The sequence below is a fragment of the Acanthopagrus latus genome, chromosome 3, assembly GCF_904848185.1.
Source record: "Acanthopagrus latus isolate v.2019 chromosome 3, fAcaLat1.1, whole genome shotgun sequence".
Lineage (NCBI taxonomy): Eukaryota > Metazoa > Chordata > Actinopteri > Spariformes > Sparidae > Acanthopagrus > Acanthopagrus latus.
The window spans coordinates 19,123,735-19,235,123 of NC_051041.1; the positions used below are offsets into that span (position 1 = coordinate 19,123,735).

At 42.6% G+C, this 111,389-nt stretch overlaps 2 protein-coding genes and 1 long non-coding RNA gene across 6 annotated transcripts; 1 reads left to right on the plus strand and 2 right to left on the minus strand.

The window, feature by feature from the left end:
* The first annotated feature begins 16,775 nt into the window (after positions 1 to 16,775).
* Positions 16,776 to 89,338, plus strand: col16a1 (collagen, type XVI, alpha 1). Of its 4 annotated transcripts, XM_037091291.1 has the most exons (71): positions 16,776 to 16,995; positions 22,939 to 23,074; positions 34,011 to 34,076; positions 34,165 to 34,282; positions 41,165 to 41,288; positions 41,914 to 42,195; positions 42,904 to 42,984; positions 47,187 to 47,255; positions 50,985 to 51,017; positions 55,206 to 55,241; positions 55,341 to 55,391; positions 55,662 to 55,694; positions 55,857 to 55,901; positions 56,365 to 56,403; positions 56,553 to 56,615; positions 58,409 to 58,453; positions 58,567 to 58,662; positions 58,877 to 58,915; positions 59,657 to 59,701; positions 59,817 to 59,852; positions 59,945 to 60,067; positions 60,745 to 60,780; positions 61,541 to 61,576; positions 61,857 to 61,985; positions 62,250 to 62,294; positions 62,676 to 62,711; positions 62,802 to 62,855; positions 63,742 to 63,792; positions 63,882 to 64,025; positions 65,168 to 65,203; positions 66,348 to 66,455; positions 66,668 to 66,790; positions 66,881 to 66,934; positions 67,040 to 67,081; positions 67,517 to 67,552; positions 67,635 to 67,688; positions 67,779 to 67,847; positions 67,940 to 67,993; positions 68,388 to 68,414; positions 69,325 to 69,381; positions 69,665 to 69,709; positions 69,869 to 69,940; positions 70,679 to 70,732; positions 74,163 to 74,219; positions 74,343 to 74,462; positions 74,674 to 74,715; positions 74,810 to 74,881; positions 75,143 to 75,187; positions 75,824 to 75,868; positions 77,820 to 77,873; positions 77,966 to 78,019; positions 78,157 to 78,210; positions 78,306 to 78,350; positions 78,464 to 78,517; positions 78,600 to 78,635; positions 79,591 to 79,653; positions 79,738 to 79,809; positions 79,903 to 79,956; positions 80,102 to 80,146; positions 82,253 to 82,297; positions 82,532 to 82,585; positions 82,741 to 82,794; positions 82,891 to 82,941; positions 83,404 to 83,493; positions 83,635 to 83,670; positions 83,786 to 83,830; positions 85,146 to 85,340; positions 85,555 to 85,618; positions 85,759 to 85,935; positions 86,052 to 86,129; positions 87,757 to 89,338. In XM_037091291.1, exons 2-71 carry the CDS (start codon positions 22,999 to 23,001, stop codon positions 87,945 to 87,947), a joined length of 4,854 nt encoding a protein of 1,617 aa, XP_036947186.1. In that variant the 5' UTR covers positions 16,776 to 16,995; positions 22,939 to 22,998; the 3' UTR covers positions 87,948 to 89,338. The 4 variants fall into 4 exon arrangements, with proteins under 4 accessions (XP_036947186.1, XP_036947195.1, XP_036947210.1 ...); XM_037091300.1 differs by lacking the exon at positions 55,206 to 55,241; XM_037091307.1 differs by lacking the exon at positions 70,679 to 70,732 and having other exon boundaries at positions 16,777 to 16,995.
* Positions 69,960 to 71,325, minus strand: LOC119016424. Its single transcript, XR_005074145.1, has 3 exons — positions 71,248 to 71,325; positions 70,586 to 70,721; positions 69,960 to 70,508 (listed from the first exon to the last, which is right to left on the minus strand). It is a non-coding gene; the product is annotated as an uncharacterized LOC119016424 (long non-coding RNA).
* On the minus strand, positions 88,219 to 110,433 carry col9a2 (procollagen, type IX, alpha 2). The gene is made up of 33 exons (XM_037091635.1): positions 110,274 to 110,433; positions 109,732 to 110,098; positions 108,276 to 108,350; positions 107,117 to 107,152; positions 106,948 to 107,010; positions 104,713 to 104,766; positions 104,437 to 104,472; positions 102,931 to 102,954; positions 102,742 to 102,795; positions 102,579 to 102,632; positions 100,560 to 100,610; positions 100,418 to 100,474; positions 100,243 to 100,296; positions 98,398 to 98,451; positions 98,177 to 98,230; positions 97,656 to 97,709; positions 97,444 to 97,497; positions 97,224 to 97,277; positions 97,073 to 97,126; positions 96,927 to 96,980; positions 95,900 to 95,944; positions 94,977 to 95,030; positions 94,824 to 94,877; positions 94,689 to 94,742; positions 94,526 to 94,597; positions 94,141 to 94,176; positions 93,952 to 93,996; positions 93,499 to 93,531; positions 93,203 to 93,349; positions 93,044 to 93,098; positions 92,707 to 92,895; positions 91,997 to 92,074; positions 88,219 to 91,575 (listed from the first exon to the last, which is right to left on the minus strand). The coding sequence occupies exons 2-33, from the start codon at positions 109,801 to 109,803 to the stop codon at positions 91,370 to 91,372; spliced, it is 2,076 nt and encodes a 691-aa protein (XP_036947530.1). The 5' UTR covers positions 109,804 to 110,098; positions 110,274 to 110,433; the 3' UTR covers positions 88,219 to 91,369.
* Between the last annotated feature and the right edge of the window lie 956 nt (positions 110,434 to 111,389).

Sequence of the window (111,389 nt, forward strand, 5' to 3'; positions counted from 1 at the left end):
TTTTCGGAAGGCCACATTTTTGAGCCAGTGGACAGGTTCCCCGCTCTCTCCTCTCCTGTCTTTTCACTGTGAAATATCCATTAAAATCAATGAATAATGAATTAAGGCGTGCAGCCTCTTACTCCCTTTAATAAAATGTAGCAAGCGGAACAGCTTATTCAGTAATGTCACGCATAATTAGCCGTGCTGCCTAGACCACCTTCATGCAGTAATCTTTCGAGGCCTGACCTGCATTCTGTTTCCCCTCTTTTTTTCCCTGCGCTCATTCTTCGCTCATCTCCATCTCCTCTGTCACAGATCTCCCTATGTGTTTCTCCATCTCCCTTTCTCTCTCCCTCTCTCTCTCTCTCTCCCTCTCTCTCTCAGTCTTTCTCTCTGTTTAGCTCGTTTGGATTTTGTGCTGAGATCATAAACCAAGAAAATCCCTTCAAGTGTGCGGCTCAGACGACATTCACGCGAGCACACTGCTCAGATGAAAACAACAAACAAGTGTGAGTGGGTGAGCACTTGCGATGATAATAGGCCCCCCGTGTTGAGCAGACTCCCATGTGGTGTGGCAAACTGTTTACTCAGAAAATTTGTGAAAGAGTACATATGACGGCATACGTTCCATATCACGGCTTGTAAAATCTCTTTTCAGACTAAACATTTGAACATTTCACAAAGCCAGAATGAAACAGTCGGTATTAAAACACCATCTCTATTGTGTATCAGTAGACCATTGCAGCAGTGCTGTGTGGGCTTCGGTGTAAGCCACAGCGCGGCAGCTACTTACACTACGATCAATACTACTAGGCCCTGTTAGGAGGGGATCGATCAGCTTAGGACTTGATGTGGAACAGTCTCTTTCTCTCTGTATCTCTCTGTTTCTCTCTCTGTCTTTCTCCATTTTCCCTGACTCTGTTCTCTGCCTCACACCATCATTGATCTTGGGCCGATGATAGGGAGCATATCTTCTCTGTAGGGGTGAAGAGGTCAATACTAAGCCTGGCTGAGACTCCTAATGATCAGGACAACGTGAGGAAAGAAGGATGGAAGCGAGGAAACCGCTATCCTGTGCGAATCTGCATGAGCAAGAAAGCACGCCATCCCTTTGTCAAGACGAGCTCCTGTTCACCGCTGACACTGCAGAGACTTCAAGTTGAGAATATCACCTGCTGCAAAGGGCTGGGCTGAGGCTGGCTTCCCTCTCAGCGGGGTCTGGTTAGTCTAAACTAATTGCAAGGACCACTGATGCATATGAAAGAGAGAGAGAGGGTACACACAGACAGATGCCAAATGAAAGGCACCATCTCCTGCTGCTGCTGCTGCTGCCGGCCAGCACCTGGATAAGAGAATTTAGATCATATTCCCTCACATTCATTGGTTTGGAGGAACGATGTGGAGGGTTTACAACCGAACAAAAGCCGAAAGTACAACATGGCATCAGGTGTGTATTTAACTGAAAACCCTTCTCAAAACTGACAAACTTTACATGTGTTTGAAAGGGTCTGACAGGCAAAACTCAAGCCTCAGGAGTGGTGCAGCGTGAATAGCATTCACTCAAGAAAGCAATAACATTTTGCTCAATGTTATTTTGATGTTTAAAGCCAGACAGCCAACATCACCACCACTACTGAAATAAAGTGGTCAATTTTCTTTTCTTTCTTTCCTCTCGGCTTCTACTTTCTGACATACATTCAAAAATCACAGGAAAAAAAAAATCAAAGAGAACTACAGGTGGAGCTGGTCTTTGTCTGTCTGTCTCTATGAAAGACTGTAGCTCCAGTATCAACATCCAGCCTGACCCTGGTTCACAGGTTAGGCCCGGCACTGCACACACGGCTCTATGGGCAAATAAACATATACATTAATGGGACAAACAGATTCAAGTATAATGTTTGCAGAGTTAACGAGAAGGCCTGACAGCTGATCATTTATTGCAGATGGTGTTGAACAATTTGAACAATTTCTCAAGGAAGTCTGGGGACTTTCTCTACTGGTTTTAAGTAGTTGCCTATATTTTGGTCACTGTGTACTGTATTTGCTAACTTTGACATGTTTACTTCATGTTTACCATCAGTAAAATGTTGTCCCTCTTCATAAATTTTGTCTAAATGATGCATTTAGTTTAGACAGTTTGCTCGGCAGCTAAATGTTGGCAGGCAAGACGCACTTTAGACACAGACAGGCTTTTCTAGCCGCGCTGCAACAAGCTGATACTTTGGAGAAGGAAGGAAACAACTTAATGTCTTGCATTTAATGCTGAATTTACAAGAAGGCATGGATAGATTTGAAATTGTCATAGTCGTTTCGCAAAGTTAATCAGTTTTCTCCTCATTAAACAACTCTCAAAATAACATAATTTGTAAAGGGGTCTGGGGATATTAAGTTCAATGCTTAGTTGAAGCAGTGTGGAATTGATTCTGCCTGTTGTTGCGGTTTCTTCCACTTGTTCCACAGCGGCCTTCAGGTGAGGAAGTGGTCATTCAGCTTTGAATAACCATAAACCATCTCTGAATGTGGTCTGAGTGATTGCATCCTCAATGAAATCGGGTGTATTGTTAAGCATATTACAAGGTCAGGCAAGAGTCGAGTAAAAACAGAAACTCCACCATGACCTTCTGGATTTGTGTCTTCTCACTACATAGAATCATTGAATACTCTATATATAGTGGACACATACAGCGAGATTTCCTTCACTGCTTTCATAGTGGCTCACATCTCACTGCTTTACTAGCATATCTACAACCCAAGGTGTCATTATGGCTTCTGGTCTGTTTTGTCCTGACTTGTACGTGGGTGTAACTTTATATTTCTACCAGGCTGTGAGCTCAGTCAGACTCCTGCTGAGCACACAGAGGTACTATGAATTAACTCATCGAGTGTAGACACTGCTGGAGGGCCAGCTGCTCCCGTTGTTCTGCTTAAGTGTGTGCAGATGTACTGTGTCACAGTTTCTATTTCATTTTCTTCACCTTCGTGGTTCTTGAGACACACCAATAAATACCATGCTGACAAAGTTATGAATTTTTTTGAGTTCATTGCATCCCATGGATGGAGGAAAGCTAAGGTAATGCAGGAGGGACGGATTGAGGAGGGAGGGTGGTGCGATAAAAGGATGAAGGTCATTTGTTGAGGGATGGGAGAAGAGAAAGTTGAGTCGTGGGAGGATGAATGATGGACAGGTGTCAGCTAGAGATTGGAGGATGGAAGGGAAACAGTCAGGTAGAGTCTCAGAAAGCAGGAAACTATCGCTTCTCTCACACCTGATTTTGCTTTGGTGGTGCCCCCATGGTTTCTGTAGTCGGACCAGAGAGAGTGAGCGGAGAAACAAAAAAGGAAAATCGGTTTCCGAAAACACATTCTAAGGTCATGAAATAACAATACTTTGGGTTAGAATTCTGGGCTGAATCACAACACAAGTAAAACCACCTCAACGGGGGATCGGATGAAGTATCGGCCTGTCACGTCTGTCACTGTCTAACTGCAAACCTTCAGCTCAACGAACCATAAGACATAGCCGAAGCTACAACTCCATCCACAAAAACCTACAGTGCTGTTCTCTGCTCTTCTTTCAGAAAGAGCAAATACACTCTGGCTCTGATATAACTGATGCTATAGTAGCATCTGTGTTCACCTCTTTTGGAGCTGCCATTGTTGTTTTCAAATGAGCAGTCGCTTCTATTGCCGTCGCTCACCTAAACCCCAGCCTGTAGCTTCCAGTAGTTCCTCATACGATGCTGGTTGGTCAGACTGTGTTACAGACACAAATGCACAACTTGAAGCCCTGCAAGAGTGTTTCTTAAAGGGATCTCTTGACCTTGCAGGATCTTGTGCATTCAGTTGCCTTGAAATGTTGCCATTGTTTAGGATGGTTTAGATTGTTTATTTAGAAGGACCAGTATGGTCACTAAGAAACACTACACCACTAAGTAGACAGTGGCTATAGGATGATGGGCTCAAAAATGGTGAGGTCACCAGATCCAAGGGGAGGTACCTCAGTGTGGCACTCTCTCCAAAACTGTAGCTGCAGTGAGTGTATCCACAGTCTGTTGAAGGACTAATTTACATTGAAAAGAATGCTTATGTAACTAATCCTGACAGTTGAATCATTACTGCCATGTCTTCTTAGCAGCAAGTGCAACTGTCCAATATTCAGAGGCGAAGAAATATGAATTAGAAGATCAGAGAGAGACGGTGGCTTACCAGATGTATAAATGAACTCTCTCCACACAGGCATGATATTTTGGGGGTTATGTAAAGGGGCTAATCATGGGTATGTCTGTGTTTTCGCTGACCACTTTGAAACAAATCTAAAATCCTCAGGCTGAGGCAGAATGATACCTCAGCTTCCTTGGTCTGCAGGCTCCCCTGGACTGCTGGTGCAGATTTAGTTAACAATTTGTCGGTTAGAAAAATAGGAGCTGCAGTTCTTTCTCTTGTTTTTGTTTTGGCTATTATTTACTTGTAAAATGAAAGGAAAGGAGAGGAAATATAGTGTGCTCCTCTGTCTAACCCATTTTCAAATCCTGTCTGTTATGCTCTGACACTCACAGCAGTCTAACAGAAATGAAAAGACACGGCAACATGAGTTTTGCTTTTCTGACAACAGCGAGCAGCTAAATAAATGTCTGACAAGTAGCTTACTTTGATACAATTTCAGTCTACTTCTGAACACATTTATTTGCTAAGACATATGTTTCCTGAACATGAAATAGTGTTTAAATTATATTATCTTATCTTATCTAATTTTGAGTTGACTTACAGAATGGTAGGATTTTTTTATTTTTTTTTTCCTTTTCACATTTGCAGGTATTAATACAGATGCAGAAAGGTGCCTGTGAGAGCCGAGGCAACATGGTGACAAGAGAGATGCTGCTGTAGTGTGACCTCAGCACAGTGCATTGTGTTTAGCTCTCTTGATACTGCAGTCGAATAATTTTGTGGACATAATGTACAGTTTCTCTGAAAGGAGGACAGCCTCCTGTTTGTGTTCCCATCACTTTCCAACTCAAACTCTCGCCCTTGTGCGAGCTTCATCATTAGGGTGGAGAAATTAGGTGAACCTGCGGCCATGTGATGCTTTGTATCAGCAGACCTGCTGATAACATGCTAGCAAGCTCCAAAAACAACCCCGCTCTAATGATCTCTCAAAATGTTAGAAGTGTTATTGCGCACTGAAGCCAATTAACCATGGATGTGGCGGATTGCTGTTGAGATAACGAGCCTGGAAGGGACAGCACCGGGCCACCGTCTGAGCCCTATGTTAATGAGCCAACGCTTTCATTAAACCTGCCACCATCAGCTGTCAGAAGTATCCTGAACTCCTGGTGTGCTTCGTTTACCTGGCAGACAGTTCGATTAGCCTAAAAGCCTCCGACTCAGGGCTGATTTACATTTCCACTGTCTGGTTTTTAGAAATGCAGCCCAAGATTAAACCTCTCAGAGATGTACAGTTGCTGAGTGTGGTCGTAAATCTACCCACCTTGACTAACACTGACAGTGTTAGTGCAGCAGCCCGTTCTATGCATACACGCTTCTCTACCAAACTTTTTTTGTAGCCATTCAAGAGGAGTTTTGGGTCCCTATGCGGTTAAAAGAGTCAATATAACAGCCAAACGTAAGGCAGACAGAGCACTGCGTTTACAGCTGAGATACACAGTGCTGATATTGCTCGTATTGATTTGATTATAAACACCCTGTGAGTGTGTGGGTGCAAGCATGTGTGTGTGAGCATGCTCATATTGATTAAGTCAAACACTTGCTGTGGTGTGTGTGTCGTATGTGCTTTATGACCCGCTGTAATTAGCTACAGAGCCACTGGAGGACATGCAGACGCCTCTATTTCCTCTTTATATTGGCCTGTAAAACTCCTCTTCATGGTAATGTAGTTTTGGCTCTGCTGGTGCATTCCGAGGTGTTTACCTGCCTCTGTTATTACAGTGTGTGTGTGTGTGTGTGTGTATGTGTGCGCATTTGTGTGTATGTGTGTTTGGGACATGTGTGCACACACATTTCCCAGGATGAGCTATCTGAGCTGATAAACGGAGGGAAAAGTCACAGGCGATGCTAACTGGTAATATGTATTCCAGGTGTGTCTCCGTAATCTCTTAAAGTGCAGTTTTGCATTTGAAAGCAGATTGCATGCCTGTGCAGCCCCTGGGCAATTACGAGGCAAGTGTCAACAGTCGACCTTGGCCAAGTCTTAATGCTGCTTTGGCCGACTCCAGCCCTTGAACTAACGACATCCCTTCCTGAGTCTTAAGAGACAGCCAAGTGAAGAGCTTTTTGTCCATTTTTTTTTTCCTTGAGCTGCTCCCAGTAATAAATCGATTAACTAACTTAAGCAATACTCCTCACAGAAAAGTTTGTTTGCTCCTGTGACAATGAGCCAACAGAAGTATTAATGATAATGAACCTGGAACAAACTGGTGTTTCTGTTGAAGCAGCACAGGCCCTCACATGCTGTCCAACTGAAGCTGGATGCAGAAACAGACACATAACAAAGGAGCAGTTCCAACAGGCATATTAACAAATTCTGACAAAAAAGCAATTTCATATGAGCTCCTTTTTATAAGAGTTAAGTTGTAGCAGCTGAAAGCTATAATTATTCACATTCTCTGATTCCCCTCTCCCAGAATGATTTAAAATTCTCTTACAGGACGACAAAGAAGTAGAAAGAAAAATAGAGAAAAGACACTATTAATTCTAAGTGCTACATGGGAATGCCAATGTCAGTCTGCTGGATTGAAGGTGTTCTACTTTAGCTCCCGGACAATAGATCCTACTGACTCTGTAGATGCCCTGCCTTTTCATCAAGCCAATACATTTTGCATAAGGAAAGCAAAATTTTACGTGTGGCAAAGACGATTTCTGACCCACTTGTCTGACGTGGCAAATGAAAGGAATCATGCATCTTTAAACCTGATTTTCATTTTCACTGTGAGTATTTTGCCATGATGGCATTAGCATTTAGCTCACAGCACTGTTGTGACCACGTTCACCCTCAGTGAGCTGCTAGCATATAAGATTTGTCTTGTTCTAGGTTGACTGCCATGAAGAAGAGAAAACAGTGTGATTCCTAGTGAATGTAGCTGTAGCTAAATAGAAAATGATTGCTACCAGCATGGAAATATTGAATATATTCAACACTAAATAATTTTAAAATGCTGTTGTGTCAGGGAGAGTAATGCTGTGTATTCTTTCAACTGTGGTGGTTACCTCCGGAATATGAATGAGCCGATAAGCCGCCTCACTCTTCCATAATTGTGTGTTCTGGACAGCACAATGTTGACACAGTCTTGTAGAGGCTCAGGTAGAGGCTTGTTGGCTTCACGGCTGCACAGGTGTGATCAAATACAAATTTGGACAGGATGCCATAATCAAGAATGTAACATTACACAGACAGACGCCCACTCACATCCTGTACATGTAAAGACGGGTCGTCAGAAATTACACAGCTAATTATAAAGCAGAGGAATCTCTGTCTGTCTGTATGAAGAACTGTTCAATCCACATCACACTTGGCAGGTCTGTTGCTGAGCACTCAAGGAAGCACAGTGTCAAATTGGATGCAATTGAATAAATCTTGAATAATCAACTAGCACCGTTCTGTGCAGTGGTGGGGGGCGTGGCTTCAGCGCTGTGGCTTCCTGGTTCTTCATACTGAAGCTGGTCTCACACATGGTCCCCCTCCCACAATCTCACGGGGAAGCAGACATAAACAAAATTGAGGTTGTTGGTGCAACTTGCTGTAGTAACGCGTTGCAGTGAGATGATAAAAAAAACTTTTGTCCAAAGAGACTTCATATTGTAAATATCATATGATTGATATTATCAGGGCATCATTTATGAGTCTGTGGTGCAGTTGGATGTATAAGACTAGATATGTAAACCACTCCCATTACAGTACTGGTATTTCAATCGAGCAGCATACAGAAACAGCACTGGTGCTCTATAAGTTTGCCTATAATTATATAAGTTAGCCAAACTATTTTATAACCGATGACGTTACTGAAAAAAACACCTCCGATGATTAAATCCACGATATAGTCGACTTAACAGCTTGTAAAGGGATATATAAATAAATTTAATCCATAATCCACCATTCGTTTCAGACTCGATCGGAATCAGACATTACATCCCAATCAGGGATCATATATATATATATATATATATATATATATATATATATATATATATATATATATATATATATATGTATATATATATGTATATATATATATATATATATATATATATATATATATATATATATATATATATATATGTACATTTATTCTCATTATTTTTTTTTTATAAGATCTATAACATTTCAAAACAACTGGGAAAAATAACAGCTTGGTATTTACTACCATTATGTGGTGGTTAGTCAGACCGTCTCAACTCCACACAGAAATAACACATACGGCATGACATCACTTTGCTGCAGTGACACTGTTGGTTGAATTGTGAACCTGGACCCAAGCCCAAATTTATTTTCCAAGCACAACTTTTGGCTGAATGCAGACACGTGTGTAACGTTACTCTGGCAAACGTGGATAAAATGTCTGCAGTGTGGAAATAACTTAAATTAGAAAGCGAAAGCAGTCCAACAATGACATGTAACATCAGCAATACAACCGTTTCACAGACAAAAGAGTTGCATTTACTACTACACTTGAATCCACTTCAGAGTTACAGCGTGCCGGTATGCACACTAGTTTGGTGGGTCTCATACAGCAGAACATGTAAAACAGACAGTCGAGGAGATGCTGAGCGCGTCATTTTACGTGACAATGTAAGGAATATGAAAAAAGCAGTGGATGATATGGAGGTACCAAGCATGGGCTGCGTCTCACACACACTTCTGCTGGCTGTACACGAGGGTCTGCTGTCACAGTGCTGCATTACAGACTCACCCGCTAACACAAGGAAGGTGGTCGGTCAATGTTGGAATAGCCTATGCAGAATAATAAAGAGCCATATGAAAGTATATACTTTGTTTCAGCAAAATAAAAATAAAAAATTAATGAATGCAGGTACTTTTTTTCTTAATGCAGCTGTACTATCCAGGAAAATATTAGTTAAGGCTGCGTATCGGATCAATACTTGGTATCGGGAGATACTAAATATTTAAGGACTCGGATCGAGATCGGACTATAAAAAGACCTGATCAGGACATCCCTTGTTAGAAAAGCTCAATTCCGTTCTTTTCCCTGTCAGCGCTCGATAATAACTGTTATAAACTGATCGTAGGTCCATGGAATAATAATCACACATTTTCATCCTTGAGCTGCGGAACTCTACTGCACTCGGTAATCGACTCATCAGGCTTCCCCAAAGCGAGCTGCTCTGCTGCGGGTGAGTTGTGTTCTCTTTTCAGTCGAAATCCAGCAAAGCTAGCAGATGTTTGATGCCTCGTACTATGTGCTGGGACCCTATTTGTACTGTTGCTGTAGTTTGGTTCTGTTCTGAGCATTATTTGTGGCTACAAGTGGCTTGTTGATGGTGGTTTCTTGTTGGAGTCATAGACTGCAGTGTATTGTTATTGTGCAGTCTTTTCTGAGATTGCTAAAACTACATAAGCCGGAATATCCCTTTAATCAATGAAAGTGACTAATAATCTAAATTACTGAATTACTAACATCGCCAACTGTATGCAATTACAGGTGTTCTAAAGGTTAACGGTCATGTTGATAATATTTGTATGCCTGAGTTCTACAGAATGAAGTGTCCAGCCAGTGTTAGCGACATTAACGTTTGCAATGTTAGGTAGTGAAACACACTGGCAGCCACTTCAGGGGGCAGGTGATTGGAACAACAGCTGTGTCCGAACAGCTGTGGATGCAATGGAAGGGGAGAGATGGAGTGCACACAAGACCTTTTAAAATACAACATTCACCCCCGCTAGCTCAAAGGATAAAGCATCTGAACACACACTGCTCAACAGGCTCAGATACTGTCAAATTAAAGATTTTGATTAAATATGAATCAAGACTTTGTTACTACAAAGCCTCATTATGCTGCACTCGTTGCTTCATATGTTATTCAATCATATTTCATATATCAAATGTTTATATGACGAGTCGATCGCTTTTGGTTCTTTGTACATCTTGGGTGAGGTGTTCAGGGACGGATTATTGAAGTCAAATGTGTGTTCAAGGTGGACTTTTAGTCTTTATGTAATGCTGAACAGCTTTAATGAAAAATAATGCATCGTGTTTTATTTTATTTCTGACGGGCCCTGCACTAATGTAAAATAGATAGAGGAAATGTTCGAGGGCAAGCGGACCACCGCTTTGTCTGATTCAGGAAATAAGCTGAACAAGACAGTCATCTGTGTTACATTTGATGTGGAAAACACACTTGGCGTGCTGCGAGACTCGTGTTAACTTTATGCAGCATGTTTGGAAAAAAAGGACTTTCTTCTCTTCCCTCCAATTTTTCCAAAGTCCTGGAAGCAGCGAGCTCCCATAAACTTCTGCATAACGTGGCCTGCTGATCATGTGACTGCGCAGGCTCCAAGTGAGAGGAGTACGCCGACTCTTTCCAGACTCCAATGGAAAACTACTGCCGCATGCAGCTACTGTATTACCTCCACAACTTTTCTTGGACTCTCCCCTGCTTTTTGTCTCTTTGTATGTCTCCCCCCTCTTTCCCTCTTTGTAATTAGCCTGTGTCAGCATATTCCACAGAAACCATCCCCCATGTCTGCCTTTTGAACCTTTCTTCTGGATGGAAAGACTGAAAAGAGAGAGAGAGAAAAAAAGGGCTGTTGTTGGAATATGTGTCAGTTGGCCAACCAAATAGGCTCCACATGCTTGTAGTCATGGTGGAGGATGTGGCAGATGTAATCTGCTCCCTCATTTTTTCATCTCATCCCCCCCCCCCCCCTTCTCAAACTTCCTCTCCCGTTTCCCTCAGTAACTATCCTTCGCTCTTTTCTTTATGGATCCCATTTCTCCTCTTTATTGTGCTCTATTTCGTCCCCCCCCCATGACACAGCAGGCAAATTAGACTTTCATGACGTATTGCGGCATCTCGCTCGGGCTTTAAATCCAACGTAGGCTTGCCGTGTGGTGATGTTGTAACTTAAGTTGCCGGTTTGCTGCAGCGGAGGGAGCGTTTCAGCTCAATGCCTGGCAGTTTGACTTTATTCCATGGCTTATTGAAGCAATAACGCAGACCAGCAAACTGAGAAGCACACACACACAAATGCACAAACTGTGTTATTCATGCTGAGGCTGAAGCCTTGGTTGCATTATCAGTCAACAAGAGTCAGTGTTGGATATTATGCCAATTTACTTGTACACACCAGTGTACCAAGTCCTTTAATGACTATCAAAACAGGAGGCTCTCACACTAATTTGCTGCTGTGTGCTGGAATCTGCTGTTTTGTGCGACTGCCCCTCTATAAGCATTCGTGGCTACCTCTTTCCTCATTGATTGACTGATTTATATCGGCACTCATGCCTGAAATAGAATCCACTCCTCTGTCTGCAGCAGGGACACGGGGACTCACTGAGTGCACTGACTGTATCCTCTCCACTGCCATGTGTGTGTGTGCCACATTTTCACCATGTGTGTGCAAAGGTTCACCGATCGCAACTCTAAGGTGAATGCAAAAAAAAAACAACAAAAAAAAAACTAACAAAAAACCCAAAGATGAAATACGCTTCTTGTTTCCCATCCTCTCCCCTTCTTCCCTCGTCTGCTCCCCTCTTTCAGCGATCCCTCGCTCCCCCATCCTTCATCCTCTTAGGGGAGCACGGGAGCATGCAGTGGAAAAAACTGAGCCAATAAAGACACTGCCAGAATCCATCCACTCCCCGCGCCTCACATAGTTACTGAGGGAGAGAAAGAGTGGCGGTGGGGCTGTTGGAGAGTAAGGCGAGGAGAGAGAAGTCCACCTCTAACGTGACTACAGTTAGGGATTGGTGGTGGAGGACAGGACGAGGAGGCGTTGGCTTGGGAGAAGATGGATGAGGGAGGGTGGAGCAGAAGGGCAGCATAGAATGAAGATGGAGAGACCTGGAGTGTGGAGAGGATGGTTCTGGGAAGGAACATGTGGACACACATATGGACGCCCCTTTCCCTCGATGCCTCTCTCTTACAGAGGGGTACCTGTGATGGAGAGTCTGGCCGGTCCTGGAGTACCCCCTAGAGGGCTTTGCAACAGGTGCAATCCTTTCAGCAAACACGTGAGACTTTTATGTTTTGCGAGCAACAGAAAGCTCAAGAGTCCTCTGATGCAATCAGACTGAATTACCTTCCTGCTCGTTTTTCATTAGAGGAACTTGAGAGAGCTTAAATTGCAGAGACCTACTTAATTTTAAAAGTGGCGTCCTGTGAGCAAATATGGAACAGGTGCATTAAAAAAAAAGAAAAAAAAGAAGAAGTGAGGAGCTTAGTTATAGTTGAACAGAAGGTGAGAGAAACTTCCACTGCCGACAGAATAAAGCTGGTTAGAGCGAGCCCTCGCATCTCGTAAATCATGGAACGTTTTTGGACCACCATACGATGCCGGTTGACTAGCTCATTGATCCTCCTTTTCAGAGACGCTCCCCTGCTGAGAGCTGGAAATGAGCCAAACCCACCCACCACGCACAGTATGTGTGATTGTAATGGTTCACACCATCATGTACAGCAAGCCTGGAATACTTGGACCAGTCTAACCAGGCCACATTCAGAAGCCTTGTGTTCCCTGTCAATTTGTTTAACAACAGCACAGACTGATTCGCAAACAGGCCAATTTCGCTGCAACCCGTACCTCCCCCAAGGCTCTGAATTTGATGAAAATGATATTTCAGCCGTCGATCCTTTCACGGCAATCTTTTATTTTGTTTTACTGTTTTTTGTTTCCCTTCTTTTTTATGATGAAGCATTTATGATCCTGTCTCTTAGGGTTGTCATCACAATTTAGTCCCACCAGGCGAGCGTATGAATGGCTCATATGCATGTGAACTGGAGCATTTACATCAATTCTCATTGAAACTGTAGTCGCATGCTACTGCGTGGCCTGATTTCCTTGTATGCGTAGAGGAGCTGTGAAGAATCGGAAGAGAAGACAAATCTGTTACCCGTATGTAGCTCTCACGAGGCCTCTGAAGCAGCAGCCTTTCATGTATAATACAGAGACCTTCAAAATAATTGCATCTTTCTTGTCAATCCTGTCTCTCTTTCTCCCACTCACGCACACAATCACTCACGGAAGCTTTGAAAGAAAGGTCGAGTAATTATCATGTGCTATTTTCCTCTGCATTGCACTGCTTTGAACTGAGCACTATGTGGAGGAGAACCTTGGCGGAGAAGTTTATTTCTGCTTCTTAATCAATGACATTTATCGATGATGACAGAGTGGATCAGGCAAATAGCTTCAAGTCAATTATGATGAAAGAGTGTTTTCCACAGCGGCAAAGAGGAAGTTTACCTGAGAAAAAGTGTTTGTGTGTGAGATGGGTGACACATTATTGTACAATAGGTGCTTGTAATAACTGTACCCATGGCAGCTATGAAGTGTCTCTTACAGTAGCATGTCGTCTTGGAGATGCATTCGAGGAGATGGAAAGATGAAGCGCCTGATTCTTTCATTCTATTTGATCAGTGTTGTGCAAGTTCACATTTCAGAGGAGCTCAAAGTTCAGTTCACACAGATTAAAATTAAGTACTTTTCACAGTAACAAGTGGATATAAAGCGTTACAAATAATATTTGTTCTTTTTTTCAGGTTTATTACATTAACATGTCAACAAATGCGTTATCGGCCAACCTCATTCATCCATGATGACGTGTAGCCTTCTATGCCAAAATCTGTTGTATTCAATATGTTATGTGGAAAGCTACATTTTACTGACTTACCCCTAAATCTCACCAGATCCATGTTTGGTCCATCTCCGATCCTCCACGGCAGCAGAGCTCTGTGAGTGTACTTCTACTGGCTCCACTGCGTTGAGTATCCACTCCAATGCAGCAATCCAGACCTTTCCGTAGCAGGTGCGCCAGGGTTCTATTTCTGCCGGATGCCGAAGCACTCCATGTTGGCACCGGTAACTGCTGTCGTGCATGATTCCAAAATCAAGTGCAACAAGTGGAATTTCCGGATTGCTTTTCCTGGTTGAGTCTGTCCACCGATCAGAGGCAGAGTAGGGTGGGTGTCTTCAAGAAAAGCAGTGGGATCCATAATAACACCTCTATGGATGACACATTACCCTCTACCATTAACATCCTGGTTTCCTTAAACAGTGGTTGAGCATCATTAACTCTTGTGAGTAGTTAGTAACACTCATGATCACGTTCATTAGTTGCAAATGTTCAGTTCACCGTTCACTAAAAATATTTACAAATTGGTCGATGTCCCATCATCTTCCCAATTAGCAAATGCTCCCTATACTACATTCATTTCAACGTAACTTCTATTTGTCCGGAGCACTTCTAAAATAAAAATGGATGCCTCATTTAGGTATGATTAATTTCTGCACATAATTCCAAGCCATCCAATACCCAGACATTGAATTATTTCACTGGATAAAGTAAAAGTTTTATACTTGAGGATCATTAGGTCACATCCTCTGAGGACCATGAATCTAGGAAATCTAGGAGATCCAAGAGTTCAGCTCAATTTAAAGTGGAGAGATGACTTTTTTACTGTATTATTTAACTATATCATACTTAAATTGTTTTATTTTCATTGTATTTTGTATGTTTTGTTGCATAGTGAGGCACCTTTTATTGCAATTTCACATGTGAGGTGCAAAAAACAAATAAAGCTGAATGTTGGTACAGTAAAATTGCCAGAAGTTCATTTGGAGCAGTATCATACTTTGAGTATTGCTTTGCACAAACGAGTAATGAAAGCGAGGTTGGTGGTGCAGGGTGGGATGAAGGGTATGTGACACATCAGGTGGAAAAAGGGAAGTTTATACGTTAATTTGGCTCATAGAAACATGAAAGCAACTAAGGTTAGCATAGCATAAATCAAGCATTTGTTTTATATTCAAAGAGATTTCGTGCCCAGTGGCAGATGGGATTGCACAGGGAAAGTAAGGTTTTTAGCAAGTCTTAACACAGATGGTTTCATAATTACACAGTCAGTGCACTGTGCAATCAACATTTAATTAATAATAATTAGTTAAACCAAAAAAAAAAGTAGAAGAAGAAGCCTTTTGTCAGTTTAAACGAAATAAATAATGAATCAAGGTTGTCAGACTGGTTTGCTGAAATTCAGAATTAAGAATTAGAAATTCATTTTTTCTCACCCCGGCTGCCAAGGATAAGCAACGACCTCTGAATTCTCAATCAAGAATTGGTGAACGTAAAAGTCCAATTTTTGAATTTGCATTTGACGTGACCTGCTGCACTGGAACTTTCAGAGAGGAGATTACAAAATTCATGAATGTTTTTACGTTTTTAAAGCAAAGAATTCTGCTGCTATTAATTCAGAGGGGATTCAATTTCAACTCTAAGTATTTAGTAGTGGGAATGTTTCAAGGCGACCAGGTGCTCAAAAAATCTAATGATCTTTCTTTGCCTCCGTATTTGTGCAACAGGCGCAGCACACTCTTTTCCAGATGTCCCGCAGACGCTGATCAAATCTCTGGGTTTCCACCAATGTTGTTAGGTCAAAAAGTTCACATCCAGGTCGACGTGTGGTTCAGAGGTTGCAGCTGTAAAAGCCATTGATGGGGCATGTCAAGAGACGCTTGGCTGAGATTCACCAAGTTGTTGTCATGGCTTCTCTCTTATTATAGTGTTAGCACTAAGCTAGAGGTTAAAGCTAATGAGAAAGGGAAAGATAATGACGTGGCAGAGGCGCTGACCTCTGAGCAGAGGACAGAAATAAATATCTTGGTGATGGGAGCACTCCCCAGTACCTATCCGGCCGCAGCACTGGGGGAGGAACACATAAATCAAAGGCCAAACAGATATTTATTCGCCTCCTGAACTATTTGCTTACTGACAATAAAGGTGGAATTTATGTGGCTATTACGACGAGTGTTTCTGAATGGTCAGGGGCTGCAACCAAGGGCCACTTTATGGATTGGATGCAATAAAACCCTAGTGATAAAACAATATGGAAGCTGTGCGCCAGGGCCGTCAATCAAAGGTAAGTATGATGAGTAAGTTCATTAATTTTAATGGAGTAAATTCCTCTCAATAACGCACCAGCCTTCGCTGCCATTATACCCGTTTCTTGTCTTAATACAGCACTTTAACTCAGACGGAGTGGAGGAGAAACTCACCTCACCCTCCAGTTGGTCATGAATCAAACAGTGAGGGGGAAGGGAAGATGGAGGGAGGACGAGGAGGTGATGGTGATGGTGATGGTGGGGGGTAGAGGGCAAACGGAGAGTGTGGAGGCCCTGGAAGACAGATTGGAGATGCCCTCGGCCCCGGGGCTGCCTCTCCAGCACTGCGTGGACATGGTGATGTCACTACAGGTTTCACTGGGGAGGGGGGGATCTCCCAAAGAGAGAGAGAGAGAGAGAGAGAGGAGCTGAAAAAAGGAGACAGGAAGAGAGGTAGACACTGTGGGAGAGAGCTGGAGAGAAAGGGGGGAGGGAGAGAAAGAGGTGAAAAGGGGGGAGAGAGAGAAGGAGGGGAAAAGGGGAGAGAGAGATAAAGGTAAACGGGGAAAGAGAAAAGAGGGGGAAGGGAGAGACAGAAAGATAGAGAGAGAGAGAGAAAGAGAGAGAGAGAGAGAGAAGGGGGAGAGAAAGACTGGGGATTTAAATTGTGCAGCTGCGGGAGAGAGAGAGAGAGAGAGAGAGAGAGAGAGAGAGAGAGAGAGGAGGGGAGGGGAAAAGTTGGACTCGAACAATCCTGCAGTAACTTTTTTCCTTCTTCTTCTTTCCTTTCTCTCCGTGGAAGAAGAAGTCAAGGGGGGACCAAAGCAGACAGACAGACTCACACTGGATTACATTTGCATCGCAGCTCCAGACTCCCCTGGATACAAACGCGCATTTACTGACGGACTAATGTGGACGCATATCTGTGGATTCACCAGTAGTTGAAGGTATGTCTTCTCGGGGCTTTGTCAGCGGTGGCTGAAGCGTCGCAGTGAATGCACGTCGCGCGGAGGGAGTGAAACTTTTGTTGGGTGAAACTTTTTGCAGTGGGTTTGTCCTGCAACAGGCTCAGACTGCGTGGAGGTTATCACAGGCGTTTTGCACAGAAGATGGTGAAGTAAATACCGCAAAGTCCCTGCACACTGAGCATCATACAGCAGATCAGTGCAGCTCCCCGAGGGATGATCATAGTGATGCTAAAGAAAAGTGTAATGATTTTAAGTGAGCATGACCAACTTACTTTATCCCCCTGGAGAGCGTTAAAGCTGAATCTGCTGCGTTGCTCTAATATTTAGCAGTGCTGCATGACTTTATTGGGTTTTGTGAGTAACTTTAAAAACCACAAATACCCTATTTGGTATAGCTGCTGGCTGAAGTGATGCTCATTTTCCCCTCACATCCAAGCCAGGCCTCCATGCAACACACTCTGAGTTGTCACTGTAAACCTCCAACATCCAGCCCCTGTGGCATGGAAACCCCCCCAGCAGCCATGTGTTTGGATCTCCCACATGTCACTCTGGTGGAGTAATGTCTTGAGCGTGGGACTGCACAGATTCCATCAGTGTGTCCGAAAAAAAAAAAAAAAAAAGAAGTATCAACTTTGATCCTGTATCTGGGAATAAGAGGGAAAATCCTGGGGAAGGAAGCTCGAGTGCCACGGTCACATCTGTTTTCCTCATGAGTCAGCCATCCCATGTTTGAGAAAGCTACAAGGGGTTCTTGAAAGTTTTCTGTGAGCCACCCCCACCCGCCCTCTTTTGGAAATGTGAAACAGCTAGGTGATGCATGTGTTTAAAGGGGCCACTATGTAGTTTTTCACAGATGAAGCTCAAAGTCAGAACTTTAATATTAAAAAGGTATTTTTACAAACTCGAGATATTTGTCTTTTCCATAACTGAATAAACCAGCTGTTCTCAGAGGAGAATAAAATCTCCACACTTCACCACACACTTTTTGAAGCTAGAGAAGTGGCAGGGCCCGCCACATATAAACAAAGTAAGACAATATATTATTGTGCTGGCTAGTTTGTTTATTCTGTTTATTCAGCAGTTTGTTTTATTCAGTTTGTTAATGCGTGATAAAAATCAGTAAGTGAAGATCTTTCTCTTGTGGTGTCATTCTCTCTTCAGTACACAACGTATTTTCTAATGGGGTTGTATTAAGACAAACGCAACGTAAGGACCCTGGTCATTAATAAGTGTGGAGACCCTTCTATGGTGCAGAATCTCCAGGGATGCTTCGCTCCCCTGCAGTAACAGTTTCCACTCCCTCTTCCGACCTTGGGGAATAACCCTGTAAATGTTACAGATCGGTCTGCTTGAATTTTAACTGCACATTAAAGCAACACTCAACCTGTTGCAGATAACACATGCAGTGTTTAGCCGTGGGCTTAGTAGTATCTGTTTCACCGGCTGATTCCAAGCCTGCGCTGTGGGCCTGCAGCAAAGTGCATCACCCACTTGTCTCTTTGCCATATTCGGGTCAGCAGTGACGTGAACGTGCAACTCATCAGAAATCTGAAGTTAAGAGAGGAAGCAGGTCATCTCCCCTGCTGAAGGATGAGTCAGCCATGCACAGCAGGGGGTTGAGGCTCAGAGTCGGCGTCACTTCACATCGTAAATGACCAAAAGCTCCCATCTCAGTGAAGCTGACCCTGAGCAGAGAGAAGTTTGGATCTCCTCAACACTCTCTTCTGTTGCTCACAGTCTGCAACTGTTTTGACCTGCTTCTCATTCACAAATGTTTGAGTCAAACACTCCACAGAATGTAAGACTAGTAAAAACTTGCCTCAGTCTGGCATTGAGTGTTGTGCAGTTTCCAGGTTTCCATTACTCTCGGTCAGTGGATATCTGGAGTGTCTATCAAAGCCTGAAGGCATCTTTAGATACTTTTATCCTCTCCTAGTTCCCCGCTGCAACAGGCCTACAGTGCACTCATAAGGTTTGGCCTGAAGCGCACCCCAAGTTCCAGGAGCCAACAGTGTATATGAATACATTTTTGTGTTCAAGATGACATAACAGAAGAACAGTGAAGGGAAGTGCCTGACTGTCAGAAACATGCAACAGAGAGGTTTGATTCTTCCCAATCTATCTGGCAGAAAGAAGTCCATCTTTTTATTCCATATTGGCAGCACTGTTGTATGTCTGTCTGTGCACTGTGTGACTGTCAGAGCTCTCACAGAACAAATCCTAATAACTTGAGTGATTGCGTAACTTTTTCCAGTGCCGCTAGCAGGCCAAAATGCTTGTTATCTGTAATATCTACTGAACTTTTAGATGGATTGGCAGAGGATTTGGCACCACCATTCGTGGTTCCCAGAGGATGAATCACGCTGACTTAATCCTCTGACTTTGCCTCTAGCACCACCATGACGGTTCCTGTTTGTGGAATTCAACAACTATTGGATGGCTTGCTAATAAATCTGAAACCAAAACTCACGTTCGCCCCTGGATTCATTTGCAGTTATACATTTTATGATCTCCTGACATTTCTTCCAATGCCACCATCATGTCACCAAAATTGTTAACTTGTTATAGTTAACTACTATCAATCAAACATGACATCATACTCTATATCAGATGTACCACGGTACTGGGATAAGGGCTTACATACTGTAAATGCTGACATGCTAAACTATATTATACCTGCTAAACATCATTATATTCAGATCATTTTGACCACATTAGCATGTTAGTGTGAGCAATTCGCTCCCATTGGGGATCCGTCCAGATGCTCATTTAGTTGGGCAGATGACAGCATGTACGCCATAGACACATCGTGACCAATGCCGATGCTAAAGATGTTACCCCTTTCACAGTGGACATACAACCCACTAACACCCACTTAGGTCTGGCTTTGTCTTTAACGCGAATGGGTGTAATCGGCTTTCACTCCGGCGTCAGATGATCTGCTCAAGCTCCAATCGGCTGTGATGAAACCACAGCACCAGGGTGGACATGCCATTTCTCGCCCATGGCAAGGCGCGATGCTGTGACATGAGTTAGATCTATGGGCTCTGCCTTGTTAATACTTTTCCATCTGACTCTGTTCAGGCAGCACTTAGTCATAGCTCGCAGAGTTCGAGTTCCCTACAGAAGAAAAACTCTAAAATGTAGACCTTTAATCATCTTGTAAACTACAAGAATTGACTCTGTGATTCTAATTCAATAGTGCATGTTGTAAAGAAGGCTTGTGTCACTGTGTATGTATGTATGTTTGTCTGGCAGCCTTAATGTTGAGTCTTTTTTATCTCTGCCCCTTTCCTTCTGTGGCACACAGTAAATTAACAGTGAATGTCAGTCAGTGAATGCATGCCTGCATGTCCATTTACTTATGATGCAGGACTTTTGTCTTACTGCTGCATCTCAGTCAACTTCTCTGCTAGAAAGTACTTTCTCTGGAGGCTTCAGTCGGGGTCACAACTTCGCTGACAGATCAGGAGATTGTTTTTACTGCCCAGCACCAGAACTTGACTGTGTGTGTTTGTATGTGTGAGATAGAATGGGGTAGATTGGAAGCGGGATAGCCTGCGAGTGAGCTGTCCATCAATCTTCTTGCTGCAGTGTGTTGAGAGCGACAGCTGGAAGGGCATGACTGACACATTTACGCCGGGTACTCCCATTTAAACAGATGCAAAGTAGACTAAACAGTGGGCTTCTGGTTCACTGTTATTTAATCATCCGTGTCCGGGTGGCTAATAAGCAATTCTGTTGTCAGGCCATAGAGAGGACATGTTTCATTTAACTCTGTCAGAGTGTGTTCCTCTAAACATGCCTGTGTTGGGGCTGCTGTTCCATCTGTAAGAGGCAGCAATGATGATGAAATGCGTGACAACAGAAATTGCTAAGCACTGAACACAAATTACTTTCATTGTTGTGTGCCACAGTGTCAGTGCCGCTTTTGTTTGTCTATTCAAGTCAGAGAAAGGACTGGAACTGATAGCTGTACTACACATAGAAAGAAGGCACTGGGTCTGGACCCAGAACCGAAGCATCTTCAAGGGAGACAAATAAACATAGATGTCGGTCAACACTTTTGTCCTGCTCTGGTCCTCAGACTTGTTGTGCTGGAAGACATTCAAATATGTCATTGTCTTCCTTCCTGTATTGACTTCATACTCAGTGACCCGGTGAATCGCAGGCCTGTTTACCGGGCTCATGGCCAGCCCAACAACCAAACCCAATGGCCTAACCCCGTATTTCCTTTATCTGCTATAGCCAGCCGGCTGGCCGCGAAGCTGCAGATGGAGTGCAAAAAGAGAAGGAGGAAGAGAGACATCCATGGCAACACATATTAGGAAGCCTATTAAATTGTTTTGGATTATGGCCAGACAATAATAGCAATGAGCTGTAACTTTTCCCTCAGCCTGTGTTTTCTGGACTGTGATGCATTATGTATTATGTACTGTGTGAACTTTCTTATTATTGTGATCGTGTGGCATGAAGCCTATAATAATGGCTGCAGCTTCAGAGTGCTCAGACACAGCCGTCGAAGGCTTTGATTAACCTTCCACCCATCCAACTGCAGGGGGAAACTTTTCTTCTTGATGTTTAGCTCGCAGCTGCTTTTAAATGAGAAGTGTCCATGTTGTCAAGATTTCTGAACACAGATAAATTGGACCCCTGCATGACTATACACCATCTTACAAAGCCCTTTTTCCTAGAATGACCCAGTCTTTTCAAAATGTAAGAAAACAAGGGACGCGACCAAGCCCCTAAAATTGAATGCATAATTCACTACGTGGGGCATGTCAAGCTGTCGTGGTTATTTCAGAACATAATGTGAAACATTGTCCTCCACCACATTGCCTGTTAGCAACCCAGTCAGGTCAAGCTAGATGGTATTCACGCCATGTCCTCGGCCGGGCAGGAGCACCACATTGTGTACCCCTCTGGGGAGCATGGGGGTCATTTCTCCTGGCAGACGGGACAGGTGTGTGCATGGAGACACAGTCTGCTCGCTGCCTGCCTTCAGGGCCCTGCTGTACCTGTAAACACTGCAGAGTTATCGGGTCCTCACACATGCTGAGGGCAGGTCCAGGTCAGCTGGGATGTGTTTATGCAAGTCAGAGTGGGAGGGTGTGTTTATGTGCGCGCATTCTTGCGTGTGTGCATGAATAGGAGCTGTAGTAAGAGAGAGGAACCGAACGTAATGATTATTTAGACGTGGCACACATTTTGATCTCTGCATGATTCTGAGTGTGTGTGTGTGTGTCTGTGCTTGTTGTTGGGCCACGTAGAAGCATCTGGTGCAGCACAACTATGGCTCCAGCAGAATAGTCTCCAGATGTGTTTGTGTGTTTTGGCCCCTCAGTCTGTTTGACTCTGGACCAACCAGCCTGCATGTAAATCATCTGCAATGTGCATTTTGCCTTTTTCTGTGTTGCATGTGTGCATTCGATATTTGTTTGTTCGCAGCCGTATGTGTACTTTCTTTTTGACTCCAAGAATGGTTTCCTGAATACGGACGTCATGAGTGTGTGTGTGTGTGTGTGCGCGTGTGTGTGTGTGCACACTTAAGTGTACTTTCTCAGACATATTTACATGCATGCGTGTGTGTGTGTGTGTATGTGTGTGTGTGTGTGTGTGTGAAGCAGCTGCCCAGTCAAAGGCCAACCAGATGGACAGGATAATGACTATGATCAGACTTTATAGAGTTACACTCCTTAATGAGGGACATTCTGGTTAATTCATATGCCACTAACAAAGCCTGCATCATACCACATAATTAACACATCAACTGTGACTGACTCATAAATATACATCAACGTCTATTTAGGAGTCAAGCATAATGTGCAGCTGTCGTCCGAGTGAGCAGACTGGGTGGCACGCTGACAGAATGCGGGGAGGATTTGACTTTTTTGACTTTCTCTTTTTCTGTTCATCCATCAGTTGGTGGCTGTGGTGAGGTGAGGTGAGGTGAGGTGAGGTGTTTTTCGGAGGAGTGACACCATGTGGCTTCTCTGCTCCACTCTGACTCTGTTGGCCCTCAGCTTTGGATCATGTGATGAGCTGACATCGGAGCAAGGTGAGTTTCCAGATCAATGTGTTATTTAGACGTACTCAGCCTCGTTTCCAGGTTTGCCAGAAATGCACCATCGTAAAAGAAACATCTGTAAAGGACACCATGTGCTGCAAACAAAGTCAATTATGACTTTTTCTATGATGAACCTTTGAGCCAGGTGGATTTTATAGTTGATGAACGAACTATGATGTCATCACAATGTTAAGTCCATGGGTTATTGGAGTCATGTGCCAGTGGGAGAAACATTACTGCGTGTATTTGGTGAGCCACATTTCCAGATAAGACAAATAAATGTTCAGAACAAACAAGATGTTTTTTGCAAAGAGGAAGATGAGATGATGCCCTCTCATAGCTCTCCTTTCAGTGTAAACCTACAGACAGCTGCTGGTTAGCTTAGACTAGCATGAAACTTGTCATAGAGGGAATCTGCCACCAGGGCCTATCTTGCAAAGTTAGCAACTCAGTTGGCTTCAGAAATTAGATGAGTGATTGTTCAAAGAAGTAAAGCGTGCTCTTTCTGTCCAAATTTAAGGGTTATTTGTAGATTTATAGAACACCAGCAATGTTATCCATTAACAACATTTTTACCCTGAGGTTTTACAGCTCTATCAGTAACGTTAACCTGCAACTCAACTCAAACAAATGTGCTAAATATGTCTGATAAGACAACGACTGCTGATCTGATGTCAGAAAACAGAATTGCTTCTTTGATTTGTATCCAAGCGGATTCTGTTATTCTGTTAATTCACCCGTCTGTCCACAATTGCCTTATTTAGCTAGGAATGCAATTTCACCTGTTCAGGAGGCACTGACTGCTTCTTGGCGTTCTGCTGCTCCACTTCTCAAACAGAGTCCCTGCAGTGACTGGTGTTCGGAATGACTGAATGGAAAAGCACTCTGAGTTTATGAAAGGTCCAGTTTGAACAAGAGTCCCTCTTTACGTATCTAGCTATCAAAGGACACTAGAATCACATCAATCCTCTCACTTAACTCTCTCCAAGGATAAACATAATTGCAATGATGTCAAATTGAATGTCAAAGCTTTATCATCAAAGATGTGTAAAATAAATCAAGTTGAACATTTATTCCAAAGTGGATTCAAGAAAATAAAATCACTTTCTGACAACCAAAGCGGCTCTAGAGCTCTGTTAAACTCCTTTATTTGTCCAATATCACTTCTGCCCACCACTAAGGCTGTGGATACAAAATGTTAATGGTAAAGGCCACAAATGACTAATTGCTTCTCAAAACAGAACACCTTCATTTAAATGCGAACACAGTCACAGAGCCATTAAAACTGGTGAGAGACTTCGGTTCAGTCGGTTCAGGAGTTGTGTGCTTGACCAACTCGTTGAGCTTTGGAGCCAGTCTGACTTTGATGAAACTGTGTCCATTTGCATCTCTTTGTGTGTGTGTGTGTGTGTGTGTGTGTGTGTGTGTGTGTGTGTGTGTGTGTGCCCTGTATGTGCGATGCGGCCAAAGCCTGGAATGAAAATGAACTGTAATTACAGCCTCTGTCTGTTTGATGCTGGTGGCTGTTGGTGGAATTGTGGTTAAGCTGTGGCAAGGAGGCGTGTGTGTTAACCGTGTGTGTGGTTGTGTTGCTCTTCTCGAGCCATCAATCATTCATTTCTGTCTTTTTTTTTTGAGTTTCTTTGTGTTCATATACAGGCACCTTGAGTTTTATGTCAACGTCTGTATGCACTTATGTGAGATTGTGATCTTGTTCAAATGCCACTCTACTTATCTGCTGGTAGAGAATGTGCATATGTTGATATTTTCACCCAGGTGTGTGTGTGTGTGTGTGTGTGTGTGTGTGTGTGTGTGTGTGTGTGTGTGTGTGTGTGAGTGCAACAGAGACAGAAACAGACAACCAAGAAATCAAGAGGCAGAGAGGTGAAGAGAAATCTCTCTTTTGTTGTCTTGTCTTATTTATTTATTTCACTCTGAACTGTCATACTCCCTCATCGCGCTGTCAGTATGTTCTCGGGGGCCAGCTCTGTGATATTACTCGGGGGGCCGAGCAAACCTCCATAGCTCTTGGAGCTCTAAAGGGAGCTTTGTGGAAGGAGGGGGGTCCCTCTTTGGAGACCCTAGTCAGAGCTTTTCAGATGAGCCTGAGTCAGCTCGCAGCTCCCCTGAGTCCTTTCCCCCAGTGTTTGGAAGAGAGTGCTTTTTCAAGTGCAGCTACAACACTTTGTCACAGCGAGCACCACACACACACACTCACACAGGCTCACACAGGCTCACACAGGCTCACACACACACACACACACACACACACACACACACACACACACACACACACACACACACACACACATGATCACCATTCTTCTGACTCATCCAAATCTCCACTCACTGGTAATTTGCTGACATTACAGCAGGGAAGCAAGTTTAAGTAAAACTGGTGTTGAGGAGTCGAGCTGGATGATTGCACTGCAGTTCTGCACTGTATCAGCCAGAGACACTTAGTCCCCATAGTTAAAATAAATTGCTAACATCCCCTCTTACTCGTAAAATGCTGCTGATATGTTTTTTTTTGAGCACCACAGACCCTATGCTATGTCAAGTAATGGATTTATGTATTGATTTTGTTTTACTCTGTTTCCTTCTGTCTGGGTTTGAGCTGAGTTGTATGTTTTGTGGTGGTAATGAAGTGAAGTAGTAATAAACATATTTGCACAGAAACAGAAGTTCTAGAAAACAAGCAGCTGGGAGCAAAGACAAAAGTACATTACGCTGCAGGAATAGGAAGATATAAGCTTGTGTTCAGATTATGATACTGATTACACTCTCTAGCTGCTCACTTACTCTCATAACAAATACATAGATTTGACTTTCTATGGAAGTGGAATGAAAAGTCATCCTAAAACAACACTAACGGGCTGCTTTGCCTTCTTAATGCAGTGCCTGCAAACAGGATGTCAGGATATCAGTCAACAGAGTTTGTTTTATAGAAAGAATTGTAGAATTCCAGTTTGCCAGGAAAGTTCAGTCAGCATTGGGTTATTTTTCTGACCAGACTTGGTTGCCAGGACTAGCTGTCAGAACAACGGCCACCATGTTAACAAACATCTGCCTACATACCAACCTCGGAACCCACGGGCTATTGTCTGATGATTCAGGCGCTTCCAGTGTAGACAGAGGAAAACTGGATAGCAGAGATCCGGGCCAAGACTTCCTCTTCCCAAAAGACCACCAGGCAAATTTAGATGAGTGAAAGAACATTTTGGTGCAACCTTGGCAGAAAGGCCTAGTGTTAGAACAGGTTGAACAGTCTGGAAAGTGTAGAAAATTATCATTTTGCAGTAATGCAGCTTTTAAAACCAAGAAAAGATAACACTTATGCCATATCACAGTCCAAAGTCTTAGATGATGTTTAGTCCCATATCACATATTGCCTGGCCCTAATTTCAGTTCATCTCTTTACATAAGCATATAAATGCAGGTACACATACCATTTACCTGCATGCAACAAAAGCCAGATGCCAGTCATATGCACATTTATAGAGATTATTTATTTACTAATCCAACATACATGGTCCAACAACATTGGTATTCATTTAAAATCATGTGTCCTGCCGCCCGACAAAGGCAAGTCCAATATTTACGCTCCTTTTAGTCCTGTTTTGGTCTCCACCGACTCATCCTGTGAAAAATCTTGTCTTCTTCTACTGCCAAATGCTGCACTTTCTTTCCCTGTCTGCAGTTTGATGCCGGGCTGTAGTGTGCAGTGGGTTCATCAGAGCTTTATCACTTAAAGCAGCATTCCGCTGCTGGAAATGAGGTCGACGAGAGGAGTGAAACTGAAACAAAACATTGAAGGTGCAGGTCAGAAAACAAAACAGTGAGCTAAAAGCCCACATATTAGAGCCGACAGGCACTGCAGAGTCAGTTGCTAGTTATGTTATCACCATTAATAACCTCCTTAAAGAAGGAGCACTGGCTATTTCAGTTTGGAATTAGCTTCTTGAGCCAGGGAGTCTGCTGCCAAACAAAACTTTCTCTTGCTTGTAAACTAGCTTCATTTCTTACAGCAAAAACGGCATCCCGAGTGCAAAGGATACACAGTCGTGCATCCTGGTATATGTCATGACAACGCAGCTTTTTCAGCCAATGTTGCACACAAGGAAGAAGTAATTGCTCAGTTGGCAACATTTTCCATCAACACTGATTGGACATGGACATAAAAACGTCCCTGTAAGTGTTCATTTCATGGTGTCTTTAAAGCGATGTCATTAACCATTAGTTCTGTCAAGACCGTGAGTTTGCCGTTTTTATTTCAGGGAATTTGAGAGAGACCCTTCGCCATAAAAGTTAAGAAGCCTTAATTACCCTATTTCCACTGCTGATGGGCAATGTTTAGGGCTGATAAGTAACCTTCAGGGTGTGACTCGGCTGGTTTGTAGGCTACAGCAGGCTGTGTCCTGAACATTACTGGCAAATAAGCTCGAGCAAAACACTTTAACTTGTAGCAGCTTTAGTGTTGCTGCCTCATGAATGAACCTGTCCCGTGTTGACTCTGCTCACCACAGGGAAAAATGTGCATCTGGAACTTCATCAGAACTGCTTACAAAATGCATAATGAGCAACCTTGGCAGACGGTTATCAAGTTCAGTGCTGCTCAGTGCTAAAGAGTGTCAGACAAGTGATCACTGTGGTCAGGATAATATTTCAAACATGTTTTTAAACTGACCAACCGGCTTCTTTTCTCTTATGGTCCAATCCAGCCTCAACCCCCACTATGTATACATTCAGGATGCCAGAAATGTCACATAGCACAATCTCATTTGAGACGTGTACGGACCTCTGCATGTCATGTCTAAGTTTACTGCTGTGAAAAGCTTGTAAATGTGTGTGTCATCAGTCCAGTCTGTGTGTGTGAGCTTGGGAGAGCGTTGAATGTGGGCCAGAGGCCTACGAGGGGAAAATGAGTGAGCTCATCCCCCTGAAGTGCAGCGCTTTAAGTCTTTCCACTCCTCTGTGCTGCAATTTTATCTCTGGAAAACCACCAGGAATGTTCTCTCTTGTCTGCCTCATTTGGCCGAGAGGGCAAGCGAGGCAGACACTCTGCCTCGGTCCTGGTCGCCTCCTTTTGTCTTTATCTCTCTCTCAGTTCATCATCCCCCCCTCATATTCGCCACACATCGGCCGTATTGAGTCTCCACTTGCTCAGTGCATGTACATCCTCTTTACAGACTGCAGGTTCTTTTGCTTCAAGTGCCAACTCTACATTTACCCCTCTGTTCATTTTTGTGGCTAAGGTTTTTTCACGTTTTTGATCATTTTGTTGGTGTTTCCAGCTTGCGAGGTTAGCCTGTCAGCTAGCCTAGCTGGCTTCCCAGAAAGCTCTGCATAGACACATGATAGTAGAACCGTCGGTGCTTCACTGCTCGCGTTCACTTTCTTTTTTGGCAGCTCTCCCAAGCATCTAAAAGTGAGCCATGGCAACCTAACGGTAGCATGTGGCTAGCTACAGTCGCTAACAGTTGCCTATAAACAGTATGGTTATCACTGTGCTTTTTACATTTACATTTAGGGCATTTAGCAGATGCTTTTGTCCAAAGCGACTTTCAATAATTCACAAATACATTCATACGCTGACGGTGGTGACTGCCATGCAAGGTGCCGACCAGCACATCAGGAGCAGTTTGGGGTTCAGTATCTTGCCCAAGGAATTGAACCAGCGTTGTTCTGATAACAAGACGCTGGCTCTACCCCTGAGCAACAGCTGCCTTTTTTATCCGTAACTTAGTGAAAATCCTTTTTGTTTTTTCACAGTTTTCACAGCTTTGTATATGTTCGTTTTTGTACAGTGTTTTAAGAACAAGCCATGGCGACCCGACATTAGCATGTGGCTAGCCAACATCGCTAAAATATGTCAAAAATGTTACAGTTTACTACTACAGTTATCTCGGTGCTCCATGAATCATCAATGACGTTACCCAGCATGCCCCTCTCCTCCCTATATGTTGCATGGGTTTAATAGCTCTGGGAGATGGAGGACTCCTCCTCTGAGTCTGACTTTTCTGCTGATCAGCAGCCCGGTCCAATTATCTTGGAATGCCACATTGTAAAGCACATTCAATAAGCACCATACCCTCTTATTGCTATCCGAACACCACACACTCTGACACTGTGAGCACACTTCTGACCTCTCCTCCCTAATGAAAGCGCGCTGCCAAGTGTTTGCTCTGTTTTCGAAAACAGAATTAAAACTCAGTTGGTTTCAGCAGACCCTGGCCACGACGAGGCGCTGGTAGATAAGGCCAGTGATTCCATAACATCTCGAGGGCTGTTGAATAACAGGCAGGATGGAAGAAAGGTCACATATTACTTATTTTAGCTGGGATATTGCAGAGGGTCAGCTGGAGTCAGCTAGTTTCTTATAATATAACTGCCTGTGTGGTAGATCTTTGTCGAGTCATTATTACATTCCAGTTCCCTAACTTTCTGTTCAGCTCGCTGCATTTCATAATCAGATCACCCAGGTTTGTCCTTGTCGAACACTTTTTACTTGTGCACCCTGCAATTTAAGTGTAATAACTGTCTGTATACATCAAAAAGTACTGCCTCACTTCTCTAAAGACCTAAAAATGTACTGAATTTTTATCTCTGGCAAGGTGGAAACTTGGGGGAATACTCACAGCGGTGTGCTGCATGAGTGCCAGTATGGTATCATTACCTGCTTTGGCAAGACTCAAACGCAACCCATCAAAGAGGAAGTGGACTCAGCCAAGACCATCCAATCTCTTTAAGGCTACATGCAGCTACTAGCGGGATCCTGGAGTGGCACTCGTACTATGTGCTAATTAGCTTGTCAACAAGCAAATGCTTTCCTTTGATCACAGCTTGAGACGAAACGGGGTTCAAGTTCCGCAGTGTGTCCTCCGCCTTACTGCCAGAGTGCCTGAGTATGCAACAGTCCACTCAAATATCATCCACCCTCTCTGATCTGTGTGCAAAGGGCCAGTTTCTCCCACGAGTGTGAGTAAAAGTCTGATGACAGCATTTAGCGCGTTTCACAGACTTCAGGGTTATAATAAATGTTTGAAAATTGTTTACCGAAGTGATTTACTCATGAGTAAATGCAAATCATACAGTATAAAACCTGTTCTTCACTGTCAGTCAGCTTGTTGGAGACAGAGCCTGAACTTGCCGGCAATCTTTATGCAGGACATCTTGGCCTTTTCAAGCTGACCTTTACATTATCAGGCTTCATACTTAACATTTGTCACTAGTCGCCCCTTGTCAGCAGCTGAAGTGAATCAAGATTAAAGTTGATTGTATTTATTGTGTTCTCTTCGGTTTTGTTTCATGTTCCTTCACAAAGTGGAGTGGTGGAGAGGTTATACAATAGTTTGTCAGTCTTGCACATCATCATTTGCATGAAATCAAAGTCATCTCATCTCCCCCATGTTGTGCTGCTTAATGTTCCCCTCTCAGCGACTGACGTCAGCGTGTAATTTAACCCACCATGGCCTACATCCCTCTGCAGGGCTCAGGACTGCATGTGTTTGTGTTTGTTAGATTTTGATATACTAAATTCCAGTTACGGTACTGAAGGATGCTGAGCGTTCCAAGCCGGCTAAAATACAGCTCAGACTGATCAAAGTCAAGCCAAGCTGTGCACCGTAGATCATCAGCTTGACAGGATGTCCTACAATGACTCATTCTCTAGGTTTAAAAACACCAAATATAACAGAAGTATGAAGTCAGCCAGTATTAGCATCACCACAGTAAAGAGGAGAGAAAAAAACAGCCTTTAGAGTGCTTTTCCAGGTGTTAAAGGGCACGTTGCTTTTCGTCAAGCACCACCTCTCTCACCTCCCATCTCCATCTCGTCGCTTCCCCCCCAGTTTCCAGTTTCCTTCTGACTCGTCTCCCCTGTTCTTCTCCTAACTATTAATTCTGTTTCCCTCCAGCCACGATAACTCCTGACAAAGCCTTTATCTCCATTGTATCTGATGGAAATGGGGCAGTGGTGAACAACAAGGATAAAAAAAGAAAGGCAGAGTAAATGGTGTCGACAAAAAAGGTAGATCTCACCATCTCCTGACTTCAAGAACCCTGCGATTGGGAGATGTGAAGATAAGCTCTCGGCGTCTGTGAATATGTATGTGTCTTTAAAAGGCAGCGGTGTGTCTTTGTGGGGCTGCAGAGAGTGTACTTTGTGCTGAGTTAGCAGATAAAGGTTGCAGGATGGACCAGTCAAGTTATAAGTACAGTGTGTGTGTGTGTGTGTGTGTGTGTGTGTGTGTGTGTGCGTGTGTATGTGTGTGTGTGTGTGTGTGTGTGAGAGAGAGGAATAGTTTTAGATGTCTCAGAAGACTCTAACTCGTGTATGATACATGTTACTTTGTTCAGTAGCCGCATTCAATCCACACAATTTTCTGACGTCTCATCTCCAGTTTTTCTCTCAGCTTCCCACAACACCACTGTTTGACAGCTCTTTCCCCGCACCTTGATTTGTACATGTCGACAACAATCAAGAGAACAACACACTGTGCAGGCAGACGGACTGAAACGTGCAGCTGTGTTTTTCAAACGGGCTCCGTGTTTTAACACCGATGCGTTCAGAAGCTGCGGGGTGTCGAGTGATGAACTTGATTATAGGTGATGAAGCGCTAAATGTGATTTAATTCTTTCTTGAGCCGCATTGCGTGAAATTAAATTTCTTACTCTTAATTAAAGTCAGTTGGATGTTATTATTTGAGTAATTACATTATGCTCTTTCCCCTCGTTTTGATGTGACTTCCAGCCTGGATGAAGCTAAACTGTGGCTGGGAAGACTGTGCTGCTGTTGCACGCTCCGAGGCACCACGCACCACGCTCACTGTTTCATCCAAAAGACAACTTTATCACTCTGAATCCACAAAACTAGGAGACACAGAAACATTTCTCTTCTTTTGTTGAAAGTGCATTCAGTGTCTAAGAAAGAACTTTCTTCCTTCAAGCCTTTTGTCTCCTCTTCAAGAACAACAGTCAATAGTGGCCTTCAAATCAGTCCCACACCTGAATTACGCCTCAGTTTTCTCACTGCACACACAATTGACCGTCAGCTGAGCCGCATCCTTCTCAGTCGTGGTTGCCGTCACTGTCAGTCTTTCTGTCCTTAAGCACTTCATATGCAATTTTGGGTTATGACATTACAATTCATAAGTCTGGCAGATTTACCCCCTCAAAAATTGGCATGAATGGAACAGGAAGTACGCTTCTCATTTCTAGCCGATGAGCAAAGATAATGTTGGCTGAAATGAACTGAAATGAACAGATTTGACCACCTGTAGCTAACTAGCACAAGAAAATTCTAACTCTAACTAAACCATATTTTCAGCTGACTTTTTAATGTTTCTTGATAATTCGTTTTAACACAAGATGAATCCTTGATTCCTGTTAGCATCACCATCGGCTGATGATCCATTTGGTTAGACGACATGGAAAAAGAAAGGAGCATTGTCCCTGAATTACATAGAATAAAAGGCTGATAAGGAGCAAGGAATCAGAGCTGCTGTTGTTGCTCTACACATTGATGTTTTAGTGCACTGGATCCCAATTTGGTTTTTCCGGTCCTAAAAATGTATGATAATAATGACATTAGCTAATCATGACTCTTGCCTCTGGAAATAACGCTACATGCTGCATGTTGCTGGTTTGCCAGGAATGCTAATGTCTGCAGCTTGTGCTGGAGCAGATAAACATGAAGTTTACACCAAGTGTTGTGGGCCATATCCAGATGAAACCTCGGTGGAGCTGGGGAAGATATCCTGATTGGATCTGACTGAGAACCCGATGACACGACGTGGTGGCAGAGGAACCTAAAGTAACAAAGTGAACATCAGGCTGTATTAAGGAAGACTCAGAACTATAAACTCATAATGAAACTGTTAATTATGGTAATAGAAACAACATGAGCTTACATGCAATCCAACTTCTTTTTGAAACCAGTGGAGAGGAATGCAGGTTTAAGGCACTGGCTTCTCCTGGACCTCCATCTGTTTTTTGTACAGTCAGTGAGTTCAGCCTCCTTTTCTTTGAGGTGTTTGATTTTGGTTTTGGAGAGAGATTAAATTAGACATCAACCGTCAAAGTCTTTGGATACAGAGATTCGTTCTTATCCGGTCCTCGTGGACAGCTCGTCAGCATGAGGTATGAAAGAGGGGCACTGAATGTGGTTAAATTAAAATATCTGACCTTCTGCTCACACATTAATGATTTAGAATATTACTGACAGCAATGCTGCTCGGAGGAAAATTATTAGGTTTTATTTTTGGTTAACGTGGAGCCCCTCCTGCCTCCAGATTCTCTGCAGTTATTGTAAAAAAAAAAAAGTATTTTTTGAGAAACCATGCCCCGTAGAACGTCTGGCCCGGGGCCTCGGTCCTTGGCCCCAAAGAGATCAATTAACTGTGGATCACAGTGATTCACAGGGTCCATGTCTACCTGTACTAGCCCGTTTCTCTTCTACACTTCTCACATCTCCCCCCTCGCTCTGACAGGCAACACTTTTCTCTGTAACCTCCCCTGACAGGGTGAGAACATATCCATCAAACAGAGGCTACCCCGACAGACAAGCTTGGTGCTAGACAACCTGTCAGACCGGGCTGTGTGCCTCTCTGCACAGCTTTGCCCTCATGTTATCTTGCTCTCTGTGTTTTACACTCTTTTTGACTCTCTTTCACCTCCGCCAACTTTCTCTGTCTGTCTTCCAGATCGATATATCTGTTACTCTCAAATGCATGTATGTTTTAAAGTTGCTTGTTCTCTCTCACGCTGACTCTGTCCACTCCGCCCAGCAGCAAGTGTGGATTTCTCCAGAGACTGTTGTGTGCTACTTCTACCTCATGAATGCTCGAATCATACTACATTTAACTTTTTTTGCTCACTTCCTGATCTTTTTTGTATCTGCCTCTTTTTTTTTTTTTTGTTTCCACAGATGTGCAGTGCCCATCCTTGCAAGTGGACGAGTGGAAGTTTCCTCAGACCGCCAGGCACAACATTGGTGAAAAGGAAAACCTTGACTAAACACACACATATGCCTCTCTGAGTTTTATTCATGTGGGTGCTGATGGATGCCATTTGTTTGTCAGGTTTTAATCTGGTGAGGCGATTCTCTCTGCTCAAGAGTGCAGATGTCAAGAAGATCCGCAACCCTCGAGGACCCGTCATCCTCCGACTGGGCAAGACCGCACTCCTGCGCCCCACCGAGTGAGTTTACAGCACACTGTCCCTCACTTGCTCTTATTTTCCAGCACCTACAGACAAAACACGTCCTGCACAAAGACATTTATGTACAGCTTTAGGTGGCTGAGAATGCATTACAGGAAGTGAAATAAAAGTGTGTTTTCTGCTGGATTTTCCGCTGGATTCTGCAGGTCTGTGTTGGCAGACTCTTGCTTTTCATGCCGTGTCTGAGCAAAGAGAAAGGCAGAGAGACTGAGCGCCCTACGGCTACTCAGCCTCTGAACCCTCACTCAGCATGTCAGTGCCGTCCAATAGCTGTTGTGTAAAAAAAAGCAGACGCTTGGCAAACGATGCACCACGGGTCATTCTCTGATTGCATTTCCAGATACACCACTTCATTTCTCTCACCACGGACACTGGCTTGTAAAGCTTAGCTGTGACAGCCTTTTTGGTTTTCCGGTTGCGACCGCATGTACTTATTGTAAGTGTTTTTTTCAAATGAGCTGCCTCTCTCATTTGCTTGAGCGCAAGCTATGTGAGTGATGCCTTAATTAGTTGACATGATGCTGCCGCCAGTAAAAAAAGATTTTTTTTTTTTTTTTTTTAAAGTTACAAGCATATGAATTTAATAGCAGTGTTTGGGAGCCTGAGCTTGTTCTCAACTTGTTTCTGGGCGAAGAGACCTGCAGCCATAAAATCCAACCGAGCAAAGCTTCCTTGCACAACATGGTTTTGCGGCCTGACATGTTTTAATTATGCTTTACTGGGTATTCATGCCGTTATTACACAGTCGGCGGGTGTAGATTGTGTTTGGAATTGCGTGACAAGTGCTTATTAGGCTTGAGCGCTGGCTGTTTTTCACTCCTCTGTTGTTGTTTTTTTCAGTTCATGTGAATTATAGACGTTTTTTCAGGCAGCTGAGCTTCTTTCTACCCAGCGATAAAGCAGTTTTTTCAGAACTTGCCAATTGGGTCAGCCTAGAGTATTTTATCACCCTGTCCAGCACTGTGAGCTCCACTTGCTTGAAGGCCCGATAAATCTGTCTACAAAACAGTCTTTTTCGGCAGAGACATTTTGTTCTAAAAGTGTCACATATATTGTTTGTCACAGGCTTAGAGAGTAGTCGTCCTTATGAAAAGGGAGGGGGGGGGCAAAAAAAAAAACTGTCACTTCTCAGGAAATCAGAATCTTTGGAGCCAAAGTGGAAAATCCAAGATGTTTTTGTTTTGCCTCTAACCATAACCCTCTGTTCTCTGCTGCTGGTTTGGGAGTTTGTTATGGCGCAGCGTTTATTGAAATTTTGATGCCATCGAGAGCTCTGCTGTCGGTTTTGTCAGAGAAGAATGCTACCTGGGTGACTTCTTTTCAACTCAGACAGAGAATAATCAATGTTTGCACATCAGCCTTGCCCGGCGGCTGCCTTTCATTCTGCTTCCCTCTATACATAGAACACACTGTCTTCTTGTGCGTGTTTCCAAAAATGACTAAACAGAATCAGAGGAGAAGTTTGCTTGTTTTCCCTCTCTCGCTCTCTCTCACTGTCGCCTTCCTGCCTCGCCGAAAAAAGCACATGGAATCAGAGACTGCTGCCTATCTTTTAGTCATAACGTTCCCTTTCGTTAATTGTTTGCTTTTATATTTGTGGGTTTTTCTTTTTCCTTCCTAAATTTAGGTTGTAGTGGAGGGTTTCAGGCATTTGGAAAGGCAGAGTGGAGGTGGAGAACAGATGGACGATTAAGGGATGTAGCGACGAGGGAACAAGAGAGTTAAAGGTTCAAATCCAGGCAATAAGTGAATGCTTCAGAACAAACCCTCAGGCTTGTTCTATGGCTCCTTCTCTCAGTGTGCTCAGCATTTACACACGTGTGTGTTTACAGGTCTGTATTTGCAATTGCAGCATCTTTTTCAGTCACAGAGCACAAACTGTTGTTTTCTGAGACTATATAATACAAGGCGTCCACCCAGCTCAGGCTTCCTGTCACTCAAGCAGCTTTTTATTTCATCGCCAGCGAGGTTGACTGAAGTGTGAGACGTGTGTACAGTGATTGGAAAGCAGTGTTTCGCTTTGTATCAGAGGCTAATCCATTCCGTTAATCCGAGCTAACGCAGATGAGTGGCAGCCAGATGAAGCTACTTGTCTCTCGCCTCTCTCGGTTGTTTGCCGACAGTGAAATGGGCACCAGTCACAGCTGGTCACATGCATTTTAATTTCCAGCAGAATGTGATTTGATTGCTTTGGGCCTGTTTTCTCTAACGCAGCTCCACCGTGCAGGAGAGACAGGAAGCAATTCTGTGATACCATGACACAAGGCCAAGATCACAACAACTGCTTGTGACAGAAGTGAGAAGCGTTTAATATATTAGGCACTCGTTATCACGCAGCAAAAGAGGCTTGTAGATTTAATTTCTATTAAGAGATCAGAAAAGACGGGGAGTGCAGAGGTGAAGACACTGATGCAAGCGTGTAGGAGGTGAAAAAGACGAAAGCTTGAGAGAAGAAAAGCGATTTCATTTTTAGAGGGTAAATACAGAAGGCAGATGAGGGATATGAGTCAACAGGGAGGTTGATTTTTAGAGTAAGATGTTTCATCTTACATCTGTGGGAGGGTCTGTGTGACTAATGCTGACATGACTGGAGGGATGGCGATCACAGTTGGTTGATTGGGCTGTTACTCCAGCCACTGTGGTCCAAACCAAACCATCTTAACCACCGTTTGACAGATCGCCATGACGTTTTGTACCCACATAGATGGTCTGCAGAGGATACATCCTGAATACTTAAGTGATCTCCTGAATTTTCTTCTAGTGCTACCAGCAGATAGACCTCAACTACCACATGGACTGAATTGAAACTTGTTTGCAGAGATTCATGGTTCCCAGAGGATAAATCCTCATGGCATTAGCAATCCCCTTTTCACTTTTCCCCAACATAGCATGTGGTTTTAGAGGGAAAATATTTCTATAACTTCCCAATCAACTGGCATTAAATTTGGGGCAAACATTCATATTCCCCTCAGGATGGCTTGGTATTGCTTTATGAAAATGTTAACAGACGTACACTTAAGCTAAGATGACAAGCGTGGTTTTGTGTTTTTGCCGGCCAAACATCTGCATGCTCGTGTTTCCATCATGAACATGTTAGCATGCTGATGTTAGCATTTAGGGTCACACTGTGTGATGTACAAGGCTTGCATAGTCAGCCGAGAGAGACGACGAAGGACTCGTATTTCGTGTGACGTTAAAATCCGCTCATATATGGCTAACAAAAAAGTGATAATACATGAAAGTCGCTACAAATTGTTAATTAGAGCTCCTTTAACAAACACCAGAATGCTTAATAAACCATGCATCAAACAAATGGTTATTGTGAAGCTGCAACTGGTGTTCATGATATACTGTGTAGTTCATCCAAGAAACTATTCACTAGTTGCATTAAGTAAAAATGCTACCCTTTATCTATGATGGTTATTATAAAGCCTCTCCGCACTTTTGACAAGTGAATAAAATTCTGCTCAGAGCCCACAAAGGCTTGGGCCACTGCTGACAATGGTGATCTGAGCCAAAGCAGGATGGCATCAAAGGCACATTAATCCCCGTATCCAAAGTGTGATTTAAAAAACAGAGTTCCAGGTTTGTGTTGTTGTCCGAACTCTTCAGTTTCTTCCTAAAGCTGTATACATACTGTTTAGAACAGATAATAACCACTGGATAAACAGTTGCAATGTGCAAAAACATTTGACCACTTCAGCATTTCTTTCTTTCAAGTCTCAGCTTCGAGCTGTTTAACATTCCTATCAGTCAGGTGTGTATAAGACATTCAGGGATAGAAACCCTCTCCGCTGAAAGCAGTTGATTTCCAGCGTAGCCAGAGCCTGGCGTAAGGGTGCCTATATACGTCTCCAGGTGATATTCCCATCTTAAACCAGAGATCTGTTTTTTCAGCATTAGATTTCCTCTTCCTCTTCATCCCCCTGTGTCTCTCTGGCTTGCACTGACTTTCTTAAAAAAAAAAAAAAAAAAAAAGAAAAAGGAGAGAGAAACAGAAGTAACTTTCAGAGTTTGGAGAGGCTAGATCTGAATCTGTCTGGCCCATACTGAGTGATTTATCTCCCCACTGCCTGTGTGTGTGTGTGAGGTTTATGTGTTTTTTTTTTTTTTGTCCCCGGACTCCAAATGTTATCGGCCAAGGTGAGGTACCTCCCACTTAAAACTCAATAGTTTGTGAGTGGTTTTGTGCCCGGCAGCTCGTGTCACTAATCGACAGCAAAACATCTCTATTTTCAACATTGCTTCCTCTCCGTCTGTTTCTGTCCTCATATTGTCTACCTACTTATATATATATATATATATATATATATATACACATATATATATATATATATATATATATATATATATATATACATATATATATATATATATATATATATATACACATATATATACTTTATTTGTGGATTACTTTCAAACTTTAATTGATTTTCATAGTATGTCCAGAGTGTTTTGATCCTTCACCATAGTTTTCTCTCTCTCTTAGTCACCACGTTCAACCTTTTCCCTTCCTCACCTTTTCTCCTACTCATCCTCCCTTTGTTTTGACGTCCTGTAGTTGGCTGTTTTCCCTTGGATCTTCCCTCAGTCATAAATCACTGTCACCCCACTTCTAGGAGTGGGAAACCAGCTGCCAGCATCAACATTTCTGTGTGTGTGTGTGTGTGTGTGTGTGTCCAAAGTGAGGGAGAACGAAAAAAGAGAGCGAGGGAGAATATTTCAAAGTGTTCGCCATCTCAGTGAGCATGCATTTCGCCGGGCTTGTTTGTGAACCCTTCATCTCTCAATACATCTACACACAGCCAAGCGCTGAATATTTGTGAGTGTGTCTGTGTGTATGTATTTGCGCGCTTAGATGCCCTTGACCAAAACTGAAGGATGAGGCTTACCGGACTGTATCTGCTATGAAAATTAATGCCAGGGGGTTACACACAGTGGGGCTTTGCATTGTACTGCTCGCACAATGTGGGGAGACAGGCAAGGAGGGAAGAATAGGGTGAAGAAAAAAAAAACATGTGCAGAATATAAACAAGCTCACACAGGCAACACGCATAAGATTATTTTGTCACTGCGCCCATGCGGACATCAAAGGAAGATTGTGAAAAAAAAAGAGTTGTTTTCATTTGTCAAAGGCTTAATTGGGTTGATGTAAGCTGTCTGGCTGGCAACCAAATTTATGTTAAGATAGTTAGCCTTTATTGTCCCACTGTGGAATTAATCTTCACAGCTCGCACATGATGAAAAAACACTTAAAAGTAGAAATGCACGCAATAATACCTGTGCATGCTTACAGCGCGGACGTATATTGTACAAATAGTGTAAGATAGTGTTGCAATACTTAAGGAAGAGGCTAACCACTCTTCCACACCTCCAGCTGTGAAGCACAACACATCCCAGACCAGTCTGTCCCTGCAAGAGCAAAGCAAGACAGTTGAACATGTCTAAGAGATCAAGCGTTACTGGGATTAGTAACCAAATTGGAAATTAAATCCCTCACAGCTTGTGTTACTAAATAAAGCAAATCAGGCTGAGACAAGAAATGTGCCTCCTGGGCTAGGTCACCTCCTTTAAGCTTAAATTTGTCCGGCAAGCCTATAAATGGTATTTGTTCAGAATTGGAAGGTGTGTGAACGCCGCAACTTGACAGTAAGTCACTTTGAAGTACGTCAGGGAGCAGTTTCACACTGTCTGTAGTCTGTAAACAAGGAGATGGTGGATGAAGAGGCGCGGGCAACAGGCTGCACACCTCCAGCTTCTCAGCGAGGTGATAACATTATCAGGTTCCCTATTAGCGTTGTTTTTTAATCACAAATGTTGCCAAATGGTTGCTTTTGTTGTACGCTTAGACAACAGATCCTCTGCTATCATCTTGCCAGTAAGCTGCTCTTAGTCTCATCAGGCTAGATGCAAAATAAAACCCATGTTACTGTTTTTTTTATGAAAAGCAAATCAACAGTTAAGGCAGTGGGCAAGTAATGAAATAGGTGAATGCCCAACCATATATATACAAAACATCTGTAGCACCAACTACCGCAGCAAGCCTGCTTTCCATTCCTGCTCCAAAGTCCCAAGAATCACCTGCAGGCGGTGAGCAGCTCCAGCAGTCACTTGAACAGCGTTCAACCACACGGTCTGTCAGCGCAAGTGATTTTAAGACTGATAAACAAAGTGGACGAGGTCAGTTTCTAGCTCTCCATTAGTCTCATTCCTGTTCAAAAAAAGATCCCCAAAAAACAACTTTACACTCGAATGCTGATTTGGACATCGATTGGTGTAGTTGAAGCTTTGAAGCTTGGAAGCATTCAGCTCAGCTCTAGTAAAAACTTCCAGACTGCAGGCACACGGCATTTCAAACCAAAATCTCCACACTTTAAACATGGAGTTGTTTAAAGGCACCTTTGGTAGAACTTTGCTGCTAATTGATAGCTTTTTTCAGTTGACTTGCCCGACATCATTCACCCCTACTAACAATGATCAATAAGGTGTTATAGTAAGGGCGGCTGCATCAAAAGCAATCTCCCTTTCACACGTCCTGTATCTGTAAGCAGAAGAAAGAGATTTTGTGGAGTGAAGAGTTGTTATTTGCAGCATCCACTTAAAATAAAACTCTATGCTCAAGTTTCTAACAAAGGGCTTGTTGTTATAATTTGCAATCCACAAAGCCAAGAGAACATTATTTTCTCAAACATCCTCCATTGCAGAATAGGATATCAAACTGTTTTCACAGTGACTGGGTGACATTTCTTTTCACAAAGTTCCACTGTAAACTTCCCTGTACATAGTTTCTCCGTCTCTCATCTGCCACATATCAAGGAGTGCCTTCTCCCTGACCCCTTCCAAACTTCTGATTTCCAGTCAGGTGTTTCCTCACGGCTTACCTGAAGAGTTCACCCTGATCTTCACCCTGGCACTGAAGAAAGCCGCCCTGAGAGACACCATCTACCTTTTCCAGATTTCTGACCAGCAGGGATACCCACAGGTGCCGCTCACACTCCTTCCCTGTCACCATCCCTCCTTCTTTCTCAATCTCTATCCCTTTTGTTCATCACGCCTTTTGTCTACTCATTCATCCTGTCTCCCATCACTCTTTTGCATAGTCATCCACTTTCCCCTTCGATTTATTTCCCTCCCGTGACACCTTTTCAATTCTCTCTCCCGCTTTCATTCCACGCGCCTTTTGTCCGCTCTCTTTCTCCGACGCTCTTCCCTCGATCATCTCCCGCTCTGCTCTTTCATTCACCTTCATTGTTATTCATGTGTGTTCCATGATGAAGCGCTAGAGTCCCTCAGAGTCCCCATAATCACTAAGAGTCTGAGGCCAGATTTAAATACTCAATGTGTATGATGGATGGAGGCCAAGGCGCCTCATTAGGAGTGATTGATTGGCTGTACTGCTGGCGTGTGTAATTAATATGTCTTCTCCTTTACCTCATCTCTGCTTCTGTGTTCTACAGCTTTGTTAGGTGGAGATATTGCTCAGACAGCCACATTTTTCTGAGGCGTTTGGCATGTCGAACACATTGTTTGGTGTTTAATTGGCACTTGTGCACCTTCATATATCACTTTTCTCTCATCCTCGTACCCTCTGCTCCAAAAAAACCCAGCTCTCTGTAGACTTCAGCGGCCCTGATGGCACCTTATCCCTGCGTGCCAGGGCGGAAGACCCCGCAGCTGACCTGGTGAGCTGCGTTTTCACCGGCGAAGGCGTGGAGGCTCTGATGGACTTGCGCTGGCACAAGGTGGCCCTCAGCGTGCAACACGGCGCCGCCTCCCTCCACGTGGACTGCAGCTCCATTGAGACCAAACCCCTGGAGCCCAGAGGAGCGCTGCCCAGTGATGGACACACTCTGCTGGGCATCCGGGCTGCAGATGCCGGGCCTGTGCAGGTATGGATACAAAGAAATAAGAGAATTGCAGTGTGTTGTTGCCCTTCGTAATGGCTATAGAAGAGCTTTTGATCGAGGCTAAGCTTTGCAATGTAAATGTCATCTAAGCTCAGTTTTTGAAAGTGTGGTGACCTTCAATGTCTCTGTGTGAAGACAGAATGAAACATTTCGAGTGGACAAACCTTTGATAAAAGCATTTGTACTGAAGTCCTTTATTCTCTCCAATGTGTGCAGGTGCATATTCATACTTGTGTGAATGCATGTGCATTGTAGACCATAGGCTGTGCCCCCGAGTGCTGTTTTTCTTTGAGGCAATCACATTCAGTCCTGATTAAAAAAGCGAGAGCACTACCTGGGAGAATGGGCCTGTAGTGAGCCGGGACTATTAACGCTGAATAGATCCAGTAATCCGGGCACTTAGTTTGACGATCAATTAACTGGCCTACTTAGAAAGCAGGCAGGGTCTTTTGTTAGCGCAGGGAGGAAATGTCCATACATGCGCACCCACACAAACACACACTGCACACACGCGCAAACCTCCTGACAAAGCGCTTTCCTAATAATTTGTATAAACGAGAAATGAATTGGCTCTCAACCTTGTTTACTGCCTCATTCAAACTCTATTTACATTATTAAACAAACAACCCAGAGGACTTACGTAGACCTGCATGTTAAATCACGATCTCTCTCTGTCCCTCGCTTTCTTAGATGGACATTCAGCAGGTGATGCTGTACTGCGACCCCTCTCTCGCCATTCAGGAGGCCTGCTGTGAGATACCCGGGGCACGGGTAAGGCTAACTGCTAACAATGACCGACAGTAGAGATAATAACAAATGTGTCTGGTGCACGAATGATTCACAGCCGCACTGCAGGAAATTCTGTCCTGCAACATCATATACAATGCTCAGAACAGTAAAGCTGGAATTTAAAGGGGCTATACGTAACAATTTGTAGCATTTTGCATGCATTAATGATTTGATATTTGGCAATAACTAATGTGAGCGGATGTGAAAAATTAGGCTCTCACCAGCTTTTTGGTTTCCTTTACCAGCCAGTGGATGATTTTTTTTTCTTTTAAGTTGTTTGCCGCTGGACTGTGGATTAATGTGTGAAGGACTCAGGCTGGATTTTTCCACCCGATGCACATTCTTGAGTACAACAGAAGCTTTAAAGGATATGTTCACTGTGTAGGGAAGATACTCTAATTTGCTTTCTGGCAGGGATGTGAATGACAAGATGCATACGCTGCTTCTTTTTGAACGGTATATATGAAGCTACAGCTGGCAGCTGGTTAGTGTAGCACAGCATGAAGACTGCAATCAGGGGAGGCAACTAACCTGACTATGTATGAAGGTAACAAATCCACTGAAACAGTTCTGTTTAACACTTTACATCTTGTTTCTTTAATGTAAGTCAAACAACTGTTTCCTGTTTATGTGTTGGATTATATTTTATATATATATATATATATATATATATATAAAATATTATATATAAAATATATATATATATATATATATATATATATATATATATATATATATATATATTATATTTTGGTATACGTTATACATTTGTAATCATGTGTTATTTGTTGAACTTTAGATGTGACAGTCTAATTTCTTTACCTCTGAGCACGGTTTTGTTGCTACCCCAAGCTGAATGTCTGCTGGCTGTAGCTGTATTCTTTAACAGATATGAGAGTGGTATCAATCTTATCCAACACTCCCCTACAGAGCGAATATCTCCCAAAAGGTCAAACTATTGCTTCAACAAGATCAGCGTGGATTTTCAACTGCAACTGTCCCGGAGCTGGTGCGGATTCGGCAACTTTCTCAAGGATTCTTCAGTGGCGCTGATGTTTGCGCTGATTTTTCTCAGCAAGGTGCATGAACTTCTTATGCCAGCTGAAAAGGCACCCACCAGTCGGCCCCCTTGCAATCTAAAGTTATTGGTCCAACCACACTCCTGACATGGGGCTAAGGCGGGGGTATGAGTGTGGAGCATCATCACAGGAGAAGGCTTTCCTCTGGATATCTATGTCACAAATCAAATCAAAATCAAGACAAAGATTTGATTTGAGGCTCACACAAATTCCTTATGTTTTCATCAATCGAGGCCTGCCACACTTCAGCTGATGCACGCAAAACATTTCCAGAGTAATTTGAAGCAGCTTCTTACCTCAGTTCAACCTTATCTAAACAGTCCCCTGGGAATATAACTCAACACTTGTTGCAGCTGCTTCACAATAAAACATGCAGTTATTTGCTGGAAGGTTACTGTGCAACAGCTGCAAGAAGAGCTGAGTTTGCTTTGTCAGAATTAAACAGCCTAAACAGTCTCCGCATTCGCTGTGGAGGCTGAATTCTTTCTTATAACTTATTTTTGGTGGTCAGACTAAACTTACCTGCCCACCTTAGATGTTGATACACAAGGAAACTCCTCACCACAAAGCACTTTGTCTATTACTTGACTTGTGCTTCCACAAATAGGAAAAAGCTTGTCTTATGTAGGTTAACAAAATATTCTTCAAAGACTCCTCACCGGAGCCTCGGGTAATTCCATTGTGTGCAATTATGTCACATCAGCTGTGGTTTGCTCATATTGTTTGTCCTCCAAAAGTGTGACTAAAAGCCTAATTAAAGGTATCACTTGTTCTCTCCTGCAACTTCAGAAATAGAATTTTCAACACCATCTCTTCTGCTTCATCTTCCTCTGTCTTTCTCTTGTCTGTCTACCTTCTTCTCCTCAGCAGGGTTTTTGTGCATGCCTCTGACAGATGCCTGATCAAAATAGAAAACAGATTCATTGGAACTAAATGCAACAATGTGTTTCTGTCAGACAGGGAAAAACAGAGCAGGTGATTGTTCAGCAAACAGCCAGTTCTCGGGCTTATTTTTTGTGCTGAAGGTATTTTTGTGCTCAGCCAACTTTTATCAGAATTCTCCAAGCGTGTCCATGCATACATCTGCGTGTGCACGCATATCTTTCTGTCTCATTACCAAATTAATCTATTAGAGAGATACAAATAATTTGACAGGTTCTCTCGTACTTTTGAATCTGTTAAGGCCTCTGGAAGAATAACCGGATGTTCTTATAGTGATCAGAAAGGTCAAAGAAGGACAGCTCTTCTTCCTTTGCTCAGGAATTGTGTTGCATTGCTCCCTCCAAGCTGCGTATTCAGTTTGAATTAAGAAGTGGGGAAGCATGCATGATCGTATTTAAACACTCCCCTGCTGCACCTTTTTGAAACACAAAAGGAAAAATAGACCCGATCACTGTTAGTAGCTCTGACATGTGACTGTTGTGTTACATATCACATTAAACAGTACAGGAACGTGTGTTGCCTCGTTTGAGATGTGACATTTTAGCTAAATTCCACAGTGCTTCATATTTCCTGCTTCTCTTTAACATGCCATTAATGTAGATGTAATTATAATGAATTTTACATGTGCCTAAATTAGAAAAGATAATTTCAAATAAGCTCAGGTCTGAACGTGCACCATCATTAGCTGTGCTGGCAGCACAGCTCCAGGGGAGGCAGTTTTAATCGGTTGGTCCACAAGTTTTGTTCCGTCAGCCTCAGATGTACTTTGTCTTTAATGCTAATTGACGAATGTTAGCTTGCTGACATGCTAAAGCAAAATCATGCTGTGCTTTGTACAGCCACGATCCTCCACTGTTGACCAGGATGTGTTGCAAAGTTACAAATACCTACATCTACATACATATTCTACATAATATAGTATTTATCATTTTATTAATCCCGCTTGAGGAGCGTCAATATTTAAACTGTCTTCAAATGTGCAAATAAACACGAGCAGGGGTCCCCAACACCTGGTCACCCACAGTGAGCATATGCATCAACACAGAGGACACCGTAAACCTGGACTGTTCTCCTGCTACATGTAACCTATTAAATGTAAAACAGCATTTGCCACACATACACTTAACTTGGGCATGCCGAGAATATTTGGCAACCCATGTAAGCATTTTATACTTTTGTTTTTGTTTTTTTTAATTCTGTCTGAGAGAAGAAAGCCATCCAAGACTGATTTATATGTGGATCATCTTCCCTTTGAAACAAGTTGCCACCCACATCATTCTTTCTCTCCTTGAAGTAGCTCTAAAATGTTAGTGGCGCCTGGTCTATAGCCATGCATTAGTGGAGAGCATGCATGTATTAATGATAATGTGGATACAGCATCAGAATCACTGGCTCATATAAAAAACTCATAAAATTGCCTAGATCGTCTGCATAGCTTTTTTTTCTCCACCAAAGACCCCGGCCTGCCGACCCAGCTGACTGCCAGTGAATCCCTCCGCTAGCTTGAATAAGGTTAATCCTGCAGCTCTTCCAAAAGTTGTAGTACCAAATGGGTCGAATTCTGAAGTCATTTCACAGGAGGCGTGACACTAAAAAAATGTATCTGCCTCTTGCAGCCTCATCCTTCATAATGTAAGATTATGGGGTTAAGTCTTTTTGGCCCAGTGTGCATCATCTGATGTTGTAATTACATCATAGCCATGATGTCAGGTCGGCTTCAAAGCTCAGCACACACATCCTGGGGGATTAGTGGAGAGATGTCTGACATAGAAACAGGGCTGCCACATTTGGTGTTAGCAGTTCAGAGTATTGCTCAAGGGCACCTAGGCAGTGCCCAGCCCACACTCTGTGGCACGGTCCGAACCAGCCATCCACTTGGGTCCGAGGCCAAGACAGAGCTCCTTCAGCACAAAAAAATGCACACTACCTACAGTAGATATGCACAAGACAAAATGAGGAAATATTTAAGTTCTGTATTTAAGACAGATCTCTGCTGTCTGTCCGATGACGAGTCCAGTCAGGCTCAACCAGCAGTAAGAGGTGCAACATTCAGGGGATTTTCTTTTGGCTCCCGTCTAGGTTAGAATTATAGGATTCCGGCTGGGAATCATCAAAGTGTTCTCTCACGTTGTCTTAAATGATGTCTTTTCTGTATGTTTGCAGTGCCCACCAGACGCTCCCAAGAGCCGGCGCGCTGCTGAAAACGACCTGTTGGAAAACACTTTTAATGAGGTAAATCAAAGCCAGCATTCACCCACCAGCACGCAAACGCACACAAAGGGAGACGTTTCAGCAAAAAGCCATGCCGCCACATGTCATCACACAACACCACATACACCAGACACTGAAACTACGCTTACAATAGTCGTTTTAAAATCAATGACAAGCACATAACCACCATTAATGAATTGAAGGGCAGTGTTACTGTGTGTTCCTCAAACACTGACACTTTCATCTTGAATTATCGCTGCACATGGTTGCTGTTAGACACAGACTCAACATGTACCGACACAGACAAGCACTTGGCCTACACAGCTTTTGTTCTTCAGACAGTTTGAGTTGCTTTAGATGCTCCTGCTGGCAAGCAAACGCAGGCCTGTAGGACTTAGACCAAATGCCGTGGTTGTTTTCCCTTGAAACTCTGCCGTGGAAAACACGTCTTCTACCCTGCTGCAGCCTGAGTTTTATACGACTTCAGTTCAGTTAAGTCTGCCGGTAGCAATCGTTCAAAGTGTTGGCGGGCAGCGCTGAACGCATGACAAATAGAGCCTTATGCAACACATGGGAGCAATTTTTCCACAAATTTCCATGGTGTGTTTTTTATGGTTGCTTCAACGCTGCCTGATACATGAAGTTTGCCCGGTATAACGTAAAGGCAATTTATTTTTGTTTCCACACCCGCGTGTTTCATCATTCATATTAATGGGATCTATATCCAATTATCTATTCATTAGGGCCTGGTGTTTGTCTTGAGGAGTGCTGGTGTTAACTTAGAGCTCTGGCAGACTTCAGGGCACAGTAATCAATCCCAGAGATGGCTTCAGCCAGACACAGTAACAATAACTCAGCCATCTCGCTCTGCGTCTCCTTCTCTCTCTCACCTGTCATCCTGTCTCCCCTTCTCCTTTGCTATCAGGTGCTGCAGACCGCCTGTTAGCTGACTGTTATATATGTATTATGATGTTTAGCCTTCCATTTTCCTCTGCCGTGAATGCAGCCCAGACACATTTCTGTCCTCATTTGCCTTTTTTTATATCTCTTCTGGCTCCTTTTTCGTTCGCTCTTTCACAGCCATGTAGAGACATGCACCCACATGCAAAGACCAATTTAAAAGGCTTTTTATCTGTATTTTTAGCTTTATGCACTGTAAATGAACAATGTAATCCAAGATTCCAGTGTGCAGGCCAGATGTTAGTGAGCCATTGCGAAGCTTCCATTAAACTAAGCCTCACTGAGTGACAGCGTGTTCAACTCTGCATACGTGGAATGTCATGTGTTCTGTATGTGGAGCTGTGCAGTATGGCTCTGAGGTTAGGACAGAATAAACTGGGGTCAACTACTGTTGAATCACCATCACTGTGGATCTTTGCTCATTTACAGTTTCATCTTTTTTTTTTTCTCCTGAATTTAAATTCTGGGTTTACACAAGAAAGTGTGTTTACATGTCAGGACAACAACTGAATGTGTGCAAAAAAACATTCTATTAAGCCTTTTGTGGCTGCAGAGGGCACTGCACAAGGTCTGATACATAGCCTCAAGTGATGTCACTTGGGTCAGAGCATGGTGGGGCTAAATATTTAAAGGTGCAGTATGTAAGAATCAGGTCCCTGTTAAGTTCACACCCATTACAAACAGGGGGCAGGAAGCTGCCTTTAGCTACTTAGCTCAGTTACTCGTGCAGCTAGCAGTCCAGGATAGGAATTTGAAGTGCTAGGGCAGTGATGGTGTTCACACCGCTCGCACAGGAGCTTAGGATCGGTACGAGCCACGGCTGGCTTGTGAGCACACTAACTTCAGTGTATATCTCTGCACCAAATACAAAAACATCACAATGTCGAAACTGTTATTTCTTTACTTCTTTTGACTTTTTGAAATATTTTTTTTATCTTTTCAACAAAATTCCTTAGATATTACACCTCTTCATAGAGACCTCTCAAGTCTGCCCTTCATCTCAGCTACTAGCTTATCACATCTAAATCCCTGACCAACAATCAGTGGTTGAGTGGCATTGTGGGTAATGTAGGAACCAGGTTTTGACAAATGAGTCTGGCTAGGCAAGACAACTCTGAATGTCACACAACCCACCAGCACCTTTAAATCTAATTTTCTCTGAACACCTTATATTTATTGATCCTCTAATGTAACACATGGCAAGAAGGCAAATAAGCATCTTGCAAAGGGATGAACTTCTATTTAAAGGCTGGAAAAGCCGTCTCGTTCTATCAGATATTACTGGGCTACATATAAATTCTGTCACAACTTGTTCCAACTCTTCATCAAAGCTAAGTGATGCTTATAAAATATTCAACTCAAGACTCAACCAATACATATGTTTGATGTTTATTCCATCAAGCTGAAATATTCTGGCTAACGTGTTCATCATTTTGAACACGTCCTCAAGATAAAGGCTGACATATATATGTTGTTCTTTTAAAATAATTCCTCTAGAATTTATATCTAAGTTCTGTTTTTTGTTTAGCTGTTCAGCACTAGTTTGTAATGACTGCCCCCTCACGCTGATGGTAAGGTTGAACTTAAACAGTCTTTAGAATAACTAACCCACTCCAGTTTGGTACAGAGGTGTGTGTGTGGATCATTGCGTGGATCTGTCTGTGGATCACGGCGGTCACTGCCCTCCTGAGGTATTACGAGTCTCAACCACTGTTTTGTAACTTACCAACATTGTAAACACATTTTTTTCTTGCTTTCAACCCAACTCCCCACTGAAAGGTCATCTAGTTCTCAGAGGGCCCAAAGGCTTACTTGTGTCTTGTTTTCCTGGTCTCAGAGTGTTTCTACGTTTAGTATGCTGTCCAAGTCCAAAACCAGCTGTTAAATGTCTTCTCCCTTTCTCCTTTTGCCGAAACTCATCCTTGTTTCTCTCCTTGCCACCTTAAACAAAATGCTTCCGTTTAGTTTTCCAGTCCTTCCCCTGTGTTTCATGTTGTTGACTTTCTTTGTCTGATTGTGACTTGGCACAGCGGGGTCCATCTCTGCTTCTCCCTCTGGGCTCAGGAGGTTCAGTACTTCTCTTCCCCCCCTCTCATCTTCCTCTTTCATCTCTTTTTTTTAACTCAGAATACAGAATGGCTGTTAATGACCCTTGTGTGAAACCAAGATGCCCCTTATTCTTCCATTCTTTGTTATGTATCTGATGCAACGAATTGTAATGGCAGCAAGGTTTAGAGGGATGCACTGCACATGCAACATGAAAACAGCAACTTTCCTATGCCAGAGATGTCACACGATGTTGATATTATAAAGACTTTCAAATGTAATTGTTGCCATTCCAGGGAATATCTTCAAGAGACTCAGTCACTGTGAAGTGCAGCAGAGCTGCCGGTGACTGGGGAATATAAACGATGTGCTCAAAGGTTTGAGAAGAATGTTGAAAATGTGTTGATACGATATGAGCAAGAAGTAGGGCTGAGACAAGAAGTAGGTTACAGTGCTGCCACAATGGAGAAAAAACAGCCTAAGTAGTATTTCTGCATGGGGCCTTCAAAGCTATTGGATTCAGCATGCTTGAATGTTATTGAAGCCAGTTTTGGCCGTGAAATTGTCGGCAGTAATGTCCAACATAGACAGAAACCAATTCAGAGGCCAGAAATGCTGGTAATATTGAGTTCCTCTTCAAATGTGATGTGAAATATATGTCCTGACATTTTGTTTTTCTTTCTTTCTTTCGTTCTTTCTTTCTTTCTTTCTTTCTTTCTTTCTTTCTTTCTTTAATTCCTTCAGGACATTTTCGCGTCCAAGGATCTGGCACAGAAAGTAAGACTCTTAAACCCCCCCCCCCCGGCACACACACACACACACACACACACACACACACACACTCACAGTACAGTATTGAAATTCAAGGACACTTGTGGGGCATCACAGTGGCTCGGACCAAGATGGTCGTCGTCAAAGCGAGCCTCAAGCTCCCGCTCTCCAAAGACATGCAGGTTGGCCTGGCTGGCCACTGGTCCGGTGCGTCCCCCCCCTCTCAGTTATCCCAGTACATTCGATATTGTTCAGCATTAGCAGGCACGTGGGTGGATGAAGATATTTCCAACCTGTGCTGCTGAAATTAAAATAGGAAAACAATATGCAGGCCACATGTGCGTGTGTGGATGTTAGAGAAAGAAACCGTATATGTCTCCTTCCTCCTCCCTCCCTCCCTCCCTCCCTCCCTCCCTCCCTCCTCTGAGCTTGCTGACTGACCGAGGACTGATTTACACCTCATTATGCACCGAGTCTCAGTCGGGAGTTGCTGCTGCCTATTAATTTTGTCATTCACCTACAATAGGAATGTTCTGTTCACAAATAGAAAACGGAGCTCCAGACGCTTCATTATGTTGCTCCTGTGTGTGCTTACTAATGCAGCTGGTTGCCTCCCTTGACTTCCTCAATGTAGGTTATTACCTGGGTTGGAAGCACACAGCTCGCCCGGCCGCTGGGAGCACACGCTTGTGAAGAAAACAAAAGTGACTTTTCGTCTGTTGTGTGGATTTAATTTTGCTTAGATTACACAGGCAACAGTTCATTCAAGGTTAAGAATTGGCATAGAGGGAATCAATTGATGGTATTACCTGACATTATGCACCGCAACACGAATACCAGCAAGCCAGGCTTATGTATTAATGTGATTATGGTTATAAATTGTCTGAATAAGGGGTATATCCGGCTTCTGCTGCACAATCTTACAGCTCAGTCGGGATCCAATTTTCATCGCAGTGTTCGTGTCATGCTGCTTCAGCTATTTCTCTAGAGCTTGTTCCCGCAGCATCAGTGGCATCGTGGTTATGTGAGTCTAAAGGCTCAGCTCCACCAATCAGCAGGAATATATTAACATAAAGGGCTATTTCTGAGCTGAAATCCCAGCATTAGCTCTTATAAGTTATCATGAACTTGAGACACTTCAACTTAAGCCCCACATATAATTGGCTTTGCATACTTGGAAACATTGTGTGTACACTGATATTAGATTTTCATTAGTGTGTGCTGGGTCCTGCCCTTGTTCTGTCAGTGCCTAGCAGCTAGACAGACAATGCCAAGAACTGATCCCATTGGGATGTTTAATACCAAAGAACAAGGTTTGCTGACAGGATGTTGGTGCCAAAAATCCAGCCTTTTCAGATGTTTAAGCTAATAAATGAGCATAGGTGTTGGCATGCATAATGCTGAATGAGGGATGCTGGGTGTCAAAAAGGGAACCTATTTGTGTGGATGTACTTTGAAATGACAGTGCTAATTAAGAAACGTCTGCCAAAACTTTACAAAGTTCCAGTGGGAGGCCAAAAGAAAGGGACCCACTAATCAATATTTATATATCACCAACCTATAAAATGACTGATGTTACACAGTCATTTTATAGGTTGGTGATATGTATTGTACTGACAAACACAGACACAGAAAGGCATCAGTGGCAAGTTGCCCTCAGTGCTAGATGTGTAATGGGTAGACAGTTAGCGACCAGCTGGTGACGGCTAAAGAACTAGGAGTCAGTGGAGACCAAAACAAAGCTTAAACGATGGTGCTGGACTTAAATTTGAGTCCAAATGCATTCCAGTGCAGCTTTGTGTCTGCTGACAAGTGCTTCTAACATGCTGTAGGTGTCAGATGTTTAAGGGGGTGATATAATTGCTGGGGGCGGCAGAGCAAACTGCAAAGTGGCCCCAAAAATTCACACAAATCACACATCTGATTTAAAAATGAAATCGAAATTAATACAGGACTGTATGTTCTCAAGCTCGTGAGGATATTTATGATTATCCCGATAATGGAAGTTCACCAAAATGAACTTGTGCTGAGAGTTTATCAGACTGCCCACACCTTACAATCAGTCTTTGAATTGGGACGTTTCTTTCATAGCGTCCACACTATCATTTGCAGATCAGATCAGATTTTTGGGTCCAGACATCCCCAATGTCTCCGTGTGTTGCTATGGTAACGACAAATGCATCAGTAACTTTCAAACGTGGAAGCGTCAGTCATCTCCAAATGATCACGTGACTCCACAGGCAGTCGTTCTCTGTGATGTCTTCGTGCCGTGTATTCTGCTCAGCCTCTTGGATTTTTTTCTGTCTCTCTGGATTTGACGTCGCCGCTGTGTGTGTCATTTCAAACCACCTCCAAATGTGGTTTGGATCTGATTTGCAGGAATTGAATTTCATGTGTTTTGTTTTGTCTTCTTAAAATGAATCTGTATATGCTGAAGACCAGATGTGGGCTGGTAGTCTGAACATAGCCTTACGTGTTTCCATTCCCCAACACACCTAATTCAGATGAATGTTGGCCATCATCAGGCTTCAGCAGAGCTTGATGACGATCTGATCATTTGACTTTTATGTTGGAGCAGGGAAACATCTGAAACGTGAATGACAGGGGGCCCTAAAGACCAGAATTTAAGAACACTGCTCTAGGGTCTATGACTTGGACTCCCAAATCACACTCTGATGTTTCTTTTATTTATTCATAATTTTGTTTTTTTACAACCCCAATCACAAAAAAACAACCTCGCTATAAGGGCTTTATAACACGTACAGCATACACTCTGTATTTGGAGCCATTTAGATAAGGAAAAACTACCCCTAAAAATACATTTCAGGGGAACAAAATGGAAGGAACAATAGCAGAATGAATATGCATCAAGCTACTTCCAGGTGCCGCCAAACAAATAGGACCTGAGCCACACAACCTGCCATCCACCACGCAGACCTGGAAAGACGACAGGCTACACAATCACACGAGCACAGGCACAACGTTCACAGTGATAGGAGAAAGGAAACAAACACACTCGCAGGGAGAGAGGGAGGGGGAGAGGGAGAGACAAAGAAGAGGCCGAAGCTACTCGAGGATGAAGATCTATATCCAAAACATCTGGAACGAGGCACTGACAGCCAGGAGACAGGGGGAGAAAGGTCCCAGGATGGTCAATGGTCAAGCAACAGAGACGACAAAGAGAGAGAGTGGGATCGACACTCATCACAGCTGAATCTCACACAGTACAGACATAGACACAGACATAACTAGGTGTTATAATGTACAGTGAACACAGTGTTTTGACTTTCAGAGATCTTCAGTTCTGCCCCCAGGTAATGAATCTTACTTCATTTAGAAAAGTAATGACCGCAGAGTGGGCTCAATTACAAGGTGAGATTGACTCCAGCAATCTGCCTCGTTCCATTTCAAAGTTAAATCTAGAGAATAAACAGAAACGTCAAAGCCACCGAGGTATTAAGTGTAGCTGCACAAAGACTCGACTAAGCCCACGGTCAGACGGGAGCTCGGAAAGAGTGACTCGTCACTGCAGCTGGATGAGCCAGCCATTGATAGATTTGTAGCTCGTATGAGGGAAGGGGGAGCGTGTGTGGGGAGAGAGGAGGGGAGGATCACACATTGTCTCTGTGCTCTCTGTTACTCGACCGCTTTCCTTAGTTCTCAGCAAACTCATAGGCGCTGCTGCAATATATGCAAACTTCCTGGTGTGACTCCCAGAAACACCGGGTGAGCGATTTGGCTTTAATTACTCACTTCCGCTAAAAATACTTCACTTATTTATAATGGTTATCCCTATTTGGTATGTGTGTGAGTGCGTGTGCCCTCCTGTGAGGAGCAGCTGGTCTGCTCACTCCTGTGCTGTGGGAATCAGACATTCCTATTGATCTCTGTCTCCCACGGGAGGTGTGTGTGTGTGAGTGTGTGTGTGTGTGTGTGTGTATGCATGTATGTGTAAGTATGTGTGTGTGTATGTGTGTGTGTGCGCGCCCACTTGCCCACCTCCCATCCGTTTTAACTGCATTATGTAGCAGCTCAGGGGCTCAGCCCTCAGTTTAGTTCTATGTGCCACAGTGCCACCACATGGCGACGACAGGGACTACATGTCATTTACACAAGCGCCTCCACGATCTCCTCCAGTGAATATTAAATACAGTCTGATAATGATTCTCTCTCTCTGTGTCTGTCTGTCTGTAGTGTGCTGGTTGTTTACTGCTGAATAGGGAAGAAAATGTAAGGATCGCTGATCTTTACTTTCACCTCTTTCCATCAGAACATGTTAATAGTAGAACAACACTGCAGAGTGTGTGACTCTGTGTTTGTGTGTTGCAGGTCGTAAATCCCGGTGGAGTTTCTGGGATGAAGGGAGAAAAAGGTGACCGGGTGAGTGTGAGAAGACAAAAACATATACAGACACACACATCTGTGTGTGTATATGTGTGTGTAGTCAAGACTAATAACAGTGGAATGTGTGATGCCATCACATTGTCCAGGCATGCCTAGCACTGAACAATCATTAGACCCTCACACACACACATACACACACTTTGATGTCGCTATGGTCTGATATGGAGCTGGCTGTGGACCAATCAACACACTCAAGTCCTCCCAACACAAGCAATCAGTCATCTTTTCTTCTTCTCTCCATCTTAGGGTGACGGCTGCTCTGGCTCCCATTCAGGTCCAGTAAGTAACTTTTCCATTGCGGCTCTTTGCCTCTCTCCCAGCGTGCCTCGTTTTGCCAAAAAGCATTGTGTCGTTATTTGGCACGATGCGCAGTATGAACCTGAAATTTGGCCAAAAACTGGTCTGTGATAACACATGCCAACCAAGTGTCTCTGACCTCAGTGCACAGAGGGACCCAAAGGCCAGAAGGGAGACAAAGGCGACTCGGTGAGTGCCAATCTCCTACTCCAGGTTACAGTATTGCATCCCACTGCCTCTCAACCCTCTAAACCCTTCAGCTATTTAGTTTGATCCAAATCCAAATCCTCATTTGCAAGCATGCAGTCCCAGTATTAATTATGCAGAGGGAATGAGTGTGTGCTTACTGGTGAGTCATAGTGTGTGTGCATGGATTTTTGTGCGCAGGTGGCTAAGTCTGATGTATCTGATTCATATATACACATCTGTAGATACCTCAGATTATTGCATCCCTAATATTGATTGTTCCGAGGTTGTGTGTGTGTGTGTGTGTGTGTGTGAGACGGAGTGGAGCATATGGGTCCAGCTGGTAGTCCACACGGGTTGCTGACTGGTCACTGTGTTGTTTGCTATGCTCCAGTGGTGTGTGTGTGATGTCTCTTTAGAGCCAGGTCATTGATCTGGGACTTGTCTCCATCCCCTCTCTCCACAGGCGCTGCCCGCCAACTGGGACAAAGCAGCTGGGTACAAGGTGAAAGGTTTACGAAACTTTCTTTGATGAATAATGAAGATATGACCTTTTAATGGTCCTCAAATTAATTTCTAACGGCGTGTTAATTTTCACCTGTCTCACTCTCTGCATGTTTCTCACCTTTTTTATTTTTCCGGCTCTGTCTTCAGGGAGACAAAGGTCAGAAGGGAGAGCTCGGTCCACAGGGTCTCACAGGCACTCCAGGGAAGGACGTAGGTGTTTTCTGTAATTTTGTGTCACTGAGTTTCTGTATGAAGAATGAGTAGCTGCATTATCATGGACTGCAAAAAATGTATAGGCGTGTGTCCCGCTAAGAGATATCCGTGAGAGAGCGTGTACAATACCGCAGTTAGCTCACCTAAATGGAATGCAGCCATTATTGATATTAGTCCACCTGTGCTTCTCCTGCTTTGACAAGTCAAAATGTTTTCAAGCGTGAATAGATTGCTGGTGTAAACCTTTGATTATCAGTTCAAAAGGAAAACATCAGCAAGTATTAACCATGTAAACATGTAATTGGATTTTTGCCTTCTGTGCATGTTTGTTCCACGCGGGGGAAGCGTTTAGTTATTTGAACAATGGAAAGGCACATGGCGAATGAATAATGTGTTGATGTGTTGTTACAGACAAACTCAAACTTGTGAAGGATGTAAATATTTAAAGCAAATAATAGTTACAATGATACTGTGTTTCAGATTATCAGATTAGATGCTTCATAACCCTTTTGCACATCTCATAAAAGTTCTAACCAGATTAATTTCTCTGGAACACACATCGTTCATATCCCTTTATTAATTTCTGCTTTTGGTTCAAGTAGATCAGACCCTGACCGATACTTGATTTTTTGGTCGGTGTCGGTGCATTCAGATTTTTATATATTGGCCGATATGCACAAGTATTTTGCAGTGATACCAGGGATGTGGTTATGAAACACTTGTGACAAAGATATGTAATAGTGGCAGGAAACTCTAAATTAACATCAGTTAACAGTAAACATACTGCAAATTAAATAGATACCATTTTTCCAGAGCACCTTTTTTTCTGCTTTCTGTTCTGCAAAAAAAGATTTTCCCCATATGGAGCAACATGTATTCCGATATATCTGTGATAGTCCAATATTGGCCAATAATACTCTGCAACCAATGTATCAGTCGAGCTCTATTGTCCATGTAATGGCAGCTAGTGGAATTGTCTTTCAGGGATGAATATGCTTGGAGGTTAAGTCAAACATTTAGCTCGATTCATATATTTTCAATAGCGCCAACTCCAATGTGAGCGGGAACCCTCAAAACACACACATAGGCACTCACACAGCCAGTCTTATCAGGCTAAGAGGGGATATTCAGTAAACTTATACGGTATTACTCTTTAAGCTCAGACTCCCATTGATATGTGGTCTCCCCCTTCCTCTCCCCCATGGCGTTAAGTCAGCCTGTTAATGCCTGTTAGATTAGGCTAGAGCAACAAAGCTTGCACAATCAATGCTGCCTCATTGACTGTTGTGTTCGTCTCTCACACAGGCAGGCGCCTATTCAGGAAGACTTAAACCTTATAATCTTCCCTGTTCAGCGCTGTGATCCTGTAGACGCATGAAAAGTTTTGGGGAACAAATTACAACGTGTGTGTGCTCCGAGATATTCCCCCCTGAGACAACCTCACATTTAGCTTCTCACCAGGCCAAGTGCTAGTCCTGGACAGATGGATTTGGTAGAGGATAGATTTTCTTAAGCCTCCCATCCATCTGACATTTTGAATATGAATGTGCTTGTTGATGTGACTTGAATCGGGCAGGCAGAAAATACTGCATATGCACCGCTGAAGATAATACATCTTACAGACTCTTACTATTAGCGGTGTTAAAACAAATGAGGGCAATCAACAAGTGTCTTTAATGATTTATGAAGACATTTCAGAGCGATTTTAGAGATTATTCTTGGCTGATAGTGATGATGTCACTGGCCTGTACTGATGCTGTCACTCCCCTCTCTGTCTGTCACATTTTCAGGGTCGAACAGGGTCCGTCTGTGTAGTCGGCCCCAAGGGACAGAAGGTCTGTCTGCATTAAGTCTGGGCGATTAGATCATCAACCTGTCTGTCACTATTATTGAACCTATATAGTTCAGTCTGGATTTAATAGAGCTGTTTTGAAACCTGTTTTGCCAGGGTAAACCAGGTTCGGTGGGTCCCGAAGGGTTGGCTGGGGAGCCAGGGAAGCCAGGTCTTCCAGGCCTGCCAGGAGTTGGAATGCCAGGCCTGCCAGTAAGTCTGATTTTTGATTTGAAGAACTCTATAAGGCCTATATTGGATTGTGTCATTTCAGTGATTATTTTAATGGCCATACATAGCCCCAAAAAGTACTTTTAATAGATGCTGCCCTCAGATGTGCAGAGCAGGACTTTGCAGCATTCACTGCCCTTGACAAAAGCCAAAAATGTCTAAATAAAGGAATTCGAAAATATTTTTTTCCTGCCAGGGCCCTCCTGGTGAACCGGGTGGTCCGAAAGGAGACAAGGTAGGTTTTCTTTCTGCTCTCATTACTGTGATACTTTGCTTTAAGTAATAAACTATAACCAGTAAGCCCGTCAACCTGAGCCCACTGTAGCACATTAACACGACAAGTTAGCTTACAGGTACTGGATACAGAGCTGAAAGAGGCCAAAGTGATGTTTAAGCAGTTGAAATAGTGAGCTAAAGCTTATGAAATATAAGCTAACATTTAAGAGCAATAGCTAAAATAGATAACTGTTAAAGCTAAAAGTAAGAAACAGTGAGCTACAAGTTAGAGATAAATAATTGGCTAGCCAAAAGCATTATTTAAAGAATATGGGGTGAGTCACAAACAGTGAAAATAGTTAGCTAAAGAATGGATTGGCCTCAACAGTAGAAATGGTTAAGAGTTTTGCACTTGAAATTCCTAGCTAATAGCCACAAATAAGCTGTTGTAAAATGAATGAGTAAACAGTTAACAAATGTAGCTACAATTAATGTGTGTAAACAAGTAATGTTAATAGTACAATTGAAACATCCAATTTAGCATCCAGTGCTAAAAGAGCTGGTAATAGCATCCAGTTTGTAGTCCATCCTTTTCAACTTGGTGTGTGAGGTGAATGATGGAGCGCTTGAGCTCATTGAAAAGACTTTAAGGAAACCCCTGTGACTAGTACTGAATGGTACCCAGCTAGTTAAAAAATGATGGTTTTCATGGTAACTGTAACAATATTTTTGAGACAAACGCAGCGACATGTGTTAACAGGGAGAAGCAGGACCTGCGGGAGAAGATGGATTGCCAGGGGACCCTGTAAGAGACTCTCTACAATATTGATTTACATTCAGTAATGTATGCATGAGATTCCACTGTACAAACTGTGAGCTGATCCAATCGGTGTTTAACTGGGATTCTGCTGTTTTCACAGGGCCCAAGAGGACCAGGAGGGTCTAAAGGAGAGAAGGTACCCACATAGTCTATAATCTCTTGATCTGCATGCCTGTGTCTTCTCCCTCGACCACATGTGACTTTGTCTGACTTGCGTTCACTTTTCAGGGTGACCCATGTGAAGTGTGCCCTGTGCTGCCTGCAGATCTGGGTAACATAGTGTCTCTTCAAGGAAAGCCAGGCCCTAAAGGAGAGCCTGGATTACCAGGAATCGGAGAGCTAGGACTTCCTGTAAGTAACAACAGTTTGACTGTAATGTCATACTGTAATGTATTCTGAGCCTGCCCCGAGTGTTCAGTTTAACATTTTTACGATCTTGCTGCCTGTTTTATTAGGGAGTCGTAGAAACAGTCTGAGCTGTAGCCGTCAATTGAACCTTGAGCGCATGTTTGATAGTGGATGTATTTTATTTTTCTTATCCTTCCGAGGGAAGGTATGGCGTTTACTCTTACCTTGGGGTTGCTTTCGGCCTTGTAATTCTCACAGCTCTGCAGCACCTCGAGGAGAAAAAGCCTGATAGGCTGTCAAAAGTTTATCCTCCAAGGCAAAGGTCATTTTGTGAATATAATCTTAACGCCTCTTTCTTTCTCTCCGGTGAGCCAGGAATCGACATACTTTGCATTGTATTTCTCTCTCTGTTCATTCTGCATCTTCCCACTTATCCCAGCAGGTGAAATGGGGAATGATTTGCGGGAGGAGGAAAGAATATAAATCTAGAGCCTTATGAGATTCTCTGTGCAACGATTTCCAATAGTGTCAGCATCCATCTGTCATACCTGGTTAGGGCATAAGGAGAGGGAGGGGAAAGGGAGATATCGTCTCACTCTAACAAAGTTGAACTAACAGCACACTTACTTTTAGCTCATCCCTGCTTCTCCCCTCTCCTCGTCTTTCTCTGTATCTACTAGGGGCCTGAAGGTGCTGAAGGCAAGCCGGGACAAAAGGTAAGAAGTTCCCTCTCATTCATATACAGCTATTTGTTCATTCCTATTCTGTGGAAGCGTGACCTGTACACGCTCATCTGCATTCCTACACATTTAGATATGCTAACATCAGCAGTGCAGAAGGCGCCCTCTTAAAACAGATGCACTGAACTCCACAAAACAAAAAGAGACCAAATTCAGCACTTCTGTACACGACCCCCTCAGCAGGAGCTCGTGCCTCATCACCCACAGCTACCCACTCCCAAACCGATGATGCTGCGTTCATGTGCTCCTCGGACAGTCCAGTCTCTTCTGAAGTTGGAAGGTGTTCTTCTGTTCATGTGCATCAAGTGGGACTGTGGGAGCAACACAGACATTTTTATGCATTTTATCACTCAGAGCATTTAAACAGCACATTGACAGCTGTTTTCAGTACTTGAGTGACTTGAGCAGAGGAAGCTGATCATGTGAGTCATTACATATACATCACAAATGTGCATGTTACCACCAACCCAGTGTTTGTCTTCAGCTGCCCTGTTTCAGCATCATATGACATCAGCTTAGCAACACATGTACCAAATGTTGTTGCTCCGACTTGAGGTGGCATTAATGTGAATTTTCCTGGTTGATTATATGTTTTTTCTGATTATTCTGACGGCACACAAACGCACTAATATGCCTGCATATGCCTATGCATGCCTCCAATGCCATGTTGAGCGATCCCAAAGCAAACCCGCTCATGAGGGTGAGCTGGAATTAATTTGCTTTTTGTATTCTTCAGGGAGAACAAGGATCAGATGGCGCCAAAGGAGAAAAGGTCAGCCCTGTGTCTTTATTAGGCTCGAGGTTAAACTATTTCTCGTTAAGACTACTTTATTTTGCTGTCAGCTTGATGGAATACCCTAATTAGCGAGCTAAACATTGTTTTTTATTGCTAACACTGTACACATAAAGTTTGATGTTGCATTAGCTGCACCTGTGTTGGAGCATCGGAACGTTTCTGTGTTGATTTACCTCATTTGAATGAATCTTTGTGTGTATAATTCTTTGGAGACTTTCTTTGACCTACCTCTGATCTGTCTTCGACTTTGCTTTAGGGGGAGCCATGTTCTGTGTGCCCCACTCTCGGAGAGCTGCCCGCTAACCTGCTCCCGGGTGTCATGACCCAAACCCTGCAGCTGAAGGGTGAGAAGGGAGAGCCTGGGATTGGAAAGAGAGGAGAGAAGGTTAGCATGTTCTAGTAAGAGAGAATGTGATTGTTGGGCTGAATGAAAAGCATAAACACAACTGAGGTGAAAACAATAAACACCTCAAAGGAAAAACATGACATAACACACATGGTAGAGGAAAACTGCCTTTTTTCTATACATCTATTCCCTGATTTTTGTTAACGTAAGTGTGTTTGCTTGCATGTGCGAGCAGTGATAAGCACCTTCATTAAAATGATGTATCGTCTGCTTTTTTTTTTTTTTTTTTTTCCTGCTCCACAGGGGGAGCCAGGAAAAGTAGGATCACCTGGCCTTACAGGAGAGAAAGTAAGTAACATAAAAAGAAACGGGGCTGAGAGTAGGTGACCTCAATAGCAGACTGCGCTTACATAAGGGGAACTCACTCAGTTGGTTGCTGAATGGGGCTCTTAATAGACTTCATGAGGGAAGATAATCACAGCAGTGCGCTAATTTTAGGGCCCAAAACTGTCTGCCGTGGGGATTTTACTCAGCAGGGAACTTATTAGTGCAAAGCTTAGGTAGTGAAAAACCTCAATCATCTGACATGGTTGCCCGTAGGGTGCTCCTTGCTATGAAAAGCGAATTACCAATTTAAAAGAACCATCCATTTTTATCAATTTGTGAAATACAGACACTGTAGTCATTTTCTTTCTTTCTTTCTTTTTTTTTTTCAAAATTTGTCTTCAGGGTAACGCAGGCAACAAAGGAGCTGATGGTAAACCGGTAAGTTCAGATTCAGTTCTTTCGGACAGAATGTCTCGTTCCCCATTCTAATTCAGTGATGCAGTTAAATGGAATGGATCCTCATCACAGGGAAAACCTGGACAGAGGGGACCCGCCGGCAAGGATGGACAGAGGGGCATGAAGGCAAGAGAATACAGTGATACACTTTACTTTGCTTTGTGGATTTCACTGTCAATCGTAGTCGAGGTATTTCTATTTTGTCGTGTACGGTTTTAGAAAATGACCTACATGATTAGGACGGGTCACGATTTACGAACAGTCGCAATGGATGTGGACATTTAAGTGTCTAGAAACTATTTAAATGGAGGTTTAGAGATACTTGTATGTGGCACCTATCCTCTTGTTTTCTGCCACACTTTTACACATCTGTCAGGCTCTAGCACATGGAAGTCCAGTGAGCAACAGTGGCTATTACCAGTGATAATATTAATCCAGGCAATGCGAAATTAGCTCTTGCAGTTGTGTTTAGTGGTAATTGACGTGTGTGTCCCAAACAGTCAATGTGCAGTGTGGGTTAAAAGCCCAGAAGCCATCATACAAGTAACATTTGTTGAACATTAATGCTATATAACAAAAACATGCTGTTTGCATTGGTTAAATGCAGAGGCCTGTTCAATCTGGATTCTATACTAGTACAGCATTCAGCATTCATAAACCTGCTGATTGCCATCAAAATATACCAAACACTGTTTATGCTGGATCTATTACATTAGTGTAAAATCTAATTTTATACTGTGTGACTGCAGTATATGCAGGCAAAGCTTCACCCATAAAAAAAATATTTAAAATATAGGATTTAATAAGTTTATTTTCAGCTAAAGGGGGTTCTGAAATGAGACTTTGCAAACCTGATTGAGTTTAAATCCTGCTGAATTTCTCAATTGGGATGTTTAACATGTCGTATGTGCAAGCATCCCACAGTGTTGTTGCTAAGAAACGTGTCTGAATGTGCATATTTTCTGATAAAGCCATCCTGTTGCACTTGAATATTATATTTCTCTTCTGTCAGGGAGAGCAAGGGCTGCCTGGTCTCGGTCTTCCTGGCCTAAAGGGTGAAAAGGTAATCACACAACATATGCTTTGCTCATTGCATCCTTCACTTTCAGTCACATGCATACTAAATTTCCCGACTCCACTGCCCCTACCTAGGGCGAGTGTGGTATGTGCCAGTCGGCAGAGGTTGGTAGTGGACCTGCCGTCACCAAAATGCCTGAGGGAACTCAAGGCAAGCCAGGAGAACAAGGCCCTCCAGGTCCACCCGGACCTCCAGGTCTCGGAGCTGATGGCAAACAGGTGAGATTGATTTGTTGTAAAAAGATGGACAGTACGAGAATATCTAGAAGGTAAATCAAATTGAATTTAGGTTCTTTACATCTGCTTTGAATGTTTTTGTTGTTGTGTGTCTTGAAATGGAAGCAAATCAAGTACCAGAAGGACTAGAAGCATCACTTATGCTATCCTTGCACACAGTTTATGCCACAGACACAGAGAAACACGCAAACACGTATGAAATGTCAGATTCATTCACAGTGTTCAGATTTCCTGCGCTGAGAGGGCAGGCCCTCTTATGACTGTCTTCTTCCCTCCTTTAGAGGGCAGTGTGATGCTCTCTGAGCTTCTAAAGAACCGAGGACCGTTTAATTCCTGCTGTTAAATTCATGTGAAGTTGTTTCGGGTTTGCACTTCCTATTTTGCTCTGATAACTCACTTTATGTTGGAGTTATTTAGTTATTCACGTCTCGTATGATCGTACAGATTTATATCGATTGTATATTGTTTATATCGCCACCATTTTTTATTGTGCTGTTAGTTATTGCATATTATGTTTTTGTGCTTGATTACATCTGATTGTTTACTATACTTGTGACTTCACATTTGTTCTTTGAACCTGAAGGAACCAATACAATACACACAGACACATAACAGTGCCGCAGCTCCCTTATCATTTTGTCAGAGTTTAGTTAAACGGCAGAGTCTACAGTATACTGCGCACACCGCCACTGTCAGAATTATCTGTCTTTATCTACATGCAAATTCTACTTAACCGAAGCAGCCTCTTGCTGTCTCAATTTGTTGCCACACTGAAAAAGATTAGGTAGCATCTGGATGAGTGAAACGTATGAGATGCTGAAAGATTTCATCCCAAGGGGGCATCAACCATAATGCCTATTGTATAAATAGGATGTGCAGGGATTCTCCACTTACCGCAGAATTCTTACCAAGTAATAAATCTCTGCTGGCTCTGTCACCCCTCCCAATTACATGCTGTGCACCTCTGTGGTTAGCTTATGTCAACAGTTATTTTTACCTGAACAGATAGAGAAGGCTTGCCTGATACTTGTAGCTGACTGCACATGTGTTTGAGAGTCTGGGTGTGTGAGAGTGAGCTGTGCATCGTGTATCCAAGGTAAATCACCTTCTATTTGCTTCCACAGGGCCCACCAGGTCTTGCCGGTGCGCCTGGAGAAAAGGTATGTTTCCTGTGAAAGTTTTGTGCAGATCTTCTCTATAAAAAGCTCATCCATATATGTATTTTCACTCGCGGTGTATACAAGCAATGACCCGGCAAAAAATTTACACCACATTAAACAGCCTCGGTGTCTGCTTAGAAATGAAAACTAATTAATCAGTGTCTGTTGGGCAGTTTGTGGTTTTTTAAAAACAGCCCTAACCTATTTGGAGTCACTGCTGGTCTTTTGAGACTGACTCAGACTTTCTTTACTGATCTGACACCTACCAGGGTCAAGGCTGTCTGATAGAAAATCACCCCCCATACTGCTGAATAAGATTTCAAGAGATCGCAGGCACTCCGCTTTATTTCAGGTCACAGAGTCTTTTGGAATGTTCGGATCACTTTACCTACAAACTGGGAAATAAATCTGCCATCGACAGAGCCAGGCTGCCTTAGATTACACTGAAGCTCTCCCACAATCACTTTGCTGGGACCCCAAAGCACAGGCAGAGCAATAGAGGACTTTTGAGGTTGATGCCATTATCAGCATTCGGGAGTTCAATAAATCTCACAATAAAACACAGAAAGTCAAATTAGCCAATAAATATAAAAGTGTTTGACTTTCACATAAACAATGCAGCTACAGAGGAGATTGTAGAGGGAACTAAATGGTTCCCTGTGTAGGTTTCTATACAAGCAAAAGTCACATTTAAATGTAGTGTTTCTCACCAAAATGTATGGTTTGTTTTTTTTTTTATATGTACACTTCATTGCTAGTAGTCTTCTTTTCAACTGCCTTTGTTGATGTATAGCTTAATTTTTTGGGGTCAAACCCGAAAGTGACTGATAATGACTAGTTTTGCATGATGTATGTCGGATTGATAAATGATGATTGATAATTGTGCCAAACATGTTGTCACCTGTGTAGACAGACATTGTAGCTATTCCAGCCATCAGGTGTGCAGAAACTACAGGTTATAGACTCATTTTTAACACAAAACATGTGAAATCACCTGTTATCTTATTGATTTTGGCTTTAAAAAACCCACATCGTGCTCCACAGCACTCTAACTGATCAAAAACCCAAATGTTTAATTTTAATTTAAGCATTGTGAGAGCTACAGCACAGAATAATTGACATCATCATGTTGTAATGTTACTAGGGTGAACAAGGAGATCGAGGACCTAAGGGAGATAACGGTGTTCCCGGAGCCCCAGGACTGCCCGGAGAGCCTGGTCGGGACGGACTAATGGGTTTTAAGGGAGAGAAGGTACAGAGAACCTGACTTGTTGAGTCAGATCAACTTTGCTGTTCCTTATTTTGCATGTGACCAGTTTGACACTGACGTGTCAGTTGAAAAGGGTCTACAGTAAAAAAGTAGCAGCCATGTTTTCTGTGCCGTCCCATTTTTCTTCCCACTGAGTGGTTTGATTGTCTTGAAAGGTCCCTGGACCATGGTTTACATTTGCTGTGTTTTCCCAGGGTGATGCTTGTACCAGCTGCTCTTCTGCCGGCACTGTGGTGGGTGATGCTGTAGTCGTGCCAGGCCCCAAAGGAGAGAGAGGAGAACCCGGTCCCCAAGGAGAAGGCAAACCTGGCAAAAATGTGAGGGGACTGTGTTACTATTTATTTATCTCGTTGCCTCGGCTTCTCTATGAGAATTACTGATGTTCATCACACATGTTTTCTTTCAAGGGAAAACCAGGCTTACCAGGTGTTCAGGGGCCCGCGGGTCCCAAGGGAAGCAAGGTATGGTTGCCCATTTATTGTATCATCAGATTTATAAATACATGCATGGGGTTGTGTCTCTGTCACTAACAGCTTCTCATCTGTGTTGTCCTCTGCCCCCTCTAGGGAGATGCTGGAGTCGCAGGCATTGGACTTCCAGGACCACAAGTAAGGCTGATGTGTCTTTATAAAAAAAAGAAAAAAACATCTGCATCAATGAAAAAGTTTTATGTTGACAGAGGAGGCGGCTCTCACATACACAGCATAGAAACAGCTCCTTAATGGATGTGGTCCTGCTGTGATCTCAGTAATGAACACCATATCCCTCCATGATATCACAGTTTTCCTGCCTCTTGGATCTAAGAGTGAAGTCATGCGGTTGTAAAAAGCGATCTAAAAATAATCCTCTCATATCCATTGATTTGTTGTGGAATCTTCATTGCTTTGTTGACACAAGGAAACCAGTCCTTCCTCACTGCCTCCACTGTGAGACGTCCCCATTAGATAGGCTTCCTCGCCGCAATCTCCACTCTTTGTTTCCTTGCCAGACTCCTGAAACCTCCTGTATTTCACGATGTTTTGTCTCTTTCATTCATGCCACAGGGTGTAGAGGGACCAAGAGGACTACCAGGACTCGCTGTAAGCTTCACTTCATATTTCTCAAGTCTTTTTTTTCTGCATACCAAATGAGATTTTGGTCTAAACTGTGTGTTTTATGCAGGGACCTCCTGGAGGCAGAGGACCGCCTGGACCTGTTGGCCCTGCAGGGGATAAGGTAGCATTAAATAGAGCCATGTAAGCTCAGCTTATTGTTGCAGTCAAATGCAGCTCATTTTGTCTGATACGACATGTTTATTGTTCATAGGGCTCCAGAGGAGATGGCGGGCCTCCAGGACCGCAGGGGCCTGAGGGCGTTGGAGTATCAGGACCCCCAGTAAGACATTGATGCATCTTTTTACATGTGCACATGGGCAAACACTGTCATGCTGTTACATTGTCAAACACTGTTTCTTATTCATTTATTAGGGCAGAGATGGAGCCCCTGGCTCTCAAGGATTGCCAGGAGCTGATGGCAGACCTGTGAGTTGTCTTGTTCATTTATTTACTTCAGTGTGTGTTTCATTTGCATGCTATTGTAGCTACATATGCATCAACGATGTGACAAATTGTTAAAGAAATTTCTGCCGCAGACTTGAGTTGTTGGCCTCTGTGTTAGCGTCTGTTGCGAGTTTTAATTTTCTTTGAGCTTCTTTGGGAATTGTCCTTGATTTAGGCATCATTTGTAACCGAGGATGTCTGCCTCGATCCATAACAGAGGCAATGTCTGCTCCCATCTCATCCTCTGTCCCCTGATCTACGTTCAGCTCACTGCCCCGTGAGCTTTCTTCTGGAACAACAAAGCAAGAGTAACTAAGTGTTTGTATGTGTGTGTGTGTCTGTGTGTGTGCATGTGTGCTGTCTCCTCCTTTTGCAGGGATTTGACGGAGCTAAGGGGGACAAGGTAAGTCTACCGTTTTGTTTGGATGAAGGGATCTGGAGGGGTTTGAATATAAGGGGGTGGAACAGATGGTAATCACAAGAGATGGTTCACCAGGCCCCCTCCCGCGCATATGCACACACATACATGGGCTGACACTCACATGTACACGCTTGCCTCGGGGCACAGATAGAGTAGCAGCAGAGGTGACGAGTAGTACTGTTGCTGGCAGACAAGAGGAGTTTCAGGGGCCTGAAGAGAGAGTGTGTGCGACTATTAATTACCGCATTCATCAGAGCCACCGGTCCAGACTGTCACTGAGAGGGTGCGAAAGATGAAGAAGCGGTGGAGGCAGCGCTTAAGGGTCGGGAGGGGTGTGCAATATGGGACAGGAGCCCACAGTTAGAGAGGAAAATGTCGAGAAAACAAAGCTGGGGAACAAGTAAAAATAGGTAACATTTTGCAGAGGATTCAGAGTCTTTATTCATTGAATTCATACAGAGTCTGGGGCTATCCTGGAGAGCTCATATATAATGTGAAAATCTTATTCGGATGTTAATGAAAAGTAGTGAGAACATGTGAGATAATCCTTTTATAGATGTTAGGAGAATTACACCTTCTATCTCATCGTAGTACCATACATGCCGTGTGGCTTTGCACCACATTAAGGTTTACGAGACAAATCCATGTAATGCAGCGCTTTAAAGTTGATGAAAAATGAAATCCCCTGTGGTTCTGAGTGTCTTTGTAATGCATAACATTGCGGGATTTAGCAAATCTGCACAAAAAGTGTCCCGAAAGCTCAAAGAGTTTTGACTTCCTTACAGTAACAAGAGCGGTGTTAATGTTGAATGAGGACTCATTTTTTTGTGCAGCATGTGCTTAAAAATTGTGCAAAGAGTTTCACTTCAGCTTTTTTTGATCTATATTTTAGGGGGAACCTGGAGAGTGCAACTGCATAGGCCCGGCACACACGGGTGTAGGCGGACCTGTGAGTACACATATGCACACACACACACACACACACACTCCATTAAACGTGTGTAGGCATAGAATTATATGAATCTTGAGAATTGTTGCCCCACAACAGGAGACCAAATACATGTTGAGTTTTTAAACACAACTCTCAGAGGGTTTACTGTGACTCCACAGGGGACATACTGATAAAAAAATCATTACTTTTCCACATTTGTTATGATTATTCTTAACTTCCCACCATGAGCTTTCTGTATATCCTGTTTGTGCTGCTCTGATTTTGACTACTTGCCTTCCAGGGAGCTCCAGGAACTTCAGTGCACCCATGGCAGCCTGGGCCTCAGGTCTGATCTGTCAGCCAGCAGTCTTCACGGATAACTTGTGCTTTGTTTGCAAGCTTTCTGTTGTTAACTTGCACAAGTTTCTTTGGAAAAATCAGTGAAACATTCAATTGTGTTTGACTAAACACTAGACTTTTGTGGCCATGTCTTTGTTTGTTGTAGGGCCCACCAGGACCTCCTGGCCCGCCTGGCCCACCTGGGCCTCAGGGTCATATCGGCATCCAGGGACCACAGGTAAGAGAAAGGGGCAGTTGGATGGTGAGGGGGTGTCAATCTTCAGTTCAACTCAGTAGCTGTTCAATCAGCCTGGATTGAACTAGTAGCTGCCTACCATGTAGGCTTTGAGCTTAAGCGTCTGGGGTACTTCAGAAAGGCGATGCTTTGACGTGCTTTGCAACTTCATGGTGAAAAAAAAGTTCAAAATATGCATGTAGAGAATGGAATGGAATCCTAATTGAATGTGTGCATTAGTTTGGTTTAAGATTTGGAGGTTTGGAGAATCAGGATCAAATGATGAACGCACTAACCACCTGGTGCTTCGAGCTTTAACCAATGTGGGAAGCAACTGAGCAAGCTTTGGGAATGTCTGTCAAGACATGAACAGTTATTTGAAGGTCCGGTTTAAAATATTAATCTAAACAATATTGCAAAGCCCAATTTTATGATTTGATAGAATATGTAAGTGAAGCAGACCTTCAAATAATGTGATCTGTGTTGCAAGAGTCAAAGGTGAAACAAAGACATCAGGAGTGGTGATGGTAACTCGATGGCGAAGGTCACGTCGTTGATGAGGTCATTATTGCTGAATGGAAAATGTCAATCAGATTTTGAGATTTCTGAAGTTTTATAAGATGTGGCAGAAGGAGGAAGAGGTTTTACCATTTTGACTCTGACCCTTTGACTCTGGTGGAGATGGGAGTGGTTACCCCTTGATTGGCAACATATCAGTTCAACCTCAGTTCCTTCTTTCAGGGTATCCCTGGAAACGACGGGATACCGGGGAACCCGGGTTTGCCTGGAATGAGCGTAAGTAAAATAGAGAGAAAAGGAGGAGGCGGCTTGTGTCTTCTGATCGTGATCTGAGGCCTTATTATAAATGATGCAACATATGAAGGATTTGTCAGGAGCTGGTATTTACTGTACTTATTTAGAAACTAGGTCAAAGATTGGTATTTAAGGGATCAAATTTAATCACAAAAGATTAAGGTTTTCTTCAAAATTTGGCACTGACTGACTCAAAAAATCTGAACAACTTTCCATGTAATAACAATTGTAGTTGTGTTATGATGTGTCCACACTGAACGTGAAGTGACCGTTTGTTTGATTATGGGATTTGTGTTGATTTGTGTTAAGCTAGCAGTGTGAATTTAATGCATTTGAATTTAACTGAGCCTCTCAATGAACTCACCATGGAGCTCACCAGAGACTTTGGTTCTCTCTCTCCTCTGTTCCCCCTCTCCTCTGTACATTCATAACATAGTAGTACAACAAGTACATTTCCCCTTCAGCTCTGGTAAGCAGTCTGCACAGATCATAGATACCTGATAAATGAGGTCAGATGAATGGCTCCTGATCCAACCCGAATCCGATGTGACTCTGGGTGTTAACTCCCCCAGAAGATTTTTCACTGCTCTTTCCTCCAAAGCTGGCCAGTTCTAGGCAGCTGATTAGTGGCTGCCCCTCCATAAACCCCCCTCCCCCACAGAACATTTAGCAAAGCCCTGCAACACGCGTTCATTTTTAGCTGAAGTGTCTAATTTTCAACGGCTGTGCTTGTGCAAATGACGTGACTTTCAAGTCATTCATGCAACATCATTCATCCACCCAGGTTGAATACACAAGAATTAGCATCTGTTCTCGCCTTTTTATTGGCTTTTTTAAAAAAATATAATGATTAATAATATAAGTCGTGATTGAAGTGGTTCACACTGGTGAATCATATGTATTGAGAATAAGTGCTGCTGTTGTACTATTCAAAGGGTGCTGCTGATGATGGACCAAGCACAGAACAAGTTGCTTTTATGTCAGAAAATATTACAAAGAGGTTGATAAAATGTTGATATCTTTTTTATGGATTATTGTGTGGGTGTACATAAGGCTTATGCAAGTGCTGTAAGGACAACAACAAAGTGGAGAAACGAGGTGGAGTTTTGTGAAGTTATCTTTGGATTCCTTTCTGTCAGTGTTGTTTCTTTTCAAGTCTGCTGGCTTAATTTCATTAAGGGAACATCAATGCTGATCTGCAGCCAGCACTCAAGGGGAACTTCACCTCCAAGACAGGAATTAAAGTAGTAGTTCAATGGGGGAAATTGAGGTCCTGGAAAATCAGTTGAGAAATCTGGAAAGGATCTGAGACTCATCTTATAGAAACTCCCTGCAGAGAGATGTTAATTGATTGGATATTAAGCAACACCTCAGTAGTTTAAAAGACCACAGAGTGTTTATTTTAATGCCTCTATGCATCATGGGTGCAGAGAAGAGATGCACAGAAATGAGCAGTTGGTAATGTGTGCTCCAACCTTTTGCAGGATAAAAACTTCCCCCTGTCGGAAGTGTGACTACAGTGGGAAGGTCGGCACCCGCTGCACTCCATACACTCAGGTTCACGTTCATGTCCAGACTTAGTTTGGCCTTAATATTGGTAGATAAACCCATCGGCTTTGGCACTTTTTTTTCCTTTCATATTGTTCTGCAGGTATTGTGTCACTCAAAACAGTACGGCTCTCAGGACCCTCAAGAACAGCTTTGCCTTTGAAACAGAACAGCATGTTGCTCAGAGAAGTCACAAAGTCAACAACTGGCACATCCCGTTAGAGGGTGGCAGAAGTGAACATTGTGCGCGGTGACATATAATTATAGAGAGAACCTTCTTTTGAGCAAGGCCATTAACAGCCAATAGCGCATCGCATAAAATAGCCTTTCTAGCTAATGGCTCCGGTTTGAACAATGTCAAATGGGATAGTAATGACTTTGAAACCAGGCCAGGTGCTATTGACAGACTCTCTCAGTGGAAAGGGTCTCACTGCTTTGAGAGGGAGCAGACCGCCTTTCACAGTAAATGTGATTAGGCTTGCGGACTTAGCAGTTTTATCTCAGAACTTGCTATAAATAGACAGCAAAACTCCATGGTGGCATTTGTTTCCCGTTCTTTTTTAAAAATTTTATTTCATTTTATTTATGTGTAGCTGCACTTACTGAGTGTGTGTGTATGGGAATGTGTGGGCAGAGCCAGTTATGTGACTGCTCTTTAAATTGTGAACTTTTCTGGTGCGGGCTTGTGCTGTTGACAGAGGTTTTTTAAACCATTAGTTGAGATGGGTGCTGAGGTTATCCTAGCTTTATGCTGATAATCTACTGTATGTACTCTAGAGCCCAATGTCAGTAAACAGTGTATTCGAGGCTGTGAGGGTATAATAAGCCGAGGTCACTGAATTTTAATGTCTAAATTAAGTTTGATTTTAAAGGACAATGTGTTATAAAAGTATAATTTTAGTAGGATTAGAAGAGCAAGGTTTACGTGGGTCCCTTTTAGGTGTTCTGTCACTGTGGAATATTGAATCTTAAATTGAAACGAAATGAAGCAGTACCATGGTGCGAACAAAATCCCAGCTCTAAACTGAGCAGGCCTGTCAGATGACGGCTGAAATGTCCTCAATTCTGCCTCCTCAGTAATACATTTTGTCCTGACAGTGTACAGAATGAGCTGGTCCAGCACAGACATATTGCTTAGAAAGGTTGTGACAGTTTGTAAAAAGTTTTTTTTTTTTTTTTTGTGCCATTGATAAAGTGAAGTGATTTTAAGAACATTCCGACAGACTCAGCAGCAGAGTGCAATGCAAATATCGAATGTCATTGTATAAAAGGACAAATACACCAGATTTAAATGTTTGTCTCAGTTTTTATTTATTTATTTTTTTTTTGCTATTTGGTATTTTTGATTTGTGTTAGTGTTGGAAAGTGTTTGGGTCTTAAAGGTCCCATATTGTACAAACTAAGTATTGTGCGACTGCTGAGAGAGACAGGCACAGAAATGGAGCGTTCGGGCACAGGGGAAATGAGCAGCATGAGAAAGATATCATCCTCAATGCATCTTGACATTCCATTGAGAAACAGTGTCCATCACCCATGTGGAATGGACAAACATACCAATGTCAAGAATTAATATGTAGCGCTCGGCTGGTCTTCATCGTGTTGAGTCATGAACATGTGTGGAGCTCAGAGTCCCTCACGGTATTAGCGACAGACTCGTGCCATAAGTTGCGCTGTCAACCATAAGAAGAAAGAAGACACCATAACACTGCATATGGAAGAAAACATTGTGACACTTTGATTTGGTTTGTCAACTGTGGAAGAAAAGAGCTGGTTATGACAGTTGAAGTTTCCCCTATTAATAGTCATTGATGCAAAAAAGTTATTAAATGAGTATTAACTTTCCACCTCCCTGCCCCTTCTGCAGAACCCCACTGGACCAGAACGGCCGCATCAAGACACCACTGCCACATCGGATTTGGACGTAAGTCCATGAGTCAAAATACGTTTTGGGGAATGGGCGTTTATTGGTTTCAGGGACTTTCCTTTCTTTTTGACATGCCAGATTTGAAAACTGCATGAAAACTGTTTGTGCATATTTCTTCAGGAGGGCTGTGGTGAGAGCTGTTCCCAAGGGTCACCGGGGGTGCCAGGCATGGCTGGTGCCAAGGGAGAAAAAGGAGATGATGGCAAGCCCGGGGTAACCCCCTTGGACAGCTGTGACAGGGTGAGAGTGGATCTTTCTTGTTGATTATCCATATCCAGGATCATAGCAGTTGTCACTAATGGCACAGTTGACTCGTTAGTTGTTGTGCTTTGACAAATGCAAAATGGCAACCCCTCATTTTGCATTGTATTCAAGTTTGCATGGCATGATGTGAGAAGCTATCAGTCTGACATGATGCCAGCAGTGATAACTTATTCTCGTCTGCTTCCAGTGTTTGGAGAGACTTCAGAGAGAGCAGGCGACACAAGCAGTGGTCAGTCGAGATCATTTTTAGATTCCAAGGACATGCATACATTCACACAGACGCATGTGCACATTTCCTGGTGTTTTATGTATTTGCCTTATAGGGTGACCGATCCTGCACGGGAACACCCGGAATTCCAGGATCACCTGGATCACCAGGAATAAGAGGAGAGTCGGTGAGTCTGTGACTGTGTTTCTAATGAGCATACTGAGGCTGGGAAATGAACCAAAGTATATTTTCAGTTTTGAGTTTGGTTTCCGAATGATTATGAAATCAATTTATTCCTGATAAAACTTGTTATGCCGTCTTCTGATTTGCAATGCTTTTTTTAGTTTTGTCTTGTGTTATAGATTAAGAGCACATCTATCCTATATAGCTGTGCTCTTATATCACATTTTCAAATGACTCAACTTTCTTTCTCTTTTCTTTATCACAGGGCCCTCCAGGAGAGAGAGGACAAGCTGGATTACCAGGAAACATGGTGAGGCTTCGTCAGATCCGAGGATTCAGCAACATATCTGCCCTTTGCTGATTCATTCCAGGCTCAAGCTGAAGTTTATCATTTGTAGTAGAGAAACCTGAATGTTTTGCCACAATTTGATTTAAGACACCTTTCTACTGCTAATGGCGAGACTAGAAGGCTTTAAAGGTAGACTTATTGTGTTTATGTACCTGCAGTGCCCAAAACTTTTTATTTAATTTACCACAAAAATAAAAATGCTAAAATGCTTGAAAACTATAAAGTTTCTCAGAACTGTAAAGTTTCTCAGAACTTCTGTGAATGAATAGAATTACAATAATGATTGTTTTAGAGCAGCACCTTTGGGTTTTTGTCTCAAAATGTTAGATTGAATTGACTTTAGAGGGCCTTGTAATTGAAGCTTTCTGTGACTTCACAGCGCCCCTTACTGGTCTCAGTGAAAATGTCGCACACTGGGACTTTACACAAACCCTCTTAAATACTGATGACAGAAACACACACTAGCTCCCCTGCAGTGCTTGCAGTGTTTACCTAATTGTCAAGAACAAGTTGAAGCCTGTTTTAACTGCAGGTGTGAATCGATTTTAAATTAATTAAGTCTCACAATTTCCCCCCTTCACTGTTTTCTGTCCACAGGGACCACCTGGTTTCCCAGGTCCTCAGGGCCCACCCGGGTTAGCTGTAAGTTTTATTCACACTTCCAACTACATGTTCACTACATGTTTTGCTGTCGTATATGACATTATATAATTGTTACTAATGCATCAGTGCGCACTCTGCATTTCACTATTTTAGCTGTACTTTAGCTAGTCAGAGCTAGTTTTATCTCATTTATATCCAGTTTAGTGCAGTGATGCCAAGCGTAGTATCAGGCCAAAGGTCCAAAGGGCATAAAAACAAATCTGGTGGTTGTAGGGTGTTTAACTGAGCGTGAAAGAAGGAAAACTAAAGCTCTGCTGCACAAATTTGTATTCATTTTTCTCTTGTCTTTGCTTCTTCTCTAAAATATTGGATAATCTTAAGCTTCTTGGGCTTCAGATTGTTAAATGTAAGAAGTTTAGAGGATAAATTAATCTTTGGTAAGAAATCGTACAGAAAGGCAGGAAAACACTCTGATATTTAACAATCTTAGATTATATTTTTAAAAGTAACCAGTAACTCTAGCTGTCAAATAAATGTGGTGAAGTAAAATCACACTTTTTTGTAAATGAATGAAATCAAGTAAATATAAATAGTAGAGTAAAACAAACTGAATTTTACAGCTCTGATTTTAATACCGTTATCTAATCTACTTTTCCTCCTTTCTTCTTTTCTTTTTGGCTTTTTGAAATACGGATCATCTCACTTTTCAATCAAGCCCCCCTTGATTATACTGTCTGTGCCGTCTCTGCGTCCTCCCTGCCGCTCTCTGCAGCTCTTTAATGAAAGTTATTTCAGATGAGGAAACGGTTTGCTTGTCTCTTTCTCGGGTTGTTCAATTATTCCCCCGTCTAAGTGATGGAGAGTGGGACTGCTGTGCAGACAGAGCCGCCCTCCCCCCCTCCCCCCATACAGATTTATTGTTTTTGGAGAATGGAGATGCTAAATGGATGAGCCATATGAGCGCTGCGTGGAAGCCGTTTGTGGTGTAGCAGCACTTTATGGCAGGTGATAGCCTCTGCTGTGTGGGTCCATTTGGACTGTTTGTGAGGGAGAGGACCCCGCTGCTGAATATATCACTCATATTCAGTGGTGAGGAAGTTACTCTCAATGATCAGCTACTAATTAGTTTCTCCTCAGTATGATGAATTTGTAATTACTTTCTCTAAATTACAACCCTCAGTAATCATTCTAATAACCAATTGTACCTCTAAATCTAATCCCACAGTGATATTCTTAGCATTTTTTGAAGTTGTTTTTTATTTATTTAAAAAAAGACAGTTCATGTGAAATTGCTGTCAGATGCCAACATGATAAAATAACAGTCCCCACTTTTAAAAGCTTCCAAAGACATTCTCATTTGTTGTATTTTTTCTTCCAGAGCTCATCTCTCTTCCGCTTACAGCAGCTGTTGCCCGGCAACAGAGTTCACTTGCACATGCCTGTTAATATTTATTCCAAAACACCATTCAATATTCAATTTACAGAGTGAGAAATAGAGGCTTTCACTACATCAGGGAATCAGTGTGATCCCAATACTCTTTGAGCTCAACTGCTTGTTTTATTTTTCTTCATCTTTTCTGTGGTCTGGAAGAGAAACATAACTTGGTCCAGATGTCTGCAGCTCTGGTCAAATGTGCATCTGAATCTGCAACACAATACCCCTGTTCAAGAGGGATGCAACATCTGGGAATCTGTATCATTTTTCATAAATAATTGAATCCACCAACCCAATGGACCGAGCAGGTAATGTTCAGCCTCTGGATATCGCCCACCACAGACCTAAATCGGCATCCTGAAGTCTCGTAGAGGTGTAGAGGAGAGGACAAAATCAAATGTGGACGTCCCTGAGGGAGAGATGGAACAAGCCAGTTAGCTGTTTCCTCTCTTTGATATTGACTTGCCTTGTCCTTGGCTCATTTCTCTCTTCCTGACATACCTATCACATCCTCCCCTTCATTTTCTAATCATCCCTCGCTTCCATCATCCGCAGGGTCAGCAGGGTGAGCGAGGGTCACCCGGCCTCACAGGAATGAAGGGCGAGCAGGTACATTTCTGCCAATCAAATTTCCTGGAATTACATCCTGTAGGAAAAATAACCGCCCTTCCTGTTTGATTGATTGTATGATCTTACCTCAGGGCCCTCCGGGGACGAGCGGGTATCCAGGTTCCATGGGGCCGCCTGGACTGCCTGTAAGTGACTTTCACCGCCTCATTATAAAGGAAATATGGGACTGACAAACGGTCTGGCAGCTTTAATGGATGGATGGACAGGTGGCCACACTGACATGTGAGCTGACATTGATTAACTGTTTATATGTATTTGACAGGGACTGAAGGGTGAGCGTGGGAGCCCAGGAATCAGTGGTCAGAAAGGAGAATCAGTAAGTCATCACACCATCACTGTTATGTAACACACATAAATGAATCTCCACCTAGTGTTATATATCACTGGCTAACATTTCCCGCCCTTCTGCAGGGTCCTCCTGGTAACCCTGGGTACCAAGGACTGGCTGGCGCACCGGTCAGTGTTTAATCATAAATTTGGCTCCATAAGCAGTATTTAGAGCCTGGCTTCTTCATTTATCATCACAGACTTCATAACTGAGAATAATGTGAGCTGTTCTGTGTCTGCAGGGCATTAAAGGAGACACAGGACTGGCAGGGCCTGCTGGTCCCAAAGGGGATCAGGTATGTATAACCCTTAATAGGAAAATATGACCCTTGTAAACAAGTTGAACACTGATCATATGCTACTCTTTTATATTTTAAGGGTTTCCAAGGACAGCCAGGTTTCCCAGGACCACCGGTATGTGAATGCTCTGGTGTTGTTTCACATACATGAATGCAAAACACATGAAGGAAATGTAAATGTACATTTGAGGGTGTGGTCAATACCTATGATGGCATATGGCATAAAACTGAACCCAAAAGACTAAGAATCAGTTTTAGTGTAGGACTACTGTTTAAGAAAAGGTAAAGCAGAAGTCATCTCCATATTACTGTGATCCGACGCTCTCAAAGAGATTACACAGTGCAGAAACAAGTGATGAGGGGCAGAGTGACAGAGACAGAGACACCATTCACCCTGTGACACTGATCCTTCAACATGATTATGAAGCTGTTATTTTAAGGTTGAAAAGTTACATAATGTTGCTTTAAATGTATATTTTCATTCCACAAGATAATCTCACAATATATGTGATATACATCAGACCACAGGATGGTCAATACAAATATTCTTAGCCTCTCTAGCTGGGTATTATGGGATTATCAGTAACACAATATCAAAAATTATAAGTTTAATGTGTAGCCTTATATCTTACTCGAGAGAAAATCGACAGACCTGAAGAATGTTGATGTCAAAAAATAGTCAACAACTGCAATTTTAAAAAGGACATGGGGTGTGCTTGGTACAACAACTTTGAAAACAGTTGCTAATCTAATAAACTGTTTCTGCAGCAGCAATATTTTGTACAGATAAGTCTGAAACCTATTTTCCCATGCAATATTACACTTTATCCAATATGGATAGTATAAACTATAATATAAAGTTTAGAAAGACATACTGCGTGGTGTACAAATCCCCTCATTTTTCTTAGAATCTGGGGACAGTGACCTTGTTGCGGACAAAACAACCTGTACTCTCTGAGAGAGCCGATCATCAATCAGAAAAGCTAATGCCTACCTTTAATAGTTTTATGACAAATTCCTGCCTTTGAAATAGTTGTGAGGACATTGTTTGTTTCTTTGTGAATGTATAGGGTCCACCAGGTGTTGCTGGCAAAACTGGAAGAGATGGGCAACCTGGGCTCAAGGGTGAAAGAGTGAGTACCAATCACATCCTTTATCTGTTTCTAATTAGCATCCAAAGTTCTCATTTGCTGTACTGAAAATTGCTGCTTTCAAAGGGTAACGATGGCACTCAAGGCTCTCAGGGACCAACTGGACCCCCAGGCTCACCAGGCTCCCCAGGGCTGATGGTATTTGCATGTTATATTTCTGCATACTATGTGTGTGTCACCCATTCCAATATAGAATGTATGCTGGATCACACTGTGTATTTGTAATTAAAGGGCCCCCCTGGTATTGAAGGATTGGATGGAAAAGATGGGAAACCAGGGTTGCGGGTGAGTTACGCACAGGCATCACATGGTTGGCATGCTCACACACAAGCTGAATGTCCAAACAAATACTGAAGAGATGTTATATAGTACAGTTTAATACAAGCATATAATAGTTGACCTTTGGCGCTGGCTGTTTTTTCGTTATCAGGGAGAAGTAGGCCCTCCAGGTCCAGCAGGACCACGAGGAATCCCAGTGAGTATAACCTCTGACATCTACATGACCTGATTTGATTCTCTATATATCCATTGTGGGAAAACATCATGAATTAGGCATGAGAAGTACAGCCTACTGTGTGTCTCCCAAATAGTTGATGCAATCCAAAAATGTAATACTATCTAAAATATGTATGCTTGCACTTGCATCTGTTTCGTTAAGTTATACATTGAGTTTTTTTTCAGCATGGTTATCGTTAGGTTGTACAGCTCATCACCCACTTTTGACTGGACTGAAAATATCTCAGTAACTATCAGTTGACTTGCCATGAAAATGTGTACTGATGCGCTTGGTCCCCAGATGATCTATTGTTCTAACCTTATAGATTAAAAGTATCCCATTTTCCCTTTACTTTGCCATAATGCAATTGAGAGTTTTGACTTTCACTAAAAGGTCTCCAACTTTTGAATGTGTTGACATAAAATTTGGTGTGGACATCGATGGTCCCCATAGGGTGTACTGAACTTTTGTAGCTTTTAATGCATAGAAATATAGCTCAATATATTGTACATACATTCATTGTCCACTAGGGTTAAGTACTGATCACTTTAATGTTCCCCTCTTTTCCCTTATGATTGTTTGGATTGCCATTAAATTTGGTACAGATTTTCATGGTCTCCAGCGGATGTTTCGTTCAGGCCTTCCTGATCTCCTGACTTTTCTTCACCAGTAGGTTTTCACTTAACAAGTGAAATATCTCATCATGTACCGGATGCATTGGCACAAAATGTTGAATCTACATTAATGGTCCCCTGAGGCTGAATACTTGTCACTTTAATCAGCCCCCCACTTTTCCCATGGCACCATAATCACATTTTCCTAACATGTCCAGAACTGTTGAATGGGTTGCCATGAAATCTGGCACAGATACCCGTGGTCACTGGAGGATGTGTCATAAGCACTTTGGTGAACCCCCTGATATTTATTATGATGCCGCCAGCAGGTCAAATGTTTCAGTTTTCCAGTCTAAATGATCCCACCGTAACTGAGGGACTGGCACAAATTCTTGCACAGATGTTAATGTTGGCTGGATGATGTATTGTAATGAATCTGGTGATCCCCTGACTTTACCTCTAGCACCACCATGAGGTTCACAGTTGTGGCTTTGAGTAAATTGTCTCAGCAACTATTGGATGGATTGCTGTTTGGTACAGACGTTCATGTGCCCCTCAGGATTCATTGTAACAACTTACTGGTCCCTAAACTTTTCCTCTGGTGCCATCATCAGATTTTTAATTTGTCCTGTACGTTGCTTTGAAAACACCTGAAAAATTAATGATATTCCATCGTCCTCAGAAGTACTTTGTGGTGTGTGCTAATTAACAGATGCTAGCATGCTAAAATGCTACACAATGATGTGTTAGCAATAAGCACAAAGTCTAAGTGCTTCTACTGTGGCATGGCTGTAAAACGTGGAGCCATTTTAAGATAAATGTACTTCTGTGCTCCTCCAAAACATACACATGTGCAATGCCCTCATCACTTTTCACCAACAGTAGCTTGTTTTGGTAGTTCGGGAAGTCTTTTTTACACATCACCATGGCTCACCTTCAGTTTCACAAATGGCAAACTAGTATGCAAATCAGCCTGCATGACTAAACCCTCCTCACTGAAAGCCTATCTAATGCTCTTTATGGAGCGATGGATGAATATTATCTGCTCTTAGGATTGTGACTTGCATTTTGAATTCAAAATGAATGCATATGTGTATAATTTTATATATAAATGTGTGTGTGTGTTTATGCGGTGTGTGTGTGCATTAATAAGTCTTATTAATGTTGCAGATATTGCTGGTGATTTGACCCTAATTGGAACCTCTAAGACTTCTATCATCTTCTAAGATCTCTCTAACTCTCTGTCTTGTATATCAACACAGTAGCGACAGTGATTTTCACACACTGTTGTCAGCTTCAGCGCCTCTCCTTCCGCTTTATTTCCCTCACTCATACTCTGTATCTCAGTTTGTGTTCTACCCAAGAGCAGGTGTTCAGGATTTCAAAGACACGTCTGCCCGTTCTTTGGCAGCCTCGACTTTGTGAATTTTGATACTGTACCAATCTCATTCTCTTTGATGTCTCTCCTCAGGGATTCAAAGGGAAAACTGGCCATGTTGGCTTCCCTGGACAGAAGGTTAGCCAACAACTCATTGCTTTACCGTCACACTGTCTCTGTCTGTCAACTTACAGTTGCTGTCTGTTGCTTGTGCATTAGACCAAGTTGTTTTTATCAAACTGATAATTATGAGAAGTGTCATGACTCAAGTGTGGGTTTTAGTACTGTGCTGTCTTGTTGTTTTCAGTCTCCACTAGCACAAGAGTGATGCATTATACTCATGTTTTCTCTATTACCTTTTGCTACCTTCAGGGTGAAGCTGGACCTTCAGGTCCGCCTGGACCATCAGGCAGACCAGGTCACGATGTGAGTATTTTGCTTTTCCATGGTCACCCCAAGTTGATTTGGATAAATATTAGAGCACATTCATCATCTGCATTCAAGCCTGAAGCAAGTGTACATATATATCATAGTCAGTGTAACCCTGGAGATCTCTAAAGGTCAATCTATGACTTTTTCAGGGTGATCCCGGCATCCCAGGACCTCAGGGACGACCTGGACCCTCTGGCCACGTTGTAAGTTCACTGACCTATTCACCTCATGCGTATATGATCTGTTGATATTGTAGTATGTTAATGTGTTAAACCTGAAGTGTTGACTTTCTGCTTTAGGGTTCTACTGGTCCAGCTGGACCACCAGGACCTCCTGGTCCATCAGGAGTGGTAAGAGAAATGCTCTGAGCTCCATCATGCTTTTAATAAACAGGAAAGCTGATTAGTTCACCAGGAAAAAATGGTTTGTGTTTGTCGCCAAATGCTTGTTGGAGATAAGGATAAAAAACAGTAAATACTGAGTACTGAGTGTGACAAGCAATACTTGCATGAATTATGAGAATTATGAGTTATGAGTAAATTATTAAATTGTGAAAAAACTAAATTATTTCCATGTTCTGTTCCTTTATACTTCCACTTTGCTACATTTTGGGGGCAAAACATTGTGTATTTTAGTCTATTATATGTACTTTATAGCTCAAGTCACACGTGTCTTTGCAGATTCAGATTGTCATTTTACTTTATCTGCAAAAAAAACACTAATAGCAGGAGAAATATGAATATCAGATCCATCAATAACTTAAAAGTGCAAACTATAAAGGATAATCTAATGTTTCCATCTTCTCTCTGAAGGGTATAAAAGGAGATAAGGGCCAAGCTGGTGATAGAGGTCTCCCAGGGATGGGAGGATCCCCCGGACCACCCGGGCACCCAGGGCCCATGGTTAGTACCTCTCAACCTTTTGTTGACTTCCAAATGTGTCCTCCGAAACCACGAAAATGAAATGAAATGCCATTCAAGCTGCGACCACACCGATATATCTCACTTAACCTTTTCTTCTCCTGCTCTGACTTTGTCTTCAAGGGTGAGCCGGGGAATGACGGTGCTGCTGGTAAAGATGTGAGTAATGTCTGGGTGTGGTGTTTGTCCCCATTAAAGTGTAATGGAGAGCAATGGATGTGGCGATGTGTATAATTCATTCCTCTGATGGATATTTCTCTCTTTGTTTTGACAGGGAGCCGCAGGTCTGCAGGGGGACAGCGGGGCGCCAGGTCAAAAAGTAAGAGTTGACTCAGGGTGGTACACTATATTATGTCGGGCAGAGCATCAATCATCCATTACCTCTGCAGACCGTCTGATTTCGGCACGATGCACCCTTTTTCTGTTCCCTTTAGCTCAGGGAGACTGAGGCTAGTGGTGCTGAACACACTTGCTCTCTCCGTTTCTGCCCTCTCAGCACCCGCACTTAACACAGTCATCAGTTCACTAACTCTCCGACCCACCCACCGACGCCCTCCTTCCTCCTCACCTCGCTTCACCCCTCTCAAGCCGGCCGCCTGCTGGCCCTCTGTAGCCGCAGAGCCTGTTGGATCTCTCCTTAGACACAGGCTTACAGTATTGTAGGTGGATACAGTGATAAAGTTATTCTCTGCCTCTGGGATAATGCTATTAAGCATGAGGGGAGATGCTAGATGAGGCTATTTGTCACGCTGACAGGATGGCATTGTCAGGGTTTTAGCTGCACAGAAGAGGAGAACAGAGGAGAAAGACAAGAACGGACTCCTCTATTCTTCTCCCTCCTCTCTTTTTCAAGAGCCGCTTGTCTGTCGGTGACGTGTAAACATTAGACGTCCATTATGGGCTGCTTTGTCCTCGATAAATCACTGTCACTAATGCAGTGAGGCTGTTTTTTGAGTGTATTTAAACAACCCGAATGGTGGGTTGTGTGGAAATAGATATAGATGCAGCCAAAAGCTGTCCATGAGGCTGCTGAAGCTGCTTCTTCGTCTGGAATGGGGTTGGTAATAATGTTGACATGCGCCTCAAAATCTGCAACACATGAAAACAGAGAAGGACGAGGATTGATACAGCTATCATTCCTCTTGAGGAGGAGGAAGCTAGGAGACCATTAGCTTAGTGTCAAGAATAGCAGCGGTAAAAGATAGTACCAATTGGATTAAACAAATGAGATAAAGGTAGTGAGTTTTAGATGTCCAGATAGGTTCTACCTATGTTTCAATGTAGTCTTTATTTAAGCTTAGCTTAAATGTGACATTTCTGCAATAAAATGTCCCAAACGGATTCAAACTTAACTAGTATATTTTGTTGAGTTAGGTACTTGCATTATACTAAATGTAGTCCAGAGAAATCTGGAATTTTATTCAAATTAACGGTGCGTTTCACGGGGTCACCTGTTGGTAACTTCCGGGGAAACATCAGAGGAGCAAGTATAACAGTGGGTTAAAGAAGTGATAAATGCAGATAATGCCAAAGATTCAAGCAAAGCTTAACCTGTTTTATCTGCTCTCTGAGCATCAAGTATCCTGACTGACATTGTCTTTTATCTACTAATAACACCTGTGTGTGTTTGTCAGGGTGAGCCAGGGGCCCCAGGCCAGAGGGGTCCTGCAGGAGAGAGAGGTAGACCGGGGCCCCCTGGTGGTGGAGGTTACCATGGCAAAGACGCACAGCCCATGATTGGCCCAGTCGGACCCAGAGGAGAGAGGGGAAGCCCCGGCCTGGAGGGCCCTGCAGGGCTCCCAGGAACTCCAGGGTCACCAGGAAATGATGTGAGTTTCATTACACTGTAGCTTTAACATTTAACCAGCTCTGCCCCATGATGTATCCAGCTTGGTTGTGAAAGGAGGTGATGACACACAAGTATGTAGGCCAAAGGCGCTCAGTGCCTCCATCTGTTCTTCTAAATAATGAATTTTTTCATTATCTACTTTAATTAATGTTTGCCCTTTTGTTTTTCCTCTTTGTTTCTCTATCCTTAAACAGGCTGTAGTCAATTATGATGAAATCAAGAACTTCATCCGCCAGCAGGTCATCAAGATCTTTGATGGTGAGTGCATGTGCTGGAAATGCATATTGAATGTTTCATTGTGTAATGCTGCATTTTGTAGACTAGAGCAACATTTTCTCTTCAGATGCACATCTCTGTTCCATTCTGTGTTTCTGTTATCGCATGTTTCCCCTCCCCAGAGAGAATGGCCTACTACATGACTCGCATGCAGATGCCAGTAGAAATGGCAGCATCCCCAGGTCGGCCTGGGCCCCCAGGGAAAGACGGAGCGGCAGGTGTACCCGGGAACCCAGGTGCCCCTGGACTCCCGGGACAGATCGGTAGACAAGGCCGGCCAGGAGGCCAGGGACCCCCGGGTGAGCCTTGTCAGCAAAAATCTTTCAAGCATCATGACAGTGACGCCAGTGTTGTCACTATCTAACTGTGAACTGTTAAACTGTCAGCTGGTCAACGTGTGTCTCTCTGCCTGTAGGACCACGAGGACCACAGGGAGAAAAAGGAGACAAGGGTATCGGAGAGATGGGAGATATAGGACCTCCTGGAGCACCAGGTAAAGTACCACACTGGTCCAGGGATCAGTAAGTAGTGCAGTGGTTTAAGCTGATCATCAGTAACAGCGGAAGCCTTTAGCAAGTGCAATAATTAGCAATAGTTTGCAACTTTTGGCACATTAAACAATATAGATTGAATAGACTTGACTGACTTTATAGAAATTAAAACATTTGAATTGTAATTGCAGATACTGTAAAGCCCTTCTCCTGTCATATTTTCTTGTTCATTTCCATCTGCAGCAAACACATTCACAATGCTTTATTCACAATAGCAAGCCACTCTAAATGCTAAACCCCTCTGGCAGAAATCTTCATAAACAATGCTAATTACTAAAAAGTTTGCATTCACGTTTGATTACTAAATTGCTTAATGAAAGTAATGTTTCATCATTCTTGAATTGCCTTGATTAAAATTACCAGGCTGAGTCACACCATCCAAATCAACATCTGATAATTTAATCATCACAAGTTCAGATAGCTTTGGCTAAATTAGCGACGTAGCATCTGCAGTTTATTTTATTTTTATTGTTATTTTTTTTTTTCCTTTTGGGATGGCAGGCAGTTTTGGTTTAAAAGGCAAACTGTGCTCGTGTCCGATGATTAAAATAGAACTGTAATATTTGTTTAATGTTTCCCTCATGTCCCAGATAATGTTCATGGTAATAACATCCTCTATTAGAGATTCTCCACTGGTGGCTGGTTTACTCTTCTACTGGTGTTTAAATCACATTATTATACTACCCTTCATGTACATTGTATTGGTGCTGCAGAGCATCAATGGCAACTTTATTCTATGATTTTTATTCCACATTTTATGACAGAAATGAAATTGAGAAATACTATTCTTGCCCTTTGTTTCCAACGAATGAGATGAGAGGATTGATACCTCTCTAATACCTGGAGGAGAAAAAAAGATCTAGCATATCTATGCCTATAAAAAAAACAATACTAGTGTCTTTTAAGATCATTAACCAAACATTATGCCATGTTTGTTTAATCCACTCAGAAACTAAAGGTTGTACATTACATCTTGTGGTCTGTTTTTCCTGTGAGCTGAGCTAAGCCAATATGCTGCTGACTGAGGCTTAATATGTTACAGAAGGAGCAGGATCAGGTTCTTATCTAGCTGTCGGCGAGAACTAAAATTAAGTTTATAATTAAGTGGATTTAATTCTGCCTTTTAAATTGTTTTGTTGCTCTTTTTCAATATGGCCCAAGGAGGGATAAAGGTGCAACATGTCTGCATTTTCAAAAATGAATGAAATGCACTACATTGATCAACAAAATATGACAAAAAAATACCAATTTGGACCTTATATCAAAGACGTCTCTGTATTGTGAGATATCTACTGAAGTTACCATGCTAACTGGCTTGCACTGAGCCAGAGCTAGTGGTGTGAATACCAACACTCCCCTGACAGTCTGGCTAGCTGAATGGCTAACTGAGCTAACAGGCTAACAAAAGCTACATTGATGGATAAAAAGAAAATTCATTATAAGCTGTTAGAAGTTCCATTTGTGATACATTGCCCCTATTTGTCAGGATAACTTCCTGGCATTGCACCTGTTTATTACCAGTTCAGTGACAATGCCACAATCATTCACCTACTTCCTTTCTGCCTTCAGGTGTCCCAGGCCCCCCAGGCTACGGTAAGATGGGACCCCCAGGTCCTGTTGGCCAGCAGGGTGTTCCCGGGATCCCAGGACCTCCTGGGCAGCCTGGTTCAAAGGGACATGATGGCCGATGTAATCCTGGAGACTGTATGAGCCATCAAGTAGAATACAGCCCCAAGGGACCTGTCAAAGGCCCCTGGTAGAGGGACAGAGGAGAGGGACAGAGGGGACTGAAGCAAAGAAACTACAGAAAACATGAAGCCAAAGACCGTGACCCAAAGTTATTAAATCTGATCACAGGATGAAAACAAGGAGCTCCTTTGTTGTTCGGTTGTATAGATTTATTCTCACTTATTTCTGCTGTAGTTGTGAGCGAAAATCCACAATTTCTCACTAAGGGCCCCGCTGGAATGAGGCTTGCACAGACGCACCGGCAGCAGCACATTTTATTGCGTCATTCTTTTTCCCTATGAATGCCAATTCATTGCTATATTACTGCCTCTTATTTTGGTCGTGTCTCTTTTTTTTCTGTTCCACTCCTTTTGTACATTTTCAAACAAACCCAGGGGGAGGTGACAAGAATCACAACCTGTATTTTCTTCTCCTCGATTAATGCTGGCCTCTTCTGTTTCTTTTTTTTTTCATTTTCTTTTGCCTAAATCTCTAGCAAGAACGGACACACGATTATTGTAGCACTTTGCTTCCACCTCTCGTATCTTTTTTTTCCTTTCACACAGAATCACTTTCAGAAAGCATCCCATGCATTTCTAATCTCCTGTTAGTGCTTATGGTGTGATACATATTTGAATTTGACCTGTAAGAGAATACCCAGAGAAATGTATTTCAGTGCTGTAGGAACAGATGTCAGAAACGTGCATTCATACCCTCTTTGATGGATTGACTGTTTTGTATATATTTATATTTATATATAGTGGCTTTTTTATACTTTTTCAAACAATTTGATAGGAAGGCACACGCATGGTTAGCCACTTATTTTTCATGCATACAAAGCAACAACAAATGTCAAAGGGATATTTTTCTAAGGTGTATAAGCTTTCAAAATGGAATAATGTGCTCAGTAAAAGACAAATTATTGAAGAAAATTGTGTTTACACAAGAAAGCATATTGGTTTTTATAACCATTTCGTGCCGTTTTAACGCCAGTCTTTTTGGAAATGCAACCTTTTTAAAGCATCTCATTTCATTTTGTATTCCAAAGTAAATGTAATAGCCATCTTTCAGCACTTGTTTGAGGAAATATTTGCAATATTTGAGCCCATTCACTGAAGGTACTGTAATGCAGAATGCTGGGCATGGCCACCAAGCCCACACAATCGCCTAAAGATAAAGAAAATATTCTGAAAAGCATCACAAACAGCTCTTGTAATGCTACATGTTACTGTATTTTGGGGTTTTTATATTTTATTTTTATATCTGAAAGTCTACAGAGTTTTAAATCACCACCATCTCTTACCATCGCTGTCGTTTAATTAACATTTTTTAAACTATGACTCGTGGTCAGACTAATGTTTCTCACAAGCTAACCCAAGGGAAATGTTCAACTTCAGACTGAATTAAATTGCTTTTCAAAGAAGTTGTATCCAGTGGTTATCATTGTGTTGTATCAAAAAATGATTTAAATGATGTCGTCCACCCGGGGACTTATTATGAGACAATGGGCCCCTGGGCACAGACGTGTAAAAGACACTTCTCCTCCAGAGGAGCAGAACCAGATTGAAGTGTCTCATAGCAGTTGTTCTGCATCCCTTATAGTTTAATCGCTCTAGTTCAGTTGCCTCTCTTTGTAGTTTTTTTGCATCTCTTTTAGTTGTTGTCTCTGGTTTTCTGTACCTGTGAGGATGTTTTGTGCCTTTATTCATTTTGTGTCCCTTTGTTGACGTTATGCACTTTTTGTGTTCGCTCTATGTCTCTGTGGTTGTTTCTGTGCCTCTTAATCGTTTGTTTAATTGATTTTCACAAAAGAAAAAAGAGAAACAGTCAGTTAAAGCAGATGCTCTGGCCCAGGGGCCCCTGACCTTTCTGCCTAGTTGGCCCATTCAGTGATCCCATCTGTGTCCACCAACTCACCAGCCTGTATATACTGTATGTTTCTTTACTGTAACACGTGCCTTACATGTTCTATTATGAAGCATTTGAGAAAAAAACAAACAAACATGTTTTTTAAGCAAAACTGTGTGAAAAAGTGTGGTTGTTTTTCATTGCAAGAAATATGCGCCGATATGCATTGGAACAACTTTATTGTTTAGTCTAGTGAAGTGTGGTGGGGGCATTTGGCCTTGGTGGTGGAAGAATGTTTATGTTTATTTACATGCATGAATTGTTGCTATTAAAGATTTGGAAGAATAGCAGAAATGAAAGGAAAAAGGAGCTGAACGTGAAGAGACTTGTTTCCAATCCCCGCATGATAAAGAAGAACATTGCATTTTAGAAAAGGTTCCTCTTTATTGGTTTGGGTTGACCTGAACAGCCAGAGAAAAAAAAAAAACCTCCTTTACAGATGATTATATAAAGAACAATAAATAATTTCTGTTGGTGAGAATAAATCAGTCATTAAATCGCTGACACCCTGTGGAAAGTTGACAGTGGCATAGAAGGCACATTCGGACTGATTCGTTTCGAGGAAAAGTCGTTATATCTGAAGGAACTTTTTATTACTCACTGAATTCATTAACACAGGATTTTTGCTGGTGCATATCGTAACCCATTTCTTTTTCTCTACATAATAATCAACACACATTTACAAAGATTTACAGCACTGCATTGTGGGAGATGGGAGTGCCCATCGGGATATGCTGTTGCCAGGCAACAAGAGGAAGAGATAAAGCTAGTCGTTAGTTTCTAAAATGAGACTTGGGTAGAAAGCGTGGATTGGGGGGGGGGCAATGTACACATGAGGTAAATCGGGGGTTTCAGTCAGGCTTACATATGCAAAACTACATTGTACAATACATTACAGTACTGAGTGTAAATTTAGGCTTCAATCATTTATTGCTCCTTTTTGTACACTTTTCAGGCATCAGGTGTGATGTTGCAAGAGAGGCAGGGCGTGAAATCTTCAGAACACATCTCAGACAAAAATATTGTTTGTGTTATCAAAGTGACCACGATGTAAAAGAAAAGCACCTTTCACCACACTCGGGTCTCAGCTCCTCTCAGCTCATAGATATTGTGGTGGTGGTGACGGGAGTCAAGGAGATGCAATATAAATCTGTTCCTCTGTCGCTGCTGGAACGGGGCTGGGATATTTGGATGGGACTGACACTGACATCATCCAAAAAAAACCAAAACACTAGAGAATTCAGAGGGATGTGGGTGGCTGTGAGCTGCTGTTGTCATGGTGATGTGGGGGATTAAGATCAAGAGTGTGTCCCACCCGTCAAAACTTCAGGTTGTCAGTTTCAGAAGGGGGCGTGCTTATACACCCAGTTGCTATTATTGTCCCCCACCCCTCGTTCTCGATGTTGTCCTACAGAGAAGAGTGGTCTCTTGCCTTCTCTCTTCCTCTCTCTCTCTTTCTTTCTCTCTCTCTCTCTCTCTCTCTCTCTCTCTATCTCTCTCTCACTCTCTCCCAGGTGTTGTGAGCTGCTAATGGAGAGACGGGTCTCTAAACATTTGGTCCTTTGATCGTTCCCGCCTCCTGTAGTCTTGGGGAGGTGTACGCTGACGCAGCCAGACACATCGCAGCCTCGCAAAAGCCTGGGAGACCTTGCGGACCCGCCTTACCGGGGTAACCAGCCTCTCCGGCTGCTCCTTCAGGTCCTCTCTCACCGGGCCTGCCGTCCCGAGCCACTCCATCAATGCCAGGAGGACCTGTGGGCAGAGAGAGAGTTCAACATCAAGTGGGGATTTTTTACTGATTTCAAAGGGTCAAGATGAGTCCATGCTGAGAAGATCTCTCTGAGCTCCCCTCTGCAGTTGGATTACACATGAATGCTCTGTCTGTGCATTCAGAGTGAGTGCATGTGTGCACACGGGTGTCTGTTTCCCCCAGTTTGAATTAGTGTGTACTGTTGCAATCCTATTACGTTCTTATTCGAGAGCATCTGTTAAATGACTGGAGTTAATGATGCTTTTAAAATGCCTTTGAGCAGCCTCTCCTGTGGCAAGAGCTGTAATGCCAAGTCCTTCAGTTTCTTATTGTCCCCCTCTCTTCTTAACCTTTGGTGAGTATTTCGTACTGTTTTATATTCCATGTGTGTGCGCATGAAGCTCGAGAGGGTTCAGCCCCTACCTGGTATTCCTGGAGGTCCCGGTAGTCCTGGGTGGGGTTTACCTGGATCTCCTCTTTCTCCCTTTGGTCCTCTTTTTCCTATTGGAAGACAAAGTAGGGTGAGCTCAGCTGTACCCTAAAAAAGTGATTTATTTCGATAATCTTATTATATTTTCATGTATTTTTCAATGATTTCAATGTTTTGGACAGAACGGGGGTACCCGATTCCCAAATGAATGTTGCAAAAGTGCCCTCTAGGCTGCTTTATCAGTCAAAAAAATGTGGTGATCCGTCCTCTTCTATGAATATGTCACACCTTCATGCATGCTGGTGCCCCACCGAACACTGCTGCAGCAGATACATGCAGTGTTTCAGACAAAAATACACTGGATCAGAAACCCACAAAGTCTGTTCCCGCCTCGAACCAAAATATTCTTGACCTGAAGTGGTAACAGTGGCGGTGTCATATTCTACAGGTCATTGTACATTGCACGTCCCCCTTCTGTTGATAACACATATTTGACTACAGTGGTTCCACTCAAGACCGATTGAAACGTGGGCTGTTTCAGTGGATTGCACTAAGGATCGTGAATGGAACCAGTTCAAGAGCCTTTTGACATTTTATAGACTAAATAAATCATAATAATAATCTTGAACAAACCTGCAGATGAATCAATAATGAATATAATCTTCAGTGCAGTATTTATTGATACTCTACTGCCTATGTCTACCTTTAAGTCCTGTGTTTCCAATCTGTCCAGGTCCTCCAATCATGCCAGGAATGCCACGGGCACCAGGTAAACCATGTGGCCCCTGAGGTCCAGGTGACCCCGGAGGCCCAGGAGGACCAGGAGGACCCATCACACCAGCTCCGCCAAGCACAGCCCTCTTGGCACTCACTGCCACCGCTGCTAGCCTCTCTGTAACAGAAGAGACAGACATCATCATTTTGATTCAATTACCTCTGATGATGGGCGACTGATGGCCGGGGAGATGAAAGTAGGGAAATGAGCTAATCTAATCTCCCCTATGGACATCAGAGGTGAATATTCAGGTCTAGACGCTCACCCTGCAACATCTTCAATACCACTTCAATAATATGCTGGTCGGATGCGTCACGTCCCTGGAGAGGAGAAGAAGAGGAAGCTGAGCACAGCAGAGATTCGGCGACTGACCAAGTTCATCGATCAATATGTCCTATGCATCATAAATGTGAAATGGACTCACCGGCGATCCTTGAATGCCTGGCATACCAGGAACTCCTCGCTCTCCATTAAGTCCTCTAGGACCAGGCAGCCCTGATGGTCCGGGGTCTCCAGGTTTACCTGGGTCTCCCGTGGGTCCATTGTGTCCTGTGTCACCCCTAATTCCTTGCTGCAAAGAAAGAAACATTAAGGAAGAGTACATTTATAAAGAATTTATAAAAAGGCTGACTAAATTGGATGATATTAAAAGAAAGAAGGGAACAGTTGAGGGAGGAAGCATTTTTTTTTTTTTTTTTTTATGACACAGCACGGTCTCACCTGTCCTTTGGGTCCAGGTTCACCAGACAAACCCTGTCAATGCAAACACAAAGACTCTATTGTTTTCACATTCATCACTTCCATCTATCATTTATGCCTCAGAGACACTCATTGAGCAATAATTCAAGAATGAATCTTGTAAATGAATGTCTAAGAACGCTGCTTCAAAGAGCCAACGTGCATCATTGCTTCACTGTCATGTAAATAGCTCATTTGCCATCTGGATTATTATGGGGATTTGTATGCAAATTCAACATTCGACTTCCTCTTCTTCTTAACTTCAGCATGTTATGATATTTTCTGCTATAAATCACTTCGCTTTGATGCCTCCATGAGCCAAATGTTTAAACCGTCACATCCAAATCCTGCAAGTTTTAGTAAATATATATAGACTTGGAGACTTGAAGCAAAAAGTTTGAAACAGCTTTAGGTTGTGCAGTAAAGATGTTTTACCTTTTCACCTTTCTCACCAGCCAATCCCTCCACGCCGGGGTCACCCTAGGCGAAAAAGATCAAGAGGTTGAGAGAGACTGAGAGGATTTTTGTAGAAAATATGTGTCAGCATGGAGCCAAGGTACAACACACAGCAATATGAGATACGCTTGTGACAGTCCAGTTCAAAGGAGTAAAACTTGTACTCACAATGTCTCCCTTTGACCCAACTTTTCCTTGGAAGCCCTAGAATGAAAGATGGGTTGAATGCATGTAAATGTGGTCAAATTTTGCTTATGATATAAAAACAAAAAAATAGAACTAAATGTTGATTTGGGCTGGTGACATCGCAGATCACAAAGTAAGAAAGATGTCTTCTCATCTCTGAAACACAGGCAATGAGGATGCTTAGATTATCATTTATATTGCTTATTTATATTGGTTGCCTTACTCAGTGATTTACTGTGGATTCATGACTTTTATTCATGGGTAAACACTGCCCCCAATGGACATGTCTGGGTATCTGGAGTGTGCTGGAATACAAGCCATGATGCACATGTTTGACAAAGCATTAGAAGTATTATTTCATGTAAACCTTGTCTCCCTTGGTTCCACTTAGACCCTGGGCACCAGGAACACCGATCGGTCCTCTCTCTCCTTTGGATCCCTGTTAAAAGACATTATATAATATAAATATATATCTTTGTTAGCTAAAACGTGTTTTTGGAGAAAAAAATATATAAAAAGAAGCAACTTACAGGCTTGCCGACTATTCCCTGCGGCCCAGCTTCTCCACGCTGGCCTCTGTCACCCTGTAGAAGTCAGGGGAGGTGAGTATTTATGATTCACAGATGCAGTTTTCCGTGCTTTCATGTCACAATCGAGGATTTTACCTTAGGTCCCGGAACTCCTTCCATACCAGCCTCACCAGGGACACCAGGCTCACCCTAGGACCAATCACAATTACAGTACAATGATTCACCCTAATCTGTGATTTCAAATCAAATGAAAAATAATTCCATATATATAAAGTCTCTGTGTGTTACCAGAGGTCCAGGTGCACCAGACTGGCCCGAGTGACCCCTAGGTCCAGGCTCGCCCTGACGAGGGAAAAGAGATGGTAAGAGTAGGTGAACAGGAACATGCAATGCTAAGACCTTTTTAAGATCATTTTTTAACCAAATATAAGACAGATCTTTGGATGAATACACTTTTCCCACTCAAGGATTGCAGGCAAAACATAAATGAAAGTACTATATGTGGACCAGTGCAGGAATATGCTTACTAGAATAAGTTCTCTTAATCTACATTCTGTCAACAGTTAAGCACAAGTATAAAGTAGAAATTCAGTCTTAAAGTGCAACTCCACCAATTGTACACATTAAAGTGTGTTTACAGGTCTTGCAGAGTACAACTACACATGTGTAAAACGTAGCATAAAGCCTTTGGTGGCTCCGGAGGAAGTGCCATGTAATCTGATAGCTGCCTCCTGTGATGTCACTCAGTGGCTAAAGTGTACTGTGGCTAATGTAATCACTCCTATCACACTGGTGTCCTTATGGATTATGGACAGTTTAAAAACTAATTATCAAAATCAACACAAGAGGGCCAAACATTATGTTTCCTTTTCAAAACCTAGCAACCACATTACCCATAATGCAGCATTGACTCCAGTCAATTTATCAGATTACATGCAGCTTTCTCTGGCATCACAAAAGGCTGGATACTGCTTTTTTCCACATATGCTGTAGTACTTCCTAAGACGTGTGAACACTATCTAATGTGTCACCCTTGAAGTTTAGTGGTACATTTAAAGATTTCTATGATCAAAAATTTGGACTTGACTCATTCTGAATTAAAAGAAAATAAGTGCAATTTGATCAAATGTGTGCTGCAATTAAGACCTCACAAAGGCTTTTCAATGACTTGACATGATATGTTTATAAAACTGAGTTTTTAAAAGGCTTACCTTAGCTCCAGGTCCTCCCTTTGACCCTGGACTGCCAGGCAATCCCTACAGACAGAAGAAGAGAATGAAATTAGTGAAAAAATAACGTCTATATCTCGAGTGGCCTTATGGTAAAGATGTTACATAGTCTATGTAGTTTGTCTACAGCTGGACTACTTTGTTTTAGGTCTTACCTCTCCTTTTTCTCTGTTTCTATACTGTTCACTAAGCAATAAACCCGAAAATGCCAAAGGAAAAAAAAGTTACACCTGTACGCTGTACAGTTTTCGTCACATGGTGGAAATGGAGAGAGTGACCCTGAAAATGGAAGTGGTAATGAATGTGGATATAAGTATGTGCTGCTTGTGGGAAGTTATAGTGCTGATCCCTCCTATAATAGTAATAATAATGACCATAGGCCGAGCTTAAGTGCCAACTACCAGCAAATACTTTGCAGCAGGTTTCCTGCAGTGATTTGTGTGTGTGTGTGTGTGTGTGTGTGTGTGTGTGTGTGTGTGTGTGTGTGTGTGTGTGTGTGTGTGATATGCTATATCACAGTAGGGTATAAAGCAGACAAAGTTATGGTGTTTGAGTTTGCAGCAGCGTTAGTGTCACCGCAATGACCACACACCAGAGTGTGCATCTCATGCTCCATTACCCTTTAGTCAGAATGACACGCACACAAACATAGCACACACACACACACACACACACACACACACGTATGAGTAAAGCCACTGGTCTGATTGTGATAAATCACTCGCAGTGGGAGGGAGAATGCTTTTTCAAGGTGGTTTAAATTCTAAAACAGCGTGGGTCACAGGGTCACTGTTAACCTGGATGAGTGCCCAGAAAACAAAACATACCGAGCTTTACAGGTGGCTTTGCGTTGCGTTGCTGTTTCAGGCTTTGTTAGAATGAGGAGGCGAACAGATTGACCCCCCTACGTGGTCTGAGTTACAATAAGCGTTTACAGGCTTATTTGCATGAGCCGTCAATCCTCGAACAAACACATTTCCTCCCCCTACTACACTGAGGGATCACTCACCGCTGCTCCCTGAGGACCAGGAGGACCAGGCATCCCAGCCTGGCCAGGGCCGCCCTGCAGCACAGAGAAGAGGAAGAATAAATTGCCATCTTTTTTTTACTGCAGATCGAACATTCTCATCATTATCATGGCTGGCAGCCCTTTACCTTTATTCCAGGAATACCAGGTGTGCCATCTTTTCCATCAATACCCGGCAGACCCTGAAAAAGCAGGCAGATGAGTCAGTGAACTTCATTTGGCACGCTCTCTGAATGCCACCTCGACTGTGTAGTGCACAAACAAAAGTGCTTCACTCACATTCTCTCCCTTTTTGCCAACCACGCCCTGTGGACCCTGGATACCCCGGCTGCCCTGGAGAAGATAACCAAACCGGCGTCAGTGTGTTTGCAGTGCACATCAGGATCATTGTGCCCACTCAACTTCTGAGATATGATTCTTTTTTTTTTTTTTTTGTCTTGTGCCACTGCTTTGACCAAAAAAAAAACATCAATGGAAAAAAGGCAGAAGAGTCACCTACTTTGTCTCCCTTGTCTCCTGCCTCTCCAGGTGGTCCCTGAGGTCCTTCCTCACCCTGCGAACAAGAGAGACAGGCTTAGGGAATCTCAATGTGGGTACCTATTGTTCTATGAGTCTCACATTTTATTTATGGGTTTGTCTGTGTGTGTGTGTGTGTGTGTGTGTGTGTGTGTGTGTGTGTGTGTGTGTGTGTGTGTGTGTGTGTGTTCTTACAGGAGGCCCAGGAATTCCTACAGGTCCGGTGATGCCCTTGTAACCACGAGGACCCTGCGAGAAAACAAAAATGTGCCATCAATCACTTCAGATCAGGGAGGATGCTAAGTCACAGTAGCCTACTATTCATTGTGATAAAGGGGTAATTAGTGCTTAACTCACTTCGCTAATGGGAGCTACACTGAGAGCCAGCCACTCTTGCTTTGGCACTAAGCCGGGGAGCTAACTTGGCTAACGCGGCTAATGTTAACAGTAAGACGGATGGCTACATCGGATCATTAACTACAGATGGAGGCACCGCGGACCCAGACAACCCCAACTCATTAGAGGAGGGGAGAGATTTGTGTTAGCATCATTTCCATATGTCCCCATTGCTGGTAATGGATGATGTTTGTATAGTGGGGGCAGGTCTGGCTGTGCCTCCTTGGTGCTCATCTAAGAATGAGAGCAGACTCTTACCCAAAGAGAAAGAGGGCGAAGAAAGTAAGTTTAGACAAAAGCAAAGAAACAGTGGTACTCACTGCTTCCCCTTTAGGACCCATCATCCCTGGATAGCCCCTCAGACCCATCGGACCCTTAGAAGAAGAAGAAGCAGGGAAACACAGGGTGAGACAGAGAATGACTCAGGTCTAGTCATAACAGTATGTCCTGTCAAATCAAGATAATAGCATGTAAAAAAAAAAATACAATATTATTCTATGTGTCCAACTTTGCCAAGTGACATAAAAAGTTCACCGCATACCGGAGGTCCCGGGATGCCCTGCTCCCCGGAGATGCCCATTTCTCCCTTGGTACCCTGGTGGAGGAGAGGAAAGGGAACAGGCTGATTAGTTTTCTTATTCTGTGCTGCTCTCTAATGCACAGCTGCCTGCTACAAATCATGGCACAGTCAAGCATTTTCACAGAGCCGCAGAAGGTCTAGATTTTGTGTGCAAATCCACAGAGTTTAATCCAGTCTGAGATGCTTGATGGTTCCTTTCGATGTCTAAATGTACTTTCACAGTCACACAGTATACAGGCATGTTGCTGGTTGAGCTTGTTAAAAATCTAGTTCAAGGCAGTTAGCCAGTAGGAAACCCTACCAATGTCACTGACAGGGTTGGGAAGTAATGGATTACATATATTTGAGACTATGCAGTGAGAATACAAAAATAAGCACCTGTAATCTAACTTGATGTGTAATTAGATAGTTGTTGCATTGTCAAGGATTACTTTGACTGATGCATGCATTTCTACATTTTGTCTGGTAATGGCTATATTTTTTTATTTTCTGTTTACATGCTCGAATTAATTATTTTTCAGTCTTACACTTGATTAGTTTTGTGACAAACTGTGACTTTGGCTGGTTTAAAACATATTTTGAAATTGACAAACTGTAATTCCTGGCACAATTCAAACAGGATGAAAAAAATAATAAATACGTCCCTTGTCCTTCACTACCATACGTGTCTTTGTCTGGAATAATGTCCCATGGTGGTCCACCCCTTTGTACCGCATGTTGAAGAATACAAGCAGTACACCTGCAATTAGTGCCAGTGCTGTTTTTGTTGAGTAATTCAATTTGAGCAACTGAATTTGATAATTGAATTTTATTTGAATTTAAAATATTTTGAAATGTTGACAGTGTTTGTGGAACTAAAGTCTTTTGTGGCTGTGTCCATTTTTACTATGTGGTGCTGCTGTACATTAATATGGGGCAGCAGTGGCTCAGGAGGTGGAGCAGTGGTTCGATCCACAGATCCCCCAGCTGCATGCTGAAGTACCCTTGGGCAAGATGATGAACCCCAAATTTCTCTGAATGAGTCAGTCAGCACCTTTCATGGAAGTTTCTGCCATCGGTGTGTGAATGTGCGTATGAATGGGTGAATGTGACAACTGTTGTAATGCTGTTGTAGTGGTCATATGTTCAATGTTTGATTCTGAAGTAATCCTTAAGTATTCAGGTTAGATTGTGTTATCGATCTATAACATGTCATGTCATTTGTATTCAGTAACTGACTACATTTCAAAGTAATCTGACCCAACTCTGCTGTCAGGAGCTGAGGCAGTTCATCTTGGTGTGTTATTACAGGCACAGTTTGACCTGCTGGAAAACACACGTTCTGCTTCTTTCTGAGAGCTGGACGAGAAGATCAATAGCAGCCTCACGTCTGTTTGTTAAGTATGGAGCGGTAACTTGGTGTGTTGGGTGTTTTTTGAGCGTCTGAGGCTGCTTGTGCGGGAAGATCAGAGGCTAATTCCTGAGGCCTGGCTAGCTGCTCCCTTGGAGCCCACTGTGTGCTCATTAGCTCTGCTTAATACAGCAAGGTGAGAGGGCCGCGCGAACCCTGACTCTCTCATCCTTCCCTTCATGTACCTGGCTCTTCAGCACCCCTTTCATCTGGCTCGCTGCACGCTGACTGCAGGGCCAAGGCCAGGCCTGACTAATCGCAGCCAGATTAGTGCCAGTCATGTGCCTCGGGGGGCTTCATTAGAGCTAATCCTTGCCTCTGCTGGTCCAGAATTGTGGGTGAGTGTGCAACACTGTACAACATGTACATGTATGGATGTTTGAGTGCATGTGTGCAGCAGAGATAGTGAAGCTCACCGTCTTTCCAATGCTACCAGGGTCTCCCAGAACACCAGCACGTCCTTTGTGTCCCTGGAGGGTAACAATCCGTCAGAGGGGTGTCAGAACTATTTTGTGATGCAACATAATCACTGATGCTGAAAGGGGCAGGCTTCTACCTTCAGGGCGACTTGAAACAAACTCAACTACCTACCTTGACTCCCTGGATTCCCTGGGGGCCTTTCGGCCCTGCTGGACAGTTAAGAGGACACTGTTGTCGAGAGAAGGAAATACATGGATTATGAAAAGTGAGGTCAAAACAGATTTGTGACACAGAGCATGTCATTAGATCTCACCTGGAACTCTGCACTGCCTTCTTCTCCACCAATGAACTTCCCTGGAGGACCCTGGACAGACAGACAGATGGTTGAAGAGGTGGATGGATGAAGAAAGGCACCTGGCCACTACTCCCATGAGCTGAGCCAGCACTATCTCCCCCTCTCCCTATCTATATCTCCCCCCATCTCTCCTTCTCTCCATTTATAGATTGAGTTAGAAAGTAAAGTATCTCTACAGGGGATGATGTATTCCTGCAACAGTCAGATGAGACAACCCACTGATCTAATGGGGGGTTTATTTACCCTAGGACAGCACTAAAGCTAAACAAATACACTCCCCTGGGCTGGGAGCATCACTCTCAGTGAGGACACCTCCCCCTTCTTGGAACCACTCTGAGATGCACACAGGAGAGTACATGTACCACTGAAAACAGACTTGAAAGTGCTCCGCTCAGAACTGTCTGTGATGTCTGCCGGGATGCGCTCGAGCCGCAGTGCACCAGGTGCTTCTGTTATCGTACAGCACATTTTTAAAAAACACATTAATTGCTGCCGGGTTTGCAGAACGGAGCAAGTCAGCATGAGACGACATGATTTTTACACTGTGATCCCGCTCAATAATGTATAACTTCACTGCAATTTTGCTGGTGTAACTTTATGCTTGATTAAGCTCAATAAACTTTGTGTAGCTCATTTATGTCTCACACTGCTCACAGCTGTTCTCGCCAATCTCACTGAGAAGATGTGAAAAGATGTGCTGTGACATCAATTAGAGCTAGACTGATAGATTTGCTCAGCCCCTATTAGCTTTTTGCAGATCGTGTACACGCCAGCCAATACAACAAGAAATTACAGCACATATTTGACAAAGATTATGTTTTAAAGCAGTTGAGAAGTGTCGGAATGTCATACAGACAGGCTGGATAGACATTTCACTTCTATTTCTCAACAGCAAAATATTATGAGTGGTATCTGATTCAGAGCGGGAAAGACTACTTAGGGTTAATAAATGATTAGTTATAATGTACTTCTGCTCTGCTTATAATAGTAATCTTTATAAAAAATGTTAATAATGAAGGCAATCAGGCTTGTTCTTGCATGGCTAACTGTTAATAAATTCATAGTTAACCCCACCTTCCTTAGAGATGGAATGTAACTAACTACATTTATTAAACTGTACAGTGCTTTGTACAATTTTCTCCAACTTTACTTCCTCTCTAGTCCACCTCAGAGGCAAATATTGTACTTTTTACTCACCTACTTACTCAGAATAATGTTGAACATTAGCTCTGGCTAATAAGCCAGGCTAATAATTAATCGATCCATAAATAGATATACATATCTACATTATATATAATTTACTTTTAACTGTACTTAAATAATAATTATTGCTGAAAAACTATTTATGATAATAAGTATCAGTATAGTATGGGTAAGTTAAACTCAATAAATGTGTTTGTAAACGTTACCAAGTTTCTTGTAAGTGCTAATAAATGTAATAGGTAATTGTAGTAGTTATTTGCTATGGTTAATAACATGGACTGATCCAATTCAATATCGTTATACTGTATCGAAATATCGATACTGACGTAATTAGCTTATTGGATGTGGAAGTGACATCACTGATTAATGTCCTGTTCAACATTCCATGGACTGACTGACAATATTCAGACACACTCCTGATTCTCTTATCACTTTCAAACATATGTGTAGAAGCCTACTTAACCTGCACTCCAAATTAATTGCTGTGGAATACTGAAATGTAATATTTTTGTATCTATTGTTTCCCTTTTATAATAAGCACTGTGTGGTTTGCTACAGCCATGTAACTGTCGACCTAGGAAAAAGGGTTCCGGTATTTTGAACAGTATCTGTATTGGTATCCTAATTCAGGTTTTGGATAAGAACTAAAACAGAAGTGGACCGGTGCAGCTCTTGTCTTGTTTTTGATGCATACTACCCTTATCTTTTTCTACCCTAAAGCGGTAAACTGTGTCTAGTTTCAAAACATGAATGGCGAGCATGTACAGTACTTACTGGTTTGCCAGGGGGTCCAGGAAGTCCTGGAGGTCCAGGTGACCCTAAGACACCCTAAATGAAGCAAAGGAAGGACAGAAACTGTGAATAAGGAGCTGAAACTATAATGGTCTGGTAGCTTATAGACGTCAGGGCAGTTATTAAAAAAGTGAGGCTGTGCTACCTTTGGTCCAGTTGGTCCAATTTCACCTGGGAAACCGATTGGTCCCGGAGTGCCCTAGACAGAGAGACACCGAGAGCAAGAGAGAACAATGTGTACACTTCCCAGAAGCCTTCAAATTATTTCCACACCTCAAAGTGAAGCCATTAAGTGATAAGAGCATAATTGTATTACACCATACAAGCTACTTACAGCCAGTCCTGGAAGGCCGGGTCCCTGTGTGGACAGAAGGGACGAGGGGTTAAATTACTGTATAACAAGTGGAACCAATCCGTCAAAGTATCAATTAACATTTGCGAAAGCCAATTAACAATGGCAGCAGTAATTCAGTAATATGTGTGTACAGTGTCAAAGTGCAGGGTAAACAGTGCTCGAGAAGAACAAAGCGACAGGACGCAATCAGTTTGTGTTTGCTGTGTCTTTTGCTTGGAATTAATTATAAACACAGTAATTGAGTAAGTAAGCCTTGTTGCAGGAAGAGCAGCCCACAGGGCAGGATCTCCTGTCTGTGCAGCGGGAGGCAGCTGGATGTACAAGCACAGCCCCCAGACAGGACGCCTGCTAATGCTAAACAAAGGATTTAACTAATAGTGTTGCGTTCAAGCGTGACATTGGATGACTCTGAACTTAATGTTTGAATATCTTGGACGACGCCTGATGGATGGAGACTGAGCACCACCTAGTGGTGTCAGACTGTGCTACAGGTAATGTCCAGGTGTGTGTACATGACACTGCTGAATTGATTTAGTGTGCATAAAACTGCGTGAAATGATAACATGTACATAAAATGTGACTCACGGAGAGCATGTTCCCTCTTTATTGAGGGGTGTGTGTGTGGGAATACGGCTCATGTCGGCTGTAGAAGGCATATGCCACATCTGGATAGACCAAACCCAAAAGGGGGGCACAGCTGGTCAGGCATCCAGGCATGAAGTAAAAGAGACTCTGGAGGTTGTCTTATGAGAGCAGCTGGGTTACAATATGTTTGTTATGAAAATGAGTTATGACGCTCTGAATCAGGAATCGTTTGAAGCCTATTCTGCTCAGAGTATCATGACAGCCTTGTAACGTACAACGTCATCTAATTAGTCAAAGTGTACCTTGTGTAGATATACCGTTTATTCAAGTGCTGTAATAAGTACAATTTTGTTGTTTTATACTTCTATTCTATAGAAGTATAAAGTATATACTATACTATATACTATACTCTATACTTCTATTCCACTAGATTGAGTATATTAGTATTTACAGTTGCTGATTTTAAATTTAAAAAATGTAATGCATAAAACGATTAATGAGATGGTTTGTAACCTTTTTAGCTTACGGCATGTTACAGTGAAGCGTCTCACACATGAAGAGCGATCACGTTTGGCAGAAAGAGATTTGTCATCCAAAAGGTTACTTACACATTGATACATCAGTGGCAAAGTAATAACATGATATAAAACAATGCTTCACTCAAACATTAATTTTACTTTTGGCATGTGTTGATGCATTTGAGTAACACTTGTTACTTGAAAGTTATTGTTGTTTGAATACAGAGAATTTCAGATTGTTATATGGTCATTTGCAATTAAGTAAAGACTTTAAGAAACTTTTTTCCCTCACTGTATATAGTATGAGAAAAGACGATATATATGTCAAAACATCATGCCTACTGTGCAGAGACTAAAGGGTGATAGATAATCGTTGACTTACAGGAGCTCCAGGTTCACCACTCGGTCCAGGCTGACCCTGCATGCAAAACAACAACGAGACTAAATTAGGGACATGCTGGAATCTTAAACAGATCAACGCATACAATATCATCAGGACAAGTTCAATGTTATACTCAAGGTGAAATGCAATTTTATTCTTCTATGTTTCTCCTGGTTCAGCATCATGCTCAACATAACAGTGACAGAGAAATTCTTGTCATCGTTTGGACCTCATGGAGTATGAAATCTGTTCTCATGTGGAGGTTCAGACACTTGCCTTAGGGCCAGGGCTTCCGACAGGACCTCGATCACCCTTTGCTCCAATCAGACCCTGGAGGAACACACAAAGAGATGTTGGCAGGCAGATATGCTCGACGTGTATATGGGGTCAAAATATCGCAGGAGGTTGGAAAGGAAATTGTGGGTTACCACTGTGCTTTCCACGAGCGATATACAGGGCTCGAATCCTACCAACAATAGGGCTAATCACACATTTGATTGAAACTGACACTGGTCTTGTTAGTAATTAGGAAACAAACCCAAGATTTGAGATTCCAGGGCGGATTACTGGCTAAATCTCTGAGGAATGCATTTGAGTGTGTGTTTGTGCGCCTCTGTTAGCATGTGACACTGAATTCCCCTCTAACCAAGCCTGAAGCTGCAACTTGTGTTAGCACAACCGAAACCAGAAAAGCTGCACCGCAATTACTATCAGGTAAATCCATAACTGAAGTGCCTCAAAGCTATGAAATCATTCTAAATTCATCCGCTTGTCTTTATCTCAAACTCCTCGCTGCCTGTGATTACCAGAGATTGAATAGATATAATCAGCACGGGGATTACAGGTTCGACATAATGTATATTAACCTCATTGAAAACTGTTCAATACGCTTTAAGTACATAATCACTGCTGACAAGAAACCAACAGTTTGGAGGTCAAGGGTCATGACTGTCTATGTAGAACACAGAGCCAGACACAGAGGGAAGCTCTGACGGCTGATTAATGCTGGCTAAGGCTAACAGTTCTTCAAAATGTACAGTAGCTTAATGTAGCTTTTTTTTTATTTACAATCCTAAAGTGGAAAAAGGAGCTATGAGACATTACAACAAAGATGAGCCCAGCGAAATGGGAAGTACTAAAACGCTCTAAATATTACATTAAAGCAACAAACAAAGGCTGAACACTAATGACTTTATAATGACTTAAAGGTACTCTGTGGAGTTTTTTCTTTTTTTTTTATCATAAACAGCTTTGTTAACATTCAAAATTCATCAACTGAAGTCAGTGTGCGCATCCTTGGAGTAAAGCATTTTGTCATCTGCCAGGTCATGTCAAGGATACAGTTGATATCTTCTTAAAAGACCCAGTAGGTGGACCTTGAGTTGAGTACGTTCATGCCTTCAGGTGTGAAATGTGCAGTGCTTGAAATGATAACATGTAAACATTTGTATCTTCATGACAGCTGAGTAAGATGAATTGCCAAAGAGGACAAGGTGACAGAGAGCAAACACAAAAGTTCAGCTTAATTCTGTAAGTGGACACTGAGTGGAGATTGTTCTGTCAGACTCCCAATGTGTTCGGTTTCTTTTTCCAATCAGCTCAGATTTTATCATAACAGCAGCGATATTTAGCTGTTTCAAGGTACGGTGTGATATGAAGCTCGGTGGTTATTATATCGTGTTCATTTGCTAATCTAAATGGCCAAATTCCACCATGTCAGTGTTGTGTTTTTATAAATTCAAGCTGAGGTTAACAATAATAAGTGTGCAATACCATATACTGAGATGGCATTAGATTTTCTCAGATGGTTATCATGTTGTGAAACTCTAATACCATTGTTGAAACCACCCTGGTCACAACACTCCACACTCACAGTGTATATGTACACTGTTGTACAGGTACAAGAGCGACTGATACAAACAACACAGAGGCCCACTCATCAAGACACGCCACTACAGCACCACCAGTGGCCAAAAGTACAACACAGCACCTTTAAAGTGTTGTTCTCATTATGCTTCCTGACTTTTTATTCAACATATTATATTACGATAACCTTCACTTTAGTTTAATGTCACTGGAAAAATGTTTATTTTACTGTTGTAATAACTTCTATTTTTTTTAACTGAACTAGAAGTCCTTTAAGGAACATATTTCCTTAAATATTTCCATATTTTTACACTGCTCATTGGAAAATTACAGTTATATTAATTTGTGTTTCTAAAAACATTTTTTCCCTTTTCATCTGTAAGGCCCTATCTTATTGTTCTATTTGGACTGTTTATTTCACATTTGTTACCTGAAAGGTTTTTTTCTTTTCTTTTCTTTACCTTAATAAGCTGTTTTCACATTGAGCCTCTCCGAATGTTTCTTGTCAGAGGCAGTGTTCGTTATCGTTTCATTAGCATTTACAAAGCCCCTTTTTCTCTGTTATTTCTCGCACATTCTCTCTCTGTCTGTCTCGTTCTCTCTCTCAAACTCACACCAGATACCCACATCAGTCAGTTTACTTACGTCAATACCATTCTCTCCCGGTGCTCCATCAGGACCTGGCTCTCCCGGCTCTCCCTTTTGTCCCTACAAAACAAACACACTATTGTCACAGACCAAACCAAATCTGGATGAATCGAACATGAAAGTTTTTTTAATCTAAATTCTAACAAGCAGTAGAGTACAAACTTACTGGTGGACCAGGGGGCCCAGGAGGTCCTTTTTCTCCCTGCAGGGAGACAGAATGGAGAGGTTGACTCTTTTAATATTATAATCAATGGTTTGTTAATTTAACGTAGAATTGTATTTGGACATTTGACATGGTAAGCAACATGACCAATCAAACTCAAAACTCATTATATCTGTGTCTCCTCGGGACCTTATGTGAATTAGCTGATAATTTAAAGATTTCTATTCAATATTAAATATGGATTAACATAAATAAATTAACAAAAGCCTGTGTATTCAACCAGTTTTAATGCATAATTAAAATGGGACAAGTTGAGATAGTTGCAGTGCTACTGAGATGGTCATCGTAGCTCTGCATTAATAATCCAGACATTGAATGCAACATTCATGAAAGGCTGGAGCATTAATATCATGTTCTACCAGCCTGGACACATGTTCTCCAGTGATTAAACAATCTTGAGATGAAGTCCAGAGTGTTTCTATAAAGGCTGATTTCTCCATCCTGTTGACATCCCACCTTTCCCGTGGCAGAGACCCAAAAAGGGAAGAAAAAAAACACGGCGTTTGAACTGGAGGGCAGGCTACACCTTCAAGCGTGGACCGAGAAACATTACTCTTTTTCTTAATGTAGTGACTTGTCTTTGCTGTGTTCTGGTGTCAATCCAACACTGAGAACTCAGCAGTGGATCAGTCACAAATCAGATTGCACAAAGAGCATATCTGTGAGACACGTATAAACAAGTTTGTGTAGATCATAAACGTTTGCAAGCAGTTTAAATATATTAGCAAGTCTAAAATCTTATCACATTTAATCATGGAACAGACACCACAAACTCCTCTTTTGCAGTTACAGGCAGCCTGTTTTCTGCTCCAGTAGCCAAGCAGCTTCAATTTATCCAACCTGTGTGTAGTTAACCCCCAGAATATCTCAAATGTATCACATTACTGTGACACAAACTCTGGATTGAGGCAAGGGTCTCGTCTCAATGACCCCTCTCTCTGCTGGGAACAGAGTTCCTTTGTGCCGGTGTGTTTTCATTTTGCAGTGACCTCCGCTGGTAAGACTGCAGTACTGCGGAGCAGCACAGGGTCAGTATTTCTCCTGCACAATGATGGTCTTTGTGACAAACCTGCCGGGCAAACCTGTAGATGTGGATACTCACATCAATGCCGTCTGATCCAGGCATGCCAGAGGGGCCTGGTGGGCCGGGCTGGCCCTGAGGACCTTGTGGACCCCTCTGAAACACAGACAGAAAGACATTTCAAGACTGTTTAATAATGACAAACAACAGTAAGCAATACTTTAAAAACTGTGGAAATATCAGAATAATATTAAAAAACATTAAAATAACTATAATGCTGATATTGGAAGCGAACAACACAATTCTATTGAAACAAGTTAAAAGTTATTTTCTTTATCATCATATAATTGTGCAGTTTAGACTTCATATTTAGAAATGTGGTTTTCAGTTTCAAAAAAATCACATTTTTTATAATGATCTTTTTTATGTAAAACAATGTAGATTAAATCATTGAATATGCATGTCATAACCATACCAATGGACCCATTAGCCTTGTGTTGGGAAAACAATGCTGTCAAAGCATTTAAAATCTCATTAGAGCTAGACAGATCACAAGATTGGGCAATAACAAAACACAAAAAAACACATATATTAACAGAAAAACAATAATTGTTAACTTGGTCAAATAATGCTAGTTTGACCAATATCAAATTATGGATGGTTTAATGCATTATGTCCAATGACATCAGCTTGTATGAGCGCATCATAATAAAAAATATAAACAAAAAAAATAAAATAAAATAAAATAAGGAAAAAGGAGACAATTCTGTAAGAAACTGCTCAATAAAAGGGGTGAAACAAAGGACTGAGGAGGAATGTGGAAGGAGGGGTCACGAGACTGGCACTGTTTACCCCCAGCACCCCTGCCTCACCCCCACCCCTCCATCCCAACTCTCACTAAGAGTCTTTAATATCATCTCAGTGGGGCGGTCAGTCCAACAGATGAAAAAAGAAAAATTGGATCCAACAGAAAAAAAAAAAAAATGTGTAAAAACAAAAATAATCCTGAAGAGACACAACAGTTTTAGATCCAGTGAGTAACGTGGAGGTGTCTTGTTTGGATAGAGGGCTTTCACGCTCAGGGGACAAAGCTGGTGTGTTTCTGTGTGTGTCAGTGCCCACTGACCTCCATCTCTGTCATGGCTGCCCATGAAAAACTAAAAAAAAATCCTCCATTCTTCCACTGATAAAAATCTTCTCAGCCAAGAAAGGTAATGGCGACTCCTCGCCTTGAGAGAGGAGATAAGTGTCCATGCACGATAAGGATGATAATCCACAGAAGATATTCCACTTTAATTTGTCTCCGCAACAGATAGATAAAAGAAACAAAAAATATCTCAAGCTCGTCTTTCTTTTAATGCTATAAAGCCAGGTGGTCACCACACACAGACCTGTGTTGGGGCTTTTGATCACTTTAACAAGATCCATGACAGCACAACCTATAACATCAACTCAAGACATCCAGAGCCCTTTCCAGGGGCCCTTATCCCAACTGAACCCCAGATAAAGCAGGTTTCAACCTCCCCTGTCCACTCACCACTTGAGCCAGAGCCAGGCACAAGGTCTGCAGTAACACCCAGGTCTTCAGCAAGGCAGAGAGAGCAGCCATGGTCCCTCTCCCCTGTCTGTCTCTCCTCGGTTCACCAAATCCTCTCTTCTCGCTCCTCTTTCCGCTCCCTTACTCCTCTCCAGGCCGGCACAGTGCAGAACTGGTGGAGCAAAGCTGTCCGAGGGGAAGGAGGAGGGGGGTGGTGGGGTGGGGTGAGGTGAGGAGGGGGGTCTATGTGCACTGCCCCGAAAAAAATCCACTCAGGAGGGAAGGTAGGGAGCTGAGAGTGGAGAGGGAATGGATGGAGGGACGGGGAGGGGTGGAGAGGACAGAGAGAGAGGTGTAATAATCCTGCCTGAAAGCAGAAGAAAAATACACTATCAGCGTTGTGGAACCACACACCAACACACACCCACGTGTAACTATATATAGTTACACACACACACACACGCACACACACACACACACACACACAGTCTCTCAAAATGCCCCAGGTTTTCACCTCAGATTTGGGGCAGGAGAACACTTACTGAATGTACTCAACAGGCAGCGTCAGCCACTGTGATTGGATGCTTTAAGAGTAATTCACATATTTCCTGCGCAGTTATGGAGCCAGTTGGTCTGAGCAGCGATCCAGCTCCTCCCAAAGCTGTGGGAGTGGACCAATGCATGACACCTGGGTGTAAAGACAACTCTGTGTGTAAGACACCCAGACACAGGCCTCTGAATAACTCTGTCTTCACTTCTGTCTCTCTCAGTAACATTGTTGTTTTTTTGTATTTTTCATTTGTATGGCGGCGTGAACATCTACAAACACTTCCCGTGTGAGTGCTGCAGTGGACAGAATAGAGAACCATGAAAACTCCTTGGAGGATAAAATGTTTGAATAAAAGAGATCTGAACAGAAGGAGGATGGTATATTAACTTTAGACATGAAGCGACATGTAAAGGGGAGCATTAACAGACCTGATCAGCACTGCAAACTGAGCCTTTACTGACATCTAGTGGTCATTTCACTAAGAGCAGGTCGGTTCCCACAGTAATCAAAATGGGCTGAATAAACAAAACTCATGGTGATGTGAAGGGGGACCTTATAGTGACCCCTATTGTACAGTCATTACATTACAGCTAACGCAGCGATTACACTTGTGTCCACTAGATGGCAGCAAATGCATATGAACAGATGTCGGCGTGCAGAGCAGCTTGATTGCTGTGGAGGCCTCCACTGCTGCGGCTGGGGATTATACATTTGTTCTCCTTAGGGATGATAAAGACAGCGGTGAGGAAGCTGAGCAGAGATGCCTTTATTAGTAAAGTGAGATTTATTGCACACTACAGGGAATCTCAGCAGACCACATTACATAAATTAGAAGACCAGCTCAGACCAGCAGCGCTGCTGCTTCACTTACATTTATCACACTACATTAACAAACTCAACACTCTCATTGCCTTTTTCATACTTTGATTAAATATGAACTATGGTCTGCCTTTTCTATGTTATATTTATTAAAAAAACAGGTTCTAGTCACTGAATACAATAATTGGAGTGAATTATGCAGGAGCACATTGTAGTTCTGAACCTTTTTGTACAACAATTTGCTCTCAAACATCAGTTTCCTTAGTGAAAAGTCTTTGCACGGTTGAAT

Excerpts from the sequence above, each read along its gene's own strand:
- col16a1 (XM_037091291.1), top strand. The coding sequence starts at position 22,999 with ATGTGGCTTCTCTGCTCCACTCTGACTCTGTTGGCCCTCAGCTTTGGA. Across the intron at positions 55,392-55,661 it reads AGGGAGAAAAAGGTGACCGG|GGTGACGGCTGCTCTGGCTC; the intron begins GTGAGTGTGAGA and ends TCTCCATCTTAG. Across the intron at positions 83,494-83,634 it reads CCGGGCACCCAGGGCCCATG|GGTGAGCCGGGGAATGACGG; the intron begins GTTAGTACCTCT and ends TTTGTCTTCAAG.
- col9a2 (XM_037091635.1), bottom strand. The coding sequence starts at position 109,803 with ATGGCTGCTCTCTCTGCCTTGCTGAAGACCTGGGTGTTACTGCAGACC. Across the intron at positions 96,981-97,072 it reads CTGGTATTCCTGGAATAAAG|GGCGGCCCTGGCCAGGCTGG; the intron begins GTAAAGGGCTGC and ends TCTGTGCTGCAG. Across the intron at positions 93,532-93,951 it reads CTGGTGAGAAAGGTGAAAAG|GGTTTGTCTGGTGAACCTGG; the intron begins GTAAAACATCTT and ends TTGCATTGACAG.